The sequence below is a fragment of the Lepidochelys kempii genome, chromosome 9 (genome assembly GCF_965140265.1).
Source record: "Lepidochelys kempii isolate rLepKem1 chromosome 9, rLepKem1.hap2, whole genome shotgun sequence".
In the NCBI taxonomy this organism is placed as follows: domain Eukaryota; kingdom Metazoa; phylum Chordata; order Testudines; family Cheloniidae; genus Lepidochelys; species Lepidochelys kempii.
Genome location: NC_133264.1, coordinates 61,845,284 through 61,958,504, shown reverse-complemented (window position 1 = coordinate 61,958,504; position 113,221 = coordinate 61,845,284). Strand labels below are relative to the sequence as shown.

The 113,221-nt window shown below is 46.3% G+C and overlaps 2 protein-coding genes across 4 annotated transcripts; both read left to right on the top strand.

The window, feature by feature from the left end:
* The first annotated feature begins 30,689 nt into the window (after positions 1-30,689).
* Positions 30,690-91,194, top strand: LOC140917568 (exocyst complex component 1-like). Its single transcript, XM_073360683.1, has 18 exons — positions 30,690-30,744; positions 35,883-36,012; positions 40,716-40,846; positions 46,860-47,019; positions 48,901-49,094; positions 55,557-55,784; positions 56,839-56,971; positions 58,661-58,770; positions 61,588-61,737; positions 63,510-63,603; positions 78,484-78,602; positions 80,032-80,145; positions 80,414-80,487; positions 83,866-84,106; positions 85,155-85,338; positions 86,529-86,728; positions 89,727-89,921; positions 90,546-91,194. Exons 2-18 carry the CDS (start codon positions 35,889-35,891, stop codon positions 90,699-90,701), a joined length of 2,607 nt encoding a protein of 868 aa, XP_073216784.1. The 5' UTR covers positions 30,690-30,744; positions 35,883-35,888; the 3' UTR covers positions 90,702-91,194.
* Positions 91,195-94,111: 2,917 nt separating this feature from the next.
* GLOD5 (glyoxalase domain containing 5) lies at positions 94,112-106,722 on the top strand. 3 transcript variants are annotated; one of them, XM_073360682.1, is made up of 4 exons: positions 94,112-94,172; positions 99,094-99,258; positions 100,487-100,642; positions 102,553-106,722. In XM_073360682.1, exons 2-4 carry the CDS (start codon positions 99,115-99,117, stop codon positions 102,700-102,702), a joined length of 450 nt encoding a protein of 149 aa, XP_073216783.1. In that variant the 5' UTR covers positions 94,112-94,172; positions 99,094-99,114; the 3' UTR covers positions 102,703-106,722. The 3 variants fall into 3 exon arrangements, with proteins under 3 accessions (XP_073216783.1, XP_073216781.1, XP_073216782.1); XM_073360680.1 differs by lacking the exon at positions 94,112-94,172 and adding an exon at positions 94,366-94,546; XM_073360681.1 differs by lacking the exon at positions 94,112-94,172 and adding an exon at positions 97,328-97,412.
* The last annotated feature ends 6,499 nt before the right edge of the window (positions 106,723-113,221 follow it).

The window sequence follows — 113,221 nt, the reverse complement described above, 5'->3', positions numbered from 1 at the left end:
AAACCTTATGATGTGGGAACACAATGCCACTGCACCATGGCACCAAATGCCATCACAACACAACCTGAGGGTGCAACCAGGTGGTATCACCCTTGGAGATATTTCAGGGTGTGTTTAGTGTTCTCAGTCTGGTGCAGTGTTCAAGGGACAGCTGTGGCTTGGTCAAAATGGGAACATCTTGTGACAAACAGCACAGTGGCAAAGCAACACTAGTTTAAGCTGGTGGAATGTGTTACCAGATTTGCCCGTTACTTTGGGCTATGCTCATTTATTAGGGTTACTCTTCTTGGGGGTGGGGGAGGTCTGTAATTCTATCAATGTACTGCTTGTGTTACTTGTGTTTTCATATGGAGCTCTACTTCTCCCTTCTGCAAGTCCCCTCCCAATGGAGCTATCCTGCAGGACCTAGGTTCCCTCGGTCTGGGTTCCTCCTGCCCCAGAACCGGATGAACACACACATACACACACACACAGAGCAAGTCTGAGTGGACCAGATCAATCAGTGCTTTCAAGCTGACCCCTTATATATCCCTGGGCTCAATAGGCTGGGCCAGGCAGCACTTTCAAGCTGCCACCCTTATGTGCCACTGGTACCGCACCAGAACAGAGTAAGCCTGAGCAGGCTGGGTCGAAGAGCACTTCCAGGCTGTCACCCTTATGTGCCCCTGGACTCAGCGGACTGGGTCAAGCAGCACGTTCAAGCTGCCACCCTCGTATGTCCCAGGTTCAGCACGTCCCTATCCCCACTTTCACGTTACAATTGTTCTGGTAGTAACCCACTTGATGAGCAAACCACACAGGAGTTTTGGATGCTACAGGGATCTTTAGCTTAGGTAAGAGGAGTGTTGCTGCAGAGTAAATGGGGAAGCTAAAAACATAAAATAGTAAAGTTCAAAGAGAGAGAGACAGAGAAGCAACCAGCTTAACCATAGAAGTTATTTATTGAATAATAATTATAAATACACAAGGAGAGCCTGAACAAACATAACAGTTACATTATTAAAGGTTACGAAAGTCATATATAGAAAACTATACCTGATCAAACAAGTCAGGGTTAGAAAGTTGTACCTGATGTAGAAAAGAAAAGGGCGGGGGGGGGGGGGGAGATCTCACCGCTCCATGAAGCTTGAACTGGTTGGGGTTCCCAGGTAATGGTGGTAGCTCAGGGTCCTGAGTGCTGGAGACAGGCAGAGCACCCAGCACGATCAGTCAGGAGAAGATGAAGTCCCAGTGGAACTGATGTAGAGTTTGGATCCATGCATCAGAACACTTACTTGAACATACATAGGGGTTTTTGTAGAGAAACAACAATGGTTCAAAGGAGAACACTAGATTTGTTTATGTGTAAACAAGGGAGAATACCAAAGTTGTTTTGTTCAGGCTAGACATGGAAACTGATCATTCCCGGCTTTGGGCGGTGTTCCTTGGAGGGAGCTCACAATGCAATGAGGCAGCTTCAGTATTTTGGATATCAAACAAGGATTCATTACTAGAATTGGTCTGATAACTGCTGAGCTGGGTGCGTGCAGGTGTAGGTTCATTAACATCTGGAGCAGAGATCCCCAGGATGCAGTGTTTCCCTGCTTTTCTGGTCCCAGAGTTCAGTGCAGTTCTTGCCTTGGAATCTTTGTTCTCCATTCTGTATGCTAATGGAGATGCCTCCCTGTCCCATCTTTGATGCAGACGAGGCTTGGGGAGTTGCCTTAATCCTATTACCCTTGTCAGGAAGGGTCTCCCACTGCCTTTCACTGCTCTCTGCAAGTCTTTTCTCTGATTGGCTTTGGTTCAAGCAGAGGTTGCGGGGGCTGTGGGGGGGTGTCGTTCATGAGTCAGACAGGCTGGATACTGTGCTCTGTTCCCCAAGAACATAGAGCTGACTGGTATCAGATGCCACTGACGATTCATTCTCTTTCCTGTAGCAACTATGATCACCGTCAGTGAACGGCTGCACCTTACTGAAAACTCAAGCCCAAGTTTGTCCCAAAGTAACACCTGTGCAAAGCCCCAGACTTCAGGGCAGGTTGCATGGGTACAACTGTGGACAGATTTTAGTTCTCAGGTTGTAGCCATTGTCCCCTGCCTTACTTCAGTGTTCATCTCATGTTGGGAAACAATTGGCTCTGTAAAAACAAACACTTTGCCCAGGACATGCTCCACAGTGAGCTGGAAACAGACTGGGCTATAAAGTTACCCCTATTGCTTATATCTTCATAGGGAGAGAATGTATGTAGAAGATATAACACCAGACCCATAGTTACAGCATGGAACAGGAAGACAATATAAAAATAAAAGGCACTAAATATAAACGCACGTCGAGAATAACCCTGGTTTTAGTGAGAACCTCAATGAGCTGAAATCCAGGTATACTCTGTCTCCTGGCACTGGGCCATCTGTGAAAGGCCATCTGGCTTGGCAAAACAGCCAGACTGCAGAGTAACGGTTCCCATGCAAAGTGGGTTAGAATTGTCAAGCCCAATGCATGGCCCCTTTAAAGCTGACTGTTCTGCAAAGCTGACTGGTAAATTTTCCACCATGCTCCAGCCTTGGGGACTCGGGGTAGGGCATCTATGCATGCCAGTCCCTCCATCATATGAGTGTTTACTAAAGGTTTGAGTGTTACCCCCACCTCCAAAGGGACTGTACAGTTCTTAGCCCTGGTCTACACTGGGTGGGGAGGAATCGATCTAAGATACGCAACTTCAGCTACGAGAATAGCGTAGCTGAAGTCGACGTATCTTAGATTGACTTACCTCACATCCTCACAGCGCGGGGTTGACTGCCGCCGCTCCCCCGTTGACCCCGCTTCCGCCTCTCACAATGGTGGAGTACCGGAGTCGACAGCAGAGTGATCGGGGATCGATTTTGTCGCATCTATACTAGATGTGACAAATCAACCCCTGATAGATCAATCACTACCCACTGATCCGGCAGGTAGTGTAGACATATCCTAAATGACTCTGACTTGAACCTCTGTAGAGAATCTCATGCAACATATCAAGAGAGTGAGGAGTGAGAAGAGTGGTGGAGTTCCCAAGCAGCTTCATACCTCAAGTAAAAGGCAATCAATCAAGGAGAAATACCATGTGACTTAGGTGACCAATCACATGCCACAATAGCAAGACTTGATGCATCAGTTAGGGAGAGGAGGTCAGGATTTCAACCAAAATTGGAGGGAAAAATCCTAATCCCCCCCATGACAAAGAATCATTTATCTGTTACAACCAGCTCTACTAAACAGCAAAGTCTATTCTCTGTTACTTCACAAACAAACCAAGGAGCTGAATTCATGCAGGGCTTCAATTTCCAGTGCTCAACACCCACAAGCACAGCCAGGTTTTAAAAACTTATAAGGGTCTAATTTTGAAAACTTTATAGTACAGAGCAGTTCCCATTATGACTAATAGCCAGAGAGGACGTCGGTATCCAGTGTGAACCCAACCTGCTGAACTCTAGGAGTTCTGACTACTTGTAGATAAGATGATCACAATGGTCTTTTCTAGCCTTAAACTCTATGAGCCTAAGGGTTTGTCTGCACATAAGAGCTGTGTCAGTGTAGTTAAAGGTGTCCTGCAGATGCAATTGTACTGGGTATAGAGGAATGACTCACCGACCTGTACCCCTCATGGCTGGGCATGGCTTGTGCTCTTCCCCTGGGGTCCCCTGCTGACAGACACTGTGACTGTGTGGTGGTCTCATGACCCATCCCCTCTGGTAACAGAGACTCTCACAGAACAATAGTCCAGAGACCTTACAGCAGGTCTTCAGCCCAGCTCTAGGTGCAATGATCCTTACACTGCTCATCTCAGGGGATTTCACCTCACTTTCCTTCATGGCTTCAAGGGGAACCCAGACCTTCCCCCTACTCTGGGTTCCAGCTCAGGGACCCTGAAGCAAGCAGTTAAGATCTGCTCCCTCAGACTGTTAATTGCCTCCCTTGACCACTTCCTACCTTGGCCAGGCTCTAGGCCCTTTTCCCCTTTCCTGGGCTCACCTCTCTGCAGGCTCTTCACTCCTTCCCGGGCCTTGCAGAGTTCTTTCCTGCTCTCATACCAGTCAATGCTTCCCAGAGCTTTCTCCCTAGAGGTCAGGCTCTTGTCTGCCTCTTCCAGGCTCTGTCTCTGTGTCTATGTCTCTTTCCTGCAGAAACCCAACCCTGATCCTATTTCCCTGGGCCTTGACCTTTCATGCAGGTTCACCCCAGGAGTTTGCTCCATCCCTATGAGTTCCCAGTATCTCTGCTGGCCCATTGCTGGAGCTCTCTTCTCCAGAAAGGACCCCAATGCATACTAGTCTCCTGCCTCCCCTCTACAGCCCTGAACGCCTTCCTTTATTAGTCACCACCCCCTGCTCTTCACAGCTGGACTTATTCTTAATTCAGATACCCAGCTCTTCCCCAGATGTGCCTCATCCTCAGCTGGATGAGCCACCCTCCAGGTGCATTCAGGTGCACTAATTGCTCTCAGGCTCCGACTAACTCTTCATTTGGCTGTGTGAGGTATAGACCCCATCACACTGGTATAACAACAATAGCTAGCTCTCATACGGCACTTTTTATACATAGAGCTCAAAGCACCTTACCAAGGGAGTCAGTATCATTACCTCTATTTGACAGTTAGGGAAACTGAGGCACAGAGAAGCAACTTGCTGATGGTCACCTGCAGGCGAGTGGCATAGAACCCTGTTCTCCTGATCCCAGTTCAGTGCTCTAGCCACTAGTCAACACTGCTTTATAGCAGTATAGCTGAAGGGGAATAAACGATACCAGTATAAGGCACCGTTGTACCAGTTTAACTGCATCTACATTGGGGCTTGTACCAGTATAACCATGTTGGTAAACAACAACAGGCATAGTTATAATGGTACAAAAACAGTGTGTGCTAAAAGCTCTGCTCCAGGTGCAACAGAAGGCAATATGGAATTATTGGGTGGGGCTCTCTCGTGTGCGCTATGCAGGAAGCCAGACGAGATGAGCTAAATGGCCCCTTCTGGCCTTGATCTCTATGACTTTAGGTGCCAAGGTAGGAGCTGATCCCTTTGGAGAATCTGGCCTCCCTCTGAAAATTCCAGCCTTAATAAATTGTTTGCCCCAACTCTAACCCAAGCACTGTGTCCATCTGCACCAGAAAGAGCAAAGTTCTACCCTCTAAACACTCTGATCACTGGGTCTGAGTGCTCAGCAGCTTCCTAGCCAGGGAATGTACCTTCAGAGTCTTCTCCGTGGGCCTGATCCTACCACACCCATTAAAGTCAATAGCAAAGCTCATTGACTTCAGTGGAGCAGGATCAAGTTCTATGGTTTGCTGCAGCTTCCACTGTTATTTGCCAGCTGCAGTGTATTACAATGCACTGTTTACATACGCCTGGGCCCTGAAGTCTTTGTGTGAATTCCAACCCACCTCCTGGCTTTAAGGAATCTCAGCAATCATTGCCGAGTCCATGTAATGTATATAACTCGGGGGAAGGAGGGAGAAGCCGGGGAGGTTATCTTACCTACCCAAAAATATGACCAAGTCCTTTCAGGTTCCTATTGTTCTGCCAGATCTCACTCATGTGCAGGAAGACCCCTCACGGAAGATGCATATTTATGGCTGTGTTTAAAGCCCTCCCCTTCTGATGAGGAAAGATTTCTGCAGTGTGTGCACTTCAGTCAGACACTTGCAATCTCCACCATACACATATTAATCTCACTTACACCAAAAATCACAGGCAGAAAACCCTGTTGTGATTACCATGGGTATCCCAGGCAATAGTTCGTGATGGGTTTATTCCAATTTCCATTCTGCTGCCATGGTTGTTTTACCCCCCACCATGCAATGGTAGAGGGAATAGATGAATATCCAGCTCAACCCTCAAATGAGGGCAGAATGGGACTCGCTCTCTAACTCTCACTCTAGTGATCTACTCCCTCTCGAATTAGGTCTCTAATCTGATTGTTTATCTATCTAGCTAACTGATAGATTGGAGGGATAGGACAGAATAATGAGCTGTATGTATTAGATTGATAGATGATGATTATGATTCATTATTTAGATTACAATAGTGTCTACAGGTTCAAGTTCCACTGTTCTAGGCACGGTACAAGCATACAACAAAAAGACAGTTCTTGCCTCAAAGAGTTTCCAGGTAAGATTAGAGCTATCTATCTGTCTTTCTACCAGATAGGCTCCAATCACCATAACTTGTAGGTGTGAAACCCAAAATGAAACTAAACATGCAATTATTTGAACTGGAGTCTATTCTCCCTATCCTAGGGGTTAGCCACTGTAGGATATAGGAATAGGGTAAAACCTGGTAAGCCCTCTGCTACTGCCCACTGAGTTCTGTGTCTAAGGTCTGGCTTGTACCTAAAACTTTGGTCCATCTATGTCGTTCAGGGGCGTGAAAAATTCAGATGTAGTTAAGCCAACCTAAGCCCTAGTTTATACACCACTAGATTGATGGAAGAATTCTCCCTGGGGGGGAAAGATGTGGATTTACTGCACAAATGAAAAAAACTCCTTCTGTTGCAGTAGCAAGCATCTACACTATAGCAGCATAGCTGCAACACTGCAGCTGTAGCCCGTGTAGTGTAGATATAGCCTTAGAAGCCCCCAGAAACCATTCTGAGCAGCCGTGTGCATGTAGGTAGGCCTCACACATTAAATACACAAGCTATGACTCTTTGGGGACATGTCTGTGTCAAGTTAGGAATTTCACATCATTTTCTGAAAACCCCATTTATGATTGTGACCTTTATAGTGGATTAGAGTATCCATCTGGAGGCAGGGATGTTACACCTAGTGTAAAGCTTATGTTTGGGAAGCTGTGATAGAGCCATCGATGGCCATCAACATTGAATACTTATACTCTAGTGGAACAAGAGGTTTGCTGCCTGTAGGGGCCATTGTTTTAAACAACTTTCTACTCGGAACACCAGGGAGGGGTTGGCGCCTGGCAATTCCCCAGTGAAAGCACACAGGCAAGAAAGGTGACAGAGACTTTTTTAAAAGTAGGCTGCCTCTCTAAGCAAGGGGCCATCCCATCACTAGCAGCAAGATGGCCAGGCCAAGAAGGCCAGAAGAGCTGTGCAGTAGGCCAGAAGAGCTCAGACCAAACCCGGGACTCATCGGGGTGGTGAGATCAGACCAGGATGCATTCAGGAATGCACCAGGGATGCATTTAGGACTGTTTGTTGTTTCCCATCGATCTCTATGTCTCTTGTGCTGTTTAAAAGTAATGGGTTTGTGGTTAAGAAATCCCTTTGCTCTGCCTCTGTTTCCTTGCTTTACTGTCCTGTTGTCCCGGAAAGGTATAATTAGGAACCCAGAGCTCCCACAGCCAGGTGGTCTCTGGGAGGAATGTGTCTAAGCAACTGGGTGTCTCAGGAAACTTAAGGCATTGATTTCAGGATCTAGATGGCAGGACTGCAAGCTCCCACTGTCCAAGAAGGAAGTCAAACACAGTGTCTCATCCGGAAGTGCACTTGAGAGACCCAACATTAGGAACAGTGACCAGTCTCCACCAGGACCCTCAGGACTTAACAGCATATGGGATTCAGCAGCTGGATCCCATCACAACAGACTGGTGTCCTTGCAGAGAATGGGTCTGGGTTGTGACAATGACTGTTCAGGAGTCAGCTGTTCCCCTGTGGCTTCCTCATATAGTGTAAAGAGGAAAGGATTCATCAGCCATTTAAATTCAGATTTTCTCCTCTTCTTTTTTTACTATAATAATTTACTTCACTTTGCTACAGAGCCTCCAAATGGTGATCCTGAAGCACTTTACTAATTCTAAATCGTTCATCCTCACAGCCCCTCGATGAGGCAAGTAAATATTATTATTCTCATTGCACAGAAGTGGGAACAGCCACCTGGAGAGATGAAAAGAACATTTGCCAAGTCAAGTTTGACCCCAGCCTTGAGGCCCTGATCCTGCAAGGTGAAGCCAGTGGGGCTCCACATTGAAAAGAGCTTGTAGCATTGAACCTGAAGTGCTGAAATCAAGCTTTGGAATTAAAAAAAAAAAGTCTACTGGACACAGATTTTAAACTAAATAAATATTGCCCACCCCAAACCCTGCAATTCTTTGGGAAGAAAATGGGGTTTGCAACCTTTAGCCAAAATACATTTTTTAATTATTTTTTGTCACCCCAAACTGAAAATGTTCAGCCCAAAACATCCAAAACCTCAACTTTTGTTGTTGTTGTTGTTTTGTTTTCAGACAAAAACATTTTGGTTTGGGAGTTTCTTTTCTCTGATAAAAAAAAGCTTCAAGGAATGCAGGCACTTTCCATAAAAATGTTCATTTGGTCAAAAAACCTAGTTTTTCATTGAAAAATAAATTTTGATCTAAAATATTTGATCAGCCCCAGTGAGCCAGGGTTGGAAAGTGAAATTGATTAGAAAATGGCTAGCCTATTTCCTTTATGCAAGCTGAGATAAATACAAGGAGCATGAAAGGTCAATAGTAAAATTAGGATTCATATTTTTAATACTGTGGAGTTCGCAGAGATGAGGTCACTTGTTAGTCACAAATATGAAGACACATCCTCAGACAGCGTACATCAGCATGACTTCATCTGAAGTCAATTTATAGCAGCTGACAATCTGGATCCATATTTTTAATATACTTAACCTTGTCTTTTTATGTGGCTCTCCCAAGGTCACAGAGCAAGTCAGAGTCAGGGCAGAAACAGGATCCCCAACTCCCACATTTTATCTACTAGACAATGTGCACTTTGGCAGTCTATTGTGTTCAGTTTCAGCACTGAAGATATAATCACACTTGTAGCACAGAAACAAATTCCTGTCACCCCCATGGCCTGCCACAATAGTAACCTATTTATAGAACATCATTAAGGTCAACACAAAAGATAAACTTAATCCTACATTTAAAACACAATCCATCATAGTACAATTATGCTCGTGCTGTGTGTACGAGGAGATAATGATATCAAGATCATGGCCAACCTCCAACAAGACTTGTTCCCAAAAGTGGTCTCAGATATAATCAGCTTTGCTCTGCTCACCTATATGAGCCCAATCCTGTGAGGCACTGTGTGCCCCAGGGGAACTCCTAAGAGCCCACCCGCTGGGGTTCAGTGTGCATATAGGAAAAGCTCTAGGCTGTCTTTGTGGCATTTTATTCATGCTTCTATTTCTACCCTGTGAGGTGTGTTCCATTAAGAGATAAGGGCTATAGTCACGTATGTGCCCTTCCATTCTGGAAGCAAGCAGGGAAGAAAGCGAGGCTCCCAACCCCTTCCTGAGACTTCTTTTTGTATGGCACAACTGCGCACTGCCTCTTAACTTGGGCTAGGAGTTAAGCCCCCATTTAATCTTATGGTGTGAATCCAGGATTCTCGTTTTCTACAAAGCAAACTGTCTTGCAGTATTGCACAGAGGAACCAATTTTTTCTGGCCAGGTCGTTGTTTTCATGCTTTCCCCCATCCAAATATTAACCAAAACAAGCAATCCCCAAATCTGTTTCTCAAAATGCCATTTTATAATGTTTTCAAAGTTATAATGTTTTAATTATGATTTAGAGAAAACAAAGCAATCCTTTCCAAATGAGTATGAAGACACTTCTTCCCATGCTCCTAATGGCTAGTTCCTTGTGGCTCTGTGTTACCACAGAGAGTGTAAAGTGGTGGTAATGCTACTACTGATATGCATGACTCAGACTTTGCCCTCATATTACCCATTTGAAATGTTCAGCTGTCAGTCCTGCCATGTGTTTAGTTTAGATTATTACAAGAAACGGTGCCACGGTAATGCTAGGCAACCAACACCCTAGCACTGACTGCTCTGAAAATCTGCCACTGATAATAAAAATATTTAGCATTTTCCATCCAAAGATATCAAAGCGCCTTTCCAAAAGCAGGTCAGTATCAACACAGAGGCAAAATGGCACCCACCTAGTCAGCGGTAGAGAACCCAGGAGTCCTGACTCCCAGTCCGGTGCCCTACCCACTGGGGCATGCGGCCTCTGAAGAGGCCACTCTGCTTCTGTAAGATAAGGAAACGCAGATCATTTTATTAATAATTAATACTTTTCTCCTTCCAGCTGAGGTTCTGACAGTGCTTTGCAAACTGTAATTAATTAAGCTTCACTATCAGAGCTGGTCGGGAATTTTTCTGTGGAAAATATCAATTCATCAAAACTGAAACTTTTCAAGGGAATATAACCATTTTGATGCAACTTTCCTCAGGAACGTTTCTCGGGTTTAGGATGGAATTTCTGGGGAGACAGAGAGAGAAAGCTACATCCAGAATAGCCAGCAGGATGGTGGGTAGGGTTTCTCAAGAATCTGGCTTTGCCACATCCCAGGAGAGTGCCCAGCCCACTCTTGGTTATTTTGGGGTGGGGCTCTATCCCTCTTTTGTACTTCATGAAAAATTTCAACAGTTTTTTGTTTCAGACCAATGCAAAATGAAACCAAATGCTGAAACTTTGAATTTTTGTGTGAAGCAGAATTCTTATTTTCTAGCCAGCCTTACTCACAACACTCCTGTGAATTTAAGAAGATACACATAGACCTGCATCACTCGCCACGGAAATGCATCTGCTGCTGGGGCAGAACACAGCAGCCGTTAAAGCCCGCAACACCCCAGTTATGCCAGAAAATGGAAAAGAGTGCTGTATTGAGCTAAAATTGCCAAGGAAACTTAAGGTGACCAGTGCAATCACTCTTTGACACATTTGAACAAGACATCTGGATGTACACTCCTGTCCTTTTCTTATTTATCTGCCATACCCTCATTTTTCCTCATTGTTTATATTCCAGTAGCAGTCAGAGGTTCCAGATTACATCAAGGCCCCATGGTAGTAGGCTCTGCACTCACAGAATTAATCCTTACTCTGAAGAGTTTACAAGATAAAAAGACAAGTCATAATTCTTATTCCTATTTCACAACTAGGAAAGTGAGGTACAAGGAGACAAGGTCATACTGTGAGTCTGTAACAGAGACAGGAACTGAATCCAAAATGCCTGACTCTCACTCCAGTACTTCATCCACCAGACTATCCTTCCCCCAAATACTTGGTCCCTTTATTACCTCTTTTCTCATCACTGTTACTTTTCTCTGCCAATCAAGACCTGGCAAGCATGGCACCAACAACAATGCTTACGACAAGCTGAAAATCAAGGACAGAGCAGCCATCTTGCTGCAAAGTGACAATTTATTACACCCTGGCCGTGCTTGGGCCTAGTATCAGCAACTGTGAACCAGTTTCTATCCAACTTTAATACCAGTTTAACGAGCAGAAGAAAAAGTTTATGGCTGAAATACTAAATAGTTCATGTAAATGGTGAGCAATAAAGCTAATTTTCTGTTGCACCGGTTTTAAGGCACGTTTTCTCTTTTAGTGCTGCTGCTATGCTGTAGATACTGAAGAAAACTCTGCTTAGATTGTAAACTGTCTGAGGCAGCTCTTTGTTCTGTGTTTGTACCACGCCTAGCGCACTGGGGCACTGGTCCATGACACGGGCACCTGGGAGCTATCACGTACAAGTAAATAATAACAACATCATTTCTAATAGGCAGCACGAATACGATGGAATCCCTGTGAAAGGGAATAATCAGGAATGCAGAGGTGTTCACACTATGACCTGCAGTTCCAATGCAGCCCATGGGATTACACCATTCAGCTAAGGTTGCCACCTGTCCAGGTTTTGCCAGGATCATTCCTTTATTGACATAGCTGTCCTGGAAATCTGTAAGGGTGCCCAGTGCACACTGCCATCTATCCAGTTTTATGAGCTCTGGATCATCCCAGATGTCCTGTTTTTTGTACCTCACAGGTGCCAACCCTAAATTCAGTCCACTGCTGCCATCATCCTTAATATGGTAATACTATCATAGAATATCAGGGTTGGAAGGGACCTCAGGAGGTTATTTAGTCCAACCCCCTGCTCCAAGCAGGACCAATCCCCAATTTTTGCCCCAGATCCCTAAATGGCCCCCTCAAGGATTGAATTCACAACCCTGGGTTTAGCAGGCCAATGCTCAAACCACTGAGCTATCCCTCCCCTTATTATGGCATGTGCAATCCAGTCAAGCCAAGCCACAACGTTCTTAACAAAAATGTTCAAGGCATGAAGATCTCCAGGAAGTTGAGTCATTTTGTAGTGCAGTCCACGGACACTACAGTGCCAGCAAACAATGCTACATCTTGACTAAAGTGGCCAGGTCAGTTTGGAGCTTTGCATGTTGGGATCTCTAGTCTCTGAGTTGCATTGCCATTGTAAACGTGACAGCAGCTGCAGTCTGCTCATATCATGCTAGGAGGGAGGGCCCTTGGGCTTCTAGCAAGTGGTCACTGTGGTTCTAAACTGGGTAAAGTTTGATAGGACCTGATTTATAGTGATGGGAAAGGATAGGAAGGAAATTCTCAGGCGGTTAGAATTTCTCTGACCATGAAAGAAACAGGATGAAGAGCAGAAAATTCCTCTGATGGTAAATGAGACACGTTGGTCTAAATTTTGTTCTTGGCTACCCACATGGAACTCCTATTGGAGTCAATGGGGAACTGCCAGCAAAATCTGTAGCAGCATTTTTCATGAGAGGCAATGTAGAAATGGCCAGAGCTTGCAGGCCAAGTTCCACAGTTATCTCAGTGACAAATACATCTCAGTGAAGAGTAGGAAAGGAACGTGGCAACTGTCAGTGGATGGAGAACTGCATAACAGGCCCGTCAGCTGGACATGTTGGCAGCACTCAGAATGCCCTATCAAACATGATAGGTTTGGCTGCCTGTAGAGAGCCTTTTGGGTGGGTTTTTGAATGGCAGAATGGAAAGGTTCATCAGCCAGTGAAGATCAGAGTGAAGATCATAGGACTAAAGAAGTCGGGAGTCATTCGACTACCAGGGGCTTTTTAGTGGTATGTTTTTAATTAAAGTGAGGCAGTCAAGCCCTTATATAAAACCGTGCTGTACTCTACAGCAGTTGGGAAGTTTTTAATGTAATGGTTTTTCACTGGAAAATTATTAAACCAAATGCCGATTAATCAAAACTGAAAACTTTTTGTATCCGTTTTGACAACATTTTCACTGTGCAGGTCTCTTGGATCCAGAATGTAATTTCTGGTCAGAGAGAGCGAGAGAGCTTCACTCCAATACTTAGGGCAGCCAGCTGGGATATAGGGGACCCATGTTTGAGACCTGTTCTAAATCAGCCGGAAGAGGAACTTGAACCCTTGTGTCCCACACATCCCAGGTGAGTGCTTGGTTTCATTCTGATCCAAAACTGGGAAAAAAATTAAATCTCAAAAACTTTCATGGGACACAAGAATCATTTTCGGCTCAGCTCTGCCCAAAACCATAGCCATCCTGTAGGGGAGAAGGGTAGGCCCTTCTCTAGGCCTCTCTGATGGAGGCTGCCAGGTAGCACAAACTGGGTAAGAGCTGATGCGATGTGAACAGCTTGCAGCTGGAAGCTGGACAGATCCCCATCCCCATTTCACACAGACCTTACAAGAACCCTCAGACAGTAATAGCTGTTGGTCACTAGTCGCCTGGAGGTCTTTGGGAAACCTGCAACTGGCATTTTCCCCCAACAATGCTATCATCTCTGCTTTCATCAAACATCAGTTCCCACCTTCTCCATGCTATGGGCCAGATTCTGCCGTGCTTCCTAACACCAAGATGCACCCTGCTCTGTAATTGCAGCCCACTGGTCATGGGAGTAAGGTACGAGTGAGTGCAAGTAACACTGGCAGAATCTGTCCCAGTGTTTCTAATGGAGTTGAAACTGACCTGATTCTTTTCACTTGCCTCCCTTGATCGTCCATCAGCTTTCACCGAGCTCGGGGAAAGTGTTTCTTCTGCTGCAGAACAAGTACAGGGGGCTCACACTTTGGGTTTTTATAGGGGTCCTGCAAACATGGGTAGATGTTGAGAATGTAGGAAAAAACTGCTCAAGAACCTACACATCCCCAAAATACCCTCAACCACTTAACATGGACCCCTCATCATTTTATACAGCAGTCTACTGGCATCCGTAAGGAGGGAATAAATTTCTTGGTATACACTGTGCTACAGGCTGCAGTTTTGCTTCAGCAGACCTACTAAGCCAGGAGGAAAGTGCATGTACAGCCCATGGGTGGCTGTGAACCCAGACCCCAGCTCCCCATAACCTGGTTTATTATTCACAGTTGTTTGATAAAGCTTTTGTGGAGCCACAAAATATGAAGGGTGAGATTTGTTCTGCTGTCAGCAGCATTCCAGGGCAGAGATGCAGAGCTCCCTGCGATGGAGATAAATCAGGAGTGAAAGGATGACAGAGAGGGCTTGCAAGGGATTGGAACCAAGGATTATTAAAGACATTGCAGATGGAGCCTACTGGGATTTCCAAAGAAAGTTGTCCAGCACCCTCTACTGGAAGCAGAGGGCTCAGTAGTTGTGCTTAGCATCTCTGAAGCAGAATAACTATATGGGGCTAGATTCTGCCCCCCTTATTCCTGTTAATTAGTACCTTACTGTATGAGTCGTCCGGCTGAAATCTATATCAACTCACATTGTAAAGTACTGGCCCTTAAGCAATAAGAACCTGGCACAGTCAGATGAGTGCTAAGGTGCTGAGCAGCAGGGAAGCACAGCTCAGTGGGCAGGCTGCTAGCTTGGGTCACAAGAGATCCAAGTCCAAGTCCTTGCTTTGCAACAGACTCCCCACGTGACCTCAAGCAAGTAACGTGGTTCCTGATTTGCAAAACAGGGATAACAGCCTCATGGGGTGTTGTGATGGTGAATGCAGTAATGATTGTGAGATGCCTCAGGTATTACAGTAACAGGTACCATAGGGCACTAGGTGCCTGAAGCAAAGCTGACCATCTCCACTGCAGCAGCCAACCCAGATTGTTACCTTTCACACCATTGATAGCGAACCATTTAATTAAGCTATTAACACTGGGTGATGAAGAGCCAGAGAAGTGACCTCCCAGCAGGCGATATTTTTTTCCCCACCATCACTCACTTTAGATCCCATTTTTGCTCTGCTGGCAAGTCAAACATGAGACTTTTCAAGCTTTGAGCTGCAGCCGGTAAGTGAGCCTCCAGCTGTGTGCTTTGAAATGTATATCAGCCACAACAATAAGGCGCAGACCTGAGCCAGCCCTTACACTCGGGGAGAGATAAAGGAAGTGCTCTGAGTGGCTGATGAGTGAGCTGAGTGCCATGTGGTGGAAGTCATCACAGTCACGCTGGGCCTGGTCCTCAGCTGATGTAAAAGGAACGGGCTTCACTGCCATCCGTCTGGAAGCTAACGAGCCTTATACCATGGACCTGCACTTGTGGGTGATTAAAGGCCCTTGATGTTTGAGCCTCACATTTCACAACACACCTGCAGCTGAGCAGGGATCCAGTATAACTGGGCCACATGCTTATTGCTGGCATCTCCCACTGAAGCTTTAGCAACAAACAGGAGCACACATTGTCTCTTCCCTCAGCTTGTTTACTTTGTCTTGTCAATACCCAGTGGCTCAATGAATTGAAAGAGTTGTGGTGGAGGGGATCTGGGGAGAAGATAAGTGGTGCCCCACAGAAGAGCAAATGTTTTCTGAAAGGTACCAGAGCAAAGTCAGGACAAATTTCTACTCCCACAGACGGTGGGCCTCAGCCTTGATAGTCCATTCTTGTTCTATCTGTGGAATGCCCCCATGCAGGGATAGCCAGATACCAGTCTAAAGTGCCACCGGGGGGGGGGGGGGGCAGGGTTTTGTCTTCAGAGCAGATGCCTCAGAAAGAAGTAGGAGCTTACTGGAGATGGTAGGGTGGGCTGGCTGAGCTCTGGAAGGTACCAAACAGGAAATGGGCATAGACAGATTTGAATTTTTCCCAGAGATCGGGATGCTTAGATCCCAGATTTAGGTTCCAACCAACATAGAGATAAGATCCAGCCATCACATTTGGATCTAAACTTTCCCTAAGTTTTGGGGTGTTCAGGCCTGGAGGTTTTGTTCACTGTACGAAACACTTCAAGAAACTTCCAAATCACATCAAGCGATTGCAGACCCCCAGGCATTTCTGCAGAAGTGAAGGGAATACAGTAGATAAGGTGTAAACACCGGAGGAACATGAAGGACGCGTCCCAGAGACGTCAAACATGGCACTAAAAAATGCAACCACTTTGTGCTTCAGTGCCCCACCTGTAAAACTGGGATAACAATATTGACTTTCTCCAACCTTCTGTCTGTCTTGTCTATTTAGATTGCAAGCTCTTTGGAAGAGGGACTCTCTTTCACTAGGTGCACATGCAATGCCGAGCCCAGCGGGGCCCTAATCTCAGCTGGGGCCTCTAGATCCTACTATATTGCAAATAATAATAATTACTATCTATCATCTGATTATATTGCCCCCTCCCGTAGTATGTAGAAACTGTGGGCTCAGATGCAAGGGGTCGGAGGTTGACCTATTAGGGCCCTTCCTGTCTGAAGATTCTATAGTAAAATCTTTTAGCTCAAGCAATTCTATAAAGTAAAATGTTATGAAAAGATTTGGACAAAATACATAGCGTAAGAATTTCCACCACAGAACAGAACACTGGTCTATTTAGCTTAGTCTCCCTTCTTCACCACTCTTTCCCAGAATGCCCAGATTTTGCAAAGCTGGACCACTGTTTACACTGAAGAGGTACTGCAGACTGGATGCTGTACGTTAGGAGCCAGCCCCAGCTGTGAGGCGCTTACAGTCTAAGGCCCTGATCCTGCACAGAATGACTCACATGCTTAACTTTAGACACTGCGAGTAGTTCCACTGAATTCAGTAGGACTGGACACAGTGCATAGAGCTAAACACATGCATAAGTCTTTGCAGGATTGGGAAATAATTCCTTTACTGCTGTATTATTCTTATAAATTCCTGTACCTACTTTGGAAAGTTACTGAGCCATTTGACCCAATAATACACTTAGGCAATGAGTTCCACAGGATAATTATATGTTGCCTAAAACTAAGTTTTGTTTTCTGCCTTCTAAATATTTTGCCTGTTCATTTCAGGGAGTGCCCTTTTGTTCTCGTACAGCAGTTATGAGCACCACTGAAACGCCTAGAAAGAAATAACTTATAGAGACTTTATGCGATATATAGCAGCCTGAACAGCCTCCTCTAAGCCATTCTTTGTTTCATAAATCTCTGTGATATCTCTACTGCCATTCCTCCTTTCCAGCTAAGAAAAACTGCCCTAAATTCAACTGGACAGCTCTCTTCTTTTTAACCTCTTCTCCTGTGGAATTATGCCACATGAAGAATCACAGTACCAAGGCATGGCACCCCCACAGGGGTTCATAGCACAACTGAAGGGTCATCCTTGACCACAGTCACAGCTAGTGGCTGTTGGAGGTCTGCCATTTTGGGGAGCCTGCTGCCCATTCAAGCTCTGCTACCCACAGGCCAACCCCACCTACCTCTCCAGCAGTGGGACCAGAGGAGATAGATGGAGAAATCTTCATGCCAGACTCCCACTCCCTCAGGCAGCAAGACCTGAAGGGAAGGTAGTTCATTGCCTGATTTCCCACTCCAGTAGATTGCAGTCCCACACTTCCTTAGTGTGCTGCTATGGTGGATACCACTGATATGGGTATATTTATGATGTTAACTCCTGATCAATGGGTCAATGGAAAGACTCCTATTCAATGGGCTTTGGACCAGGTGTTAAGCTCAGAAATATACCAGCATCAATGGTAACCATTGCCCACTGCCCACTGAAGTCAATGTGAGTGTTTCTGTTGATTGCAGTGTCTATGGATCAGCATCAATGGGCTTTGGTCAAGATTTTACCCAAGAGCTATCGGCACAATGGTTTACTCACCAGTGCCTGAGAATGTGGAGCTGACGGGGAACATCCTGGCCTTTTACTTCCTTTATTCAGTCTTGTCCTAGAAAATGGAGATGGCATATGCATAGATCTTTAGATACAACTTATTCCAAGCCTCACATTATGGTGGGTTGCAGCAGTATTCAGGAGTATATTCAACTTGGTCTTGTCTCAGCACAGGGAGCAGATTTATGTCTTTGTTCAAGAAAGCAAATAGAGCTAAAGACAAACAGTCTCCCTGATTTACCAGAGAGATTAAGAGCATGTTAGCAGAACAAAAAGGAGTCTTTATAAAAAATGAAAGAGCAGGAAAGAGGAAGGAGCAGGGAAGAGGACGTTAAATGAGTTATCTAGGGCATGTAAGAGAATCATCAACCCAGCAAAAATGTAAGGAGAGAGCAGGGGAGGTGAAAACAACCAAGACATACTGTTTTATTAATAGTGATATTTTACATTTAAATAGCACTTTCCATCCTAGAGCTCAGGAAGAGATGGATGGACATACACAGATGTGTCTGTCTATGAATGGTACTCAACACACCACCAGCCATTTCTGGGGTACAGGGCAGTGGCCAAGTGGCACACAGTATGGATACTGGCCCAGATCCTTAAAGGTGTGTAGGCTCCTAGCTCCCAGGAGTTATCAGTGGGAGTTAGACATCTAAATATCTTTGAGAATCTGAGTGACTATTTTTATTTGAATTACAGTAGCACCTAGAGGCAGCAGCTGAAATCAGCCATCTTTAGTGTGTTAGCTGTTGTATGTGCACATAATAAAACACAATCCCTGCCCTCAAGAGTTTACAATCTAAGTAGACAAGGCAGACAAAGGGAGGGGAGAGGAAGTAGAGGCGTTGACAGGTGAAGAGACTTGCCCATGGTCATGCAGAAAATCCACGGCAAAGCTGGGAACAGAATACAGCTCTCCTGGCCAGGGCCGCTCTACATTTTTTGCCACCTCAGAATTTCAAAAAACCAACCAAACAAAAAAAAAACCTGCCCAATACGCAGCTGCCAGAGAGAACAGGACCATCGGAGGGAACTGCCACCAAATTGCCGCCGCCGGTGAGACCAGAACCAGAAGAGTTGCCGCTGAATTGCCGCCACGAGAGGAGCTGCCGCCGAATCGCTGGGGCTGCTGCTGGAGTGCCGTCCCAAGAACAGCCGGAGTACCACCCCTTTAGCAGCGCCACCCTAGCTGGTGCCTAAAGTCGGCCCTGCTCCTGGCTCCCAGGCCAGACCCTACTGTCTTTCTACATTACTGTGGCCACGGAGCCTGAAGCAAGGCCGTCCTTTGACAAAAAGTGCAACAGAATCTTTCATTCATTAGTTTTATTCCATACAACAAAACTAAATTAGAAGAATTTACTTAAATTGGCAAGTCATGCACTGAAAAGCCAGGAGATGCCAGATTTCAGGTTGTCTGTGCAACCTTAATGCAGCCCCTTGTGAGTATGCATTTTAATGAGGTCTTTGATTACATGTTCCTATACTATTTTTAGCCCCAGTCTACTGGCCTCATACAGTGCATGGGATGGATGGTGCTCAGGAAATATTCACAGTTTTCCTCATTGTTGATCACTTAAATTGCACATCCAATCAGGGAATATGTTTTATATAACCAGCCAATACAGTGCAAGCTGTGGATACTTGCAGCAAACATTTCATGATTAAGCCAAAGGCCAAGAATTTGCTGAAGAAAATAAAAATGTATCTCAAATGATGAATATGTTGGAGATTTTTATGGTCTGTTTAAGGCCAATCTGTGAAACACACAAAAAAAGGGGAAGTCATCAAATAAATTATTCACTCAGCTTTGACCTGAAAGATCCCACACTACTACTTCATGCTACTCAGTGGATCTATCTTGGGATGATGAACAGCTGAGTTACTCCTATTGGATTTGTGGGAATCAAAATATTCCCTACCTGATTCTTAAACTGCTGAGCAAGCAGTTGGGGAGAAAGCAAAGGGAGGCAGGTGGGGACAGAGAGGTCACGTTGCTGATGGATTATTGAAAACAGAACCATTAACTGGGGACATTAGACTAGCAGAGAAGCTTAGTAAAGTTTTCTCAAAGGTATTCCCATGGGAACAAAGTGTTTGTGGCTGCTGGTAACATAACTAAGACAACAGGTCAGAGCCTGAGCTGGTGTAAACTGGCATAACTCCACTGATTTCAGCAAGGGGGTGAACTTCAGTGGAGCTGTGGCAATTTACACCAATTGAGTATCTGGCCCAATCAGTACTAGCTGTGGGTCTGATTCACCACTTGATTCCAGTTTTATGCCATTGATTTCAGTGATGTTATACCACCCCAAAGCTGGAGCAATTTGGTTGTGCACTGGACCCAAACTAACATTGTGTCTCTAGATAAATGTGTCCCAGGGATTAGTAGCTACGTACTAGCTCACCAAAGGGTGTCATGTAAGGTCTCTACTGAAAGCTTTACTGATCATCATAATCTCTGTGAAATGTGTGTATGGTTACTATGTGAGAAGTTATGTATCTATACTGAAAATTATATTCCTACGGTCTGTGAGTTGGGCCGTCATCAAAAGGTGATAAACAGGTTTCTTTCAGGCAGAAGATGCTTATCTACCTTTCTGGCTATATATAGATTGAGTATTGTATACTTAAAAGTATAGAAATGTAGGATTGAAGGGACCTTGATAGGTCATCTAGTCCAGTCCCCTGCACTGACGCAGGACTAAATATTACCTAGACCATCCCTGACAGGTGTTTTGTGTAACCTGTTCCTAAACACAACCTCCCTAGGTAATTTGTTCCAGTGCTGAACTACCCTGACAGTTAGGAATTTTTTCCTAATGTCTAACCTGAGTCTCCTTTGCCGCAACTTAAGCCCATTGCTTCTTGTCCCATCCTCAGTGATTAAGGAGAACAATTTATCACCCTCCTTTTTATAACAACCTTTTACATACTTGAAGACTGTTAGCATGACCCCCCTCAGTTTTTTCTTCTCCAGTCTGAACAAACCCAATTTTTTCAATCTTTCCTCATAGGTCCTGTTTTCTAGCCCCTTCATCAATTTTGTTGCTCTCCTTTGGACTTTCTCCAATTTGTCCACCTTTTTCCTGAATTGCATTGCTCAGAACTGGACGCAATATTCCATAGAATCATAGAATATCAGGGTTGGAAGGGACCTCAGGAGGTCATCTAGTCCAATTCCCTGCTCAAAGCAGGACCAACCCCCAATTAAATCATCCCAGCCAGGGCTTTGTCAAGCCTGGCCTTAAAAACCTCTAAGGAAGGAGATTCCACTACCTCCCTAGGTGATTCCACCACCTCCCTAGGTAATCCATTCCAGTGCTTCACCACCCTCCTAGTGAAAAAGCTTTTCCTAATATCCAACTTAAACTTCCCACACTGCAACTTGAGACCATTACTCCTTGTTCTGTCATCTGGTACCACTGAGAACAGTCTAGATCCACCTTCTTTGGAACCCACTTTCACCTAGTAAAAAGCAGCTATCAAATCCCCCCTCATCCTTCTCTTCTGCAGACTAAATAATCCCAGTTCCCTCAGCCTTTCCTCATAAGTCATGTGCTCCAGCCCCCTAATCATTTTTGTTGCCCTTCACTGGACTCTTTCCAATTTTTCCACATCCTTCTTGTAGTGTGGGGCCCAAAACTGGACACAGTACTTCAGATGAGGCCTCACCAATGCCGAACAAAGGGAATGATCACGTCCCTTGATCTGCTGGCAATGCTCCTACTTATACAGCCCCACATGCCTTTAGCCTTCTTGGCAACAAGGGAACACTGTTGACTCATATCCAGCTTCTCGTCCACTGTAACCCCTTGATCCTTTTCTGCAGAACTGCTGCCTAGTTGCTTGGTCCCTAGTCTGTAGCGGTGCATGGGATTCTTCCATCCTAAGTGCAGGACTCTGCACTTGTCCTTGTTGAACCTCATCAGATTTCTTTTGGCCCAATCCTCCAATTTGTCAGTTGAACTTCACAATTAACATATATTTACAGTTTGAGCAAAATGCTAATCAAGCGATCGCAACATCTACAGGGAAGATTCTAGACTGGAAAAACCAAGCAGTGGGGAGTTATCCTGTTTACAAGGGAAGACAATGGATGATTGGTACTATATCTGGGGGTGCAGAAGTACACCCAATTATCCTGCACTGAGAGGACAAGTTGCCAGATGGCTTGTCTTATGAATGGAGGATTACAGCCGGTTTGGGTGTTTGATACTGGGAGAGAACCTTTGGGTGAGCTAACCTTTATGAGACAAGGGAGTGGCTTGTTAGGTAAGTTTAGGCTCCAGAAAGTGCATTGTGTTTTTATATGTAACCATGTGTTCTCATTCTTTCTACTTGCTTCTCAAATCTCTGCTCTTTGTTAAATAAACTTCTGTTTTTTATTATGTTGAAGTGCCGTGTGTTAAAGCAGAACTGTGATGTAAGGTGTAACTGGTAAGCTGGGATGCACTGTTCCTTTGGGAGCAGAGGATCGGCCAATTCTGCAAGGGTCCAGTGGATCAGGGGCTGGGCACTCCAGAGGGATGCTCAGAGGACAGTGGGTTGGCGTGTGCCTATTGCTACCTATACAGAGAGAGCTGGGCCTGTGGAGGCCTGGAAGACAGGGCTTGTGTTGCCAGAGGCTGGTGGTTTCAGGGAGCTGATCCACAGCAGGCACAAACAAGATTCCTTTGAGCTAAGGGCAGGAGGTAGCGAGGGGCTTCACAACCCTGTCACTGTGCCTGGACAATTCATGCCTAGAATTCCAAGGAAGCTGATGGAGCATTTTCTGAACACCTGCTGAACCCTTTCACCTCCCGTAGACATCTGTGGGAGATGGGAGCGCTAAGCAGCTTACAGGATTGGGCCCTGACACTAGTGTCAGGTTTGTGTATCCCTGACTTTATGAAGAGGAAAAGGTGTGAGTCAGACACTATAGGCCATCTGAACTAAGTTCAGTGCCAGGTAAAATGATGGAGCCTCTCAGGGATAGACTGATGGAGTGGGATGAAGAGACAGCGGTGTTAAGCGGAAGCTAGGAAATCTGTACCAAAAATAAATAATGCCAGTCCAGTCCAGCCTAATCTCCTTTTGTGAATCAAGGGGTCAAGGAGGCAATTGACAAGTGAAATCCTCATAAGGAATCTAGACACTAGATCTCAGCAAAGCCTTTGACAAGTCATCACATAACCACATGGGGCTAGACTCCGGCCCGGGCCACTTTTGCACTGCTCTCCACACCACAGAGCTGCTGGAGAGCTGCGCTGAAAGGAAAATGGGAATTCCTCCTGAGAGAGGGGCATCTTTGCTCGCAATTGAGCCAGCATAGCCAGTTCTATGCCACTGAGTGCCCCCATCTCCACCTAGGGGGCAGGGGAGGGCCAAGCAGGGTTCTGAGAGCACAGTGTTCCCCCTATTCCTCAGGCTGTGCAGCAGGTCCTATGGGACACCTCTACAGCTTGCATAATTCACAGCAGCCTTTAGGATGCTCTAAATTATGCACGGGGTCTCCACCCAGCTCATGATCAGGAGAGTGGAAAGGTAAACTCAATGCAACTGAGGACCTGGCCCTTGAGTCCTAGACCAGCTGAGAGATTAGCTGCCAGGATACAGACGTGAGGCAGTCAGCAGGCACCCTGAGATCAGAGGCGAGAAAAAAGCGGATGCAGCCCAGCCCAAAGGCAGGGAGGCGATGATGGTGGACCGAGGGGTTTCCTGAGGAGAAACCTCCCAAATGTGTTACACAGTGCAGAAAAGACCTTCAGCACAGAGCAGGGCCACTACTTTACCCTTCTGCAAGAGCAGCGATCCCTTCCTGAAAGTAAGCAGGCAAAATCCTAAGGAAGAGGAAGCCGAGGTACCTCTCCCTGTGTGTGCCTTGCTTGTCATAACCTGTTGCTGTTACTCCTTCCTTTAGTCACTAGGAAAATCCAACTAAGCCATTTACCACTCCACACTGGGCAAGGACAAACTGCACATGTTATAGCTCCAGCCAGCAGTGGTGGGGGTCCAAAGTCTGACTGTGGGGTAATTGGACCTGATTCTTTACCACCACATGCTGTATGGGGAGTGCAGAGTAGGTGAGCAAAGCTATCGGTGGGGTGAGGGAGAAAAGAATTCCAAGCAGTTCGCAATTTGCACTAGCTTTGCACAGCCAGGAAGACCACCACATGGTGCAAAGTGGAGGAGAAGAAGGCCCCAGGGCCCCTATTGGCTCACTCTGGCAGTTGTGAATCACTTCTCTTCAGGGACAAACAGCAAAGTACATCTGAAACAGAAATGTAGGGGTTTGATTGCCACTGATGCTCCCAGGTGGGTGTCCTGAGTGCTCCAAATCATAGCACAGGGCCCAAATTTGATGGTCTCATGTCAGTCGTCATCTGTGAACATCCCAACCCTCTCCCTCTTTGCCAAGCACACATTTCGGCACCATTGGCAGTCTCTGTGACTGGATCTGTGATGTCATAGGTCCTGAGGGGACTTTCTTAGAAAAATGCAAGGATTCATCTTTTACCAAGCCCAGCAACAGGACCTGGGGGTTCCAGTCCGGGTGAAGGATCTGCCAAGGCAAATGAAGGATGAGAAGGACAAAGGCTGGCTCAGGGCCAACAAACCTGAGAATCCCATCTGGTGAGGGCAAGCGGAGGCAACTAGAATAACTCTGGCCCTCTCCTGCTGCAACTTCCTGAGAACTTTTAGTAAAAGAGGAAGAGAAGCAGAATGACAGCCATGCATTCTCTTCCCAGCATAATACTCTTATGAAGAGAGGCAGGATTGCCCAATGGTTAGGATGCCAGCCTGGAAATTAGGAGACCAAACTTCAATTCCTTCCTGTGCAAGAGACTTCCTGTGTGATTTCAGGCAAGTCACTTTTGCTTTGCCTGAACTCCCCTCCTGTAAAATGGGGATAGCATTGTCCCTATCTCACAGAGGTGATGTAAGGATAAATGCTGAGATACTAGCGGGGTGGGGACTCTGCAAGGGCCTAAAATAAGATTTGCCACCAACCGTTGACTATGGATGCCTGCAGAAAAACATTACACAGTTTTAATTCTCTGCTGGGACTTGTAGCAAAAAGATCTCTGCATGATCCCTTTTGGGAAGGGGGGAGGGAGGGAAACAGCACTACAGATTCCTAGTCTTGAGCTGGGTAGATGCTTCTGAGACTCTTGGCTGGAATGTTTAGTTTGCAAAGCTCCTGCTGTATACAGTGTCAATATGGACATACATACATAAATAAATATTTCAGGGTACCGTTAAAACCATGTCTATGTCTTCCCTTTGTTTATTTGGCCATTTGCACAAGGACATAGAGTGAATCAAGGGGCATCTGATAAAATATGGTCCACATTTCAGGCCTGAATGGCTCCACAATGCTTATGGCATCCACGATTGATCTGAGAAAATTCACCAGATTTGCCATCGGGAATATACTAACCCTAAATGAGGTTGGGTACCAGGTTTCATTAGTCTGAAAAGGTACAATGTTGCAGTTGCTGGGACAATTGAGGTGAGACTTATGAAAAATGGTCAACATTCTGTAGAGCACACAATTCTACTATAATCAGGAGGAACCAGCCATGTAAGCAGGGTGGCACTCATCTCCCATGCACTCTTTAATAAATCACTCACAATATGGCACCCTATTTCTGATATGCCAGGCTGATGCATTGCCATGGGCAGCTGTCCGTCGTTGTAGCCTACACTCCTACCGAGGAAGCTGGACACTAATAAAAATAAAGTCTATTAACAGCTAGCAGTGACACAAGCTGTTCTGCCACAAGACAAACTTTATTATACTTGAAGATATGAACGCAGCACCAAGTTGTCCCAGAAATGGCTTTAAGGCTGTTCTTGGGCTATTCTGCTCTGGAACAATAAATGACAACTCTGAAATTTCTGTCTTTTTGCGCTTTTCATAACATTACCATCAGTGGCAGTAGGTTCAGGCACTTTGGTATCCACTGGGAACTCTGGAAATTCAACTATGGCTGGATGAGGAAGGAACTGGATCATATATTGGTCTGGAATCGGAGTTTAGGAAGGTCACATCAGATCTGCAGAGGTACAGATGACCCAACAAATACTAACCGTCGTCTCCTCGCTGCTAAAATGGCAATTGTGCCCCCAGATTTGCACGGAAGAGTGCACCTGTAGTGACACATAAGGCATACTGCATCTGTGAAAATTCAGCACTTGCTAACATGTTCTCTGTCACAGTGCATAAAAAAAAAATCGACATAGAATCAGCTTGGACAGCCATAAGCACAGTTATCTGAGGAGCTGTAGATGCCTAAACTGCAATGCTACAAGTAATGCCCGGGGTTATCTGATGAGACATTTCACATTCTGCAGATGAAACCTGAGACTAGACTGCACCATGATGGCACTGAATGTAAACATTTACAAGGTATTTTTCGGGCAAGAGCAAAAGTGGATCGTGACACTTATTTTGAGAACTTGGCAGAAGATGGAATAAGATCTAAAAAATTACAACCTTCACTCAAAGCTATTCAATCACTTTGATGCAAAACTGGACTTTGCATGGAGTTTATGCTGATAAACAGGCTGATGGTAAAACATGCTCAACCCAAGAAGTCGTCCTGCAAAGATGGAAAGAATAGTGTGAGACTGCACTTAACCATCCTGAAGTGACTCCATGCCCAAATCTGGACACGTTCAGTTGTAGTAGCTGCAGTCCCTGACCCCAAAACCCATGTAGATGTACCTATGTTGGAAGAGATTCAATCTGCCATAAAGAAACTGTGAAGCAGGCATGATGCTGGACCCAACAGCATAGCACCTGAACTTCTCAGATGCACCACAGAACCCATAAGTGCTGCAGTACAGCACTTTTTGTCAGGGCTTAGATTGTTAGGAAGTTATGAATGGAGTAGAAGGAAGAGATCGTCATCCTACTTTATAAGGGGAAAGGCCCATGCACTGAGTACAGCAGCTACAGGCCAATAATTCTGTTATCTGTTCCTGGAAAAGTTTTTACACTTGTCCTACTCGCCCGGCTTCAGCCTCTTCTTGTGAAATGCTGTCACCCAGAGCTATCAGTTTTCACTGCTGGGCAATCTAGAATGGACACTCTACTTGCTCTTCATCTGAGATCCATTGCAAATTCAGTTGCCCCTTGAGAGCAGCATATGTAGACCTAAAGGCAGCCTTTGATTCTGTTGATAGAGCTGCCCCATGGAAGGCCCTACAAGGCATTGGCAGTCCCAACATTTTCCTGAGGTTAATTCAAGGATCTACATACTGACTCAGGTGTACCAGTGCGATGGGGGACCCATAAGTCTCACATGTTTTAAACTAGATACAGGGTGAAGCAGGAATGTGTCCTGGCCCCAGCCCCGTTCTCCCACTCAGTGGATTGGTTCCTTGAACATATCTCCGCAAATACCAGTATAACTGTTGGTTCAACCTCTTGTACCAAACTGGGTTATGTGGATGTTGTTGTCCTCATCAGTCAAAATGCAAACAACCTTAAAGATGCACTAGAGAGCTTCTAGCATGTGGCAGCTTCCCTTGGGCTAAGGATTTCTTGGGGGTATAAACAAAAATCCAGAGTTTTGCCACAAAAGTTGTGATACAAGACCTCTGTGCTGCCAGACAAACCATGGAAGTTGTGGATGATTTCATCTATCTAGCCAGTAAACTGTCATCACATGGGCACAGCTAACCAGACATCCTAAGGAGAATTGCTTTAGCAGCCTCAGCAATGAAGGACCTGCATAGGGTCTGGAGCCAAAACAAGGTGAAATGATATACAAAAGTATGGATTTTCTCTAACTTGTGTGCTTCTGATCCTCTTATATGAATCTGAAACATGAATGTTGCTCAAACAAGACATCAGGAGGCTGGAGGCATTTCATATGCATTGCCAGCGGTGACTACTAGGCATAAAATGGATTGATGTTATCAGTAATAGGGATACATTACTGAGAACTGGCCTTGAGAGGACTGAAGTCATCACCCATCACCACCAGGTGGCACTTTTTGGTCCTACAGTTTGCCTTAGAGATAAAGTCACCACACATCATGCCCTGAAGATCAGACTTGAGACCAGGAGGGGACATTGCCCAGCTATGGACTGGTGGTGGCCACATGGTCATCTGCAAATAACGTGTCTGTACCAGATTAGTAATAACCCCATGGAACTTTTAAATGCTGGAATAAAGCCATATAACATGCCATGGGCATTCGTTGCTGCAGACCCTCGCTGTCTAAGGGTGCTGTTGTTGAGATAAATTGGGTTAGTTCGTAACTAACAGCTGTTTTCTTCTATCAGCAGACTCAGGCGGGGAAATGTGTGTTGGTTATATTTGGTTGATTTTCTTCACAACAATAAGGGCTCAAATCTTACTCCTGTATAAAATAAAAGCTTAGATTCTACAGCGTCTACATCTGTCATGAGGCCCAGATAAATAGCCAAGGGGGCCAGATCTCGCTTTGGGCTCATGTTTGACTGCTCAGCACTAAACAGAAGCTAGCTTTTAGCTCCTACAGAGAATGCCTGAATTAACCATTGCTCTCTGTGCTGGCTGCTTCTTTCTTCAATTGCTCAGACTACATGTATTTTCCTTTTAATACCAGACAAATTATAGGGCTTCAAAAAAGCATCACCATCCCATTGGAGTCAGTGCTTGTGTTCAGAGTGAGTTATCCTACCTAACTGTGTTTATAGTAGGGGGGGCCTATTCTCCCCTTTATGTGACTGTATGGAACACTCATTCCTGTTAATGGAGTTGTAAGCATGCAGGCAGGGAGAGCAGAATGCTCTCCCTGAGAGAGAGGATGTTAAGAAGCCCTGATTTACAGAAAAAAATATTAAATCATGAATGGAAGGCCAACCTGTAGTTTCCTTGCAATCTACCAGTAAATTACAGCACGTTGATGGACTCCTGCTGTGCAGTGCTAGCATATTTTTTGCTATTATGGGTTGCCCCATCCAATTACACACCTCTGTGCTTGTCATGTCCTTCGTGCCATGAACTAAACATGTTGTTTTTCCAAAGCACCAAGCACAACAATAATGTGGATTCTGCTTTCTCCAATCACAGGCTGTATATTACCCAACAGATACGACACCACTGGGTTAATGCCCTGAAGCCTTGCAGTCATGATCACCAGCCCACCATTCAGTTCTGATCACAGCCTAACATGGATGCAGGTGGGAAGACATAGTCTCAGCTCATGTGGCTTCTCAAGGGACCTGAGGACCTGATTCTGTTAGCATTTGGGAAATGAAATGGTTAACTAAAAGTCACCCCTTTCCAATGATCATTTATTTTCTTCCTGCCAGTTTAGATTTCTGTTGACTGTGAACTCTCTTGTGGGCAGGAGAAGGGTTGCCACCAATATATTTAAATGATATTCTAATGGATAGGCTTCTGCAGTGTCCACAGAATTAGACCTGAAAGGCTCACTCGGCCTGGAATTCAGTTTCCATCCTCAAAAGGCATCAGGGTGTTTTCCTGTGACCTTCTGTGTGTCATCCATGTTGCAACTGCAACAGCCTGTCAGACCTTTCACAGATGAAAAAGTTACAGGCAGTAAATGTCCTGGAGCATCTGTAGGCACCCTATTGCTGCTGGGCACTAGGAGCCTGCTCCTGAAGAGATCTACATGCACCTTTAACCGCTGTTGCAGTCAATGGGAATTGAGGGTGCTCAGCTTGTCTTTAGGAGATAGCCAACACCAAAATTGTTCAAGGCCTTGGCGCAGTCACAGCTTGGGACAGGATCTGGTCTGAAGTCTCCAGAGTCCTGTTGGACTCCGAATTAAGCCCAGATGACCAGGTTGCATCAGTATCTAAAAACGCCTTCTTTCACCTCCAGCTCTCTCGGAAACTTCCTCCCTTCCTTATGGACAAGGACCTGGCTACAGTGATCTATGCATTTGGTCACCTCCAGGCTGGACTACTGTAATTTGCGGTCTCTGAAGCTGAATGTGTAGATGAGGCATAGGCCCCAGCTGGTATAGAACGTGGCTGGCCACCTTCTCCATGGCTCGGTCACCACAAGAACATCAGGCTTAAGTCCCTCGCCTGGCTTCCAGTCAGCTCTCGATGCCAGTTTAAGGCCTTGGTCCTAATCTCCAAAGCAGTTAAAGGCTCAAGCCCCAGCCACATGAAAGACCAAATTTCAATCTCTGAACCTCTATGACAGCTGCGCTTCTCTGGGACAATGCAGAGCCCAAAACACGTGAGAGCTGGAGCAAAGCATTCTCTGTTAAGGGGATCTGGCTGTTGAACAATCTTCCAGAAGATTTCAGGCCGATCCAGACTCTGACCAACTTTAGGAAATGCTGCAAAACCTTCCTCTTTGAAAAACCTTTCCACCATGAGAATGACTCTCACAACACCGACACCCCCTTCTACTCCAAAACGTCTGCCAACCCACTGACTTCAGTCGGAAAAACACATGCTTACAGATAAGCATCTGCTCATGTGCTTTGCTGAACCAGGGTCTATCACAATCCCATCATTACTCTGTCTCATTCCAAAATCTATAGTACAACAGCCCTGAAATCACCCTTTTATAGGAGAAGAAATTGATGGCCATCTTTATGTGTTGAGGAGAAAAGCAATGTCCTATTGGGAGCTGTTCACACCATACCTGTCTTCCATTCAGAACTTCAAACCTTTTCAAACAAAGAAAAGAAAAGCCAATTTCACACCATTTTGCCTCCTGCCAACAACTGATTTTATCTATGGCTGCTTTGACACTTTGCTTATTCTAAGCCACACCTGCCTTGTGCCGCTCTCCGCTCTGGATGTTCGCATGAGCTATTTCCTGCCCCAACCTCAAGTCTGCTGCTTTCAGCACCATCACTCAGGTTCTTCAGACTTCCTGTTTTGCTCTTAAAGCTTTCATTTCGCAAACGTACCGTTTCCTGTTCTAAAGCTTCCTGCGACTGAAATCCCACAATTTGTCCTCAACAAGATACAGCTGGTAAAGTCTCAGTGATCTTCCTCTTGCTAACATTTATCTTGCTGTTTGTACCCTTTCTGGATTGGTGATCTGGATTTTTGTGCAGATCTCTGGGGGGTTTCAATGAGATCCTGCTACTCTGAAACCTTAAATATTACAGATTCTTTCTAGAACACAAGGGGTTAAAATAGGTAGGTTACAGATTGCTCTTTGGTTACATTCAGATAAGATATTGTGCTTTCTGTATTAAGTTAGAGAGGAGATGATGGTCCCTTTATTAGCTTGACTTTCAATCATTTCCCTTAAGGGGTTGCTTAGATCGTATTATAGGCAATTGGGGGGAGGGATAGCTCAGTGGTTTGAGCATTGGCCTGCTAAACCTAGGGTTGTGAACTCAATCCTTGAGGGGCCCATTTAGGGATCTGGGCCCAAAATTGGGGATTGGTCCTGCTTTGAGCAGGGGGGTTGGACTAGATGACCTCCTAAGGTCCCTTCCAACCCTGATATTCTATAATTCTATGTATTAACGTGTTCAAAATAGCAGATGTATATGGTCTGGTCTCAAGGCTGTCTCTTTGTAGGTGAATATCATTAGCAAGGCCTGAAATGGAGAGGATTGAAAAGCCGTCAGGAATGGGGAGGCAAAGAAAACCTAGCTAGAGGATTTGCATTCAAAGTGATGGCAGTAGAATGATTGTAAAGATAAATCTCTTTCTTGCTCCAGCACCAGAAAAAAAGTTTAAATAATCATGGGAGTGATTGCAGTCTGTGTAAATAAACAGTTGAGCTGAAAGGTTAATCACTGTCTAAGTAAGATGTACATGAAGGGTTTAATTTATTTGATTTAGCTGCACAATCCCTATTTATATTAAGAAATTGCTGATGTCTCATGGGAAACTTTCAAAATCGTTATTTTAAAATCAATGCTGTTCCTTCAAAATAGTTTTGTTTTTACACGGTTTCTTTTCTGGTTCTTAATTACTAACACATTTGCATCAAACACAATCTTTGCTTCCTGGGTTCCTTGCAGCTTATTATTGAAATTGATAGACTGTTTACAAAGTCACAATCGGCTGTTGCCGAAATGATGATAACAGTCACTAACTGGCATCCCCTCCCTTTTATTGTCAAACAGTATTTATATTAGAAATACAGAACCAGGAACCTGCAGTTAGAGAGTACAGATACTCGGGAATTTTCCAGCAAAATATATTTTCGATAGAAAATGCAGTTTACCCATAAGTGCAATTTTCCAGGAGAAAATTTCAATTTTTTTCTGAAATTTTTCAATGTTCCATCAGGGAAATCGAAAAAAAACATTTCCTTTCAAGTTGGGGCAACCCACATCGAAACATTCTGGTTTGTCAACCTGAATCAAAATGTTTGTTTCTGGATCAGTTTGATGTTAATCTTTGTCGGCCTGTGCTGCTGCCACGTCTCTGTAGTCATGTATCCATCTTCGTCTGTGGGCTGGGCTAGGGTGATCAGATAGCCAGTGTTAAAAATCAGGACAGGCCTGGGGGTAATAGAAACCTATAAAAGAAAAAGCCCCAAATATCAGGACTGTCCCTACTCCCTATAAAATCGGGACATCTAGTCACCCTAGGCCGGGCTAGCTGTCTGGACTACATCTGCCAGGACAAACCACCTCCCACGTTATAGGAATTGTGATTTTCAACCAGCTCAATATCCTCAGTTAATACCAGGCATTCAAGTTCAAGGGATAATGATCCTGACATCCTTTGTAAAATACTTTGAGATCTACTGATGAAAACAGCTATATGAGAGCTATGTATTTTTATTTTGAGACTTGATCACACATCATGTTTCACATTTAGACCTCTGTGTGCTGAGAATTATGTTCAGGCGCACAATCAACAGTAGCAGATGAAAAATTAAAATTTCTCTCTTTCAGCTTGACTGGTACAACTGCGGATGTCAACGGGGCATGTTAGCAATGTAATTGGGAGGAGAATTTAAACACCCCACCACCACCATTTTCCTAATAACAAAGATCAAAGGAAGAGAAATACAGAAACAGGGAGGAATACCCAGGATTCCATAGTTAAAGCTTCTACTTTTACTTGATTTTCTACTCCCTTGTTTTTACCCTTTCTAATTTCTGACTGGAGCAGCTGATTTGTTGGCACATTGGGATACTTAAAATAGTATTAGAAAAGATATTTCTCAGCAAGTTTGGAAAGTGACCAGTTACAAGTGTTTATTTGCTAATCAATCAAAAATTGCATGCATGTTAAAATCCCCTACCGGTGTCTCATGATTTTCAGCCCATCCATACTCAGTGGCAGCCATTTTTCAGAGTCCCAGTGTCTCACACAGCCTGGGGGTCTCTCAGTCTCTGCACAGGGCATTTACGGTGTAAGATTCCCCCTACGGGAGAGGGTCTTTCTGAACCCTTCCTCCACTGGATTGGAGCCATATAATGCTGAGAGGGAGACTAGAGAAGCCCATTTCACTCTCTTGGCAAGTGCCCTGCCTGTTCTCTATGATCCTGGAAGACCTGCAATAGCCCCCAGGCTTGAGGGAGAGGAACCCACTAATTCAGTGGCGGAAGGAACTGGAGGAGAGGAGTTGCGGTGGTGGCTGAGACTCTGTCCCCTCCTGATCCTGCCAGCCAATCCCCTTCACCCAAACACCGACCCAGCGGGGCCTGTGGAGGGTGCCGAGGGGGGAGCAGCCAGCAGGGGAGGGAAGGAGAAGCAGCCACCGGCCCAGCAGCAGCAGGGAGCTGCTGAGCAAGGAGTACTGCCCAGCTTGTATGCAAGGGGCCTGGAGGGGTTATGGGTGGGGGGTGCGAACTGAGGGGTTGAGGGGAGGAGGGTTGGGAGGGCATTGGGGAGTGCTAGACTGCAGGGAGCGATAGCATTAATGGGGCAGAACATTAGCAGAGGGGAGAATACAGCCTGTGGGGGAGACTGCTGTGTCTGGGGGAATGGGGGAGTATTTAACCATGGGCACCTGATCTGGGACTTCAAAATTGCCACATAATGCCAACTGGATGCAGCTCTTTCAGGGGTGTTTTGCTAAGCCAGCGTAGGGTAGCTCTGGACAGATCCAGTGTAGATAGGCCTCGGTGGGAGTGTTGGCTTCATTCCCCGACCCCTAAGGGCCTTGGAGGCCCAGTCAGTCCCCAGGAGCCTAGTTAGGCTCACTGAGGTAAAACAGTCAGGTGGACAGCACAGGGGGCGACCCCCAGAAGCCTGTAAAGGCTGCAGTAAGTAGGAAAGCAGGGCCCTTCAGCTGTCCAAGTAGCCCCCACTGCCCAGTATGTGTTCCCTGCGCCCCTCTGTGCCTTATCATTGCCCAGCCTGGATACTCACTTTTTAGGTCAAACTGTAGAATCTCATGGTCTTAGCTCTGGTGGTCACAGGATCACTTCCTGGTAATGACCAAGATGACCAAGTCCTCACATTGCCCGATTGCTCCCAAGGCCCTCTAATATCTAGGACAACCCAGAGGCATGCTGCCAGTCTACATCTCCCCCTGTACTCTACCTCTGCTCACCCTCAGTGCTCTTCTTCTTTCATTATGTTGCCAAATGCCTTTCCTAAGCATTTATTTACTGCTTAAAAACATGTCCAGAGCCTGCATGAGTGCAGATTCACAGTGCATTTTTTAAGGTTGGGTTTGGGAATTCTACAGTTAACCTTAGCTGGTGATGTCCACAGCTGTTAATGTTTAAATGATGTGCGTAATGGTAAATTTTCTTTATTACGCCATTCATAAAAACTAATATTTTGTATGAAGGTCACATCTAAGAGTCCCAATCATGAACCAGGCTCTCTACAAAATAGACCAAATATTTCTGACTAAATATTTTTTTTTTTAAAAATCAACATTTATTAAAGGTTGGAAAATAATTTTTTACCAAGTCACTTTAATTTAAAAACCAAACAAAACAAATAAACAGCCCCTATCTTTTGGAAGGAAACTTTACATGGGGAAAAAAAGTAACCTGGTGGTTGTTCTGGGTCTTTGCATTTTGATTTTCCAGGGTTCCCTCCCCCAATACTGCTAGTTTTGATTGGTGAGCTTAGTCACATGGTGGGAATTTTCAAAATCAAAAAGTTTGTATCCCTGAGTCCCCAAGCCTCTTGGAACTATGCCTGGGTAGGTGCAATTTATGCATCATCCCTTGCTTAGGGCTGTATTTAAGGACACTTTCTAGTCCTATATGACTATATACACACTGGGGCTTGATTGTCATAACTGTTATGCAAGTTTTAAACTGGAGTAACTCCATTGACTTTGATGGATTTAATCCTGATTTATACCAGCATGAGGGAGACATGCTCACAGTTGAAACAGTTTGATATTCCTGGGAATTGAAATTCCTATACTAATGTGAGATAGTCATTATAATGTTGTGCTAGTGAATCTTTTACTCCTTGCTCTGTATTTGAAATATATTGAGAACTGGGAAATATTTAAGATTCTTCTCAAATACTAGGCCTGACTCTCCAGTGCTTTGAATTTTTGGGAGTTATTTACACCAGGTCACAGTGAGTATGAAATACTAAGGGTTGCACTACACTGAAAACATACATCAGCATCGCTACATCTCTCAGGCGCATGATAAACCCCTGAGACTTGTAGCTATGCCAACCTAACCCCTGCTGTAGACAGTGCTAGATCGGGGAGGTGGATTAACTACAGTGATGGCAGAACCCCTCCCATCGCTGGAGTGCATGTCTACACTGAACTGCTACACTGCTGCAGCTGTGTCATATAAGTGTAGCCATAGCTTAACACTCCGATCTGGACGTCTCTCGAAAAGACAATCAGGAGTTATGTACTTGATGCAGGAATCACTGTTGAAGCTATTTTGGTCTGTGTTGTGCAGGAGGTCTGACTACATGATCATAATTGTCCCTGTTGGCTCTAAAAAAATCTATGACAACTTACTTTGCACTCACTTTGAACACAAGGTGCAAGGCACTGAAGACTCAGAGCCATAGAATCACAGTGTCTGTGTAATAATGCATATTTATCAAAGTGCATCAAACAGACAGGGCACTTATCTATTTATTTTCATACCCTGGGAGTGGAGGGCCAAAGGGACCGTCACCCAGGTTCTGATGACAGACAAATGTAAGGGGAAAGAGCACAATTATTGTTGCTTACTGTCTCATGCACAGCTCACCATGGCCTCTCCCTGGATCTTACTGGAGAAGGATGTGTTTAACCCCCAGAATGAGAGACTGCTGGAAATCGTCCATGTCTGGAAAACAGGAAAGAAGAGGAAGAACTCCATCCTCTGTGTAGTTGGTAAGTGCCTTGGTAGCACAGAGAAAATGGCACACAAAAGGCTGTTGTGATGTGGTCAGGTATTTTGGAGGAACTGTTGATTTAATCTCTGGTGGGTAATTTCCTGGTGAGTAATTTCCTGGTAAGTTTAATTACCGCAGAGAAGGTACTTGTCTTTTTTTATATGATACTTTTAATATTAAAATCAAAAAGTACCTGGACCTTAGGGTGGTTTATCACAAGATTTCACATCATAGCATGTTAAGAGCTGGAGATGAAGGAGGCAGGGGTTCGCTTTGGCTGCATAAAGATCTCCCAACAGCCTATAGAAAGGCTAACAATTTACAGGGCTACTCCCTATATTAGTAACTATTATTCCCATTAATGTCTCATTGTGACACTTTGGGGTTCAACCCAGACCAGTCAGGGGTCATCACCTGCCTTGCAACCCTGGAAGCCTTAAATGCTGGGCTACTGTGGCTCACAGCCCTGACTATGCCTGCCAACATACAAGCATGCAGGCCACACCCTGGCTTCCACTTCCCAGTTTCATAGATTCATAGATATTTAGGTCAGAAGGGACCATTATGATCATCTAGTCTGACCTCCTGCACAATGCAGGCCACAGAATTTCACCCACCACTCCTAAAAAAGACCTCACACCTATATCTGTGCTATTGAAGTCCTCAAATTGTAGTTTGAAGACCTCAAGGAGCAGAGAATCCTCCAGCAAGTGACCCGTGCCCCATGCTACAGAGGAAGGCGAAAAACCTCCAGGGCCTTCCAATCTGCCCTGGAGAAAAATTCCTTCCCGACCCCAAATATGGCGATCAGCTAAACCCTGAGCATATGGGCAAGATTCATCAGCCAGATACTACAGAAAATTCTTTCCCGGGTAACTTGGATCTTACCCCATCTAAAAACCCATCACAGGCCATTGGGCCTATTTACCATGAATATTTAATTACCAAAACCATGTTATCCCATCATACCATCTCCTCCATAAACTTATCGAGTTTAATCTTAAAGCAAGATAGATCTTTTGCCCCCACTACTTCCCTCGGAAGGCTATTCCAAAACTTCACTCCTCTGATGGTTAGAAACCTTCGTCTAATTTCTAATCTAAATTTCCTAGTGGCCAGTTTATATCCATTTGTTCTTGTGTCCACATTGGTACTGAGTTTAAATAATTCCTCTCCCTCTCTGGTATTTATCCCTCTGATATATTTATAGAGAGCAATCATATCTCCCCTCAACCTTCTTTTAGTTAGGCTAAACAAGCCAAGCTCCCTGAGTCTCCTTTCATAAGACAAGTTTTCCATTCCTCGGATCATCCTAGTAGCCCTTCTCTGTACCTGTTCCCGTTTGAATTCATCCTTCTTAAACATGGGAGACCAGAACTGCACACAGTATTCCAGGTGAGGTCTCACCAGTGCCTTATATAACGGTACTAAAACCTCCTTATCCCTACTGGAAATACCTCTCCTGATGCATCCCAAGACGACATTAGCTTTTTTCACAGCCATATCACATTGGCAGCTCATAGTCATCCTATGATCAACCAATACTCCAAGGTCCTTTTCCTCCTCCGTTACTTCTAGTTGATGCGTCCCTAGCTTATAACTAAAATTCTTGTTATTAATCCCTAAATGCATGACCTTACACTTCTCACTATTAAATTTCATCCTATTCCTATTACTCCAGTTTACAAGGTCATCCAGATCCTCCTGTAGGGTATCCCTGTCCTTCTCTAAATTAGCAATACCTCCCAGCTTTGTATCATCTGCAAACTTTATTAGCACACTCCCACTTTTTGTGCCCAGGTCAGTAATAAAAAGATTAAATAAGATTGGTCCCAAAACTGATCCTTGAGGAACTCCACTGGTAACCTCCCTCCAACTTGACAGTTCACCTTTCAGTAGGACCTGTTGTAGTCTCCCCTTTAACCAATTCCCTATCCACCTTTCAATTTTCCTATTGATGCCCATCTTATCCAATTTAACTAATAATTCCCCATGTGGCACAGTATCAAACGCCTTACTAAAATCTAAGTAAATTAGATCCACTGCGTTTCCTTTATCTAAAAAATCTGTTACTCTCTCAAAGAAGGAGATCAGGTTGGTTTGGCACGATCTACCTTTTGTAAAACCATGTTGTATTTTGTCCCATTTACCATTGACTTCAATGTCCTTAACTACCTTCTCCTTCAAAATTTTTTCCAAGACCTTGCATACTACAGATGTCAAACTAACAGGCCTATAATTACTTGGATCACTTTTTTTCCCTTTCTTAAAAATAGGAACTATGTTAGCAATTCTCCAATCATACGGTACAACCCCTGAGTTTGCAGATTCATTAAAAATTCTTGCTAATGGGCTTGCAATTTCTTGTGCCAATTCTTTTAATATTCTTGGATGAAGATTATCTGGGCCCCCCGATTTAGTCCCATTAAGCTGTTTGAGTTTCGCCTCTACCTCAGATATGGTGATGTCTACCTCCATATCCTCATTCCCATTTATCATGCTACCATTATCCCTAAGATCCTCTTTAGTCTTATTAAAGACTGAAGCAAAGTATTTGTTTAGATATTGGGCCATGCCTAGATTATTCTTGACCTCCACTCCATCCTCAGTTTTTAGCGGTCCCACTTCTTCTTTCTTTGTTTTCTTCCTATTTATATGACTATAGAACCTTTTACTATTGGTTTTAATTTAGTTACTCTTTGCAGGCTGACCCCAACACCCTCCCAGTCCCAAATTTCCCCCAAACCATCTGCCAATATGACAATCCGCTGAGGTTCCCAGAATTGTGAGTTACAGTGTTACCCCTTTCAGCCTCAGCAAATGAGAATTTTGCTACTGCTAAGCTGTGTGACAACTCCCTGACACACCAGCTTGTCTGCCATGCCAGCCAACTCTTCAGGATTCTGCCTGACCAAATCTTGCCTAGCGGGTAACAAACAGTGAATCCCAACTCCCGAGTTCCCCAGAGACATCTCCCTGAAGAGGCCAAGCCCTCTCCTGGAATACTCCCAAAAGTTAAGTTCATTGCTCCTTTAAAGAGACAACAGCAGCTTATTAATTTAACTGGGGTTTGACAAACTCTTACTTCAGTCACTGCACTGAACTGGTTTATAGTAAAGGACAGACAAGTTTATTAAACAACATCACAGGTTTAAGTGATACCAAGTATAAGGAGTAAAGACAGAAATGGTGACAAACAAAAGTAAGATTACTCTAATACTTAATTTCAACAAGTTACAATCTTTGCCTAAGCATGTTCTCACCTATATTCAGTTACCAGAGACTTCAACCCTCTTGGCTGATGGACCCAACATTCTGAGATTTCAAGAGCACTGGCCCCTTGAGTGCCCCAGTGATGGATACCAAAACGGCTTTCCGTTTCGGCTTCCATTGTTTGGATTCCATAATGCTTAATTTACATTCGAGATGGGTAGATCGTGGCCTTCCTGTAAGGGAAAAAACCTGTTTCTGCCCATGCTTGGTCAGACTTTAAAGTATAATATCAGGGAGTATCCATAATTCCTCACGTAGTGTTAATACAGATATTTCACGGTAATATTGATCACCAGTGTGCCACAGGCTTACATAAAAGACCTTACCCAATACCCATTTATAATACAGTAACATTGTAAACATTTGGCTGCTTATCATTTGAGGTTCAGACCCTCTCTCCCCCCCACTCATCAGGTTGCTGGCTTTCTTTACCTTTTATGTAAATATACCTTCATTGTCTCTGCCAGATAACCAGGAGGATCAGACAAGCAAATACGCATTCCTATATCTAGGGCAGACTGGGCTTATGCATTGCTTGCCAAACATACATAATTCTCGCACATATATAACTCTTTGTACACATCCTGTACATACATTACTCAATATTAATGATCAGTGAGTTATTAGTTTTCCAGTGGTATATTACATGCCAACTTTTTGGTAAAGATCATGACAACATGTAACCTGATTTAAAGATCGGTCTGGAGCAAAGAATTTATAACAGGTGCAGTATTGAAGAACACCATAATTCTGTCTCTCTATTACTCTACAGAGAGTTTCAGTAGCATCTAGTTGATTTAGGAGCTTAAGACAGATTGAGTTTCCATAAGATTTGGTCTCCTGGGTGACTCAATCCCACTTTAGGCTGGTCAGAAAACAAGAATTCCATTTTGTGAAAAACAGGCATAGAACACCATACCTTTCGAAAACTCGGTGTGAAAAAACATAAGAGAGGGACCCCACTCTCACATATCCCCCAGAATAGCCAATAGCCCAGTGGCTAGGGACTGATGTGGGAGAAGCGAGTTTGAGTCCCCAATATGGAGCAGGGACTTGAATCTGGGTTTCATACATCTGAGAAGAGTGCCCTAACTGCCAGTACAGGGAGTCTCCATGGCCTAATGAATATTTAATTATTTATACAAAAATTGAACAGCACCAACAGGAGATGTTGTGAGAACCTAACTGATTGAACAACCCAGTGGTTAGGGCACTCACCTAGAATGGGGGAAACCTAGGTTCTGAATCAGAAAATTCATTCAAGTAGTTCTATGAGACCAAATCCCATATGGTAGCATTCACGGAAAAGCAGTGTCAATACAGTGTTTGTAACCCTACATATCAGCCAGTCGGACACGTACTTGTGCACTTTGAATGTGTATCTCAGGCCAGCAGTAACGTCAGTTTTTTCTGCCTTCTCCCATCCAGTGGCTGCTTGTAGGCCAATGCAGTTGTTCCTAGAGAAGGTAAAGAAGGCGGATCGAGGTGATCAGTACAAGATGACTGACAGGTGGCCCTTAAAGGATCTGAAGCTAGTAGATGGGAAGAATGTCAAACAGGTACTGTTAACCCCTGCTTCCTATCAGGGTAAAGGGCATGAGAGAATACATGATGGTGAACAGAGAGAGGAATGGATGGGCAGAGGATATGAAGCCAGAGGTACTTAGCCCTGGTCTTAGTTTTCAGTAAGAAGAATGCATGTGTGTGTAGGCAGGGGATGGGGATGAGAGAATGGACCCAAATTGCTTTTAATCCACAACGAAACAAGGTGGAACAAACTTTGAGCTCAATAAAATCTTGTGAGAAGAAAATCACTGCAGGAAACATGCCAGCCTTTTCCTTTCCTTGGCAAGGTTTTGCCCAGGGTCTGCCCATTCCCGGGCAATGTACCAACCCTACCGGAGTGCTTTGGACTTTTCTCATGTCTCTTTTGGGATAGGGGTAGGGCTGTTTAGGAGGTGGGGGAGGTGGGTAGCAAGCAGGGAAATGCTCCTCCTTCCTTGACACAAAGAAGTAGAGGGACGAGAGTAGCAGTAGCAGGTTGAATGGAACTCAGAGCGGGTTGAGCAATGAGTGATTGTTGCATTGGCAGAGCCTGATCCAGCTCCCACCAGAGCCAACAGGAGCATCCACTGATTTAAATGGGGGTTGAATCAGGTTCTGTCAGTGCAACAGTCACGCATCGTAGTCATACATAGCCTGCACCCTCCTGGCAAATGAGAGCTTTCAAGCGCTTTTTCTAGCGGTCTTCATACAGACTTTGGAGATGGACTTGGTCCTCAACTCTGCAAAGCGCTCCACTTGAGAGATCACCCACTGTTTGCAGACCCCATTGCAAGACCCATCTGTTTGCCCACACTGATGCAGGTTATTTACAGGCATCTGTCTAAGCTATTTAATACTTAACCAGAGGGTATTTATTGTAAGGATGTTTCTTGGAGAGTGTGGGTGGTGGGTTGCTGTCAGTTTGTGCTTCAACGGTGACATTATGGCAGTTGGCAGAGAGCTCTTGGAAAGAGGTATTTCATTTCTGCCGCCTGTTGTTGGCAGCATGTTAAATTTGTTATAATTAGTTTTTTATTAATGGGACTGTGCCAGGGGCCTTGGCAATGAGCCCATGTTTGTACAAACATAGAAGTAAATGAAAGGAAGTCATCTAAATAGTTTTCCATTCTGTCTCAAAGACATGCCTGCAGGCGCCAAAAAGAGTGAGAAACATAGCCTGCTCATTAGGACTTGCTTAGAAAATAATACTTCCAACTTTGCAGGGAGGTTTTGATCAAAAGTTGCAAGCTGAACTGACATTTCATTTTGTTACGTTCCTCCATGCATAGACAGCACACAGATACTTTCCACCAGCCTGATCTTTAATTTAGATGACAGCCCGGATTCTACTCTCCATTAAATCAGTGGGAGTCTTTCCAGGCCCAATCAGGGCTTAAGAGAACAACAAAACAAGAACGAACAAAAGTAGAGGCTCCACAAGGGAGCACATAGTGTCTCCTTTGTAACAGTCTGCACTGACCTGGACAAAAAATGGCTGCCTATCTTGGCAGACAGCCCAGTATTTGGAGATTTAAGAGGGACAGTACACAGAAAACAAAGGCATAGCAGTTACATACCAGTAGCAAAATAGACCACGCTTTTCTGTGATGATAATCTTGAAGAAAGAATCAAAATAGAAATTTAAAACATTTTGCTCCAATAGCAGCAGGCATTGGGGCAAATGGGCAGCAAACTGAGCACCACATGTTGCATCCCAGAAATGTAGACATTGCCTATCATTTGAATTTATTAATCTCGTGTAATAATCTCACGAGAAGGCTGCACTGGTATGCTGGGATATGTCTGCATCATGATGTCACCTTGGCTAGAGACAAACTTTCATCCTTACAAATGCAACGCCACCACGCTGACATACTGACAGGGCATCACTGTACAAAGTCACACCACCACCAGACTGTAATTCCTTTAGACTGGGTAATGTAGCAGTCTCTCCTCACCTCACACCCTATGCCAACAGCGGCTCCAGCCCTGCTGATCTGCCTCTTCTCATTATTCAGCCCTCCAGCCAGGTCACTTGAAAGTCTCTCCCCTTCAGAGGTACTAACGGCCAACAAACAGGAGTATGTATCCATCCATCTGGACTTCAGCCCTCAACTCGAGGCCCACGGTCCCTAGTCCCTTTTCTTCAGGACTCTCAGTTGTCCTCTCCTTCTCAGGGGATGGCCATCACCTTCCCTGGGACACCCATCACCTTCCCCAGGCCCTTGTACTACACTGGGTTCCAGTCCAGGGACCCCATAAGCAAAAACCAAGGTCAGCTCTATCAGACTCCTCACTGCTGCCTTCCGGACTTCTTCCTATCAAAGACTTTTTGCAGGCCTCGCTAGGTTCTCCCTTCTCCCAGGGCCAGAACTCACAGGGCTCTCCCCTGAAATCCCCCCCATAAAATTCCAAACCAACAGAACAAACTTAACCCAACTTCTGCCCTCCTGGAGCTTGTTCTTTCATGTCTCTCACATTTCCCCTGCTCAGCTGAACACCTCCCAGAGCTCTCTCCCTGGAAGTCCAGATCCTGCCCTACTGTCCAAGCCCATCACCAGAGCCTGCTCCACATCTCTCCCAGCCTCCCACCAGACCTCACCACTCAGGAGAAATTCCCAGGACCAACTTCCCCCTGACCACGCCAGTCTCTCCACCCTTCAGTACCCACAGACAAACTGCAGAGTTCCTTCCCTTTCTCCCTGCAGCCTCTTTGTGTACCACACTTCCTCTCTTCATAGCACCAACCAGCTCCTCCCCAGCTGGGTTTCATCTATAACTAGACCCCACCATAAGTCCATTCAGGACACTTGAATTGTCCTGTTAGGACAGCTTGTGGGATGCAGAGACAGGCTTGTGAGAATCAGCATGGGTAGCCTCCCTGCTTATATGGGCTGGGTACTGCGCCTTCAGCTATACCAGTCAAAGTTTTGTTATTGGGTCTGCTGATGGGCCAACCTTACGAAAAAGAAATACTGCAAGTCCACCCCCTCATGCCCCTAGGAAGGACACTGCAATTCCACCCTTCCCTGGAGAAAAGCCCAAGTCCCCAGAAATGATCCCTCCATCACCTGTTGTGAATCAACTACTAGAAACATACAGAAACCTCCCTCTGCTACAGAATGAAAGTGAATGGTCAAACACCAGGCAGGGTGCAAGGATTGTTCACGGCTTATGCTCCATCCATTGAGCCCGTTCACCTCACAGCCTGCTCCTGTACTCTGAGCTTGTGTTTCATGAGGAACCTGCCCTCCCCTGGTGCTGTCAGAGCCCTGACATTGCAGATTCGACTGCGCTTTAAGTTACAGCTCCCTTGAGAAAAACTGTATTAATATTTATGAAACGATTCCTGGGTAGCCGCCTCCTTTAATAACGCCTTATAAGGCGTGCTATAAACCAGGCCAGTTGTAAATTCCCCGCAGATGGCACTGCTACAAGCTGTTCCAGAGACTGCTAGTGAGCCTATAAAGCCACATGGGTGCGTGATGTATCACTTTCAGGTGTTTAGAAAGCACCCTGTAAAGTGTCATAAGACTGAATAAATCATCATAAAGTCTGAGCCTATTATTATTATTAGGATCAATAATAATAAATGCTGCCTCCAAACTTTCCGGAAGCTGGGACAGCGCAGTGCTAATGAGCTGGCTGAGGAAGCCGCAGGGCTGAGTTGAATATTCCAAGCTGATCACTCGGTATCCCCTCACTCCGTTATGCGCCAGAAGCAGTCAGCCTTGGCCCTATAATGGAGCGAGCGAAGTCCAGGCCTGGACTTCAGGAGACCCCTGATGGTGACAGTAGGCAGAACAGGCTGTGTTAGCCTGAGAGCTAGAAATAACTATAGGGCTTGTCAGTGTGCAACAGCCTCAGTGAAGCATCCCCTTTATGTTGATTACAGAGCAGTCCTGTTGCATCTATACCACAAGGAGGGCTTCAGACACAGTCAGGGACAGGAGCCAGAGGCACCCCTGGTCTGTGATGGATTGGCAGTTCTTCTGTTCTTCTTTCTAATTGTCATTGAAGGGCTAAAACGGGGTGTAACAGGGCTGGGCACCACCTAAGCACCCTCTTGTGGCCTCTGTTTTCCCCTTCTTCAGGGATCCTCAAACACACTCAACAGGAAATTAAAACATTTCCCTACCTGGGGTTCACTTTAATGTCCTCAGATTTATACTGGGCTTCCAGGCTCCAACCTCAGTTCAGTGTCTCTCTTCCATTAGTTTGGGGGTTCCTAGCCTTCCTTCAGTAATCAGGCTTGGCTAGCCCTAGGCCCTCCAGCCATTACGGGGCAAGCCACCCCATTACAAGGGGGAACTGACATTTTTTTCTCTGGTACCCAGGGCTTCCCTTTTTCAACTTGCTAACCAGTGAAGCTGGGGTAAACCTCAGGGTTTGTTTTTTAAAAACTGCCTTTAGAGCTTTCCTCTGCTTTGGACTAGAGGAGGGGGACAGTATATACAAGAACCGGAGCAAATAAAGACCATATTGCACTATTTGCTTCTCTTTCAGTACCACGGCAGAAGTTCAAGCCAAATTAAATGCCCATAAAGGAGATGTTGGCTTGCTCCTCACCCTTTCACTGTTGCTGGAGTGTGCTTGCATATTTCCACAGAGTGTCCTTTCCTTAGCATGAAGCAGAGAATGTCAGGAATGTTCCAGGATGCTCCACAGAATTGTACATGCTGCAGCATCATGGCAGAGAGAGTTAAGCACAGGGATGGGGCAAACCATTTTTGGAACTTCTCTCCAATGATCTGAACTGCTGGGGAAATAGAGGGTTCAGATTTCAGGCCTGAGTTAGGACCACTAAAGGTATTTCCTCAGTGGACAGATACATCCTGTGTTTACTCTGTGGGCTTTGCCCCAAGCATAGTTCTAAAATCACAACTCTCCAAAAATATCCCTCTGTCTGCCACACTCTCACTGGCTGCACGTTGCTTATAGTTATTCACAAAGTCATGCGGCTATGCCTGTTGGATCCCATCTGGTGCCCTCTGATGGGAAATGAAGTACTATAAAAGGGGGAACTCTCCCAACAAAAGGGTACCTCAAGGAAAAATTGCATCTGACTACCAGCCAGAAACTGTATGAACACATGCCAAGAGCTGGCCTGAGTCTCTAAAGGAGCATGAAATATACCAGAGGACTGATTCTGCCGGGAAGGTAATAAGACTTCTAGCTAACTTAGTCCAACAGATATGCCTCTGCAGCTCCATCGATGCTCATAGACTATTTGACATGACACAGCTAGTAGTGGGTAACAAACAGTAGGGGAGGTGGCCAGATGAGGATGAAAATCTGGTTCATAGTAATACCTAGCTCTTCTCAGCTGTAGATCTTAAAGCACTTTATGTTATCCCCATTTTACAGATGAGAAAAATGAGACACAAAGAGCTGAACTGACTTGCCAGGATCACTCAATACCCAAGCAGGGAACAGAACGCAGCTCCTTTAAGTCCTAGGCTACAGGACTATTCGTTAGGCTACACTACCACTCCACAAGATATCAGAACCTTAGCGTCAATGGGCAGCACCTCCACTGGCACAACATCCCCTACCTGCAAGCGGAATCACCAAGACCTACAGCAGCATCTGAATTTTCCTTAGCAAGGACCCCTCTGTTTGCTAGCCAGGCCCAACACAGCTTGGATTATGAGAGCAGACACAATCAGCACCCAAGGTGGCATGGATGCAGACATGATTCATCGCTATTGAACTGTTAAAATCAAGTTACTCTCTGTATCAGTGAACGCAGTTCAGATTAACGCCATGTCAGACTCTTCATTTGCAATGTGACCTTGTGGTAGCATTAAAAATCCTAATCTCAGAGCTACAGCCCTCCAAAATTGCTCATCCCATGCTCCATTAGCGAAGCAATCAGTTTGACACTGGAGCCTGCTGCATTAGCTACATGGGATGTCTTCTCTTTTACAGCATTCAGCACATTTGTTAAATTGTGTCACATAGCGTAGAATAAATGCCTTATAGCCACCAATGTGATTAATTGCAGTTCTTGTAATTGGTGTCTAGGAATGTCTGGAGTTTGAGTTGCAATTTGATAAGGTTTACAAGTGGACAGCTGTCAGCGTTGATGAGAAGAATGCCTTTATCAGATGCTTGTGGAAGCTGAACCGCCGATACCTCTCCAGCAGCATTGCATTTGTTAGCATCCCCTCCTGCATACTGGAAGGTAATTATGGCTTCTTGTCACTCTTGTGCGGAGTGGCTTTCTCTGCCTTGATCCCTGTAAGCTTCAGTCCCTTATTTCTGTCACGCTTTGTGGGACCTTGGCATTTTTTGTGACCCTCCTGACTGGAGTCAGTATTGGGGGCTGGGGGAAGGGATTTTTTAATGGATTGCCTCAACTGTGCTCCAGAACAGGTACCATTTTCTCCCTGATTGTCAAAAGACTGCCTTTCCTTGAAGGGCATACCCAATGACTTCACCTCAAAGCAATCTAAGGCATGCATGGGTAATGAAAAGAACAGAGGGAATGTCAGGATCCTGAAAAGGGCAGTCACAAGCAGCATCAGACCCAAGGCTTAGAGTAGCAGAGGAGTTTGTAGTCAAGTTCCAGGCCGGGGTTGGTGCCGAGGATCCGGATCAACCTCCAAGTCACATTTCAGGCAAGGTCTGAATCAAGCCAAGGTCAAAGGCAGGAGTTCAAGGGCAAGAATAGGAATGGTAGCTACAGGAGAGTTACACTGCTGCCTGGAATGTACACTGGTACTTCCTGGAATGCCCCGTGGGTTTATACAGGGTGGGGAGCCAATCAGGAGCTATCAGGCTGCTGCCTGTCAGACCCCTTCAGTTGGGACTTCCTGAGGTCTGTGCTGGCAGCAGGTTCTGGATAGTGGAGTGCAAGTTGGTTTCAGCTGCTATTGGACGGTGTTTGCTATCTGCCAGCTCTGCAGTCCTGGGTTCACAAGCTGACACAAGCCTGAGAAATCAGATTCAGACCACAGAAACAGTCCGTGTAACAGAGCTAGTCTTGGCCAGCAAGAGTGAAGCTAAGCAGGACCTTTAGTTACAATTACAGCAACATGAGCACATGCTTTCTCCTTTCCTCCCCTCTGACCCTTGCACAGTAGCCCTGGCTGCCAGAGACACACATGTCCTTTATGGCTGTCTTTTAGTTAATGAGGGTTGTTGGTTGGTCAGAGGTCAGATAAATGTGCCTCTACTGGATATACTTTGGCTGCTAAGCCACTGCAATTGTATAGGTGTGGATAGTTAGCGGGATCTCCTTCTTCCCCTTGGTGTCACGTTGTTAGTTTGGTGGAAAGGTCAGATTGGGACAAAGCTCATTTTATTCCCAGTGACAGCAGGGAAGAGGGAAGGGGAGGCTGAGGATTGAGGGCCTGCTGCATGAAATGTGAGAGACAGTCACAGACAGAGAGAGAAGGAATCACTCATCCAGGGAGTTCGGGCTTAAGAGAGTATTTATAGAGCAGGCTAATTTATTCCCGTGACTGTTGCCACATGGAGAAAGTGCTGGGCTGGAGTGAAAAATGGACAGTTTATCTTGCCTCTAATGGCTGTATCTGGGCTGGGCAAGGTATGGAGGTGGGGGAAAAGCATCAGCTTAAAAAGAGGCCATCTACCTATTGGGGGAACGCTACCAATCAGTGCGTCTATTGAGATACATGGGGGTGCATCTGTCTCTTGGATGTGTCTGTCAGTGTATCTGAGGATATTGGAGTGGTGGGGGCATCTCTGGGATCCTGCAGGAGCCCTGCAGATACCTCATCACCATGTTTTCCCTTGCTTCGTGTGGGAGCAGGCAGGGACACAACCAGACTCCAGTTTGCCCACATGTCTTAGGCCTGACCTGCAACAGAGCCCTGCTAGCCCAGCCCTGATCCTTGCCTCCCCAGAGACGAATGGTAGTAGGACATGCCGTGATTTTCTTCCAGTATAAATAAATATCACCTGGGAAGTAGGCTAAGAGTGTTGTACCCATGTCACTTGTGAGTGACTGGAACTGATTAGACTCCGCAGAAAGGAAAGGTTGATACAACAAAGTAACTAGAATGCTGTGGTCATCCATGAATCTCCCCCATGCATGCAGGGAAACAGAGTCTACAAGAGGCTGGAAATGCCACCGCAGAGGCTGGGGACCAGGCCGAGCACAGTGCCTACCAAGAGATGACACCGAAGGAAACGGTTGACATGCTGAAGCTGATGGAGGAGAATGAGCCGATAGTGAATAATTCCATGGTCTTTGCAGAGAATTTGAGCAAAGACCTCCAGGTGCTGGATGAGGTGAGGGGCTTTCTGACATTCATCTTGGGTATTTGCTTAGGCCCTGGGCCAACTCCACCTAAGTCAAGGGAAAGAATCCCGTTGACGTAACTGCAAATTGGATGAGGCCCATAGAGAGCTCTGGCTCTTTTATTTGAGCTAAGAAGCCAATTGTTAGGATACACAGCAATTTAGGGCCAAAAGCTTGCCCCACTGCAGTCAGTGGGAATGTTGCCACTGTCTTTAATTGAACAGTGCTTTGCACCGCACTAGGGCTCTCTTACACTGGGTGGGAGAACAGGTAAATAGGCCCCCTTGGAAGCTGCCCTCAAAGTAACAGAGTGTGGCTACACTGCAAAACGAAGTGTGCTCTTAACTCAGATCAGCTAACCTGCGCTAGCTATCTTGGGTTAAAGTAGCAGTGAAGATAGGGCAACTCAGCTTTTAATGGGTTAGCACCCTGAGTTGACATATAGGCTTGAAGTCAAGCTCCTGACCTGAGTTGAAAGCTGAGTTGCTGTGTTTGCACTGCTAGCCCAGCACAAGGTAACTAACCTGAATTAAGAACACCATTTTCTGCAGTCTAGACACAGAGATCAGCTGTCAGAGGGTGTTGCTGCAGTAAATACCTCTCCCCTTCCTCTAAAGAGTTCAAAGACATTGCTTCCCCAGCGCATGGCAGTGCTGCCAGGGGAATGGGGTGTATTTCCAGGCAACAGTCAAATGACTTGGGGCAAGTTATAAAGGGTTAATACATGGCAGGGATCAGCACCCACCAGCTTCTGTTACCCATGGTTTTCATGAGACATCATGGTGATGAATGTATTTCCCAGGCCCATAGAGATAGCTCATGCATACAGGTCCTTTGGTTTGTTCGGAGTACCTGGAAGAGAGGCAACAGACTGCCGCCCACGGTGCTAGCACCGTCCCTGGAATCAAAGTCTCCCTGTCCATTGGGCTCCCAGTGCCGTGAAGGAGGCGAGCGAAGAGCTAGCATGGCTGCAGGTAGATGGCACAAGAAGGACAGAAGAACAAGGGACCCACTCTCCACACTCAGCAGCCCCTATGGGGGAGGGGGGATGAGGCAAAGGAAGAAGGGGAAATAGGCATTCCACAGCCCAGCAAGGGGAGAGGGGAGGAAAGAAACTATGAGAGGGGTTACAATGTCAGAGGGGCAATGGGGGGGGGGAACCTGAAGAGCAGAGCACAGGAGAGATGGAGTTCTTTGGGACAAGAAAGGGAAGGAGGTGGGGACTCTTAAGGACTTGTTTTCACTGCTCAGAAAAGTGCCATTTTTACCTTGGGGGTGCTAGCATGTATGAACTTCCCTGAGGTAAGAACCCAGTGAGGACAAGGCCTGAGAGACATGGAGAGCGGGAAGGCTGGGAGGAGAGGACCAGGAAAGAATGGAATTGAGGGGGAGGCGAGAGGATGAGGTAGCATGTGAAAGAGCAAGGGAATGATTGACAGGCGACAGGCTCAAATAACAGGAGACACTGCATGTGGAAAAGAAAAAGCTGCTGTGTTTTATTCCATTTATTTAATGTTCCTGTATTTTATTACATTTGCCTGGAAGACATCTTATGTCTCTAAGTACTGGAGGGAACGTGATGAGATGCTTGTTTAGAGCAGCGGTTCTCAAAGCCGGTCCGCCACTTGTTCAAGGAAAGCCCCTCGTGGGCTGGACCGGTTTGTTTACCTGCCGCGTCCGCAGGTTCGGCCGATCGCGGCTCGCCACTACAGGCCAATGGGGGCTGCGGGAAGGGCGGCCAGCACGTCCCTTGGCCAGCGCCGCTTCCCGCAGCCCCCATTGGCTTAGAGCGGCGAACCGCGGGCAGTGGGAGCCGTGATCGGCCGAACCTGCGGACGCGGCAAGTAAACAAACCAGTCCAGCCCACCAGGGGCTTTCCCTGAACAAGCAGCAGACCAGCTTTGAGAACCGCTGATTTAGAGCACTTACAATACAGCAACATTTCTGGTTCCACTGGATTTTATAGTTAGATAACTAAAAAACCAAAAAACAAAATAGAAGAAATAACCTAAAATTTATCAGAATCCACAAAATCCTAAATCCGTTTTGCTTTGTGTTTCTTTATGTTTTCTCTATTCCAAACCTGTGTTTCTATGTCGCTTCATACCAGTGTGCCTTCTTTGTACTTTGGTATGTAGTCCTTAGATCTGAGAAGCAGAACTCCTGAGATCTGTTTCTAACAGCAAACATCTGTGTGCTCCTGGGCAAGTCACATACTGCTCTGTGCCTCAATTTCCCCATCAGTAAATTAGGGATAGCAGTACCTATCTTCCAAGGGTACATAATAAATATTGGTTAAGTTCTTGGAAATGAAAGGTGCTGCAAAGTGCATTATTTTAAAAGGACCATTAATTGATAAATAATTATTAACACTTATTTTGATAAATATAAATGTGGCATTTATCAAAAAGTATTAATATTATTGTGTACAACTGAGTCATGCATATGCTCATATACTGCCTACAGCATAACAACAACAAACACTGTTCTTCTTAGAGCACCTTTCATCTAGGGATCTTGAAGCACTTTGCAAACATTAACAAAATGTTGCTAAAATTTTGTGGCGAGTGAGACGGTGGCCATTGTATTTGTGAGGCCTGGAGCGCCAGTTCGTACCTTGATACCTAGTTCACTCACCGATTTCCAGGGCATTCTTAAATCCATATGCGTTTCTGAAACTCGGAGACGTCTCATGCAGTAGAGTTATTATCATTACCTGAGCAATATTTCTCCAGAGAGCTGTCCCTTCTAGCAGTTCTTCTGCCAGTTTGATTGGTGCCGCTTTGCTAAAGGCAAAGTCCCAAGGCTCTGAAAAGCCCTAATAAGAAAATCAGAAGGGAAAGCAGTGACAGGCTTGCTGGAGGTTTATGGCTATAATTTAGTAGCATTTAATAAAAAACAAAATGTCAGTTGGAATCTTTAGGAGCGTAGCCTGGAGCCACTGCAGTGAGGCTGGAAATCTGAGACACAAAGGCAGCTGAGCAGCAATGGGGAAATTACACTGGTTTGTAATCCGGCAGCTTCCAAGAACTTTCAGAGAGGGAGGAAAAGTTGCCTGCCTTAGTTTTTGTGGGTCTTTGAGATAAGAACCTGCATGGAGCCACACACAAAGCCCCAAATGCTACTCAGTTCCTTCTGAGCGTGGGTAGGGGTGTGGAGGTTGACCAAGCCGAAGCTCAGTGGTGTCTGTCATCACTCCCATCAGGCGCTTGTAGGAAAGCTTGCCCTTTCTTCTCTTTATACATGGCTTTATTAGAGTTCAAGGGGCGAGTGGCAGGCTCTTTGCCCAGTTTTCAGGTCTTTGTTTTCTTTAGGGCTCCACTGAATCTTCCCTGCTCCATTGTGGGTCTTTTTGTTTTTGGCTGAGGCCAAGCCCACCAGCTTCAAGCAATGCCTCTCCTAAAATGGCACCATGTGTGGGACAGACAGGTATGCGCGGTGCCCCTATGGCAGTGGTGGGCAACCTGCAGCCCATCAAGGTAATCGGATTGCGGGCCATGAGACATTTTGCTGACGTTGATCATCCGCATACACAGCCCCCGGCAGGTCTCAGTGGCTGCGGTTTGCCATTCCCGGCCAATGGGAGCTGCAGGAAGTGGCAGCCAACACATCCCTTCAGGGGAGCAGCAATGAGGTCTTCCTTCAGTGAGGCTCTGTAGACTAACCTCCTTTGGGTCTAGGGCAGCTTGTAACAGAATTCCCTCACCAGAGTGGCACTTCCTACCCACCATCACACAGATTAGCTTTCTCAGCCAGCACGCCCTCATCTGGTAGTGCCGCTCCCAGCGCTTTCTCCTCCTACAGACTCACCTCAGTCAAAGAACAGCAGTGTCCTCTTCATGACTCAGCCTTCCAGCCATGTCACCATCCATGTTTTCCCCTTTGCAGGGGGGTGGGGGAGGAGTATCTCCTAGTTCTATTGTCAAGCCACTCCCGCAGTGGTGAGAAGAGGGGACCTGGGCCCACCCACTACTCCAGGCCCAGCCCAGGGACCCTGGCTATAGAAGCCTCCTGCTGCCTCTCTTTAACTTCTCCATCAGAACTGCTTCAATTCCCTGGGCCACTTCCCCCGGGCCACTTCCCCATGGGCCCCAGCACCTTCTTTGCACTCTTCTCAGAACCTCCAATCCACAAGTCCCAGCAGCCAGCCAGCACCTGCTCTGTCCAAGGTGCTACCTTCCTGCAGGCTGTTAGAAACACAATCCTCTCTCCTTAGGCTCCCTACAGCAACTAACCCTGCTCTGCCCAGCAGCTCCTTTTTACATCAGCCTGCTGGGCCCTGATTGGCTGCTCTGTGCAGCCTCTCTCTGATTGGCTGCTCCCTGCACTGCTTCCCTAGGCTGCTTTTAACCCCTTCCTTTCTGGTATGGGGTGTACACCCCATCACACAGTCCCTTCTAGCTTCTCTAAGAAGCCAGGCCTGTTGTCGATTTACAGAACCTCTGTCTCCTTTCCTTTGTGGCCTTCATGATTGCAAAGCACTGCTTGTGTTTACTGTGGGGGCACAGATGCTTCTGTTGATGTTGATTTTTATTTAATAAAAAACTCACCACCTAATTTTAATATTAATAAAGACAAACTCATTTAAAAGAGAAAAACAACAGGCCAGAAACCTCAGTCCTCCCAGGCCTGTATCTATCGATTATCTTATTTGATACCCAACATGGTGCTTCAACCAGTGGCTATGATACAATTACCATTTCAAAACCAGTTAATCTCTAACAGATCTTGTCAGTGATGATTAACAAGCAATTATAACTCCATGCTCTGTCAAAGCAAATGTCTAAGACCTCTTGAGGCTAATAGTGCCTCCCATTTTCTTATATATATGTACACGTCATGCATGATTTAACTTCATTAATTCCACCATCAGAATAGGAAGCCATGTGTGTGGCGGCTATTGGCTCGGAATTTGCGTGCCTCCTCATGATGGCCTGGGTCAGACACTTTTGTGGGAATGCAGAGAACTATGGCCATGGGTAAAGCTGGCTATAGGGTCACGTAGTGCCCTGGAGTCAACACTCACCCTTGGGAAGTGAAGGGGAGCAAGAGCTCCAGCAGAGCAATGAACCAGTCATCACTGCTGCCCCCAGTGTGTCCCCCCCACAAGGAGCAGGCAGTAGCAGAGCACCCATGGCCCTGTAGGAAAACCAGGTGCCATCACCAGCCCTACAGCACCCTTCTTTCCTCTGCTCTTTGTGGAGTCTACTCGAAGAGGTAGCTGTGGCGGTTCCAGCTACTCTGCTGGAGTTGCTATTTCTTTTTTTCTCCTTGGGCTGGTAGTGGCTGGGGCTCTTGCAGGGCCTCCTGTTCTCCCCCATCTCTCTGGGGCAGCAGCCAGCTCAGGGGCTGTGGGGCACTCTGCAGCAGCTGCCTGGAATTGGAGGGCCCGGGGAGCTGCATTAAGGAGCAGAGGCATGGACAGGCTGGAGAGAAAGCAGCATAGAGCCTTCCTTTGTGTGTCTTGGGGTGGGTGAGGCTGAGAGCACACGTGTGTGTGATGGATATGGCCTTAAACTGCATATACAGAAGCAGAACCTCTCCCCTGCCTGAGGAGGAAGGTCTGTTCACTTCCTCTCTCAATCCAATGGATCTCTCCAGTGCAAGACCTGGCTATCTAGGCTGTGCTGTTGGGACAGCACGTGACCCTTAGACAATGTGTCAGATTGAAATTATTATGGGAGTGGACCTACTTTGTGATACTTCATATCCCTGGATGGCACAGGTCCCATGAAATCTCACAGCACACAAATTGAGATAGCCCCACCCATGAACTGCCATCTTGGATTCCCTCCAGCAGCCCCACTGAAGGCGGCAGGAAAATTCCTCTGAGTGGGAAGGAAGGTGGCTACTACAAAATGCCGTGGAGCTTGGCATCCTGTAGGAATACACAAGGAATGTGCTTCACCTACACCCAGCGGGCAACATTTCCCTGGCATAATATCACTTCAAGGCCCTCAAAGGCTGTATCTAGGGAAGGGTCTTGTGTTTGCATGAGTGGTTCAGAAGCTGCCATGCCACTTGCCTTCATATTCTGAGCTGGTGCTGTGGACATGTCGGACCCTCAGAACCTTGCAGGGCACACAGCAGAACCCCATGGCATGGCATGGTCTCCAGAAATCTCTGCTGCTATGGCAGTAATGCAAAGGCGTTTTATTTTAGCTGGGTATAAATAGGATACACTGACAGAGAGACAGAGAGAGAGTGTGTGACAATGTCTACCTCTAGGGGTGGACCCCAGTCATTTTAACAAGCTGTTGCACATTGCCACCAAAGGAGTTCTGCTTTGGCCCAAGTGGCAGAGGCCTGGTGGCTTTCTTGCAGACGTCCCTGTGTTTGATCCTCACTAGTGATCAAAGTGTCTGCGTGTATGTGAGTGTAAGCCGACCACAGCACCCCTCACTGCACTGGCATTGTGCTGTACCAGAGCACTCTGCTTCTCTTGTTCACAGACCAATCTCCAGGCCATCATCTCTTCCGAGAAGCAGGTGACACTGCTGATGGGCTCCATCGACGAGGCCCTGGCAGAGGTTGCCAAAGTGGAGGAGACCTTGCAGGTTTACGATGAGCTGCTGGGGAGCGTGAAGCAGCAGATGGATCACATCCAGCAGGGGAACTCCTTGCTGCACCAGATAGACTCCAACCATGAGAAGCTGATGAGCGAGATTCTCTTCCTCACGGTAGGTGAAGTCACAGAGGGACTGATGCATGGCCCACTGAAGTCAGAGGACAGACTCCCACTGGGCTTAGGGAGCCTGATCCAGACCTGCCTTCCACAGGGCTCCCAGCCTGTCTGGTTTAGAAGTGAGGGAGCAGGGCAGTTCTTTGAGGCCTAGATACTATGGTGGTGGACACACTGCTCAGATTTAAAATGAGGGGGGTGGCCCAGGTACAGCAGAAGTGACATGGCTGGAAGCAGAGGGTCTCACAGAACACAGACAGCTGGATGCATCATGCTGCTAGCTGACCATGCAGCCAAAAGGAGCACAGAGAGGCCCATGAGTTAACAACAAATTCCAGTGCTTTATCAGCAATGACATAGATCCTCAGCACTACGCCTGGGCATACCGACAGCTAAAGCATTAACTCTTTAATTGCATTGCAGCACAGGATGCAGATACTATCAACAAGGGTCATATTTGTGGTAGGGGAGGGAGAGAAATGTTTGATTTTTCTGGACCATGTTTGCCTGAAATTCTTCTTATCTCCTCACCAGCCAATCAGCTTCCAGGATTGTGCTGTCTCTCCAGTTATAAATAGGTCACTCATATGGTAAACAAGAACACTGGCATGCTGTTTTTGCACTGCTGCTGAGGCAGCAATCTGATGCTAAAATAGTTTCCCCTGGCTTCATGGACTCCAGCAATCCTCTCTAACTTGTAATCTCCTGGGAGCAGGGACTGTCTGTGTCTTATGTGTTTGTACAGCCCCTAGCACTGTGGAGCCCTGCTCTGTGATTTGGGTCCCTAGGCTTTCCCTTGCCATGATCCCATTTGGGAGTTCTGCTGTTTTTATGGTGCACTATTATTTTTGAAGGGGAAATGGCAGCACGATGCATTTGACTGAGAATGCAGCCTGGCCGTTTAATGTAACACTGTGCCACTTAAAACAGTGAGAGTGCCCATCCTTCATATGTGCACACAGGGTATAGGACACCAAGCTCGGATGCTGGTGAGGGGAGGAGGGATAGGGAGGCAGCAAGCATTAAATCAGTTCTCTTGGGTTTTTGATTAGAGTAACCTGGACCTTAGTGAGACGCACCGCCAGGTTCTGAGCCAGGGCGACCTCTCTAGCCCCAGCAAAGTGAAGGCCTGCATTGCAGCAGCGGAAGCTCTCTCCAGCTGCATGAACGTTCAGATACAGCCCGGTGAGTAGGAGTAGAAGCTAACCGCCACCTTTTGTGCCTTATCAGCCCCATTGGCTTACAGTTACGTGAGCTGCCACAGAGCACAGCACTGTATTGTCCAACATTTGCATAGGCTCACTGAGTCACTGAGCCATCAGGTGCTCCTCTGAACCATGGCCTTCTGGATTTCCAGGGACTGTCCCAAACCCTTCACCTGCAGGTTGGCTGAGGCAAAGCTCTAAAACAGAAGGAAGCCCTGAATTCAAACACTCAACTGGAGCAAAATCCTGGAAGGAATGAGTATGAGATCCCAGACTCATTGTTCAAGTTACTTCACCTCCTCGGACCTCAGCATTCTCAGACATAAAACTGGCTACAGCGCAGGAACCTCCTGTGTTTGACCTGACCTTTCCACCACTCCCAGGCTTCACTTGACTTGTCTGTTCTCCTCCAGTCCCATCTGAAGTGCCATGCACTCATGGGACATTACTTCACTTTATTTTCTGATGTGAGGGATGCGTATCCTGCTTTCTTACTTCAACACAAACCCGTGTTAGACTGGAATCAAAACCTCAAACTTTTCTCTCTCCACCAAATTTCATCTCCCCACATCCTTAGTGAGCTCTGTTCTCAGTCATTTACTTGGGCTGCCAGTCAGTGGTATTCCACTCCTGACTGGCCTTGACCTGCCAGTTTGGGGTGTTGGGATCTTCAGTGGTATAGGGCTGATGCCCATGGAGAGCTGAATGTGGTTAGAGTGGTGGAGGTACATGTTAAGAACATAAGCACGGCCATACTGGGTCAGACCCATGGTCCACCTAACCCAGTATCCTGCCTTCTGACAGTGGATGGTACCAATGCTGGATGTTAGCTGGGGGAGCTACTTGTAAGGGGTAATGCTTTTCTAGGAGACATGCTGGAGGTTACTCTAAGACCTTCAGGATAAACCTCCAACAGACCTTACAAGCACACTCTGGTGTTGTCTGTCATCCTGAACTTGCTGTTTTCACAGCCAGGGAAAAGGTTGGGATTGCCAGGGCAGCCCTATCAGTGCATATTCGTGAAGAAAGAAATCAGAAGGAAATGGTTCTACTCCTCCAGGTCATAGAATTAGCCAGACCCCTCTCTGTATGTATATGTTATGGGGTAGGGGAAAGAATTGCTAAAGCAAGCTTAAGTTAAGCTTTAGCTCCCTTTTCCCTAAATAGATTGGAACAGTGTGCAGCCAGGAGCCATCTATATGCTGACTGCTTATCTGGTCTTATATTTAGGAAAAGAGCTAACAGAAGCTTGTTTTTAACACAGAACCAAGAGGCAGCCCAGTTGTATTTATACGAGTGTTGGGGAATTATTTGCTCCTTTAGAATAATACACTGTGGGTCTGATTTCAAAACCCCATGGGTGCAGTGATATGCTTCATTTGTGCAGGAAAGGGCAGTGAGCGCATCGTACAGAAACTGGATATTTGCACATGAAGACGGACTGCTAGCGGTGTACTGTGAATGCATATTTTTTTTAACTCAAGCTCTGTCCTTATTTTAGTGCTGCAGTGAATATTTCACTCCTTTTGGGTTTGGATGAGAGTATTTCTTCAAAACTGCACGTCTCTGAGACCTGTCATATTTGTCACTTTCACGACTGATGTGTCTTTGGGCACAGTGCTGTGTGTGCAGTCTCTCGTTATGTCAGCCTTCTCCTCCTTAACTCAAGGTTACCGGAAGCTGCAGGCCATAGCAGAACAGTTGATCATGTTTGAAACGCTGAAGCAGAACTTTGAAAACAGTTTCATCAGCCATATTACAAGCATCTTTGAACTGCAGGTAGGTTAACCCCAAGCTGGCTGTGGTATGTGTTAAACACTGAAAGGAATTACTGTTTTGGCAAAGCAATGTTGGAGGTATAGAAAGTGCTACCCTAAAAACAGGCACAGAAAGAGTTAAAAGACACCGGTGCCTTCCCCAGCTCTTTTTTACACACACCTAAACAAACCTTCTTTGGACTGAGTCTTTTACAGGGGGGCAGTGTTGCACATATTTACTGATCTGGAGAACTGTCCTCCCATGCCACTGTCTTGCCACAGTCAGATTTAAAAAAGGCTTAACCCTGAACGACACTTTTTTTAAAGAAGTGATTGTCCCTCCCCGATTTCCTATAGACATTAGAAACTTAGGTCCCAATTAGCTTGTAGGACTCTACGTTTACTGGAAACTAATGAAATGATAACATCACAAGAGGGAAGAGACTGAAAGCTGCGGCCAGGGGTATGCGCAGGAATTTAAATTTGACCCCTTTTGGAGAGACACATTCTGTGCCCACCCCCATCCCCACCCCCGAGGAGTTCGCTGGTCCCCACCACCCCAGCCCTGGCAGGAGCTCTCTGGGGCCAGAGAAGTTTTGTGCCCCAGGCCAATTATGGGGGGGGGGAGGGGCACGTGCCTCTGCTTGCCCCTCCTTGTGCATGCCCCTGGTTGCGACAATTGAGAAAGGAAGGGATATTAATCAGCTTGTTTATAGCTTCGTTTTTGTCCACAACCATTTAACTTTGGAGGCTAATGAATGCTTCGGAGAAAGTATGTCTTTAAGTCTCCAATTACTTGCACCTTCATTTGAAGTGTGAGACTCCTGCTGTTGCTAGATTAAAAAATAAGCAGAAATCTCCTGTTTTGGCAGGGGCAGGGAAAGGAAAACAACACCTTTCTCGCTTTCTTTATATATGAAGAGGGGGGAGCACAAACCCAAATCCCTTCAAAAAGTCACCTTAAAACATCTACATTAGATTCGGGAGGGGATCTACTCGGCTGGGACTGGACAAAGCAGAGGTTTGTAAAGGAGAAGGGGTCAGTTCCAGGAGAGCATAGACATTCCGTTCAGGGCTTTCTCTCTGGAGTGGGACTCAAATTCCATTCCTAAGAGCACAGAAATCTGGGTCACGTTTCCTCCTTCTCATGCCTATTGAAAGACTAAAGTAGTCCTTGCCACATCATTATTGAATATTGTTTGTCAGAAACAGACTTGGGTCCTGATTCTGGTCTCACGCAGCTGTGACCATATTGAGATGAGACTCCATCAGGCCCATGCCTGGATACTATTGTCTGCAGAGAGTGGATTCTAAGTACTCTACTGCAGCGGCTCTCAACTTTTCCAGACTACCATATCCCTTTCAGGAGTCTAATTTGTCTTGCATACCCCAAGTTTCACCTCACTTAAAAACCACTTGCTTACAAAATCTGACACAAAAATGTCACAGCATATTATTACTGAAAATTTTCTCCCTTTCTCATTTTCACTATATAATTATAAAATAAATTAAGAATATAAATATGGTACTTACATTTCAGTGTATAATATACAGAAGCAGTATAAACAAGTCACTGTCTGTATGAAATTTTAGTGTGTACTGACTTTGCTAGTGCTTTTTATGTAGCCTGTTGTAGGCAAACATCTAGGTGAGTTGATGTAACCCTGGAAGAGCTCTGTGTACTCCCAGGGGTGCACGTATCCTTGGTTGAGAACCACTGCTCTACTGTGCTGTTGGAAATAGCTGTGTTAACTATGGCTCACTGCGAAATGGCCCATATCTAGTTTTCTAGATTCTGAGTGTGACTAATCACACACATAACGCAAGGATTTATGCTTGGAGTCAATACTAAGGGTTATTTTATTGAATGATGTCTTGCTTTGCCAACGCCCTGTTTTCTCCCCTCCCTTTTAAACTTCCCTTTGGAAATGGTGAGGGCCAGAGATTGTAATTGCCCTTCAACTTCTCCTCCCCCAACTTGTCTCCCTAGCAGCCTGAGAGAATGCCTTGCAGTAGCCTGCACCATGCTATCCTGGGCCTGCAGTCAGGTCCACCTATCCAGATCCTTGTACCTGCGCAGATCTGATTGCGCAATGTGGGTCCTCATAAGTAGACGCTGAATTTAAGAGGAACAAACTTTTCTGTTTCTCCTGCTAAGATCCAGCGTCACAAATGGGGCTTCTCAGTTTAGTTTCCCACTGCAGATTGACCAGACATTCCCAGCTTATCACTTTGTTCAGCCCTGTTCCCCTACAACTGGATGCAACATAGGTCACATCTGCAGTACAGACTTCTACCGGCATAGCTACGTCGGTCAGTGGCGTGAAGAGGTGTGATCCCTCACCAACATAACTATGCCAGCAAAAGCCTCTAGTGTAGATGCAGCTATACTGGCTATACCAGAATAGCTTATTTCCTTGAGGGGTGGTGGTGATGGAATAAGCTATCCCGGGAATAGCCCAGCTTTGCACCAATAAGCTGCATCCACCCTGCTGTCATAGCATAGCTATACTGTTGAAGCAGTAAGTGTAGATACATGGCCGTAGTGGTTTTTAACATTGCTCTCCCAAGTAACTTATGGCTTCTCAAATGTTTTCAGAACCATAGGTTCTGGAAGTAGGGGCATGGCCGCGCCCCTTCTCTTAAAGCAGTTTCCATTATATTCAGGGTTTACAGCTTGGTTCAATGGCTCTCAGCACCCCCACTATACAAATTGTTCCAGCACCCCTGTTCAGAACTGGAGCTTCGCAAGCAATCCGGAAGAGATTCGTTTAAATTTGCCAAGTGCTGCATATGAATGATTTTATTGAGCTAGGCTTTGCTCTTTCTGTTGTTTCAGGGAAATGGTCAAGTTCCTACTCAAATGCAGCTGGCTAGCAAGCTAATTTCACCCACCCATGGCCCCTACCATGATGACCTGCTACCTTACACTCCACTTATGGCCTGGCTGAAGAATGCCAACCCGATCCTGTTCAATGATCTCCCAAAGGTACGGCCTCGCAGCTGAAATATCCAGTGCAACATCAGCCATGGTGGGGTAACAATAAATAATCCTACATTATTCCACTTAAGTGGGATGTTTTTAATTGGGTTGGCAATCTAAGCTGTGGTCTTTTAATATAGACATGGCCATATAGAGATTAAATGAAGAAATAACCATGAAAATATCACTTTTATTCACAACAGTATTTTATGTAAAGTCTTTTGGGCTTTGGCTTAAAGCTATGCCCTGTTTTCTGAATGAGGACACTATTCAAGAATAGCCATCGTTATCTGAATTTCCCCAGCTGAGATCAGAGCCTCATGATGCCAGGCCATGGGCACATTCATAGTAACAGACAGACAATATCTACTTAGAGACACTTGTAGCATAAGTAGACAAGACAGGCAAAGGTAGCGTTATCCCCATTTTACAGTGAACTACCCAAATTTGCATAGGCATCTATGTTAGAGCCAGAGACTGAACCCAGATCGGAGTTCCAGCCCTGCAGCATAGCAATCATCAGAGTGGGATAAAAGAATGCCCGATGAGGTTTAATCCCTGAGAGTATCAAACACACAAGGGCCCCTCAGTATTCAATGAAGGCCAGTATCTACATCTGATCAGAAAGACAGCACCCGCTCAGACCATGCTGGGGCATTCCTCCATTGCTCAGACTAAAAGAACAGTAGCACCTGCTAAATCACCAGCACAGCTCCCTGCTGCTCCCCTTTAGAGCAGTGATCCTCAGACTGAGGCTTGGGAGCCCCAAGTGGCTCTTCAATGTGTCTCCTGCGGCTCTTTGCAGCACATGGTATTAAAACACTGCGTGATTTCATTATTAACCAATCAGGATGCTTTTACTGTGTTATCAACCAGTTATAGAATGCTTGGTCAGTCATTTTGCTGTGAGAAGCATATATATAGGAATGAGTTTATTTTATTTATATTAAATGAAAGCAATGAATTCACACTACAGTGGTTCTTTTGGGCAATGTTGATCGTTGACTTGGCTCCTGATTCACTGAGGTCTGAGTATCACTGCTTTCGAGGTTTCCCATCGAAGTACTGTCTGTCTCTGAGGCTACATAGCTTGTGAAAGCCAAGTGTGCAATTGGAAGGCAGATAGTCCTTCAGTGACAAGTGTGCTGCTTACCGTGGGACTGTCATGTTTGCCGAAAACAAGAGCCGGGAAGGATGCTTGAAGCTGTGCTTTCATGTTTAGGGGTAGAGCCACTGTTCCCTCTAAGCTGTGCGCGCGCACACAGATCCTAAACCCCGCACACACGGCAAAACATCGTGCACACAAAAATTTGCCCAGAAGCCCAACAATTTGCACAGAAGAAATTTTTTGCACACACAGCCTGTCAAAAATTAGAGGGGACATTGTAGCTCACCCTCATGGAAGACAAAGTCCAAGCCGATGCTATTGTCCACGGCACAGTGTGCTTGCTGTGGCATAGTCTGGGTGCCGGAGTCTTTGCGATTCAACAACCCTGCTCGCTGAAGCTAGCGAACGGCACGACTTTAGAACGGGCTTCAGTGCTGAGCAGCTGGGTTCTTCCCTTCCCAGGTTTTTATGAGCAGTTCCACAGCTCTCCCAAAGGCCTGCTCCAAAACCCATCGAGGTCCACAGGAATGTTTCCGCTGACTTCAGTAGGCTTTGTGTCAGGCACAGTGTAGAGACTGCTGAGAATGGCTCGCTAGTGATTGAGATGGGGAGCTGCACAGAGTCAGGAGAGAGACCCACTGGCATTTCCACCCATTCCTTCCTCTTCCAGGTCTATGCCTGGAATCTTAGCAGACTCTACAAGAGGGAAATCAAAGCTTTTTTCGAGCTGGCCAGAATGCTGTTGCTGGGAAAAACAAAGGAATGTAAGTGATTCAGTGCTGCGGGATGATGATTGATTTGTAAGTGGGATTCACAGAGGAATTGTATCCCCGCTCCCTTCCCCAAACTATCAGTTCCTTGAGTGGGTTTTCCCCTCTCGTCTGTGGGCCAAGTCCTCAGCTTGTGCAAACTGGCAAAGCTCCATTGCTTGTAGAGGAGTTATGCTGATTTACACCAGGTGGGCATTGTATCACCATTTGCTGCAGGTTTTATTCAGTACTGCTTAGTCACTTCTGAGCTTTTGGGTCTTTGTGGCTTCCCCTCAAGGAATTCACGGATAAATCTCTGCTGTGGGGAGGCATAGGCATTTCTGCAGGCATCAGAGAGCCGGAGATGCAATGCTGCCTGTTTGTATGGTAGTGCAGGTGAAGCCCAGAAACATTCTGTGATACTGGTTTTTCCCTGAAGTGTGCTAACGTTTGCCAACCCTGCAAACACAAATGTATGCATAACTTTACTTAGGTGAACAGTGCATTGACTTTAATACACAGCTGATCAAAAAACTACAGCGTCCATAAGGCATGGGAGAGCTCAGGCAGATGCAGAGATCAATATCAAAATGACTCCAAAACAAAGTGTTTCATTTAGATTTTCCCCAACAGAAAAGAGGGGGAAAAAAATCCAAGTTCACAATGTGTGGGGAGGAGTGGAAAGGAGCGTTGGGTGAAACCAAGAGTGTTGTGTCATAAATTGCTCCCTGCAATGGGAGGAAGTTGTTTGCACAGTGCTTCATATCGGTCTGATAGTTTCATGCTAAGCCATGCTGTTTCCCATTGCTGTCAGGGGCATGGATAGTAAGTAGTAATCTGCTGCGATGGAGCTAAAGTGGAATGAAAGGCACTTTCCATGGGTGTCAGATCTGTTGGTCTACATATATTTTACAAAATGCATGGAGGCATTAGGAAAAAACATTTCTCCCACAGCATGGTCTGAGGGTGGAGGAATAATTCGTTCCCGAGCCCCACTCCAGGTCCTTTGCACTGTTCTCACAATGATGGGCCAAAAAGCAGCCCCTCTATGGCTGGCAAAGAGCCGGTGTGGCCCCTTTCCAGCCTGCAGCCCCTGCTGTACAGGGAATTCCCCCAGGGGAAAAGTTAGGCATGGCTGGAATGCCCTGCATCCCAGCAATCCCTAAAGACCATAGCCAGTGGGGCTGGGAATGCTCTAAATTACACCAGGAGGTAAACTGGATCTAGGATCAGGTCACCGCAGTAGTTTTAAACTCCTCAGCTGTTCCTAGGGTCCTCTCCATTAACATCACTGATATGGGCCATGGGTAGGTGCTCGTCTTCCCAGTCATCATTTCCTCTCTGTCCCGTGGTCTGTGATGGTGTCTGTAGGGGCCAAACGGCAATAAGGACTGTCTAGTTATGTAAGAGCACGCTACCGAACGTGTGAACCAGCACTTCCTCCTTGATTTTCTCCATCTCTTGAGGGTTAGTGTTTACTGTAAAATATTCCACCTGTGTCCTTTTGCTCCTGATTAGTCAGTGTTGTATTCTTTGGATAGGATCATTAGTGTAGTCATGCTCTGGTGTGGCCGTCATCACCCAGAGACAAAGGGATAGAACAGTGGCTAAAACCACCAACACAATGGCTCTGCTAGTGGAACTCCCGCTGGATCAGCCTGCTGGACATCAGCCTACCCACGTATACCTTTGCTGGTCTCCTGTGGTGTGAAATCCCCACCTCCGGCTCCCTTGGGTGGGCAAATATCCCTTCTGAATGCAGGTGTGCTCCTGCTTTCCTCTCTATACATCCTTGGTTCCTGAGTCACGTTGGGGTTTTGGTTTTCTTCCCCAAAGCATCACTTCCAACTAATCCCCACTTTCCTTCTGCTGCAGTCACCGTCTCCTTTCCATATTTCCATTCCCTTTAAACAGCATCCATTTGACACTGGACTCATTTGGGAAGACTTGGCAGAACTACATTGTTCTTGGCTTTGTTAGATCAGTCCCACCCTCTTGATTCCCTGCCACAAGTCCCAGCTGCAGGCAGCAACCCTCTACCCTGTCTTCCAAATCTGCGTCCATGGCACCTTCAGTCTACAAAACGTAACTGCCTGCACCTTGCCAGGTCTGTCTTGAATTGCAGGAATCTTTCCAGGCATTTCTTAGCAACACATGGCTTCAGTTATTTCACCTGCCATGGCTGCATCAGATTGGTTCCCCAAAGCTGAATGAATTCTTCCCACTTTATGCTCAGCTGAATAACCGTGTTTTGATCCCAAAGGCTTTGGCAAAGTGATTATGAAAAGCACTTGCGTGCGCAAATGCAGACAAGGTGGCTCACCCATGCAGCCTGTGTCTCAGAGCCTCCTCTCTCCTTGTGGTTACTGTTCTCTGTTAGCTCACAAGCTCCTCAGTGGCTCTCCTTCTCCTCCCATTGCTGGAGAGCTGTCCTCCTTATTCCACTGCACACCAGCGACTTGTCTCCTGTCGGGAGATCCTCACCCCTCTCCAATCCCAGAGCAGTGCATGGTGCACCACAGCCTCATAACCAGCAGAGGGCGGATTCTGGCACAGGCCCTGTGGAAGACTGCTGTAAGGCTGCTTTCCTCGGACACTCTCTCCAGTCCCACCTTAGAGGGGGTGTCCAGGGTGCAGCTGCATCATGCAACACACAGGAGATTCTGGGCAGCTCTTTGACCCATAGGGCACCCTAGGGGAGTTGCTGTAAATTAGCCCCCAAGGACTGTCTAAATTATTCCAGGAGTCTGCAGCCCCTGGAGGAACCCAGGATTAGCAAAACTCAAAGGTGGTTTAAAGCCACTTTAGCCCCCTCTCTCCCCAGACTGTAAGTTCTGTGCTGTGCCTCCTCGAGGAGCTGCACAGTATCTCACCCCAGTTCCCCATTGTCTCTTAGCATCCCCTCTCCCATGTAACGTACAAGAGGTGTACAAACTCTGCCAGATGATCTAACAAGGACCGGAGCTATTTCATGTGATCAGCAAAACTGGAAGGGGAAGTTGAGATTGTAGAGTTACTTGCTGAACTCAATATAGCTGTTTAAATTCATTTTTCGGGTTACATCAGTACAGCGTGTTAGGCCTTATAGAATGAGGACTTTAACAATCTGACTAGAATTAATGTTTATAAATAGTCCAGTGTTGTTAGAGCACACTAGAGCACTGCCTTGCTGAATATACCCAGGTGAAAGGCACTGCCGAAATAGCTAAGATACACCCAGGCCAGATCCTGTAATGGGACCCCATGCAGACATAAGGGGCCATACAGATGAGGATCTTTCTATAGAATGGGGTCTATGGAATCATGAAGAGTAGCATTGTAAATGTACATGTAGAGCCACTTTGAAAAAAAAGTATGTGTCATAAAAGAGATTTTTTTGAATTTTTTTGTTTTATGATAGAAAATTTTTGTATTGGTTTATTTTGTTAGGAGGAGGAGGACGACATTCCCCATTTCTTATTTTTAATGTTTAACGAGGGGGAGTAAAAAAGGAAGCAGAAGTCCTTCTCTCCCTTCCCCCTGGCTTCCAGTTTTAACCCCCCCCCCCCCCATTTTTGGGAATGAAGGAGTAAGAAGGAGTGGTGAAATGAAATTTGTTCAGGTGTTTTGTTCCAGAACAGTGTTGAAAAGTGAAAACATTTCAATCACTGTGAAATGTTCCTGTGAAAAAGTGTCATTGCCCTGGAAAAACCATTTTTCAATGAAAAAGCTGTCAAAAAATTTCAACCAAGTCTATTTACATGAAACATTATGGGGGGAGGGAGGTGGTGGTGCTCCCCAACAGGACCAAGAATTGAGAGACACCTCACCCCTACCTGCCATTAGCATGAAGGCATGTTTGCCATGGATCAGCTCCCTGAAACCACCAGCCTATGGCAGCACAAGCGCTGCCTTCCAGGCCCCTGCAGACCTTGCTCTCTGAGTACAGCTTAGGGGTGGTGGGTGCACACCAACCCAAAGTATTCCGAGTGTTCCCTGCGCCATCCAGGACCTTAATCACTGAACAAACAGACTTATCAGGCTGGCTATTCCTAAAGGAACAGTACCCACCAGCTTGTAAGATTCAACGCAGAACCAGCACTTAAATGTATTTATAGTGAAAACAAGAACAAGTTTATCAAAGTAACAGAAAGTAAGAATATTGAAAAGGAGCACTTACATGTAAAACAAAATTATAAACACACTTTCCAGAGACTAAATTTAACTAGCAGGTTAACCTCCTGGCTAAAGAAGTTTTATCTCACCCAATGTTCTCGTTAGCATTTTTTTCAAGCAAATCTGGTTGAGACCCCACTTTCATGAATGCAGAGGTGCTGTCCTTTTTCTTCCTCAGTGAAGGGGGCCAGGCTGTCTTCTTTGTCTTCTAGAAATACACCCAGAGTTTGTCATCTTTACCTATGGACAGGTTAATGTCCCATCTCCCCATGGCTTGTTTGTTCCTGTATCTTCCTTTCCTGTTGATTTCACATCTGTTTCTTTACATACGAAGTCAAATGTTAATAGGCATCCATTTTGTGTTAACTTACAATTCTTAATTTACTTTCCGGACAGAGAGAGAAATGTTTCTTGACTCCTGTCTGCAGGAACCGGTCTAAGGCATATCTGGTGACCTGCTTTTCAATTACATGCTTAAGAACATAATTTTCTGGAACAGATACATAACTCCTTACCTGTACCTGTACATACTTTTCACAATGATATTGATGACTAGTGAGACACCGGCTTTCAACTGAGACCTCATATGACACTCTTTGGTGAGCCAGCATGTACAATCCAGAATCAGGAGAGTCCTGTAACCCATCTGCACCCCCTTGTCAGTTGGTATTAAGGGGTTCTTGGGTCACAGGGTGAGCGTGCCAGACAGTGAACAGAAGCACCTGCCCACAACTGCTGGCAGATATCTAATGAGAGACAGGATAGAGGTATATAAAATAACGAACAGTATAGAGAAAGTCAGACACTCCTATTTACCCTCTCTCATAATACAAGAGCAAGGTGACATTCAATACAAATTGAAAGGCTACACATTTAGAAATCAGAACAGGAAGTCCATTTCAGACAATATGCAGTTATCTGTGGATCTCATTGCCTCAAGACATTATGGAGGCCAAGAAGTAAGCAGGGTTCAAGAAAGGCAGTGCTACTTATATGCAATATCTATAGTTACACTAGGAAGGATAAAAATTCATAGGGATTGTAGCAGGGATGCCCCTTCCTGGGGTGCCCTCCTATAGCCAGCTGCATCATGACCAGTGTGCCTGCCTCAGTTTCCCCTTCATTCACCCATAGAAAGGAATATAGTCTTTCAGTGTCCAATTCAAAGACCCACCTCTAGGCAGAGTTTATTTATGTACAGTAAGCTGCAGAACCCTCATGATAAAACCATTCTCCCCCAACCCCCAAAATACAACATGTGCAAATCACAGCAGATTTCCATGCCCTCCTCCAGGGGCATCATTTCCAGACCACCCACCCACGAGTCAGTTTGAAGTCTGTTCCCAGTTCTTTCACCCCTATTCCAGGCTTCCATTCTCCAGGCCATCCACCTGAGGGTCACCCAAGCTGCTTCTTTCCCATGACTCTGCTCACCCACGTCAGGTCTTCTGCAAGACAGCTCCCCACCGTGTTCCACTCCCCCAGTCCACTCTGCCTGTGGGTCCTACCTCTGCTCAGGAAATGTGCCTCCAGAGTCAACCCTCTTGTTTCTGGGTACAGCTTCCCACAGCCCTCCACTCAGGCCTGCAGCAAGGGGGCCTCCTAGCCTCTTCCCTCTTAAAGGGGAGTCAATGACAAGACTATAAAGGGACTCACACAGTAATGTACCCATGGGTGGAGAAAGTGTCTATCATGAAGGTTTCACACCTTCATCTGAAGCATCTGTTACTGACTACCATCAGAGATAGGCTGTTGGACTAGCTGTACTGTTGGTTTGATCTGGTGTGATATTCTTTTCAGAGTAGCAGCCGTGTTAGTCTGTATTTGCAAAAAGAAAAGGAGTACTTGTGGCACCTTAGAGACTAACCAATTTATTTGAGCATAAGCTTTCGTAAGCTACAGCTCACTTCATCAGATGCATAAAGTGGAAAATACAGTGAGGAGATTTATATACACACAGACCATGAAAAAATACACATTGTAAGGAAAGTGATCACTTAAGATGAGCTATTACCAGCAGGAGAGTGGGGTGGGGGGAGAGAAAACCTTTTGAAGTGATAATCAAGGTGGGCCAATTCCAGCAAATTTCCAGGAGTTAACAAGAACGTCTGAGGAACAGTGGGGAGCGAAGGGGGGGGGAAATAAACAAGGGGAAATAGTTTTACTTAGTATAATGACTCAACCACTCCCAGTCTCTATTCAAGCCTAAGTTAATTGTATCCAATTTGCAAATTAATTCCAATTCAGCAGTCTCTCAGAGTCTGTTTTCGACTTTTTTTTGTTGAAGAATAGTCACTTTTAGATCAGAAATTGAGTGACCAGAGAGATTGAAGTGTTCTCCGACTGGTTTATGAATGTTATAATTCTTGACATCTGATTTGTGTCCATTTATTCTTTTACGTAGAGACTGTCCAGTTTGACCAATGTACATGGCAGAGCGGCATTGCTGGCACATGATGGCATATATCACATTGGTAGATGTGCAGGTGAACGAGCCTCTGATAGTGTGGCTGATGTGAGTAGGCCCTATGATGGTGTCCCCTGAATAGATATGTGGGCACAGCTGGCAACAGGCTTTGTTGCAAGGATAGGTTCCTGGGTTAGTGGTTCTGTTATGTTGTGTGTGGTTACTGGTGAGTATTTGCTTCAGGTTGGGGGGCTGTCTGTAGGCAAGGACTGGCCTGTCTCCCAAGATTTGAGAGAGTGATGGGTCGTCCTTCAGGATAGGTTGTAGATCCTTGATGATGCTTTGGAGAGGTTTTAGTTGGGGGCTGAAGGTGATGGCTAGTGGCGTTCTGTTATTTTTTTTGTTGGGCCTGTCCTGTAGTAGGTGACTTCTGGGTACTCTTCTGGCTCTGTCAATCTATTTCTTCACTTCAGCAGGTGGGTACTGTAGTTGTAAGAATGCTTGATAGAGATCTTTTAAGTGTTTGTCTCTGTCTGAGGGGTTGTAGCAAATGCGGTTGTATCGTAGACCTTGGCTGTAGACAATGGATCGTGTGGTGTGGTCTGGGTGAAAGCTGGAGGCATGTAGGTAGGAATAGCGGTCAGTAGGTTTCCGGTATAGGGTGGTGCTTATGTGACCATCGTTTATTAGCACTGTAGTGTCCAGGAAGTGGATCTCTTGTGTGGACTGGTCCAGGCTGAGGTTGATGGTGGGATGGAAATTGTTGAAATCATGGTGGAATTCCTCAAGGGCTTCTTTTCCATGGGTCCAGATGATGAAGATGTCATCAATATAGCGCAAGTAGAGTAGGGGCATTAGGGGACGAGAGCTGAGGAAGCATTGTTCTAAGTCAGCCATAAAAATGTTGGCATACTGTGGGGCCATGCGGGTACCCATAGCAGTGCCGCTGATTTGAAGGTATACATTGTCCCCAAATGTGAAATAGTTATGGGTGAGGACAAAGTCACAAAGTTCAGCCACCAGGTTTGCCGTGACATTATCAAGGATAGTGTTCCTGATGGCTTGTAGTCCATCTGTGTGTGGAATGTTGGTGTAGAGGGCTTCTGCATCCATAGTGGCCAGGATGGTGTTTTCAGGAAGATCACCGATGGATTGTAGTTTCCTCAGGAAGTCATCTTGTGTTCCTTAGGGATTAGCATTGCCACGAGCTGGGTATCTAGAAGGCACTTTTTGGTCAAAACAGACACTGATGTTTAGGTGGGAGTGAGCCATAAAATTTATTGACACAAGATTGGTGTGAGCATGGTACTGAGGATCAGCAGAGCAATCGGTGAGGTGCAGGAGTCTGTCTGGACTGGAACCACAATAATATAGCATAGCACTAGTTGGTTTCTGCTGCACTGAGGTGTGGATCGAAAGCTTTACCCAGTCTCCACACACCTGCTCTGGGAATGGGTTAGGCAAACATAACACACCCATACACAAAATAGAACGTGTGTACTCCATATGCCTCTTACCTCCCCACTGGGCCGTCTGGGCTGCTGCAGAATGTTTTTAATTGTGAAGGGAAAAACCCTCAGTGGCTGTTATCCCAATGCAGTCAGCGAAGTCGCTGTGGCTTCCAGTGCAATCCCCCTTTTACAATTCCATGTGCTATGTACAAGCCAGCCACTGGTATACTATCAGGTTTCAGAGTAGCAGCCATGTTAGTCTGTATTCGCAAAAAGAAAAGGAGTACTTGTGGCACCTTAGAGACTAACCAATTTATTTGAGCATAAGCTTTCATGAGCTACAGTTCACTTCATCGGATGACTGTATTTTCCACTGAATGCATCCGATGAAGTGAGCTGTAGCTCACAAAAGCTTATGCTCAAATAAATTGGTTAGTCTCTAAGGTGCCACAAGTACTCCTTTTCTTTTTGGTATAATATCATCATCCCAATGCCTGGAGTTACTGTACATCCAAATTGACCTATGCCACATTTGAAACCTTCATTATTTGTATTCCAGTAGCATCCACAGGCCCCCCAAGTGAAATCGGAGCCCCATTGCACTAGGGTTATGGATACACATAGTAAGAGATGGTTCTTGCCCTAAACAGACAAGGCAGACAACGGGTATCATACAAGAATGGACTCACCATTGGCATATGCCCTCATGGCTGGGCTGTCCTCATCTAGCACCTCCTGCAGAGCATTGCTCCAGTCCTGCAGGTTCTACCTCTTCTCAGGTCTCAGCCCTCTGGTCAGGTCACTTATAGCCTCACCTCTTGCAGGGTATCAACATCCCAAATCAACAGTGTCCAGCACAAAGCTAGTCACTCATAAGAGCCTTCCTCCCCTCCTAGGCTCCTCTTCAATCCCACGCTTCTAGGAACCTGCTACCCTGAAAGGCTTGTCCTCAGCCCACCATGGGCTTAAGTTTTCAGTCTCTCTGGGTTCTGGCCAACTCCCACTTCCTCTTTGGGAACACTGACCCACAGCACTGCTTCCCCTAGAGCCTTGCTCCTGTTTGAGGGCCCACCACAGGACTAGCTCCCTCTGTAACTTCCCCTAGTACCCTTTTCTCAGCAAGGAGGAACCCTAGGCCCCATCTCTTCTTTATCTCTTCCCTAAGCCTAGAGCCTCAATTCCAGTCTACCTCCAAGGCCATTTACCTGTGGGTTGGCCTTCTTTCAGACCCCCTCCAGGGATTGCTTTTACCCCTATTGCCCCCTGCAGCAGGATGCAAACTTCCTCCTGAAGCCATTTGTTACCTAGTGAGCACTCTCAGCCTTTTGTGCAAACCCTCTTTCAGCTGGGTCCCATCATTACTCAAGGCCACCTGATCCCACATCATTTAGGATCAGCTGGGAGGACAGCTGATCTTCACAGGCAGGGCTAAGCCTGGCTTCTCTTAAAGGGCCAGCCAGCCCATGATAGGCCTGGATTTCTCCCCATTTCACAGATGGATATTGTGACTGAATGCACCCCTACAGTCACACCTTGCACAGTACTGTAATCTTTGTACAAAATATGCCTTGTGAGGTAGCATTTGAAAACTAATAATTCCCTGGCCAATAATACCTTGGTAAAATGTACATAGCAACATTATATGTAAAGTTATGAATTCCCCCTGTATGATGTTAGCACATGTTCAAACCCACCTAGCCCTGGCTATGCAGAAGTTGTTAAACAACTCTGTCCTAACCAAAGAAATGTGTGTTTACCTCAATTTACATATTACATAGTAAACAGGGCGCTTGGGCACCAAGAGGGGGTAAACCTGTTAAAAACAAAGGACAAGCTAATACCTCTGGCCAGGTGTAATCAAAGTTGATTGGCAGTCACCTTAATGCAATGTATGTTCAAATAGATGGATCATAGTTTCTTAATGTTTTTTCAGTCCATCCAATACAAGCCCAGCTGAAAGCATTTCGCTAATTTACCCTTTGGGTTTTAGGTCTTTTGAAAAATCTGGCTCCAGTTGTGATTTGCCTGTGGCAGATCTGGGAATAGAAGCCCAAATCCTGGTGCACTTTTAGCCATGTGCCCCTTACCTCAGGGACCCAGTAACCACCCCTTTGTCAAGAAGCCAGGCCGCACAGCTCTCTCCATTTTGTTTATGCAAGAGTGTTCCACCAATGTCACCTGTAAGGTGGAGAGGTAATATTCTGGTCAGATCCAATTTACCTTGCTGCAGCTCGCATAATCCAGTGCAAACTTTCTAAAGCTGTTCTGTGCATCACCAAGAAGGAGCTAGATTTATCAGCTGCGATTCTGCAACCAGCCAGTCCAGGAGAGCTGGGATTCTGCTTTGGCTCACCTGAGTCACATTGTCTAAAGTATGTAGTTAAAAGGGAGAGAGAACTTGCCTCTTAGTGACTCCAATACACAGCCACAGCATTTCCTGAGGAAACTTGGCCCATTTTCTCATCCAAAGAAGAAATCCTGCAAAGAAGCGATGAACATTCTGGTAGAGAGCCATGAGAATTAGCAATGGGGACAGCAAACAGCACGAGCTGAGGTTTACCAGATGCTGTGGTCAGATTCAGTTTCCTGAAGAAAGGCAAACACACTTATTTAAATAAAAGGATTAGCAAAACCAGTCCAGAAGGCAAAGAGACCGCCATTTCCAAGCAAGTGCTTTTAATGCTGTGGGGTAATAATAGAAAGCAAAGCTTGTCTTTGCCAGCAGCACTGCAGCTATTAAAAATGGAGAGACCTGTTGGGTGAAGAGTTAGCTTTATTATTTAAGAAGTCCTTTGTGAAAAGAGACTCATTAAAAATAATAAAGGATGGTATCGGTTATGAGTAACAGCAGTGCTGTATAATCCTGGTTTTGTAATTTATATCGGTGACTTCCTTTTAGCGGTTCGCCGATCTTTTTTTCAATGGCTGTATACATGTAATAAAAAGCTAGTAATTAAAATAATAACAGGAAACAGAGACTCTGGGAAACCAATTGTGGTTACAGCAGGAGCCTTTGAGGGCTTTGTACCTGTCATGAGGCCGCAGGGAATCATTCGCAGGTGTGTAGTTCATCTTGAGGCAAGATGACCTCATTGCTAAGGCACTGGCCTGGGAATCTGTGCTCTGTTCCAGCTCCACCAGAGACCTTCATTGTGAACATGGGCAAGTCTATAGGCTGAAAGTGGCTGCTGAGTGGGGTGCACATTAGAATGCTCCAGTTGTTGTTGGAATAATTGCAGTACACATCAGTGTGGTTCAGTCTCTCCTTTCTCCAGGCATATATTGCTAAAGTCCTGTCTACACTAGGGGACATTTTTTAAAAAATCTGCTCTTGCTGGTGCAATGCTTAAAATGGCAGTGAGAACTGGCAATGTATCTACTGCAGGGCTCTTGGCATTGCTGGAACTCAGCTCATGTTAATGATGGTGTGAATTTTTAGAAAAAAAAGGCTAACTTGGCTTCCAATTCTTTGCCTGTTGTATCCATCTGCTTCTGAAGAGGGTGCATCTCATACTCCACCCTCTGTTGCTCTCTACACAGATTTACCCAGGATATCTTGGAAACGCTACAGGAGCAAAAAGGGAGAAAAAAAATTAGGGGGGCCGTGTCTCATGCAAGCTCATGCTCCCGTATAATTGCTTACAGAGCTCAGAAACTACTCCCAATGTCTGCATCTATATTACTAACCTGTGCTTGGCTCAGAAAATCAGGAACATACTGCCTCAAATAGTGGCTGACAATAATGGATACCATAGGAGAAGTCAACCAACCTCATCACTTAGAGCTAGTCAGAAGAATACTGATGGAACTTTTTTTTTTTTTCTGGAATACGGTGAAATTGATCTGTTTTGCGGAGAGCGTTCGATTTTGACAAAGTTCTGACGAAACCCAGTTAGCATTCCATTGGAAACCTGCCTGGCTTCCTGCCAGCTTGCCTGTCTGGCTCCTTGGCAGCCCATCTCATGAGTTAATGAGGAGCCGGAAGCCTGGAAGCCTTGGGAATCCTGACTCCAAGACTTGTGGCTTCTCGGTAGCATTGGATCCCAGGGTATCCAAGGTCTGAGGCTCTGGGGCAGCCTCCAGGAGGACTGCCCCAAAGCCAGGGCCTTGTTCCCTTTCAGGCAGAATTTTGAAATGTTTGGTTTTCATCCCAAATGGGATCAAAACCAGATTTCAAAATACTGAAATCCTTTGCAACACAGAGTTGCTGTAGTCTGTACAGCACTGCTCATTCCCAGTGTAGCTCGCCGTTTGTGCAATGCTAATAGATCAGTGGCTTCATGTGGCCTGATCTGACATTGAGGAAGAGAAGGTGGCCAGGGAGGTGTGACAGAACTTTCCCCCTCCTCCGCCCCCCCCCAAACAGGGATTAACCCACAAAGGCATCCATATTTTGTCAGATCTCCTTTGAGATTCCTTCAGTAACAGCAGATTGCACTCTGCAGAGTGGTGTCCCCGAGTTTCCTGTGCACTGCACTACAGAGATGTGGATCTGGGTAATCTCTTATTGAAAGTACTGTATTCCCCCAAAAGAGAGAATCCCTCCCAGTGTTGTGGATTCACAGGAGAAGCCAGCAGTTCCTGCTTACAGCTGGGAGTCCCCATTTTTGAGCAAGCCTGGATGCTTGCACTATGTAATACAGCACCATACAGGGGCAGCAATGCAGGGCTGCAGTCGCCCAGTGAAATGATTGAGAGCCTGAAGTGCTAGGTTATACTTTCCCTATTCCTTTATTTTCCTTGCTCTTCCCTGCCCTCAGTAGGAGGGTGTTGATTTCCCTTGGATTGCAACAAGAATTTTTCAAGACCGGAAATTCAAGCCTGGAAAAAAGAATGGATAGAAGACTGAACCCCAGCATCAATCTGCAACCCACACCTACCACTCCACATCCATAAGTGATGCGGTGATAAAGCAATCTCCCAGTCACACCCTATGTCTCACCATCTATTTGTCTCAGCTGGCTCTTGGGGCAGTGAATTCTTTGGGCTGACTGCATGCTACATAAAGAATTCTAAATGTACTGCCCTTTGATTTCAAGCATCCCCTTGTTCTCATGTTATGGAATAAGGTTAAAAGAAGGAACTGCACAGTTTTCACTTAGCTATCACTGAATAGTTCAGTCTTCTATCCATTCTTTTTTCCAGGCTTGAATTTCCTGTCTTGCTTTTTTTTTTTTTTTTAATGAAGTAAAATGTCATTCCTTTATCATCCTCTTTATGCAGAGATTAGTTGAGAAGCTTTTGTGTTGTGTTAGAAAATTCTTCTGGTGATTTTTGCAAAACTGAAATAATAGGGTTTAGGGTTTTTTTGTTATTTCTTGAGACAGAGAGCTAGATAAGCAAGACTTGCCCAGATCTCTAATCACCTTTGTTGTCCTTCTCTGAACGTTTAGAACCTCAGCTAAATCTTTTCCAAAGAAAGGTGGCCAAAAGCTAACACGGTCCATCCTGTATGCAGAAAGAGTAGGACTCTGAGATGTTGTCTGTCTGAGATGGTTACTCTAGGTGTCCCAGATTTTTAAAGCTAGCTCCTCAGCTGGTATAAATCAGCATAGCACTATTGACGTCAGTGGAGTTGGGTTGATTTTTTAGGGCTGGCTGGAAAGTGTTCATGTTTATTCACGCAGAAAGTTTCAGTAAAAGCAAACCGGTTTTTGTTTGGGTTTTTTGTTGAAATTTTCAGCAGAAAATTTCAACTTTTTGTCCCAAAATGGCCAAAACAATGTAAATTTAGGGCCAAAACCTGAAAAGATGTTCAGTTTTCAGATGAAAATTTTTGGTTTTACGTCGATCAGAAAAAATTGAGGAAAGCAGTAACTTTCCATGAAAATTGTTGTTGGATCTAAAACCCTATTCTCCATCAAAAAAAGTTCTGATGGAAAATTTTCAACTGGTTTTACTGATTTATACCAACTGGAGGATCCATAGCATCCAGGATTTCTCATTCCCAGATTTTCTTACATCCGTATTACTGCTGAGTAGCAAGGGGATAAGTAAAAAGAAAAGGAGTACTTGTGGCACCTTAGAGACTAACCAATTTATTTGAGCATGAGCTTTCGTGAGCTACAGCTCACTTCATCGGATGCATACCGTGGAAACTGCAGCAGACTTTATATCTCTGTGTGTATATAAAGTCTGCTGCAGTTTCCACGGTATGCATCCGATGAAGCGAGCTGTAGCTCACGAAAGCTCATGCTCAAATAAATTGGTTAGTCTCTAAGGTGCCACAAGTACTCCTTTTCTTTTTGCGAATACAGACTAACACGGCTGGTACTCTAAAAGGGGATAAGTGGCACTGGAAGGAGAGCAATAGAAGAGAAGGGTGATAACAGGAGAGAGATAGAGAAATGAGACCACAATAGGACGTCCACCGGAATCTGTGTCTTGTGTCAATCAGACAGTAAGGGATGGCTTCCGTAAAGCCAACTGGGCCATATGGAAGCAGCAGGTTTAACAGGGAAGGGCTAAATCACCTAACCGTAACGTCAGAGAACAGATTAGGTCTATGAGAGCTGAGAGTTAAGCTTATGACCATAGGTGAAAGCCTTGTGCAGAATAGGTGGGAGATCCCTTCTTCAACTTTTTACTCCCTTGTTTACATCCCTTTCAAAGTTGCAGTAAGACTTATGCATTCTCGCTCCTGATCCCCCTTGACTTTTTTAATATGGCTGTCCCACTGCGTATAGTACTCTGATTCAATTCAACTAATACCCAGACCCTCCCATCATGTGTGCCTGGTTGGCTGAGTGAGTGGATGAATAGCTATAGGTGGTCATCTCTATGGTTGACATGTTGATCATCCATGGCTACTGTGTCACAGCTTGGAGATGGAGAGAAGCAAAGAGATACAAGTAAATACAAAAGAAGTTATGTCTGTTCCAGGTTTTCAAGAAGTTCTAGACAAGCAGGTGCCCTGTGGGAGTAGACAGCACCCTCAGTTCTGTCTCGCTGACAACAGAGAAGGGGAAGAGGATGAACTGAACAGAGGAAATGTTGTTGAAGTAAGGAACTAAGAGTTAATAGAAGACGATGGGACTTGTGTTTTAGAAAGGTGGCTATGGAATATGCAGAAATCCAATACTGGTTCCTCTCCTCCCTTCTGTCCATGAATTAATGGAGCAGAGTTGTTCTCTACCTGTAACAGGTGCAGATTGCCTAAGCACATACTTCAAGCACTTGTCTCCTAGGCACTACATGGAGTCTACTTCGAGGGAACACAATCAAATTTAGGGTTTTTTTGGTTGTTTAGGGTGGTTTTTTTTTTACTGAACAAAGAGAATGAGGCAACCTGCTTCTTCTCCGACCCTACCTCAGTATTTGTGAGAGAGCTCTCTGATTGTGACACCCACCTGTAGATTTCAGGCGGGATTTCCCAACATAGGTGTGTGGAAGGATAGAGTCGGGGCTCTGAGCTGAGCTCCTGCATGATGGCATACATGTCTGGGGGCAGCACAGAGGAGGATTAATCAAGAGCACCTCCTAGTTACTATCAGAACATGCAGTGGGTGTGGCATCTTAAAGAGGGACAGGGCCATGAATAGAGCTCTACTGACCTGATCAGGTCACCTAACATAGAGTCACTTGAGAATAGAGCTGGGCAAAAATTTTCAGCCAAAAAGCACAGATCTGATGGCACCAAAACATTTTGCCAATTTCATGCAAGTTTCACCCAATTGTTTGTCAGAAAGAAAACCTAAAAAATCTCCCCCTCCACCCCCCCCCCCCCCCAAAAAAGTCAGAATGTTTCATTTTGACATTTTCAGAATGAAACATTTCAATTTTTTGGCTCAAAAGGACTTTTCATTTCCAAGTTTCCTTTAATTTTATATTTTGTAATTAAAAAATGTTTAAAACTGAAAACATTTAATTCAACCCCATTTTTTTTTCCAATTTACCAAAAATTCAGAAAAAAACCTCTTTTCAGTTCAACCTAAAACAATCTTTTATAACTTTTCAGAGTTACCAGCAAACTGAAAAAATCCATTATTCACCCAGCTCTCCGGGAGAAGCACAATTCCAGACTGGAGATGTAAAATGGGGGCAGGCCCTCAGGCACACAGACGCATGGAGAACTTGCTGCACTTTGGGCCTCCAAACCTTTGCCTGTGGTTTTTCCTGAACACCCTCCTTGGCCTGAAGCAGGCCACAGTGTTTTATTTATTCCATGCTGCTGAGATCAAACAGGGTACCACAGTGGCCATGTGTACAGATCCAGCCGCAGTAAAACTTGCTCCAGATTAAAAGGCTTCATGTACAGTAGATCTGGGAATGCCAAAACAGTGTGGCAATTACCACAGCAATACTCTAAATGCTCCTGCTGTTGCCTGGGAGTAGTGACCTTGAAGCTCTGAGGACAGGAGGAAAGAGTGAGGCATGCTAGGTGGGAGACAGTATTTAATGGTGTGTGTAATGTGTCTGATTGTTTCTAAGCAGATGCTGGAGCAGGTGTTGAGGGAGCTGCAACCCCTGTGCATTGCGGAGCAGAGGTTTATTGAGAAATTCTTTATGCTGAGCCAGGATGCTGCAGACCAAGAGGAGCCAGGAGTAAGTCAGCTAAGTGAGCCATTGATCCTACTATGAGAGAGTTGACTCTTTGGGAGCAAGGAGCTGAAATTAACCTGATGCTTGAGTAATTTCTTATCTAACTTAGCATCTCTATGACTGTGTCCCTAAGCTTGTATATGGAGTTGTAGTGTGAGGCACTACTGCTTCTGCTGAGTTGACACACAAAATTTATCTTCTACCCTCCAAGTGGGAGAATGGAAGTCTCTCGAGGAATGGTACTCTCCCTCCCCCCACCATTCTTTTTCAGCTACCTGCTGCAAGCAAGGGAGGAAAGGATGCAGCGTTTCCTGAGAAGTCTCATTGGCCCAAGACTAAGACCAAGTACGTGGATAAGTGTGATCTGTCGTTTGTGTCTGAGGAATTGGCTGAACATGACAAGAGGGTTTTGTCTCATGACTGTGGTGATTTCATACCTCTCCACCCTTCATCAGGCATTTCAGGAGACACACCCCAACAGCACGCATTTTTGCAGCACCTAGCACAATGGTCTCCTAGTCATTGATACATTTATGGAGGGCATGGTATGATGAGATTGCCTACAATAGCATATGGCCCATCCACGACTGCTATTAGCATATATTGCCAATGGCTGCTTATGGGACACTAGATGGGGAGGGTTCTGAGAATTCATTCCCAGGTGTCTGGCTGGTGGGTCTTGCCCGCATGCTCAGGGTCTAACCAATCACCATATTTGGGGTCAGGAAGGAATTTTCCCCCAGGTCAGAGTGGCAGAGACCCTAGGGTTTTTCACCTTGCTCTGCGGCATGGGGCATGGGTCACTTGCAGGTGTGAACTAGAGTAAATGGTGGATTCTCTGTAACTTGAAGTCTTTAAATCAAGATTTGAGGACTTCAGTACCTCAGCCAGAGGTTATGTGACTATTACAGCAATTGGTCAATGAGGTTCTGTGGCCTGTAATATGCAGGAGGTCAGACTGGAGATGGTCACGGTAGTCCTTTCTGTCCTTAAAGCTTATAAGTCTTTGAGACTAGAGCTCCTAAGCACTACTGTAATACAAATAACAGACAGACAGCCTGCATCTTAATGGAGTATTTGGACATGTAAAGTAGATCTATCATTTTTGTCCCCTCTGTGGCAGTGACCTGGGAGCAGAGCTGGTTAGAAAATGGAATTTCTCTTCCATGGGAAATTGACACTTTGAAATTTGCTTTCATTCTGAATCGGAACGAAAGTTGAAATTTACCACACAAATTCCAAAAATAATTGTATTTGGAATGATCAAATGTTTCATTCCCATTATGTCAAAACATTGTAATAAAAGAAGAGCTCGGTGTAGATCAAAAGCTTGTCTCTTTCACCAACAGAAGTTAGACCCATAAAAGATATCACCTTGTCTCTCTATTACATACAAATACACATAACATTAAATATAATACAGTACACTCCCACTTATCCAAATGCCCTTTATCCAAAAATCCTAATTATCTGAATCCACAGTGTGTCCCCCAGGTAGCACCATAATTAATCATACACTCATAACTTCTCAATTAGCCTCTTAGCACCTGTTAGTGCTGATCAACAACTTTGTATAGCAGCTACCTGCAGTTACTGAGGCCACGTCTACACTACCCGCCAGATTGGCGGGTAGTGATCGATCTATCGGAGATCAATGTATCGCGCCTAGTGTAGACGCAATAAATCAATCCCCAATCGCTCTGCCATTGACTCCGGAACTCCTCCACGGCATGAGGCAGAAGCGGAGTCGACGGGGGAGCGGCGGCCGTCGATCTCGCGCCGCGAGGATGCAAAGTAAGTGATTCTAAGTCGATCTAAGATACGTCGACCTCAGCTACGCTATTCTCATAGCTGAAGTTGCATATCTTAGATCGATTTCCCCCCATTCCCCCCAGTGTAGACCAGACCTGAGATCTAATCCTGTTTCAGCAACAGCAGCAGCTTGGCAGGACAGTTATGACTAAATCAGAATTAAATTATGACCACAATGGTTTTAATACAATTTTGGTGTTTTAATAAACTCAGTAAAGTTTGTAATTTATTATAGAGTAAAAAAACCAAGTACAGTATTAAGCCAACATCAGCTTTACACCCTTTGGTCTACATATTTCCACATCAGTGATACTGCAGCTCAACAGCACTTCCAGTTATCCAAAAGTTCTGGCTGTCCTCCAGGGCGTTCAGATAACCAGATGTGTGCTGTATATCAGTAAATATCAATAGTTCATCTCATATAAGAGTCAAAACAAAATGAATCAAAACACTAAAGTAGAAACAAACTCTTTTACGTTATCAAAACAAAGGAAATCAACTTTCTCCCATCAACACAATCCCATGTTTTGACAAAATTGCATTTTCTAACCAGAGTCAGAAGATCTGCCTAGTGCAGTATGGACACATCAGCACAGCTAACAGACCCTGGTCCAGCAATTATAGGGTTACTATGCAGTGTGGACTCTTAAGCGCAGACTTGGAAACACCAAGTCCATAAGCCAGGGTCCCACAGACCTGGCTAACCTTACAGTATGGACATACCTACTGTGTCATTCAAAGGCATGTACTGTCCAGTGCCCACCAACAGAGGAAAGATGCTCTAATGGCAGGGCACTGGCTTGGGACTCAGGAGACATGGGCAAGGCAATGTTCTGCCACAGACTTGCTGTGTGACCTTGGGCAAGTCACTCAGCCTCTTTGGGCCTCAGTTCCTGGTTATAAAGTTGGGATAATGGCACTGCCCTACTGCACAGGGTGTATTCAGGATAGCTACATTAAAGATTGTGAAGTGCTCAGATGCTATGGTATCAGTGAACTTATAACTACCTAGGACAGATAAATAGGGGACTGTTGCTAACTAATATCACAAGAAGAGAGCTGGGTAAGATTTGGCCCTCAGTCAATCCAGTACATGAAGTCAGTTGGACAATGAATGAATGAAGTCAATGGGACAAAAAAATGTTGGCTTGTATTCAAATCACATTTACACTGGTGAAAATCAGGAGTCACGCCCATGGCTTACATCCACGTAAATGAGAGTGGAATAGGACAAAATTTGGGTCAAATTGCCTGTAATGTTACATGGGTGCTTTGCCTGCTAGTGTCACAGGACTCAGGACAGTGCTGGTTAGTACCCAGTGTTTACTCAGCAGAGTGATTTTGTGAAAGGGTTCTTTATCACTGCTTCTAGTCTGCTCACACGGGGAAACAAAGCACAGAAATAGGAGCAAATATATTATCAAAGTAACTGCAAGAATTCGGATAGTATTGTATCTTGGGACAGGATAGGACACTGTACTGGGGGTCAAAAGTGTGCCTAGAGCTATTCATTTCACTGGGAACTGGGCATCCAAACCTTGACCATCGCAGTGTTATTGTTATGTCACTGGTCACAGTAGGGCTATCACTTTACACAAATCACTAATACCATGGTGTAGAACTGTAGTACATGACTTGCCAATGGTCTTTGGCCCAAATCCTTAAAAGGTATTTAGGCTCCTAACTCCCGTTGGAATGAAGGGGAGTTAAACACCTCAGTACCTGTGAGATCTGGGCCTTTGTGTTTATCTGGTGTCTGCACTCTTAGCTCCCGGTTTGTGAGGCCGAAAAGGCTGTGTTTGAGCTTCACCTTTCTGTGTCTTTCTGTCACCCTGTCCATACCTCTCTGGCTGGCCCACTTCCTGAGCAGCTCTGTCCCAACCCCCTATCTGTTTGTGACACTTATTCTAGACTAGAAGAGCAGCCCACCCAGCTGCTGTCTGAGATCTTCAGGTCCCTGGAGCCAGAGCTGAGAGGATTTATAGATACCTGCAATAAAGTCCAACAGTTTAGCTGCCTGCAGGTCCTGGTTACCCTGAATGACTACATGTTTGAGATGCAGGGCTCTTCCACAGCCTCCTCCTCCTCCTTCCTCAACATGGTCCTCAGCAACGTCCTGCTCCTGGCCAAGAACAACTTCAACAAGTGCATTGTGAGTCTCCATCCGTAAGCAGAGATACGCCTCGGAGCGCTGGAGCCCCAAGTCAGCATTTACCCTTTGTGCGAATAATTAGAGCTTCTGGGCCTGATGCTTAGCTGGAGTAAACGAGCATGGATCCATTGAAGTCAGCCTCCCTACCCCCCCAGTGAAGCCAATGCCTGTGTGAATGTGGCCCTCAGTTCTTGTGAGAATTAAAATTTCCCTGCATCATTCATTGCTAGTGCGTACACAACGATGCCCCCACTTGTATGGGCACACTGCGTAGGCCGTACTTTCACACAGGGCTGGGAGGCCAAGGGATTTCAAACAGCACATTCCTAAAAGCAGTGGCTGAAAATGCATCACTAGGAACTTTCCTGTCTCGATGCTTTTAGCCATGGCTGAAAGTGAGCTGCAGGTTATTACCAACTGGTCATTGTTCGGCCATCTGCGTGGAGCTTTCACACTAGCTGCTAGTCGACAGGCGCTCATGTCACAGAACCACCACAGCTGGAACTCATGCCTGCCCTTCATGGCTGTCTCAACTCAGGCTGAGTGATAGATAAGCATTATAAATATTATTTTAGCATTATCCCAGAGATCAAAGATTGAATCATCCCTGGAGACCGAACTCCACTCTCCTTTAGAAGTGGTCCTTCAGTGGCACAGTGCTGGGGCATTGGAGGGGAAGCTTGCCCTGCCAATGCCCATGTGGTACCAGTTCTGGGGCAAGCGGATTCGAGGGCTGTCATTCTGGGCTGGAGGAAGGCAATACTAGTGAAGTTTGTTGGCGTATGCCATGCAGGAGGTCAGACTAGACGATCCCAATGGTCCCTTCTGGCCTTAAAATCTGCAAGCGTATGAATGAGAGTACTGAAATTGACCATTTTATCATTCTTGATTCATTCCTGTGGGTTACGAGTACAGGGTTCAGCTAGCTGTGATGCTGGCATGCAGGCTCTAGTGGGGTTTGCTTGCTGACAGGCTCTTTGGCATGCCCACCCCAGAGCCAGGGACTGGCCAAGTCTGAGAGTGTTGTGTTTTATTCTATTGCTCCCAGTGTGTCCTGTGCAAAGAAATCGAGGAAGCGAAGGTGCCTAGCAGGGCTAAAGGCGGGATCCTGCCTTTCGTCAGCCGCTTTGAGGAGTTCGTGAATTTCTCGGAGGATGTGTTCAGATGGGCTCAGCGGAGAGGCGAGCTGGACAAAGCTCACACCAAACTGGTGGGCAGTGTCTTCAGCAGCAGTGAGTAGAGAGCCAGCAATGGAGTACGCTCAGACCTGAATCACAACATTCAGATCTGGAGCAGTATTTCAAACCCTCTCTTTTAAAGCCCAGGGTGTTTGGATCGGGATTCTGGTTCTGTTAGTGGCACAGAGAGGCCAGCATGAAATGTGGATCTTGATCCATGTTGGAACAATGAAATCCCTCACACACACCGACACACATATATGCAGCCACCCATGTGTACGCACTATGCACAGAAAAACACACCCACACACAAGAGCTTGTTTGGGGTCCCAGAGGGGTGGCCTAGAGTCACTCTTCCTTCCTTCCTGAGCTGCACCAAGTGCAAACCCAGTACAGCTGAGGGCTGAGAATGCATTTCCTGGCTGTAGATACACCGAAGCAGAGAGATCACAGGAGCAATATTAACAGTCTCAGGAGGTGCAGAGTCACTGGAATAAGTTGTCAGAAAGAAGGTCTCCCCCAAAAAGCACTGCTGTACATTGCCAAGAGAAAGAGGGGGAGATTGGTAGTTTGCAGGTTGCACTCTGCATTGCCATGCAAGAGATCCTAATGTGGGTCTCAAAGCTGGTCTCTTGCTTCTGAGCCTGGCAGGGGCTCAGGATGCTGTGGAAGCATCCTGAGCCCCCCCCCTCCACACACACACACACACACACACACACACAGAAGGTTGAGTTGTAGATCACTCAGAGATGCCCAGACTTTGAAAGCTGGAAAGCTACGTTAGCACCTTTCCCTGTTGCAGAGGGCGTAGCCTTCTTTGCATATTATCCTGGATGATCCGCCTCACTAATGCAATCAGTACCAGGTCCGTCAGGGCACCATCTGCGTTTATTATAAAGCTACTGAGATAGGAAATAAAAATACATTACATGAAATCATTATTTACATTACGATGTTATTCTCCCTCCGGTATTGGAACCAGTGAGCCATTCAGATGGGACAGGCTAAGAGCCATTAGCTCCAAAGCATGAGCTATAGGCAAGACTCTAGGGCTAGGAAGATTGAAGCAGTCTGTGGATTGGACTGATAGGACTTGCCTAGACTCTCTGGAAAACCCTTCTGGGTTTGTGCATGGTGGGCTTAACTCACCCTGTCTTTTCACCTTGTGTCTCCCCTTCCTTCCTCCCCATCTTGATTATCAAAAGATCCCTCTAGGCCTATGTGCTTTCTCCCTTTCTTTTTAGTCAATAGTCTGGCCTCAGCAAACCTGAAGGTCAATACGGACATGGTCATGATGGAAAACTTCCACCACATCCACTGCTTTCTGTACCAAAAGAAGATCCACTGCTTGGAAAGCAAGAGAAAGGAAGCCAAGCAAAGGTACCATGAACACCTGGAGAGATATGTCATTAAGTACCTGGGACAGCCACTGGAGAAACTCAACGTAAGTACATTATAAGCCACAACCTCCTCTGTCTATAGTATGTATAGGTCACTCCTTACTATCCTATCTGAGCACTTCACGGTCTTTAATGGATTTATCCTCACACCGTGCCTGTTAAGTCCTTTTTACAGATGGGGAACCAAGATGCAGAAAGGCTAAGTGACTTGCCCCCGGTGGTAGAGCAGCAACTGGAACCCAGGGCTCCCATGTGCTAGGCTAGTGCCCTAACCACTGAACCATTCTACCTCCAGCAGGCATGACCCAGGAAGTCCCAAGGCTAATCTGAAGCACCCTTTTGACACTGCAAAAAGAAAAAAAAGCATTTTAACCAGAGCTAGCTCTCCCTGGTTAAAATAGCAGTAAAGACACAGCAACTCAGGTCAGCTGCCTGAGTTCAGTCCCAGGCTGTCCTATAGGCTTGAACCCAAGTTGCCCTGTCTTCACCATGATCTTAATCCGAGTTAGCTGAGTTGAGAACGCAGCTTTTGCTGCTGTGTAGACAAGTCCTTACTTTGCTCTCACCTCATTTGTCCCCATACAATACTATTGCTATCTAGTATCCATTAGCACAAATCTTGTGCTTTATATGTCAAAAGTGCTTCTCAAACATTGGCTGAATGAGATCCTTTTTCCCTATGGGGGATAATTCAACTTCTGCCCTAGATCAGGAGAGCTTCTGACCTCTAGAAATTAATACAGCCCTTCCCAAAATGCCAAGGATACACACTCTGCAACTAAACCCTCTATTGGATTCACACACCCCATCCAAGAGACAGTTGGAGGACAGGACAGGAAGGGGTTCCCCTGTTTGTGAGATCAAAGTCAGAATTACTCTGGTGAGACTAACACTCACCATGTCTGTGCACCGCTGCCCTCTCTCGCTAGCGTCGGTGGGTTACACAGCCTCACTATTGTACGTGAGCGAGCAGAACTGCTTGTGCAGCTCACCTGAATTGGCTTTGAACTGAAGGGACAAATTTCTATCACTGCTTTCTCTTTTGGCTGCATGTCTGTGGCTGGCTGATGCCAGTTCTTTCTGGATGGCTGCTAGCGCAGAGCCTCCTAACATAATTTCAGGTTTCCCAAGTGATTGATTTGTTAACTGAGCTAAAAGCGTGGCTCCACTCAAGCGGACATTCAGCCCTTTCCCATAGTTCCTTACCACTCCACTAACCCCTTGCTGTTCTGATTAATGCTCACCCACCTGCTCATTGGCCTATAACGTTTAATAAAAGCTAGGCCCAGCTGGACTTAATTGAAATGCCTGTTGGTTTTGATTTGCTTCTGGTCTTTGCTGTCAAATGCCTCCTGCCCCTGGAAGATCTACTCAGCTATGACACCAGCCACAGCTTCAGTCAACTCACTGCCCGTGCTAATTGTTTTATCTTCCATTGATGAGAGCGGAGTGGAATTCATTGTTGGTGGCCAGGGAAAATGACGACATTTGTGGTGTCCATAAGCAGTGCTCTGCTCAGGGAGAGGAATCCTGAGCAGCGGCTTTGCTGCCCACAGCTGCTCCCCATGTGACTTTTCAGTTATGAGCTGCTTAGTTGACTGACATGGGGTAAAAATTTTCAAAAGTGACTAGCTGAGTTAGGAACGTAAGTCCCCTTTTCACTTAGAAGGTGTAAGAGCTTGTCCATGCAAATGCTTCGTTCACATCAAGCTGGGGTGCTGGGCAACTAACCATCCATGTGGACCCTGCTGCCATGCGCTAACAGCTCCCTCGTGTATAGCCGCTTGGTGTGCTGCAGGCAAGTGTGGGTTAGATTTACACCCCAGCTTCCCACCAAGTAAGTGTTTGTGTGAACAAGCCCCAAGTGTCACTGAAAGTCTGGGGGACGTAGGAGCAATGGGACAGCAGGGGAGTCACTCAGCGGTTGGTGCACCCCTCAGGACCGGGCATGGTGTACCAACCTCTTCTACTCTAGCGCCCCCTGTCAGTGGTCACTCCAGTCCTGGGGTGATTTGCCCCTTTTCATGTCTCTGCTCTCTGCCCAGCTTGCTTATAGTCCCACCCCTTCCAGGGGGAGAACAAGGCCAATGAAGCAGAAGCCTAATAACCCTTTCCCAAGCCTTCAGCCCCACCGTGGACTCAATAGTCCTTGTCCCCCTTTGTGTCAGGGCTTTTGCCTCCCCTTCTCTGAGTGTCAGTCGGGGAACTCAGGCCCCCCACCTCCAGTCCAGGGACCTTGCATTAAGCAGCAGGGTCTGCTCCCATAGACTCGCTGTTGTTTCCCTGGGCCACTTTCTTCAGGCTGATGCCGAGTCCCCTCAGGCTCTCTGACAGCATGCAGCCACCCATAGGCTGGGCCTCCTCCTTCTCCAGGCACCTGGGACATCTCTCCCTAAGTGCCTTCTCCTGGGAGCTCTATTCCTCGAGTATCGCTCCCCGGAAGGCTGGTCTTGCTAGGAGAAGCCTTTTAACTCAGCTATAGTTGGTCAGCCACTTAATCACAGCCGGGAAAGTAACCGTAGCTGCCTATTAACCCATGTGTGGCTGCTATGGGAACGGGGGGGTGGGGGGTTTGTATGCACCCCATGATAGAGACAAACTCCAGGATCTAGTTTTTCCTACTGCCAGCACTGTGGAGCCAGTATCCTGGATCAGCAGAAGAGAAACCTGTGTTCTGTTCTGCTTTATGCAGCCTGTATAAAACCACCAGCTATATTTGGATGCCAGAACCTTTATAGTTGATGAGGTATGTGGAGCAAAAAGAACCACAGGTTGCTTTTCAAATATCAGGTAGCATCAGTGTTGCTGCTACAGGATGCAGATGTCTACAACAATCTCCTTGCAGAGCATGGAGTGTGGAGAGCTAAAGGCATCCTCCTCTGCAGAACATAAAGACTCTGGCTCTGCACGAACGGTCAGATCTGCTCAGTCAAAACCCAGCAAGAGGCAGGACAAAAGGCTTCTGGAGTCAGCCAAAAAAGAGCTCAGTAGAATCACACCGTGGAACAGCTGGTGCATGATTTGTCTCCTTTGCTTCCCCAGCATTTCTTCGAGGGGGTGAAAACCCGCGTGGCTCAAGGAGTGAAAGAAGAGGAAGTGAGTTTCCAGCTGGCATACAGCAAGCAGGAGCTGCGGAAGGTGATAGAAAAGTACCCTGGCAAGGAGGTGAAGAGAGCTCTGGATACTCTCTACAGGAAGATTTACAAGTATCTCTCCCCCGAGGAAAACCTCCTGCCGGTAAATATGGCCTGGGCATCGCTCACAGGGTGCAATGCAGTGGTAGCTTCATGTGTTTTGGGGGCCAAGCTTGCCAGGCAACAATAAATGGCAGAGGGAAGGGGACCTCCTAGCTTCATCTCTCTGACCATCACTCCCACTGCATTGTCTCCCTCTTCATGCCCATTGTTTCATCTCCTCTCTCTCTCTCTCTCCTCAAACCACCCTCTCTTATTTCTCTCCTCCCTCTTCCCAGTGACCTGTCTCTGCTCCCTGCTTCTCTTAGTAGTTTGAAAATTAGTGGGAATTCCTTTATCTCCGCTCCCTTAGAGGGAACTCTTACTAGGCAACTTCTGGGGCCTAGAGCCCAGTTCCTCAAAGGTATTTAAGCACCCAACGTTCATTGATTTCAGTGGGAGTTGGGTTTCTAAGTGCCTTTGAGGATGTGAGCCAAGAAGCTCCGAGGTCAGCCCCGTGCATGTCCCTTCCTCTTGGGCTGGTGGTTGCACTTGTGCAGCAGGCGGTGAAGACCATGTGCCTCTGTGGGTGTGCATGGTTACGTTGTACTGCAGCAAGCCCCTGAGGGGAGCAGGATAGGATGCTCCCAGTAAGAGGGGTTATTGACTCCAAGTGTTTTACCTGCAGGTGGTCTGGCGAGCCATGGAACAGGAGTTCATACAGCAGTACCGAGAGTTCGAGCACCTGATCCAGCGCTGCTACCCAGGGTCAGGGATCACAATGGACTTCACCATGGAGGACTTGCTGAACTATTTCATCACCATCACTCAGTCTAGCATGTGAAAGCAATCCTTGCTGGCTAGGCGCGTGGTGACAACAGCTCCTGCTGGTGCCAAGAAAGCTCCATCGGCAGCCAAGGAGCCAAAATGACCATGTGGAAATTTATTCTGCACTGACATTTGGCACAAGAGTTCTCAGCCTAGGTTTAACCCAATATGGGGATCTACTGAATTAAAGGGGAACTTTCTCAGTCATCAGCCTAAAAATTGGCCTTCCCTGAGAGGGAAGCTTTGGGATTCCGTTTCCCCCAATGGAGCCATGCACAGCTGATAATGCTGGGTTTCTGTGACTCTCAAGGTGAGTACTGTCACCTCCTACAGCACTGCTCTGTAACGTCCTGTCAGAGTGGGCGATCCTAGAGCAACCCATGCTCATTAGACCCTTTCTGAGCACGCCCTTCAGCTTCTTTATGCTGAGTTACACAGCATTGATCAGATGGGGGAGAGAAGCATGATATATTTGCAACTCTGAACTTATGAATTTATAGGAGGGTCCAAGTGGGAATGTAATTTTTGGCCACTTTGACTAATTCCGGTTCATCTCTCTTCCGCGTTCAACATACCCGGTTTTAAATAAAACTAGAGATGGATCCACAGTTAACAATTTGGGTCTGGATTTCAAATGCCCCAAAATGCCAGGGAGTCCAGATCTAGGGGATTGGAGCAGCCCATTGTAAAACTAAGGATCATTTGTAAAATCTGGATATGGGTTTGGATTTCCAACACCCCTAATGTTTATGGTTGTTTGGGTTTGAGGTTTTGGTTTAGGTCTGCCTATACAAAGCACAAAGTTTGTTTCCTTTCCATAGCTCAGCGTCTCCCACAATTCTGGTATGAATGGGCTATTCTCCTCCTGTCTGCAGTTTCCACAGGCACTTCAAAGCTGCAGCAGAGCCTGTGCTGGTCATGTCCCTTTCTCCTGCTTCCGGCCAGCTCTTCGGTTTCCGCAGCAGCGGGCAAATGGTGGTTCACTTCTCTCCTGTCCCTTTCTTTTAGATGTATCTGTAGCCATTTTGATGGCAGTTATAGTATTTGTATTTATTTTCAAGTCTCCTCACCTCCTCCCAGTCAGGATCTAAGCAGAACTGGGGTCAGAGACACCCGGATCGGCCTCAGAGTCCAAAACCAGAGCAGCCCGTTCTCTCTTTGATATGTCTGAAATGAACCATCTCTCTGCTCACCAAGATAATTTCCACAGGCTTGCCCAATAGCAGCTGGACATGCCATAAGGGGTGGTTCTTGTTTCTTCCTTTGGCTGCATTGAAACAATTGGATCCATGCTTATGAATGACGCACTGCAACATAAAGGGCTTTCCATCGCACCTGTATGCATGGTGTTAGCCATCTCAGATGTTATTTAATCTATCAATTCTGCTGTACAAAGAGTTTAAAAATAAAAGTTATTTTATGTGACGTTGTTATAAATGTTTCATTTCCTAGGATGGGGCAAAAACTCTTATACAACCTGGAGCAATTTCCCAGGGATCTTTCCACTCTTACCTAATTTAGCTTGTCTGCCCATTGACAGTATCACAAGACAATAAAAGGCTTTCAGTGTTGGCCTCATTGCTTTGACCTGTTCTTGTATCCCAGCGTGGTCACCTTGTGTTGTATGGGATGTCAACTCAGGCACGGGGACTGGGATGAATCTGAAGCTCTTGGCTCAATACAAAGTAAAATCTTTTTTAAAAACCCTACCAAATTTTGTATGAATTTGGTGATTGAAAAAGACCTGCTCTTTCCCCCACTGAAGGGCATGCGGGCTCTGCCATTGATTTCAGAGGGAGCAGGCCCAAAGACGGAAAAGGACAGCTGTAAAGCCTGGCATATCGTGGGCAGGGGTTATGCTAGTTTCCTCCCAACAGCTACACCTCATCCAGGCATGCAGCACTCTCCTTTCTATTCTAGGCCTGAGCTTGTGCTAAGCTGAGACTTCCTCTTGGGACAAACTGCAAGGTGGTGTTGTGAGAGGAACCAGTATCCACACAGCTCTAAAATGCTAACACAACTATACACAAAATCATCCTCCACCTTCAGCTAGATTTCAGCCCTGATCCAACAGAGTCCAGATTTCCTGAGCTCCAGGGCACATTGCCAGGCCTAGCTGTTTTCCCAGACTGTCCTTGATGACTTAGGTTGTCGAGATATGAGTGGGTGGAAGGAGGGGTCTTTGTGGGAGGTAGGAAGTTCATCCTGGATAGTGGTGCATCTGAATGTTGTGCTTTTCAGAAGGTGCTTAGCTATTTAGACAGGCACTTCCAAAGCATTGGAATAGATAAGTACCTTGGAATTCTGCTCTGTAAGGATGAAGGGATAATGCACCAGTCACTGGCATCACCCAGTCCCTGCGAATCTGGTTATTATACATGTGTGCTAGGCACTCTACAGTCAAAGGAAAAGGCAAGGTCTAGGCAGTTCACCATTTTCCCTCCGGTTTAAAAGTTCTCTCTCCTAGTCATAACAGTATCGTCTCAGAGGTAAAAAGAAAAGGAGGACTTGTGGCACCTTAGAGACTAACCAATTTATTTGAGCATAAGCTTTCGTGAGCTACAGTTCACTTCATCAGATGCATCATTAATGAGCAAGCCCTAAATCTTCTGCAGGGATGTAGCAGCTCATAATGTTGTTCTCTGTTGGTTTTACAAAACATCTTTCACATGTAGCAGGTGCTGAAGAACCAAACTATCAAAGAAGATGACAAGTGCAGGACGTGAGACCAGAATTAACTGGGTGGAAGTGCAGGGTTTTAAGTCTGACCTTTAAAAGGCTAACAGAGTCAGTGGCATGAAGGTCAAATGGGAGCGCATTCTGCCAGCTTCGGGTGAGCGAAGAGAAGCCCAGAGAACTGATGAGCTGAGAAGTTGAGAATAGCACCTCAGGCATGGCACACAAGTTTGTCGCTCCAGTTTTAGGCAGGAGTAGTTCCACTGACATCATTGGCATGGAGCTGGAGTTACGCCATGATGAACCATGAGCTCAGAGGGCAGGGAGAGCAGCATGGATCAAATCACACAGATAAGGCAGAGCCAGAGAGTGGAGAATCTTGAACAAAGTGGAGAAAAGTCTAGAGGTTCTACTCAGGTTAATCAGTAGCCAGTGTGGCTGCTTGGAGAGGGATCCTGCAGTCCAGGGGACATGGATGCCACACCCAGAAACTCTAAACTCAGTAGTACTCACTCAGGCTTTGTTGAAGCCCTTTTAGCACTGCCACTGGGAACGTGTGGAACTCTACAGTGGACAGGACATCAGCAAGTACCACCATGAACCTGTTTGACTGTGCATAATTGCAGGGATTGGGCAATTCCTTCCCACCTCATTGATGCTCTAGTGTCCCTGGGGGGCACTGTGTGTGCACACAGCCTGATGGGGCAATATGGCCTTTGCCTGTCTCAGAGGCACAGAGCGCCCCCTGGAGGCAGGGAAGGAGTAGGATGCACCTGGTGATTCCCAGGCAGGCATATCCTGCCCAGCTGGGGTAAGCCCAAGAACTATAGCTGTGTGCCCCAGTTTCTGTTTTCCGGGAGCGCCCTGTAGCCTGTGTTATTTCACAGGGAGCCTGCATTCTTTATTTTAGAAGCAAGTGTGTGTTACTCATAAAGCTGGGGAAATGGCTGAGATCTTTGACCCCAACCTGGTCAGCTGCTTTATGCGAACAGAAACCAAGGTCTTCACGGAGGGGAGGGAGCAGCTTTCAGGAGTCGGGCTTTTATTTCTACTCGCTCTGTCTCTTTTCCTTGGGAACTCTGCTCCCAGCACAGCTCAGCTCTGGGGACCAAGAAGTGGTTAGCTGGAGGGGACAGTGTTCTTTCAGGCTGTTTTGCTGAGCTTGCCTGTCTTCACTGCGTACAGGTACTCTGCCTTTTTTTCCCTACCAACATTTCACTCATGTTCATTTGCTGAGAGCAGACACTTAAATATTAACTCTAGAGGCGCAGACAGTGACTCTGCAAATGGTTCTGAGGCTAGGGCTGGGGGGAAGATTGCAGAGACAAGCTGTGTCTTCAGACAGCAAACATCCTGAGTGCTTGCTCTACTGAAAATCAGCTCTTGCAAACACCAGAAAGCAAAGCCAATGTATCAGGATTCTGAGTGCTACATACGCAGGTCCACAGGCATTCATGGGACTTTGCAGAGACTGCATTCAATCTAAAGGGTGTTTGATTCAGCATTTTCAAATGCCAGCTCAAGGAAGTGCCGGTGAATTTTTAACGGCAGTGTCACACAGCTTTTCACTGTAATTAGTGCAAACAGCAGGAGAGCCACAGATCTGGATAATTCTGAAGCCTTGCGTATATTATTTGGGAAATTCTTTCTGCCTTTGTAACTCTGGTGACCTCGGGATATCGCCTCCAAATCCCAGACTGTGACTTTGACATGAACAAAGAGGAGACTTGCCCAGGTTTGCCTTCTGGGAATCTGGGCCAGGTTTTACAGTCAGCTCACGCCAGGCTGGGCAGGACTTGGAAACCTTATCTATGCTATACAGGGCTGCTACTCTGAAACCTGTCTATACTATCATTTTTCTTAAACTCAACTCACTGCTGGAGCTGCACCAGTGGGAGGGCTAGCATAGGTGGGCTACCGGGACTTTTACTATGGTGCAGGATAACCTTGAGACATGCCAGTGTACTTATAAAACGGGAGTTCAGTGAGTGTGTATAAAGAGTCACATACTGCATAAACGATCAATATAGTTCATATGGCAATTACATCATCCCCTATTGTGTCTCAATGCCTTGATTTATTTATTTCATGGCTGGCCCCAGATAAAAAGTTATGGGATTATTGGTGGTGTTTTTGTCACTGTGTAATGGAAAGGGCTGGGAGGGTTTACTTTCCCCCATTGTTGTTTTTTTTAACCTTAGAAAAATCAGAAGTGTTGTGTCTACTGCATGTTGGTTTTGCTGGGGGACTAGTTGAGGGCCTCAGAGAAGAGGATTATGACTTGTGTCAGAACTTAATTCAAGTGTCGGACCTTTAACAAAGAGCACTTTTTCCTGACTGTTAATTGAGTGTTTGAGTTAAACAGATATAAACACAAAGAGTTTAGCATTTTGAATTAAATCTATTTCCCCTTTTGATTAAAGAGGTTTTGCTTATATTTTATGGATGCTGGCATACTCTTCCTGGTTCTTCAGTGTTACATAGAGTCTTCCACACTAGACAAGACCTGAATATCTCCTGTAAAATCAATCTGAAAATGAAATGAAAACCTCTCAAATCCCCAAAAGTGCTATTTTCCTTCTGCAGGTTGACTCAGAAGCATTCCCAGTCACTGGAGAAACAAACATTTTGCTTTACTGAGTCAAGTAACTTAAATCTGCTGTTAATCTGTTTTTCTCTAAGCGTAATAGGGAGCCCTGTGCTGTAGGGCAGTGGTTCACAACCTTTTTGAGCTCAGAAGCCATTTGTAAATGGCCTGTCTCTGGTGTGCTAATGCGCCTTTGTCTCTGAGAAAATAGTTAGTGGGTGTTACCAAGAACTACAACATATTTCAGTAACAATCATATAGCGAAATCTCATAATTTTACATGCAGTGAGTTTACACACATTTCAATGGGATGGTAATATTCAGCAGATTATGAGTTTGCAAATGATACCTCAGAAGGCATACTTTGTACAAAATATATCATAACCTTACAAAAGTGGTGAACATGGTGTACAGGGGGTCATATGCGGGACAGGGTATCACCGGGGGTTCCCAGTAGGAAGAGCAGAGTTTCAGTCCACTTGGAAAGGCTGAGGTGGCAGAAGGACAGAAGAAGACTAATAGAGAGTCCAGGCATGGCTGAAGGCAATGAGAGGTGTTACCAGATTTGCCCGTGACTTTAGGGTACACTTATTTATTAGGGTTACTCTTTGGGAGGGGAGGTGCCGTAATTCTATCAATGTACTGCTTGTGTCACTTGTGTGTTCATATAGAGCTCTACTTCTCCCTTCTGCAAGTCCCCTCCCAATGGAGCTATCCTGCAGGACCTAGGTTCCCCAGGGCCGGGTTCCTCCAGCCCCAGAATCAGATGAACACACACACACATGAACAGAGCCCGTCTGAGCAGACTGGGTGAATCAGCACTTCCAAGCTGACCCCTTATATGCCCCTGGACTCAGCAGCCTGGGTCAAGTGGCACTTCCAAGATGCCACCCTCATATGTCCCAGGTTCCGCACGTCCCTATCCCCACTTTCACGTTACAATTGTTCCGGAAGTAACTCACTGGATGAGCAAACCCCACAGGAGTTTTGGGCACTACAGGGATCTTTAGCTTAGGTAAGAGGAGTGTTGCTGCAGAGTAAATGGGGAAGCCAAAAACACAAGAGAGAGAGGGAGAGAGAGAGGGAAAGCAACCAGCTGAACCATAAAAGTTATCTATTGCCAGGTAATAACCATCCAAAGAGAGCCAAACAAACAAAACAGTTACAATATTAAATCCAGCTTAAATTTTATTACAAAAGTCAGGTTTAGAACACTATAACTGATCACACAAGCCTGGGTTAGAAAGCTATACCTAGAGTAGAAAAAAAGCAGAGAGAGAGAGAGTTGGGTTCTCACCACTCCGTGAAGCTTGAACTGGTCGGGGTCCCCAGGTGGTGGTGGTATCTGAGAGTCCAGAGTGCTGGAGACAGGCAGAGCCCCCAGCACAATCAATCAGGAGAAGATGAAGTCCCAACGGAACGGATGCAGAGTTTGGATCTAGGCATCAGAACCCTTACTTGTGTGTGAGTAGGGGTTTTTGTAGGGAAACAATAATGGTTCAAGGGAGAACACTATGTTTGTTTATGGGTAAACTGATGGCTCAAGGGAGTATACCAAAGTTGTTTTGCTCAGGCTAGACCAGTGGTTTTCAAAGTTCGGGCTGCGACCCAGTACTGGGTCATGGAATGCAAGGCACTGGGTCACCTTGCTCTGCACCCAGGGACCCTGGCAGCTGGCCAGTAAAAACCAGTAGTAAAACTAGTAGTCCCTACCCAGAAGCAGCCAGCAGCAGGTCCAGCTCATAGGCAGGGGGACCACGGGGCTCTGTGCACTGCCCCCGCCCAGAGCACCAGCTTCACACTCTTCCTGCACCCCAACCCCCTCATCCCAGGTCCCACCCCAGAGCCCACACCCCCAGCCCAGAGCCCTGACCCCCTCCCACACCCCAGCCCCCTGCTCCAGCCCTGAACCCCCTTCCACACCTAACCCCTCATCCTCAGCTCCGTTGGGTCACAGGCATCAACAATTTTCTTCAACTGGGTCACCAGAAAAAAAGTTTGAAAACCACTGAGCTAGACAATAGGAACTGATCATTCCTGGCTATGGGCGGTGTTCTTTCAAGGGAGCTCACAATGCAATTAGGCAGCTTCAGTATTTTGGACACCAATAAAGGATTTATTACTAGAATGGGTCTGGTAACTACTGAGCTGGGTGTGTGCAGACGTGGGTTCATTAACATCTGGAGCAGAGATCCCCCATCATGCAGTGCTTCCCTGCTTTTCTGGTCCCAGAGGTCCGTGTGGTTCTTGCCTTGGAATCTCTGTTCTCCATTCTGTATGCTAATGGAGATGCCTCCCTGACCCATCTTCAATGCAAATGAGGCTAAGGGAGCTTTCTTCATCCTGTCACCCTTGTCCCAGGGGTTTAGGTGTGTCTCCCACTGCCTTTTCATTGCTTTTTGTAAGTCTTTCTTCTGATCGGTTTCGGTTCAAGCAGAGGCTGGGGGTGGGGGGCGGGTCCTTTGTGAGTCAGACAGGCTGGGTACTGTGCCCTGGTTCCCCAAGAACACAGAGCTGACAGGTAACAGGGGTGGTATGTGGGGCAAGGGAAGAGACGTCTTGAACTTTCATGACTGCTTGCACTGGGTTGAGAAATGGACTATATGGTTTGGATTTGTGTTATGTACTGCATTGCACAAAGCTTTTATAACAAACTAACCCAAAGGAGGGTATTACAATGTCAAGAGAGCCTGAAGTGAAGTTATTGGGTTAGCTGAGAGGGGAAACTGAGGCAGACACAGTTGTAGTGCCACGGCCTGCCTCAGGCACGTGCTCCAGGCAGGATTGCCTCATTACTGTATCATATGTTGATAGGGTAAGTGTCAGCCATCCCATCTGCCCATGTTCCTAGCCCTCACTCACTGGCTGATTCTTCTAGGGACTGACTCTAAGTCCATTGACATCAATGGAAAGTCTCTCATTAATTTCAGTAGGCTTTGGATCGGGCATCACAAGACAGGTGGGTCTTGAGGAAGCATCTGAAGGAGGAGAACATATTTTTCATGTGCCAGACACAGGCCGAAAGAAAACCAACTTTGGCTTCTGCTTCCATTTAATTAGCCCCATGTCCCCAGCCAGCCCAACTAGGAAATGATCTGGTAGCTTGTCCCTGCATCTCACTAAACTTATTTCTACTCCGTTTTAGTCTCTGGTTCCTGGCTCTCAGATGATGTCCTGGCAGGAGAAGCGTGAGGGCCCCTTTCCATGTCTTATCCAGCGACTGGATCATCTGGTGCTGACTGTGAAGAACATTGAGGACACCGTAGGCTTTTATTCCAAAGTCCTGGGTATGGAAGTGGTCACTTTCAAGGTAATCTGAGGAGCAGGACGGAGCTGGGATATGAAAAGTCCTGTGTTCTAGTCCTGCTTCTGCCACTAACTTATTGCGTCACAGTGAGCAAGGCATCTCTATTTTCCCCATCTGTAGAGTGAGGATTGTAGGAACTGTCAGCCCATGGCCCATCTGACTGAGTGTCCTGTCTCTGACATAAGTCAGCAGCAGCTTAGTCAGAGGCAGGTACAGAAGACCCTACAGCAGGAAATAATGGAAGAACCTGCCCCTAGAGCAGAGGTTCCCAAACTTTTCTTATTGCATCTACCAGCTGCCCGCATACCCCTGCCCTTCTGCTCACTGACACTTGAAGTGTTCTTCTTTAACACTACCTGTCTTTAGCCATCTCTCTATATTTCACTGTTACATACAGATATAGTTATAGTGTGATGTACACAGCTGAAAAAAAAAAAAAAAACCCTGACTAACTTCTGAGCTCAGTTAGACCGGACAGTTGCTGGGCAACTGAACCCACGCGGTACGTGATTGGAGGTGAGGGCTCTGTACACCAGTGACGCTGTGTATCTGTTCTCATTGGTACATCTTGAAGTAAATTAACTACCGTATTGTACATAACAAATTCCCACAGAGTTTTAAAACTTTGTCTGAGTAGCCTATTAGGACAATGCAATAAATAAAATAATGAATAAATAAAATCCACCATTACACAATTTCTCCTGTGTATTCCCCCCAGTTCTAGAGCAGCTTGCAGAGCTTTGAAGTTAGACATTTCAGCAAAGTTTCAAATTTGGACCAAAAAACTGAAATCCATTTTTGTTTGTTTGTTTAAATTCACTTTTTTTAAAAACCAGCTTGACCTCACAGAGCCACTGGGAGGGCTGGTTAGTTCCTGGGTGACATTTCCAAAGACATGTGTAGCAGCAGTTAGGCACCAAACTGTCATTTGGGCCTTTGAAAGTCTCCCTCTCCTCCCATGTCTGTAAAGCTATAGCAGTGCTAAGATCTCACTCCTGTGTCCCTTGTTGTGCTATGGAACAGAAGTTCCACTTGCTTTCCACAAGGGGGTGATACTGAGTACAGAAATGGAACACTCCTCCTACCTGTCAAAGGAGACTTTTCCTGTTCTCTCAGAGCAGTATCCCTGGTGGCTCACTCCCCAGCCCAGGGTTTTTCTTGCAATCCTGGCATTCAGAGAGGGAGGTCTCTGTGTGGCAGTACATTAATCCTCTCCTTCCCTTGGTGACAGGGCAACCGGAAAGCACTACGTTTTGGGAACCAAAAGTTTAACCTCCACGAGGCTGGGAAGGAGTTTGAACCCAAGGCTCACAGACCAGTTCCTGGTTCCATAGACGTCTGCCTGATCACAGACGCCTCGCTAGACCAGCTAGTGGGACACCTGAAGGTTGGGCAAACTGTGTTTCACCCAAGTGGCCACATGTCTCATGGGATACTGCCATGGGCCTGATGTGAATGAATAAACCCAGAGGTGTGGTAGGGTAAGGGCTAGCGAACTTCCCTGTCATCTTGGAGACCTGGTGCCCAATTCAGCTTGTGCTTACAGCAGTGTAAATCAGGAGTAATTCCACTCAGATCAAAGGGGTTGTAAGGAAGAGGAGAACCAGACACCTGGAGTTCAGTGTGTGAGCATGAATCTCCTGGCTTTGTACTGCTCTATATCACAAAACCTCAAATTTGCAATCTCTGTATAACATTTGAAACATGTTACATTTGAAAATCTCTGTATAACAGGTTCAGCGCTGGGGTAGCAGGACGTTTGGGGGCAGGGCAGGGTCTATGGGGCAGGATTGAGGGGCATCATCAGAACTGTGCGTGGGAACCCCAGGCCTGGAATAGCAGATGGAGCTGCAGGTCAGCAGCAGAGACGTGCCTGGGGAACCCCGGACTGGAATAGCTGGGGGAGCTGTGAGACAGAATTGAAGGGCATCCGCAGAGCTGTGGTGAAGGGAGACTAAGGGCAGGACTAGAACAGTGGTGCGTATTTCAGGTCAGGGATGAGGTAAGGTGACAGAGCCATAGAGAACCCCCAGGCCTGGGAAAGAAGAACCCAGTACCTGCCAAAATATCACTGGCCAGTGTTGTTTATTGCTTGCCTTCAGAACATCAAACCCATCACCTACTAGTCTATGTAATTGGCCCCTTCTTTCTGTCCATACACCATATGTCCAGCCCCATCCACCCACAATGCTTTGCAGTCCAACCTAGCTCAGTTGTGTGTCTCTTTATCTTCTCTGCTCGACAGCACAAGGAAGTCATAAGGAACAAGGAGTCACATCAGCAGTGCTGTGCTGTATGGATCACTGTCAGGGGCAACTGACGGCCTAGCCGGTTGCGCAGGTCTGCAGAGCATTTGCCACTGAACTCAAGGGGATTCTCTTCATTAGGGGTCCAAAGTCCATGGAAGTCACTCAGAGCAGAGAGCACATGAGCTTAAGCACATGAGTAAGATGAATTTAGATGTTCTCAAGGAAGTCACCATATGGAACTGGAGATTGGGAGATTTCAGATTTTCTTACTATCCAGCATGAGATCTGTCACCCAGCCACCCACCTGGGAAATCCAAGACCCTACTCTAATCCAGTATGGGATCTAATCTAAGCAGTATGGGAGGGGCAGTTATACCTGTGTCTTCTTGAAGGTCTATTTCATTACCTGTGTGGTGACAGGTTTCAGAGTGGTAGCTGTGTTAGTCTGTATCAGCAAAAACAATGAGGAGTGGGTTTTAGCCCACGAAAGTTTATGCCCAAATAAATGTGTTAGTCTCTAAGGTGCCACAAGTCCTCCTCGTTGTTTTTTCATTACCTGTGTGACTCTCTGCTTCCTACACCCACACCCCCTGCCCATGGACAGATAAACCCAGGGACTTGGCAGAATAAGGGGTTAATGCAATAATAGCCTTTAATAGGCAAAGCCTGGCTTAGCTCACCAGTGAACCTGAATCTATGGGTTGTGTCCTGTTCCCCTTTCTAGTGCTGAATGCTGAACAGTTTGTCTGCCAGGAGGTGCAGCCATCAAGTGCCACAGGCTGGGATCACAGGGCTGAAGAGCAGCTAGCGCCCTGCTTGGCAACACCTAGTGCTTTTCTAGGTCCTCTTCACCATCTGCCCCTCTCCTTGGGAAATGCACGGCAGCACTGTTAAATCAGAACAACCATGGCCAGAGAGGTGCTTGGACAATGGCTCCACCATCTGCCTGGGGGCAGGGGTGGGGGGGAAGGAGGGAGGACTGGGAGCAAGCCCCTTAGAAAACCATTGTTAATGCTGAAAACCAAACATACCTTCCCTCTCCTTCCAGGCCTGTGGTGTGACTATTGAAGAAGGCCCAGTGCCCAGAACCGGTGCCATTGGGCCAATCACATCCATCTACTTCCGAGACCCTGATGAAAACCTGATTGAGGTTTCCAACTACCGCACTGACTTGGCTGTCGACAGAGTGAAGCATTAGTCACGCTCCTTTTTCCATCACCCCCCAACCCCCTCAACACTAGAGGCAAGCAGAGGAGGCCATGATTTTGCTTTGTTCATTTGCAATGTATTGTAGGATGGGGTTTGGGGTTTGCAAACTGAGAACACATCAGCTTGTGTCTATGTCCATTCTGCCAGGCTCCTGATATAGTGGGACATACCAGGCTTCATCCTCAAAGGAAACCTGCACAACACATGGGAGCTTAAATTCATAACTCTGCTAGACACTGAAAAATCAGGGACTGAACAGAGACACTGTATTTATGGCTTATTACAACAATCTGCTACCCATTAACCCCCCCCCCACACACACACACACTCTTTGTCCTATGACTGCAGAGGTGTTAACGGGCCACTCTATCTTGAAAGGTCCCTTGCAATATGTGCTAACTACTTATGCTAAACAATCTGTTCCACTGTTCATTTTGCTGTGAAGCTGGGAGCACCTTTCTCAGCCCTGAAGAAGAGCTCTGGGTGGCTTGGCAGCCTGTCTCTCCCACCAACAGAAGTTTTCCTAGATGGTAAATTCTCTGGGACAGGGACCATCTTTTTGTTCTGTGTTTGTACAGCACCTAGTGCAGTGGGTCCTGATCCACGAATGGTGCTTTGAGGCACTAATGGAGTGCAACTAATAAAGCAATAATCATTAATAATAAGTAGGGCCCCACCAAATTCACGATCCATTTTGGTCAGTTTCACAGCCATAGGATTTTAAAAATCGCAAATTTCATGATTTCAGCTATTTCAATCTGAAATTTCACGGTGTTGTAATTGTAGGGGTCCTGACCCGAAAAGGAGTTGTGGGCAGGGGGGGTCACAAGGTTATTGTAGGGGGTGTTGCTGTACTTTTACCCTTTCTTCTGCGCTGCTGCTGGCGGCGGTGCTGCCTTGAGAGCTGGGTAGCTGGAGAGCGGCGGCTGCTGGCCGGGAGCCCAGCTCTGAAGGCAGTGTAGAAGTAAGGGTGGCAATACCATGACTCCCCCTCCCCCCCAAAAAATAACCTTGTGACTCCCCTGCAATTCCCTTTTGGGTCAGGACCCCAATCTGAGAAATGCTGGTCTCCCCTGTGAAATCTGTATAGTATAGGGTAAAAGCACAGAAAAGACCAGATTTCACGGTGGGAGATCAGATTTCACGGTCCATGACTTGGTTTTCATGGCCATGAATTTAGTAGGTCCCTAATAATAAGGGCAAGAGTATAGGAAAATCAAGTATGAATCAACCACTAGATGGCAGCATTGCTTAATGTGGACTCTGAAAGTGACAATAGCTGCTGAGCTAGCTGGAGACCAGAATCAGCCCATCAGAGGAAATTATATACGGCCAGATCCTCTGTTGCTGTAATTTGATGTAGCTCCAAAGCAGGATCTGGCCCATTAACTGGTCTGCATGGCTCAGGATACGGGCTGGATGGACCTGAGATATGGAGCTTTTCCTCTTGGTTACTCTTTCAACTCCATCCCATTACTGAATGCTGTTTGGTGTGTATATCAGATGCTTTGGTGGATCTCCGATCTGTTCCCTTCAGATGGGAGAGACTGCACGGAAAGTGTCCCTGAGACAGGAAACTATTGCTTCCTGCTGCTCAAATCCCCACAAGGTAAGAGAATCCCTCCCTGGAGGAGATTTACAGTGGCACATGGCAGTACAGAGATTGCATGCCAGATAGCCCTGGTTGGGAGACCAGGTTTCAAAGGGTAAGTAAGTGGCTGACTTGGTTGATATGTAGAGGCATGAAGGAGAAGGAGATAGGTGAAGCATGGAAAGGAGGGTGTTTGCTTCAAGCAGAGCAGTCTCTATTTAAAATAAAAAGGCCTGGCAGTGGTAGCAGGGAAAGGAAGACCTGAGGATTGGGAAGAGCACAGAGAACGAGAGCGGGTGTTGGGGGAGGAGAACATAAACAAGGCCTCAGGATTGGCTGGGCCTGGACTCTCTTGCTGCCTGGGAGTGAGACACTGATAGAAAGTGCTCAGATCTCCCTGGTAGGACAAGAGCAGGGGCCTCAAACAAGTGTATGCTTAGTGACAGCCACTGCCACATGCAAAATCTGAGCCCCCAAGGCAAGATTTCAGGTTCAGAGGGAATCATCAGCCTTGTCAGGCTGAAAGGAAATTGCTAAAATTCTCATTTTGGCCGACCAAAAACAATTATGCCCAACTTGGCCTGTTCATTAGTCTCTGCTCGCGACAGGCTTGGTGCTGGAATAGCAGCAGGTGCCTGAGGCCAGGACCGAGGTGCATGGCAGCTTTTGGGGGGGCAGCACTTCAATGGTCAGGGTGGAGGTGCACTGGCAGAGCTGTGTGGGTGGAGCCCAGGGCTGGAAGAGCAGAGGGCGCTGCAGAGTACAGCTGTGTGGGAAGCTTGCATGTCCCCTCGCCAACCTCTGCCTGACTCTAGCCAGCACTAAGGGTCCTTTTGTATGAGCATTAGCTTCAGAGATAAGGTGAGCGAAGAAATACCGTTTATTGGACACTACTTCTGTTGGTGAAAGACACAAGCTTTCGAGCTCCACAGTACTCTTCTGCCTGTCTGGGAAAGGTAATCAGAGGGCATGCCTACATTACAAAGTTAAGTCGATGTAAGGCAGCTTACGTCGACCTAACTATGTAAGCAATGTGTACACATTACCATGTTCCTCCTGCCACTGTAACCAGGGGCAGTGAGTTGTATGGGCCCGTGGTGTCCGGGCTCCAACAAATTCAGGGCCCGGGGGGCCTGGCACCACCAATGTTCGGGGCCGGCCTGCCCCTGTGCGCCTCCCCGGAGCGTCCCTGCCTGCCATAGGCCGCGGGCAGCTGCCCCCTTCAGCTCTGCGCTGTGCTCCCTTGCCAGCTGCTGGGGGAGAGGCGCTGGGGGGCAGAGTGAGGCGGCTGCTGCGCCTGCAGAGGGAGGAGGGGAGGAGGTGCGTGGAAGCCACCTCCTCTCCCCCCCGGCAGGGGACTCAGAGGGGTTGAGGCTTATCCTGGCTGGACCTCCTGAGATGCAGCGGGGGGGGGGCCCTTGGGTGAGTGTTGTGCCTGGGGTGGGGGTGGGGAGGGGCCTCCTCCTCCTCCCCCTCCCCCAGAGCTCACTCCTGCCAGTGGGGAGAGGGCTGGGAGGAGTCCTCCTCTCTGGTCCCAGCCCTGGGGCAGCCTGCCTGCTGCACCCCAAACTCCTCATCTCTGGCTCAGATCCATGCCTCGCACCCCCTCCCACCCCCCAACCCTCTGTCTCAGCCCAGAGCCCGCACCCCTCCTGCACCCAAACTCCCTCCCAGAGCCTTAGGTGGGGTGGGGGTGGGGGGATGGGACTTGGACCCGTTCTGGGCACCACCAAAAATTATACAAACCTGCCACCCCTGAGTGTAACTTGCCCGCTACACCGGCCTAGTAAAGCCACCTCAGTGAGAGGCATAAGGCTTAGATGGACTTAGTTCAGGCGATGCAGTGTCTGTAAAGACACTGCGTTCCTTGAATTGCCCGTTGGCTGTCAGGGTGACTGACAGCAGGAGCTGTGAAACTGAGTGAGGGGCGGGCATTCCAGCTGTGAGCCCCAGCAGTGCCGACAGCTGGAACCTCACTGCCTAGCACTGATGACCCAGGCTGTGGGCTTCCCACAGAGCTCCCAGCGGGAGCCCAGCTGCTCAATACACAGAAGTGTCACAGCTAAATACAATGTTAAGCATAAGGAGTTGCAAGAGGCCATTCAAGATGGAGCAAGCAGTTAGCACCTCTGCAGTCATAGGACAAGGAGAGTTAGTGGATCACCAATTGTTGTAATGTGAGATATGTGTCTGTATTGAGTCCCTGCTTTTTGGTGTCCAGCAGAGTTAAGAATTTGACAGGTTTCAGAGTAGCAGCCGTGTTAGTCTGTATTCGCAAAAAGAAGAGGAGTACTTGTGGCATCTTAGAGACTAACCAATTTATTTGAGCATAAGCTTTTGTGAGCTCCAGCCCACTTCATCGGATAGCTTTCGTGAGCTACTGCTCACTTCGTCGGATGCTGTAGCTCACGAAAGCTTATGCTCAAATAAATTGGTTAGTCTCTAAGGTGCCACAAGTCCTCCTTTTCTTTTTAAGAATTTGACGGGTATTATTCCACACTGCAAACATTAACGTCACACATATTCAAGAAATCGATCTAACATTATACACGTGCTGGTGTCGCACTGTAAGCCACTACTCACCTTTCATGTGGGTGGCTAAACGAATGCACGTGGCTGCGTATTCCTTCTAAATCCAGCTTTTTACACAAGCTGGCCACGCCAGGCGTTGATGATGTAGCTTCTTATTTTATGGAGTTTTGCACATGGGAGCAGTTCTTGAGTTTGCCAGAAGAAGGCAATGTTGTCACCCACAAGGGCGCAAGTAAAAGCTACTTGGAGGTTGGAAAGACTTGTGAGATAGATGCAGTTAAAAATCATCTCTACATCCCAAACAAAAAACGTAAAATGCTCAGATTGTTTGGTTTTCTTTCCTGCTGCTATCTGTAAGAAAACCCTGAATGTATGAAGGTTGTGGAGAGACAACGTTTTAGTGAAATCGGAGTTTCAGCTAAACCAATGGCTGCTATTGATACAGATTCATAGATTTTAAGTTCAGAAGGAACCATTATGATAATCTGCTCCAACCTCCTGAATAGCACATGCCATAGAACCTCACCCAGTGATTTCTGCATCCAGCCCATAACTCCAGTTTGAGTTAGAGAAGACGTCCAATCTTGATTTAAAGACAGAAGTGATGGAAAACTCACTATATCTCTAGGTCAGATGGTCCAATAAATCACCAAAAAGAAAAGGAGTACTTGTGGCACCTTAGAGACTAACCAATTTATTTGAGCATGAGCTTTCGCTCACGAAAGCTCATGCTCAAATAAATTGGTTAGTCGCTAAGGTGCCACAAGTACTCCTTTTCTTTTTGCGAATACAGACTAACACGGCTGTTACTCTGAAACCAATAAATTACCCTCACTGTTGAAAATTTGCACCTTTTTTCTAGTCTGAATTTGTCTAGCTTCAGCTTCCAGCCATTGGATATTGTTATGCCTTTGTCTGCGAACTTAAAGAGCCAGCCAACAAATCTCTTCCCTGTGTAGGTATAATTTTATTATACACGCACTTCTCTATCTAACCCAGCACCCATCATTATATGTGAGATTCCTTTGCCGCTAGAGCCCCGGAGGGCAGCTGCCATCTGTGTGCGTAGGATAGACATCAAGATGAAGTTTTATATGTAAAACACTTTGAGATCGACTGATAAAAGCACTCTATAAGAGCTGGTTATTATTATTCCACAGTGCAGATTTGCTGGTGTTTATCAACTTTTGTTCAAGCATCTCACTGGCAGACTGAAACACAGTCTATGGACTGCAAACATTCATGAAAACCAATTCAAGAGCTACGTTGCAAGACAAGGAACTGGGTTTCATTTTCAATCATACTTGTGTATTTCTGGAATTTGCACCATTGATTTTTCTCTTGATTTGCACCAGTGTAACTAAGAGCACAATTTGTCCTAAGGCACCTAGGTTGCACTCACACAGTGATAGGCTACATGCAAAATTGGGGCTTGTGGACAAACATAGCCCTGGTGCATGATGTTCCCATTTTGCACATGTCTAGTGTGTGCTTTGGCAGTGAAGGGTAGGCACTTAGACTGGAATTTTCAGAAGGGCTCAGCCCCCATAATTGGGGCCATATTTTCAGAAGACCTGAGTATCCAACTTGCACCCCTGGACACTTTGGAGACTCTGGGTCTAAGTGTCACAATGGAATCTGAACGTGTCTGAAAATCTGATCCTTAATCAGGTGCCCAAGTGGGAGCCAAGCTGAAAATCTGGCCCCACATTTTGAAAATGTGGTACAAAGGTGCTGGAGTTGGGTGATAGAATGAGGAAATGCCTGGTACAGGCATCTCTACCTTGTAGCTAGACACGTGGATCCCCCCATCTATGTTCTTGTGGCTCATTCTTAGACCTAGCAGGAAATCAGCTCTGAATACCTTCGCAGGTTGCTCTTTATTTACAAGGGCAATGGACTGGTGTTCTGACATCTTGCTTCGTTAGAGAGCTTGTCACTGCCATCAGCTGGTCAATAAATGTTGCTCACCTGTAAAACTTCACAGGGCAACTTAACCTTTCTGTGTATTCTGCACTGGATGGGAGTGACTCACATCAGTGGCAATTTGTTATGACTTCAGGGTATTAGGAAATTGCCTTATTTATTGCTCAGAATCTAAACTCCACATTTCATTGTGGGTCGCATGAACCTTTCACTCAACCCAAACTGAAACTATTTTCAGTTCACTAAAAAAATTATTTTCAGGTTGACGCAAAATGAGGGGTTCCCTTTTTGTCATGGTTTTCAGAACTGCCAGCAAGCCGAAGTGTTCATTATTCGCCCTGCTCCAGTCATGTGCTCTAGGCTCCCAGCTCGACTGAGATCTAACTGTGGAATTGGCGAGTGCCCCACCCCTGGGATCACGTAAAGCTGGTCTGGGTGTATCCTCACAGGGAGCAATCCCGCTCTGCTTCCCATCAGATGGACACAGAGCAACCTAATAGATTTTTCCCCATCTTTAGTTCTAAGAGATTAATATTTTCCTGGTGTGGCCCTGGGGTTTGCTCAGCCAGAAGAATGGGCAGCCCCAGAGCCCTGATTCCAGGTGTGCTGTTAGTCTAGCTGGTACCCGACCTCAGGAAACATGGGTGGCACTTTTCCAAGGAGCTAGGTGCAGTGTATTCACACACCTGATCTGCTCCAGCCCCAAGGTAGACAGTGTCCTCATGGCCTCAGGTCACTCATCCTCATCAAAGATGCCTGCACTTGCAGTCTCGCCTCAGGCATCCTGACTTCAAAGTTAAAACAAACTCCCCATGCCCAAGCCTCTGGAGGACTTGAGTGGAGTTGGATTTCACCCTTTGTCTCCCCTCCCCGTAATAAGTGAGGCCTGCCATTTTGTTGCTCAGCACTCAGGAGGCTTGCTAATTCACAATGTACTCTGGGAAGCTTCTGTTTCCACACAGCTTTTCTCCCAGAAGGATCCCAGCATGCACTGCAAGCTTTTACCAACAACATGGTCTGTAGCAATCACTTTGGCCACCCCTGAAATGCACCCATCTCTGGTATGGGACACAACCACATTTAACAGCCAGCAGCAACAATACAGACCAGGGGGTGAGAGGAAAAGTGGTTTGCATCTGTCATAAATATAAAGGGAAGGGTAAACCCCTTTAAAATCCCTCCTGGCCAGAGGAAAAATCCTCTCACCTGTAAAGGGTTAAGAAGCTAAAGGTAACCTTGCTGGCACCTGACCAAAATGACCAATGAGGAGACAAGATACTTTCAAAAGCTGGGAGGAGGGAGAGAAACAAAGGGTCTGTGTCTCTCTGTATGCTGCTTTTGCTGGGGATAGACCAGGAATGGAGTCTTAGAACTTTAGTAAGTAATCTAGCTAGGTATGTGTTAGATTATGATTTCTTTAAATGGCTGAGAAAAGAACTGTGCTGAATAGAATGACTATTCCTGTCTGTGTGTCCTTTTTGTAACTTAAGGTTTTGCCTAGAGGGATTCTCTATGTTTTGAATCTAATTACCCTGTAAGGTATCTACCATCCTGATTTTACAGAGGTGATTTCTTTACTTCTATTAAAAGTCTTCTTCTAAGAAAACTGAATGCTTTTTCATTGTTCTCAGATCCAAGGGTTTGGGTCTGTGGTCACCTGTGCAAATTGGTAAGGATTTTTACCAAACCTTCCCCAGGAAGTGGGGTGCAAGGGTTGGGAGGATTTTGGAGGGAAAGACGTGTCCAAACTATGTTTCCCAGTAAACCCAGTTAGAGTTTGGTGGTGGCAGTGGAGATCCAGGGACAAAGGATAAAATTAATTTGTACCTTGGGGAAGTTTTAACCTAAGCTGGTGAAAGTAAGTTTAGGAGGTTTTCATGCAGGTCCCCACATCTGTACCCTAGAGTTCAGAGTGGGGGAGGAACCTTGACAGCATCCAATCGAAATCTCCAGAGGGAATGTTTACGGGGCACAGCATAATTACCCACCTGCCTGCAAGCCATTGGGACGAATGCTCCTGTGGCTACCATAGATTCCCCTCTCACTGCCAGAGCAGGGGTCTCCCACCTCTCACGTATGCTCTCTAACCACAGGGCTAAAAGTTATAAAGATGGGCACCTCGCCACCAATTCCTTGCTAAAATGGCATCAGGCACTCACTCTAAAGAGGGTCCCTGACTTCACAGCTAGGTTCCTCCCTGCAGCCTGGCATCAGGTGCCAAGCTCTGAGAGCGGGGTAAGATTTAGCATCTCCCACTGGCTATCTCCACACCTAGTGGGCTGGCTTTTGTGAACTGCACTCTGATGTGCCTGTCTGTCCCCATCCATTGGATAGGAGTTTAGGTGACTAATTCAGGTCTTGAGAATCAGCTCTTTTTCCAGGTGCCTAAAAGTTAGGCATTGTGATCCTGAGTGTCATGACCCCTAACTCCTTCTGAGCGTTCAGCGCTTAATTATTTGCTTTAAAACCAAGCCAACCAGATCAGCTATCACTTTGTCTATTTCCTCCCTGGGGCAATTTTGTTGTGGTTCTGGAATCACTCTCTTTTTTATCAACTCCTTTTCCCGTTTCCGTGAGGTCAGAGAGGCTCAGGATTCTTCACTGCTCCTTCCAGCCTTTTCTCTCCAACTTTCTCTTGATGGAGTCTTTGCAGCATATCCTCAGTCTTCCACATCCTGTCTTGCTGTCCTTTTCCTCCTCTGCTTTCTGGGCTGGTTGTTCTTCTCCCATTCTTCTCACTTGTCCAGCCCACATCAAACATGCGCTTTCCAGCCTATCTAGCACTGAGCACCCCAACTTCATCTTGCCCCTAATTCTTTCCATGCACACTGACTACCCTCCGCTCACCTGCCATTCTCCTCAGTATAATATTTTCTACTACTTGCATCTTCTTTTTGCCATCTCCGCAAGATGCACTCTTTCCAAACCATAGAACAGGCAGGGACAAACACTTAATTGCCAGTCCCACAGTACTCCTGCGGCCTTTGATGTGGTTCTGGAATAATAATAATAATTAGTAATACGATAGCATCTAGGGGCACCAGTCCTGGACTAGGACCCCATTGTACTGGGTGATGTCCAGACCCAGGAAAAGAAAGACAGATTGTAAACTCTTTGGGGTAGGGACTAAGACAGGAGAACAGATAGCTACAGACTGACAGGGGAGTACAAGGGAAGTGTAAGACAACATTGGTCAGCATGATGGGCCCTGGCCTCTGCACACCGATAGTCTAACAGTTGTCACATTTTTTATAGGCATCATGGCAAAGGAGAGCTTGAAGGAGAACAGTGATGAAGTTTTGCAGCTGTTTCCAGGGAGCACCTCCTAAACATGAGGGCAGCATGGGGGAAAGCACAAAAGGCGTTTGTTGGAAATGACACTCTGGCCCAATTTGCCATTGTTCCCTACCCATATTGCAGCCCTGATCTCCAGTGCAGAAAGGGAGTAAAGTGCTGGTATTATCTGAGTCTCTTAATATGCTGAGAATTGAATGGATGTGATTGTCATGATATGTTGACAATCTATTCAGCCACTAGACATCTCTGTGCTCAAAGGGGCCAGTGATTGGTCCACAAGGGTGACAAAGGTGGAAGTCAATTTGCGTAAATGTCTATTTGTAGCAATTTTCTGTAATAAACATCTCCTATTTAAGGACTCTGATTCCATACAGCATGACACAGACAGAACTCCTGCAGCTTTCAAGCTCTTTTCACCTATCCATCTCAATGCACATCTTAGTACAACAGAGAAGAAAATAGCTGGAATTATGCAACATCTCAGTTTTGTCTCAGGCCGTAATTCTTCTGCAATGTGTCATCCTTTCACACTGTGCTCCCCTGGAGGCCGAAGGAGCATTCCAAAAATAGCCAAGAAGAATACACCCCTGGGGCTTTGGAGCCAGAGCCACACACAACAAGCCTCACCTTTGAATGAACCCCACTGTGTTATGGAAGGAAAAGGAAACATTATACAGCAGGCAAAAATCTGCTCCGGAAATTGCTCGGGATTGGTTCTGCTTTGAGCAGGGGGTTGGGGTTGGACTAGATGACCTCCTGAGGTCCCTTCCAGCCCTGATATTCTATGATTCTAAAACTTAACACAAATCCACTGTTGGCACCTAGGGGTGTGTCTACGCTGCAGCATAACACCCGTGGCTGGCTCGTGTCAGCTGACTCAGGCTTACAGGGCTGGTGCTAAGGGGCTGTTTAATTGGTGTGGACACGTTCTGGCTCAGGCTGGAGCCCAGGCTCTGAGCTCCCATGATGGAGGTAGGTTGCTGCACTGCGCCAGGAGGCCTGAGATTCAGAACTCCTTCCCTGTTCACTCTGCAAGGGAAAACATTTACTGCAGCCCTCCACAAGATGCTATTTAACCCACTGTCTGGTGTGCAGGGAAGGATGGAGTCAAGACAGCCCACTCCTGGCTCTGCCAGGAAGGGGTGCGTGGGAAGGGCTTACT

Coding starts and splice junctions, on each gene's coding strand:
- LOC140917568 (XM_073360683.1), top strand. CDS start 35,889: ATGGCCTCTCCCTGGATCTTACTGGAGAAGGATGTGTTTAACCCCCAG. Junction 47,020..48,900: donor CCCCTCCTGCATACTGGAAG/GTAATTATGGCT, acceptor CCATGCATGCAG/GGAAACAGAGTCTACAAGAG. Junction 55,785..56,838: donor GCGAGATTCTCTTCCTCACG/GTAGGTGAAGTC, acceptor GTTTTTGATTAG/AGTAACCTGGACCTTAGTGA.
- GLOD5 (XM_073360682.1), top strand. CDS start 99,115: ATGATGTCCTGGCAGGAGAAGCGTGAGGGCCCCTTTCCATGTCTTATC. Junction 99,259..100,486: donor TGGAAGTGGTCACTTTCAAG/GTAATCTGAGGA, acceptor CCTTGGTGACAG/GGCAACCGGAAAGCACTACG. Junction 100,643..102,552: donor AGCTAGTGGGACACCTGAAG/GTTGGGCAAACT, acceptor CTCTCCTTCCAG/GCCTGTGGTGTGACTATTGA.